This window comes from Sorex araneus, chromosome 2 (genome assembly GCF_027595985.1).
Source record: "Sorex araneus isolate mSorAra2 chromosome 2, mSorAra2.pri, whole genome shotgun sequence".
NCBI classification, from domain to species: domain Eukaryota; kingdom Metazoa; phylum Chordata; class Mammalia; order Eulipotyphla; family Soricidae; genus Sorex; species Sorex araneus.
In genome coordinates this window covers 23,244-152,500 of record NC_073303.1, presented here as the reverse complement: position 1 = coordinate 152,500, position 129,257 = coordinate 23,244, and the positions used below count along the sequence as shown (strand labels likewise).

Genomic DNA, 129,257 nt, shown 5'->3' with positions numbered 1-129,257 from the left:
CTCTCCGCGTCTTCCCAGGAAGTCCAGGGGCACCACAGAGGGTGTGTGGGCCCTGGGAGGCCCGGGCACCTCGCAGCCTCCTCCCGCGGTGCAGTCCGCACCAGGGCCGCGAGGGCACAGTGGGCAGGCGGCCAGCAGCAGGGACAAGGGCAGAGGTCCCTGCTGGGCGCTGGCCTGGCTCTCGCGCACTCGGGCCGGGGAGGAGAGGCCCCCCGGGAGTGCCGGGGCCCCAGCCCAGGCCCGGGGCAGGGGCAGCTCTGAGCAATGTCCTTGCCTGGAGGAGGCCGCGGCTCCTGGCCAGGGGAGGGAGCTCTGAGTCACCTTCCCCCTGCTCTCGGCGCCAAGTCGGACAGGCCGCTGCCCGGTGACATTCAGGAGGGTATTTGTGGCCGCCCACCGCTGTGGAGTCGTGAGGACGGCGGGGGTGAGATGGGCGCCCACTGCCCCCACACACTTCCGGGTTCCTTCCTGCTCTTGTCTTTGGGGTCGCCCGCAGTGGTGCCGGGGACGGTGTGCTGGCAGGGAGCCACCCCTGGCTCCCATGGCTTCGTGGCTTCCGAGCAGAGGAGGCGGGTCCACGCTCTGACTGTCCCTGCGGGTGTCCAGTGCTCTCGCTCCCTTGCCCAGAGCCCTGGTCAGTCACAGTCCACTCACCTGGCCGCCAGGCCTGTGAGTGACTCATTCCTGGGCTTGTGCCAAAGTCCATCTGTCCTTCCTGCACACGGAACCCCAGGGTGCCCCCAGCCCGGCTGGCCTGCCAGGAGTGACCCCTGAGTGCAGAGCCAGGAGTCAGCCTGAGCATCACCGGGTGTGGCCCAAACGCACGGAAGTAGAAGGAACTCCAGAATACCCACGGGTGAGAAGGGGCTCGATGCCCCTGGGCCGTCACTGCAGCCGGCTTCCTCTGGCCTCCCTGCGCTTCCCGTGCCACACCGCAGGGGAGGCTGGGCCGGGGGCAGGGGCCCACCCAGGGCCTGGGAGGCGCCAAGAATGTGAGTCCCTGCTCCCGAGGGCCTCTGGGGCTGCATCTCCCTGAGCAAGGCCGGGGCGTGTCCCGTGTGCTCTGTGGCACCTTCGCACACGAGGGCCAGAGGAGCACGGCTGGGTCTACCCTGCACAGGGCTGCGGCCTCCCTCCCGCGGGAGGTGAGGCCCACAGAGGCCTCCCTGCAGTGACAGGGCTGTGGCTCCCCAGGGCTCAGCCTCAGACATGTGCCCCCGGCCTGGCCGGGCAGTGGACACAGCCCAGAGGCGAGTCGGGCCCTTCTTACAGGGACCAGGCAGCCCCCGGCCCCACCCGGCCGCGGCTCAGGGCCACGTGTGACTCTGGGGGCCAGGAGCACGGAGACCCTGTGCAGCCACACCCCTTCCACCTCGCACCCGAGACTCTGTCCCAGGCGGGGCCGTCGCAGGCGTGGGGGGTCCTCTGAGTGCCCGAGGGGCTGCGATGTCCACACAGGTCTGGCTGTGCATCCCTGTCCCTCAGACCAGTGTGGCTCGGGGGGATGTCCTGGACCAGGCACCCTCTGGGGTCCACCCATCCTGCGGCCTGGACTCGGGCTCCCAGGCAGGACCTGGCGCCCTCCTCCCTGCTGGGTCCCAGGTGAGTCAGCGGCACGGGCTGCACCTGTCGGCCTGCAGCGGCCAGCAGCCCTGGGCTCGCAGTGGACGCGGGAGAGATCCGCGGCGCCAGGCCTCGAGCCTCTGTCAGCGCCTCCTCACCCCTCCCCGGGTCCCACAGAAGCGACTGGAAGAATGAACAAACCACAGGAAAAGGCAGAGAAGCTGAGAACTATACATGATCGTTTGCTTGGCAGCGTCGTCAAACACTTCACACTTCAAGGATAAGCAAATTAGTATAATTCGCTGCTTAAACGCTGACGCGTCCCCAGCCAGTGCCGGAGGAACCGGCTGCTCTGTGGGGGCAGGAGGGGGCGGCAGGCGGACCCCGAGAGTCTGGTGCACGAGGGACTGGCAGACGCCAAGCCCACCCGCCCCACTCATGCCCAGGGCTCCCGTCCCCAAGCCCGATGTGGCCACGGCCGGGAAGGAGCTCGGGCCCCAAAGGCTCTCACGGCGCGAGGCCGGAGGAGTGTCCGGGCAGCTGTGGGCGAGAGAAAACCCCCTCTGGGCTGGGGACTGGGCCTGTCCCCACTCACGACCTCACACGCCTTCCTGGAGGAGGTGAGTCCAGCACCGCCCCGGGGCCTCTGGGTCCTGCGGGAGAGAAGGACCTCGGGCAGGGCTGAGGGGGCGGGCGCGGTGGAGGGACAGTTCCTCTCCTCGGGGCGAGGCCGGCGTGTCCACGGGCGCCCGTGAGCACGCCCAGGCCCCTCGGCAGCTGTGGCGACTGCCGGCAGGCAGGCTCCCATGGCCAGACGCAGCCAGGGGCTGGGACAGTGTGAGTGGACGGCAGCAGCTGGAGTGGAGACACGGGAGCCGTGACTTCAGCCTGGACCGGACGCCAGCAGGACGGAGCAGGGCTGGACGCAGGTCAGGCCTTGCGAGGGGGTGGGCTGGGGGCTGGACAGTGCTCCCGCCTGCTGGAGCCCGGGGGCAGCCCGGCCCTGGAGCCACCCTTCCAGCCCCTTGCTGACGCCCGCCGCGGCCCCGAGTCCACTGAGGGTTGTTCGGCCGCGAGCGTCCTAGTGGCCTCCAGCTCCGTCACGCGGCTCTCGAGACTAAGTGCTCCGAGAAGATGCTCGGGAACAGCCACGTCCGAGCAAGCGCAGTGGACAGTGCCAGGCCTCCTTCCGAGCCGGGGGCTGTAGCTGCCCCGGGACGGTTCACTCTGCTGCTTCTCGCCTTCCCGCAGCTCTTACCCTGCAGGTGTATTTAGTTTATTTTTTTTTCACTTTTTGGGTCACACCCGGCGATGCTCAGGGGTCACTCCTGGCTCTGCACTCAGGAATCACCCTGGCGGTACTCAGGGGACCATATGGGATGCTGGGAATCGAACCCGGGTCGGCCGCGTGCAAGGCAAACGCCCTCCCCGCTGTGCTCTCGCTCCAGCCCCTGCAGGTGCACTTAGGAACGAGACTCGAGAAAGCCAAGTCTCCTCACCACCACGTCAGACCAAACCGACAGCTGTGGAGGGAGGGGGCGGCCAGCGGCCACCAGCAGGAAGCCGTGCAGTCTCCCTGCGTGGCCGGAGGAGGAAAGGTGGACGTGGTACCTGCGTCCCATCTCGATGACCCCAGGAGTGACCAGAGACGGTCCCAGGAGGTCCGGGCAGGGGGCGGCGCTGGGCTTCCTTAGGAAAGGGAAGGAAGCGGATTCTCAGATGCCCTCCTCTGGACGGTGCAGCCTTGGGAGAAGCCTGGAGGGTGGACAGGCCTCTCAGGCTGCAGGGAGGCCGGACTGGGGCCCAGGAGCCAGAGGCGGCCCCTGGTGAGACGCTCTCTCGCTGTGGGTGCTGCTCTGGGTCCTTCACCGTCCATCTGCCAGTGAGCCCAAGGCAGGCGGTGAGCTAAGGGGGTCTGAGTCGGTTCCTCTGGCGGCTACACTGGCCGGCCGAGGACACCCCAGTGTGTCCCGGGCTGCGGGGTGCAGGGGGCCAGGAGGGGATCGGGACGGGGGCCGGAGGGCGGACGCACACCCCCAGGGGTCCAGCCAGAGCTGGCTTCTGAGTGAGTGGCCCAGCACGCCGCACCTCGATGGGGAGACTGAGCAGGGCAGGCGTGTGGGGGTCGGGTCCTGTCCTCACGCAGCCAGTGTGGTGTCCGGGGCCTTCCTGAGGCACAGGCAGGGGAGGGACGCGGGGGTCGGCCACACCCGCCACACCAGGGGTCAGCCATGGCCTGCAGCTCAAGGTCATTGGCATGACCTTGGCATCTGGAAGGCCTGGGGAGTCTAGGCAAAGTAGGAGGGTCACTCCCCCTGCGTCCTCTGCTCCCTTTGATCCCCCTGTCCTGAGCCCCCACTCGCTCAGGGACCCGCACTCCACCTGAGGCTTAAACCCCTAATGCCTCGGCTTTGGGGCTGAGCCTGTCACAGCCTGGCAGCCCTGTGTGAGGGCCAGTGAGAGTAGCAATGGCTGGTCCCTGTGTCCAGGGTCATAGCAGGCTGCAGGAGTGCAGGGGAGAGGTACGGGGTGCAGGGGGAGGTATAGGGGTGCAGGGAAGAGGTAGGGGTGCAGGAGGAGGTAGAGGATACAGGAGACAGGTGTGGGGCGCAGGGGTGCAGGCTAGAGTGCCGGGGCAGCTTCCCGGGAGAGACACCATCCCTCCTTCCGAGGAGGTCTTAGTCCCTCCTGGGGGCGGCTCCAAGCTCCTGGGAGCCGAGGAAGCCTCTGCTGGGTGTCTCGGGGGCCGAGGGCAGGGGCCAGCCTGGCCACGTCTCACCTGCTTGGCCCCTGAGACCACGGCTTGTTTCAGGGTCTGTTTCTCATTTCTTAGTGAATTAGTCAGGGGCAAAGCAATGGTCAAAGTAATTATTTCTAGAAATCATTAAAAAAACAACTAATGCAGTGCCTTGTTTTGTTAATTGCTCAGATGAGAGATTCTGGGTGCAGGATCTGCAGCCTGCTGGGCCTCCCCTGGACACTCCCTCCCCCGAGCAGGAAAACTGCCCCTTTAGGGCTGGACGAACCATTTAAGCAACGCTACGAGGTTTGTCTCTAAGAGCATGTGGCTGACGGAACTGCGCTTTGCCAGGGCGTGTGGGGGCGTCCAGGGGTGGGCTGGAGGCAGCAGATTCGGAGCAGGAGGAGGAGCTGAAGCCACGACCCTCGTCATGGAACCTTGGGTGAAAAACAGGAAGTCCATCCCAGGCACCTGGGGCCTCACCCAGCTTCCTCACGGCTCAGCCAGGTGTCCACGTGTCCTCCCAGCAAATGTCACGGGTCGAAGGATGACCCAGCACGGCCCTGAAGACTGGGCCTTTGTCCGCTCTGCATACGCCGTGGGGGACCCCCTTTGAGGCCCAGCCCTGACCCCCACTCAGAGCCCGGCAGACGCGCCCTGGTCCGAGGGTGCTGCCGTGTCTGGGCGGAGAACCTGGAGGCGCTGAGCGGAGAGGCCAGCAGAGCGGAGGGGCGGGGGCCCGAGGGGCCCTGTCCTGTCTGTGCCCACAGCTTCGCCCTGCCTCGGAAGGTGTCGTGGAAGGTGTCATGGAAGGCGGCGTTCCTGGTGGAAAAGCCTCGAACCGTTCCGATCGTTTGGAGGAATCTGGACGGAGCTATTCTTAGCTGACTCCGGCAGCCGGCTTAGGGACAACCCTCCCTTTATGAAGGGCTTATCCTCAGCTCGGGTCTGAGAACCCAGGTTTCTCCCGTGATGAGTCTGTGCGGCTCAGACTGGGTAGGCCCTCTGGCCCTCCTGCACGGCTCTTGGCTCGTAACGGTCTTCATCCCTCACCTGGGAACCTGCCCACTTACCATTAACAGCCACATCATTAGGTGGCCGTGAAGTTTATCACCCCCGAGGGGGGCACTTCAGGGGGCCCGGGGCAGGGCTGTAATCACTCATGCGGCCTTCTGGGTGTTTGCTCGGCCCCGCCAAGGCGGGCCAGAACTTCCCCAAGGCCCAGGCATGGTTCCTGGACAGCTGCCCCCTTCTGGACCTGGGTCGGGCTGGCTGCGCCGTCCACAGCTCCCATCCTGGAGACGGGAGCGAAACAGGGAACACCCACTGCTGTCAAGCCCTTGGTCTACTGGCCTGTTCTTTAGACCAAAGACCCTCACACGGGACAATGATGCTGACCAGGGCAGTGACGGGAGGGGGCCGGGGACAGAGCCGCATCTCAGCATTCTGAGAACCCTGTCCTTACAGAAAGCAGTGGACGAAGTGACAAAGTGACCAGGTCAGCCACAAACAGGCGAGTGACTGCATGTGCCTGAGGCGTGTGTGTGTGGGGGGTTTCTCTTTTTAGGCTTTTGCAGAGCTGCCAGACTCCTTAATCTCAAACTCCGCTAGGTTGTGCCTCATTCTTAGAGAAGGGGAAATGGCGTGCACAAAAGGAAGACAAAGAAAATGTGAGTGCAGTCACCTGATTATCTTATGGACATGGGCCCGAGACACCCGCTGCCTGCCTGTCACCGTGGAGAGTGCCCCTCCACCAGCTTGATTTCTGCACCTTTCTGTTACGGGTAGAAAACCATCCCAATTTCAGCAAATTAAAATAAAAACCCAAAATTTAAGAAATAAATAAACTATTTTAGTTAGCTGTATTTGGTTCAGTGATATGAGACGAAGAAATAAGCACCTGATTTCATGTTTTGGTTGGGGCAGGGACACACCTGGGGGTGCTCAGGGCTGACACCTGACTCTGCACCCAGGGACCACTCCTGCCGGGGCTCAGGGAACCGTATGTGGTGCCAGGGGTCAAATCCCAGACAAGCACCATGCCTGCTGCATTCTCGCCGGCCTGCTAGGTACCGTCTATTTATTTATTTTGCATTTTGCATTTTGGGCTATACCCGGCAATGCTCAGGGGTTACTCCTGGCTCTGCACTCAGGAATCACTTCTGGCAGTGCTCAGGGGACCCTATAGGATGCCGGGGATCAAGCTGGGGTCAGCCGTGTGCAAAGCAAATGCCCTACCTGCTATACTATTGCTCCGGCCCTGCAATGTGCTTTTTAAATAAAATTTTAAAATACTAATTTTTTAAAGAAAGAAATAGGCACCTCCAGTAGTCCTCAAATGCTGAGGGGAGACACAGTGTCTGCTCCCCGTGCTCCAGGGACTAGGGGACAGGGCCCCCTCCTGCTTCGCCCCACTAGCCTGGGCTCACGTAGGTGCTCTCCTCCTAACAGAGACTCAGGAGCTGCAATGCAGCCTTCCTGAAGAACCTTCCGGCACCGAGGGGAACAGCTGGGAAGGAGCTATATTTGAAGAGAAAAGCAATAAGGAGAGGAGCTCCCCTCACGAGCAGGATATAGCCGTGGTTATGAGCAGCGGCTCACGCTGCATCCACTGTAATGACATATAATGACACGGCAGAGGCAGATGGAGACGCCGGTCCCACACCAGGATGTCGTGAAAAAGCAGCCATGCTCTGGAAGGAAGTCGCTGGTGCTCTCTGGGACCCGCGTCGTGGAGGCCGGCCAGGTGATGGCGCTGGCTGCAAGGGTGGCCACACTGGCCCCTCCAGCCCGTATGTAGGGCAGAGGAGGGGCAGCTCCGGCCACAGGCAGGGGGAGACCCATCTCCTGCCACATCTCAAACACTGTTTCCTGCAAACCCCTAAGAATGGCTGGAATCTGGCAGGCCCCGGGTGTCCTGTCCTTGCAGGTGTGCCATCCCACCCTCATGCGTCTCTGGGCAAACGCCGTGTCCCCAGTCTGTGGGGCAGGAAGGACGGTGTGGCCCCCAGCACGCCTGGTGCCGGCTCCACACAGCTGAGGTGGCCACGAGGTTCAGTGGCCTCAGCGCCTGCAGCCGTCCAGGGTGTCCATGGGACGTCCTCCCGTGTCTGTGAGACTGTCAGTCTGGGGTCCATGGCACTGTCTCCTGTGTCTGTGACACTGTCTCAGTTTGCCTCTCTGGTTCCATGTCCCCGGGAACCCAGGGACGGGAGAGCCTGGAATGTCACGCACACCCCGGGCCTGGATTGTCACCACGAGGTATTGGGGCCTGACTGAGCTCCAGTGCGTGTGTGGGGTTCCGAGAGCGAAGGGTGGGTGGCACTATGACCCATCCACAGTCTCACACTCTCACATCCACACACAGTCACACACAATGCACACACATTCACACACATATTCACTCACACACATTCATCCCACTTACGCTCACTCACACACCCAGTCACACGCATTTACTTACATTGACACAAGTCACACTTTCACACACCCATAGTCACAGCTCACACATTCACACACTCAGCTGCACACTCTCACACACATTCACTTACATTCACGCAGTCACACCCACACACAGTCACTTCTTACACAACATTCACTCACACTCACACAAGGCACTCCACAAAACCACAGGAACAGAACCATCCTGCCTGCACACCAGCAGACCGGGAGGGAGGGAGGGTCTGGACACTCCAGGGGCCTCCTCCGGGGAGGCACTGCCTCGCTGGGGTCCTGTTCCTGGTGTCCCCCAGGCAGCTCAGGAGCAAATGGTAGGTGCATGGGGGTCCTGCCCACACCCTCCGGGCCCTGCCCCTGCTCACCCCGGAGGCTGCACTCAGCAGTGAGTCTCCATGGTGCTGTCACCGCTGAGCGTCCCCCTAAGATCCACCACAAGCCTGTCAGCCCCCGCACGGCCCCCCGCGGCCCCCGCCACGGTGAGGAGGCCTTCGTGAGCACTGCAGGCTGGCCGTGCAAGGTCTGATTCAGGAGCTTGTTTGCACCAGGGACTTCCTACTAAACTAAAAGTGCTTCAGCTGCTCATGCCCGGTTGGGTTGAGGTGTGTGACGCGTGGTTTCAGCCCACTGCACAACAACCCAGCCATGGCCTCGACCCTCACGTCCAGGGACCGTCCAGCCGGCTCTCAGCACCGCTGCCCAGCACCCCCATGCCCGGGACACCACCTGGCTCAGGAGCCCTGAGCGTGTGGCTTCCCAGCTGCCAGGACGGAAAGGGTCCCGCGGGGTCCCGGGGTGGGGGGATGGAGGCCCAGAGCCAAGCCTGGGGTTGGAGGGCCGGAGGGAATGCTCTTGTGTCAGGGACTTGAGGACAAAATAACCTCCTCCCCCATGGAGCCTGGACAGCAAATGGGGCCATGCAGGTCAGGAAGAGACAGGAAGAGACATGTAGGCTCGGGTGGCGTGGGGGGGCCCGGGCTCAGCGGGGTGGGGGGACCCGGGCTCAGCGTGCAGAGCCCGTCAGGCCACGGTGGGGGTTGTGGGGGCTGCGCCAGACGCGGGACCCCGGCCTAGGCTCTCTGAGGGTTAAGGACCCCTCCCCGCTGACTAACGGAGAGGGGCGGGGCGCGACCGTCGCCTCAGGGCTGCCAGCCAATGGGAGGCCGCCCCGATGCTGTAATGCGCCGGCGCCGCCTCTCATTGGCCAGCGCCCTCGCCCCGCCCACTGCGCGCTTCTCTCGCCTCTCATCAGCACCAGCCGCTGCCCGGGCGGCCTGAGTCCGCGGGTCTGGGCGGGCCTGGGGGCTCTGGGGCGGCTGGGAGGGACTGTCCGGCACAGCCCCGACCCCCAGCACTGCCCTGGCCGAAAGCGTTCCCCCCACCAGTGGTCCGCACAATCACATTCCACACGGGACCGACGCCCAGGAGAGTGCGGAGGCGGCAGGTCACCTGGGACCCCGGGAGCCCGCACGAGCTGCTCGCACTGGAGGGGCCCGAGCCCTCGCGGGGCCCCTGAGCTGATGCGGGGGTGGGGGCTGGCGACCAGACGGTCCTCCCTGAGCCCTGGCGGGGAGGCCCTGCAGCGCGGCCAGCCCAGCTTCCAGGGCTGGCCAGGCGCGAGGGACCCGGGATGCCACGTCCACCCTCCCCTCGCTGCCCGCCGTGCCTGCTGGGGGTGGGGCAGCGTGAGCTCATCCGCAAAGGATGGCGCAGGCTGCGGAGCGGGTGAGGGCGGAATCCTCCAGGACCCCGTTGCCATAGGAACCGGAGGCTCCCTGATCAATGGCGGCTCCACCCCTGCGCCTTGTTGGAACTTCCTGCACATGCATGTTTCATGAGGGCGGCGGCTGCATTCCTGCGCCGGCAGCAGCCCCGGCCCTCCCCCTCCAGGGAGCCCGCAGGGCTGGCGTCTTTGTACCCCCAAACCCAGAGGACACATGGGCTGACTCCCCACCCTCCCGAGTTGGCACCAGCAGCTCAGGGCCACTGACGGGCCCCCAGGGCCAGTGGAGACGGTTTCTGGGTGTGTGAGGGGACAGTTCCTGGGGGAGTGTGTGTGAACAGTTCCTGGGGGGCGGGGCGTGCACGGGAACAGTTCCTGGGTGTGTGTGTACAGTTCCTGTAACAGTTCCTGGGTGTGTGTGTGTTGGGGGGGAACACAGTTCCTGGGTGTGTGTGTGTGAACAGTTGGGGGGGGCGTGCATGGGAACAGTTCCTGTGTGTGTGTGTGTGTGTGTGTATACAGTTCCTGTAACAGTTCCTGGGTGTGTGTGTGTGCGCGTGCACAGTTCCTGGGTGTGTGTGTGTGTGTGGGGAAACACAGTTCCTGGGTGTGTGTGTGTGTAACAGTTCCTGGGGGTGTGTGTGCACAGTTCCTGTGTGTGTGTGGAACAGTTCCTGGGTGTGTGTGTGTATAACAGTTCCTGTGTGTGTGTGTGTAAACAGTTCCTGGGTGTGTGTGTGGGGGGGAAACACAGTTCCTGGGTGTGTGTGTGTGTGCACAGTTCCTGGGTGTGTTTGTGGGGGGGGGAACACAGTTCCCGGGGATGTGTATGCTCCTGGGGGGGCAGTTCCCATGGGTGTGGCCAGTCCTAACCCACCTGGACTCGTGGTGCACTGGCAGGGGTACCGAGGAGGGTGTAGGACAAAGGGCCAACCCCTGGGTAGCCTCCTGGGTCCTGCCCGGACTCCCCAGCGCCGAGCACTGAGCACTGAGCCGCCCTCCTCGCCCCTGCACTCAGAGGACAGGGAAGCCCAGGGCTGCCTGTGCTGCATCACTGCCCATCCCCATCCCTGCCACTCGCTGGAGGCAGCCGCCCGCCCGCCACGCAGCCACGCAGCCCTGCTCCCCTCACGGGCCCGGGGCCGAGGAAGCGCAGGGAGCTGTGCTCTGGCCCTCACGCCCCGCACTCACTCACCTGGGACCTGGGAGCAGCCCAGCCTCCTTCCTCAGTCCGTGGGCCAACACAGTGCTCACGGGCCCCACCCTGTCCAGCACTGGGCGGTCTGGTCCCAGGCCCGCTCCTTCACCGGGGGAAGAGCCCGACTGCCCCCCGCAGCCCTGCGACCCACCGGGCCCCAACCTGGGCCGCCTCGCTGACTGAAGGGGGTGGTCGAGCTGCCACTGCCCACCCAGCGGAGGCCCGGCCGGGAGCAGGCCGGGCGCTGGCGTGGCTGTCCCCCACCACCGCCCCGCGTAGGCAGGGTACGAGGGGGACGGGCAGCAGGAGCCGGCCGTGTGCGGGTGTGAGCGTCCCGGCGGGGCTGCGGGCACTGGCCCCACGCCCGAGTCTGTCCAAACCCACCCCGGCACCCCTCCAGCCCCGGAGTCTGCGGGCGGACCAGCTGACAGAAGCGCCCGGGCGAGGTGGGTGGTTCTGCTTTATTCAGGGCTCGAGACCAACGCGTGTGCAGAGCTGGGGGTGCTGCCCCCCGCCCGGCCTGTGCCCCGGGGCCTTTGAAAGGCTCGTGCTTTTATCTCCCTCTTGGAGCTGATTCCGCCAACGGCCAGGAGGTTCAGAGGAGGGACGGGGTCTCCACTGTGTTGGGGTTGCTGGGGGCAGAGGTCAGTTCCTCCTGGGCTGGCGGTGAGGTCAGCCTGGGCCCTGCCTGGCGAGCTCTGTGCTCCCCCCACCCAGGGAGGGGCATGAGATGCCCCCAGAGGGACGGTCACACGCGACCAGTGCTGATGTCCAGGGGTCCGTGCACGCCTGTGCAAGAGCCTGTGGTCTGCTGGGCCTGGGTCAGGCCGGGCAGCACATGGGCGGACAGGTGGACAGACAAGATGCTGACCCGCTTCTGGGTGCACGTGCATGTGTGCTGGGGTATGTGACTGTGCATGCGTGACAGCTTGTGTGCTGGTGACTATGCACGTGTGACTGTGGCTGGTATATGTGACCGGGCGCATGTGTGCATGTGTGGCTGTGTTGGTGTACGTGAGCGGGCACATGTGTGCATGGGTATCTGTGTTGGTGTATGTGACTGGGCACGTGTGAATGTGCATGTGTGAGGCACACTCTGGGTGTTTTCTGGGAAGCAATGCAGGGGGCAGGGGCCTGCTCAGGACTGGAGCAGGTGCCTCGTGTGCCTGAGGCCCCAAGTTCAGTCCCTGGCCTGGAGGGTTCCCAGCACAGCTGCAAGCCCAGGCCTGGCACCATGGAAGTGGCCCTGGCCCCGGGCTGAAGGCCCAGGCCTGCCCTGTCCAGCCCCTGTGCGGGGCTCTCAGGAGGCACATTGGTCCACTGCTGGTTGGCTCCAACCCCGAGACGAGACCCCCATGGAGACCCCCATGGAGAGAGAAGGCGCTTCTTTGAGATGCTCCTAGAAGTGGCCGCCACACAGGCAAACCTCCCGGTGACTGCCTGGTGCACGGTGTGGCCCGGCCTGCCCCCGGCTCCGCCTGCTTCTGAGCCTCCTGTCTCTGGGCTCGGTGTGGACACGCGTCAGAGGGGAAGGGACTCGCTGGACGGGCCTCGGTGTGGACGGGCCTCGGTGAGGACGGGCCGGGGAGCACTCGGGTGCCCTAGGTCCCAGGACCCCCGAGGCGTGCAGTGCAGCAGGAAGGCCCAGGCCAGGCGGGGTCAGAAGCGACCCTGCACGCCCAGCACCCGCACGGCCGCCTCCTGCAGGGCGCGGTGCACTCGGCCGGCCTCCTGCTGGGTCAGCGTACGCTCCATGTGCCGGTAGGTGATCCGGTAGCAGTGGCTGGTCCGGTGTGTCCTGCAAGGAGATGGGGGTGAGCGGCCTGGCCTGGCAGCTGCCCCGTCAGGGAAGCCGCCTCTGGCATGAGCATGGGCAGGCCGGCTCCCCACCCCTGCCCCAACACCCAACACTGGGCAGACCCCCCGGCAGTTCTGCCGCCGTGAGAGGGGCCCACGGGGCAGCGTGCCACAGGGCACTGCCATGTGCAGTGAGCACTCACGGCGAGCAACAGGGCTGGAGCCTATGGGCTGCCTCGGTGGGTCGGGGCCCCCAGCGCCCAGGGACCCAGAGCCACGAGCCGTGCGCTAGGGCGTGACGCGGCCACCGGCTGCTGCCGCCAGCCAGGGCCGGGAGAGGCGGGCGTCCCGGGGAACAGGGGACAGCTGTCTCAGGGGAGGGGCGTCTTCTCGGGGCTCCCGGGCCGGGGCTGCCACCGAGCTGCGGAGTGGCCCAAAACATCCCCAGCAGGCTAGCCCACGTCAAGGGACACACCCGCCCCACGCCTGGTCTCCTGCCTGCTGCTCCCCGCGACCCTCCCAGAGGGTCAGCACTGCCCACGACTGAGGGGAAACTGAGGCATGGGAGAGAAACAGACATGCAGCAAGTCTCCCACACGGCCTCACCTAAAGCATCCAGGGAAACGTCCCGCCTAGACACGCATGGGTGTGGACACAGGAACCCGGGGCAGTTGCTCAGCCACTTCCTGTCTGCGAGCTCTCTGCACCCGATACTTCCTGTCTCTCTGCACCCGATACTTCCTGTCTCTCTGCACCCGATACTTCCTGTCTCTGCACCCGATACTTCCTGTCTCTGCACCCGATGCTTCCTGTCTCTCTGCACCCGCCAGTGCCTGTCGGCCCCACTACTGCCGGCGATCTGTCTCTGAGCTCGGAGGTCCCGTGCGTGGGGCCGCAGGACGGCTTCCTCACACCGGGCTCTTCACAGACAGCGGGTGTGCGAAGGGCACGGACTGCCCTCCGCCTCTCAGGGCTGGGACCTGCTCACGAGGCCAAGCCCCCGCTGCGTGCAGGGGGACACCCCGTGGGCGAGTCTCAGACAGCACGGCACAGTCCACAACCGCCACAGCTTGGAATTCCAGGCAGTTTTAACGTTTCCTCTCCCTCAAATTTGGCTGCATCACCCGCAGGCCCTTTGGACTGTCTTCAGCTGATACTCGTACGTGAATCTTGGGCAGAGTCTGTGCCGACTCAGAACATTTATTCCTCGGAACAGCAGAACACACCCGGCTTGAATGGTCCTTCGCCCTCTGAGCCGTGGACGTACACCCCCCTAAGTCAGGGTCTGTGCCGCGTGTTCTGATGTGTCGCTGGAGGGATCCAGGGAGGATTCGTGACTCTGCGTGGTAGGACCATCTGGTGTTGCCTTTAATAAAGACGTTTTGCAGAAATAATGATACGCAAGTGACTCCAAGCTTCCACAGAAGTCAGGTGTTTCTGGCTCAGCGCACAGCTGCCGCGTCTGTGGACCTTTGTATCTGGAGCAGGCTCAGGCCCCCTGGCCCCCACCCCGGACGGGGCTCCCCCCCGCCCCGACAGGCCAGCAAGGCCTCTCCAGGGCGCTCACCTGCTGTCCCCTCAGACGTGCCTCCCGGGCTGGCTGCGAGGGCCACTGTCCCCTGCCCACGTCCCACCAGGCCGACCCCCCCACGTCCCCCACCAGGCTGACCCCCCCATGTCCCCCACCAGGCCGACACCCCCCACGTCCCCCCACCAGGCCAACCCCCCCACCAGGCTGACCCCCCCACTTCCCCCCCCCGAGGCTGACCCACCACGTCCACGCCATCAGCGCCCCCTGAACTCCTCTGGGGGACCCAGACGGAGGCGGAGGGTCTGCCCATGAGACCACGGGGTACCCGGCAACGGCTCCCGGAACCCCGTCCAGTTTGCACAGCTCCTGAGGTCGGGCGGGGTCTGTGAGCTCTCGCACGGGCACCGCCCTCATCACCACCTCCACCCTCGCCCTCTGCCACACCACCTCCACCACCCTCACCCCTGCCTCCTCCGGAGGGGCCTGAGGGCCAGTCACTCAGGCCTCCTGCTGCACGAAGGACAGAGGCGCCCCAGCCGCTGGGGGGACGCTGGGCGTCAGGCACGGTGAGGACCGGGTCAGGCCGATGGCAGGTGCCCTGAGGCAGGGGCTCGAAGCCCGTCACCACGACTCCGGCGGGTGGCCTGCCCCAGAGGTGCTGTTACTCTGCACTAACCCTGCCCAGAGGTGCTGTTACTCTGCACTCACCCTGCCCCAGAGGTGCTGTTACTCTGCACTAACCCTGCCTAGAAGTGCTGTTACTCTGCACTAACCCTGCCCCAGAGGTGCTGTTACTCTGCACTAACCCTGCCCAGTGTACTGTTACTCTGCACTAACCCTGCCCAGAGGTACTGTTACTCTGCACTAACCCTGCCCAGAGGTGCTGTTACTCTGCACTAACCCTGCCCAGAGGTGCTGTTACTCTGCACTCACCCTGCCCCAGAGGTGCTGTTACTCTGCACTAACCCTGCCTAGAAGTGCTGTTACTCTGCACTAACCCTGCCCCAGAGGTGCTGTTACTCTGCACTAACCCTGCCCAGTGTACTGTTACTCTGCACTAACCCTGCCCAGAGGTACTGTTACTCTGCACTAACCCTGCCCAGAGGTGCTGTTACTCTGCACTAACCCTGCCCAGAGGTGCTGTTACTCTGCACTAACCCTGCCCAGAGGTGCTGTTACTCTGCACTAACCCTGCCCAGAGGTGCTGTTACTCTGCACTAACCCTGCCCAGAGGTGCTGTTACTCTGCACTAACCCTGCCCAGAGGTGCTGTTACTCTGCACTAACCCTGCCCAGAGATACTGTTACTCTGCACTAACCCTGCCCAGTGCACTGTTACTCTGCACTAACCCTGCCCAGAAGTGCTGTTACTCTGCACTAACCCTGCCCAGAGGTGCTGTTACTCTGCACTAACCCTGCCCAGAGGTGCTGTTACTCTGCACTAACCCTGCCCAGAGGTGCTGTTACTCTGCACTAACCCTGCCCAGTGTACTGTTACTCTGCACTAACCCTGCCCAGAGGTGCTGTTACTCTGCACTAACCCTGCCCAGAGGTACTGTTACTCTGCACTAACCCTGCCCAGAGGTACTGTTACTCTGCACTAACCCTGCCCAGAGGTGCTGTTACTCTGCACTAACCCTGCCCAGAGGTGCTGTTACTCTGCACTAACCCTGCCCAGAGGTGCTGTTACTCTGCACTAACCCTGCCCAGAGGTGCTGTTACTCTGCACTAACCCTGCCCAGAGGTGCTGTTACTCTGCACTAACCCTGCCCAGTGCACTGTTACTCTGCACTAACCCTGCCCAGAAGTGCTGTTACTCTGCACTAACCCTGCCCAGTGCACTGTTACTCTGCACTAACCCTGCCCAGAGGTGCTGTTACTCTGCACTAACCCTGCCCAGTGCACTGTTACTCCGTGGGGTGGCCTTGCTCTGGAGAAACTGTCGCCCACGGGTGTGCTCTTGGCTGGTTCCTGGGCAGGCAGATGGTGGATCAGCGAATAAACAGAGCAGGGAAGCCGTGAACACACAACCCGAGTTCCCCGACCGAACGCGCCATGTGGCCGGCATATGTTTCTGAGGTGGGCTGCCTGGTCCGGGCCCCACCAGGGACATTTGGCGTATCTGCTGGGGCAGCTGGCGGCCTGGGCGGTGTGGGTGCAGGGCGGGGCCTGCCAGCACAGCACGGCCGGTGCCCGGCGCCAGGCGGGTCTGGAGACCGGGGCGAGTGCAGGCTCAGAACAGCCCAGAACCGCAGGCCGCGCAGGGCTGCGGCTGCCACACGCCACCCCGGCCCGGGGGCGGCATGTGATGGGGCACAAGCGTCTCCCGCAGCGGAGGGCAGGAGCGGGCGGCCTGGGGTGCTGCTCCGGCCCTGCCGTGTGTGCTCCGGGGAGCCACACGTGCCCCAGTGCAGACTCACGGGGGCTCCCTGCAGAGGCCCGAGCCCAGGGCCTGCCGGCCGCGGGGGGCGGCTGTGTGCCGGTGAGGGCCCCTGGCCGCCCTCCACCTCCAGTGGGTTTGTAGGGGTGGGGGCCGCAGAGGGGACCCAGCAGGGTGGCGGCTCCCAGCCATGGCTGCGGTGGTTTGTCTTTGCTACTGCAAGTGTAACCGGATCATCTAAGACAAAAATATCCTCCTGGGCAAAGGGAACTGAATCCAGACATTCATTTTTTTTTGGCTTTTTGGGTCACACCCGGCGATGCTCAGGGGTTACTCCTGGCTCTGCACTCAGGAACTACTCCTGGCGGTGCCGGGGAACCACATGGGATGCTGGGAATCGAACCCGGGTTGGCCACGTGCAAGGCAAACGCCCTCCCCGCTGTGCTATCGCTCCAGCCCCGAATCCCAACACCCTGAAGAGATTCAACCACCTTTTCCTCACACCCAAAGCCCAACAGGTACCAGGAGAGGGGGCAGCACGGTCAGGTAGCCGACCTGGCTACCAGGGACAGGTGACCCTGGCCCTCAGCTGTGTTGGGTGTGGGGGTGCTCCAGGAGGAGCCGGGGTCACTCTGTCCCGCCAAGGGCCAAACCCAAGCTCCTGAGTGTGAGAGAACGTGGACTTCAGGGGCTGCACCTGCCGCTGCCCCCAGAGTTAGGGCGGGGGGGGGGGGCCTGGGACGCGGAAGCGGGAGCGTGTCCATACTGGAACGCTGATGCGGCCAGCGCCGCCTCCCAAGCAGGCCGAGCCCTGGGACAGGACGGGGACGCGGCCACTCCGGGCGCCAGACTCCTCTGGGGGTCTACGCAGCCGAGTCCTCTCCAGGAGGGTCGGTGTGTCCCGGCCACGGCCGCGGGGGCGGCAGCCTGCACACGGCCCATCTCACCGCCGCCTAGGCCCACCTCCGCGGGACCCAAGAAGCCCGGCGCCTTCTGCCACCAGGAGTGGGGACAGACACTTCCCGTGTGTCTCAGTGACCCGTCAGGGGGCCCCGGGCTGGGCCCTCAGTGCCGACAGGCACGGCCCCGGGGCTCCAGGCTGAGGCCCGCCCAGAGGCTAGAGAGCCCAGCGAGGCCCCTGCCCCAGGTCCACGACCGGCTCCCAGGAGCCAGCCCAGGACCTTCCCGCGGGACCTGGACTAGGGGTGTGGGCACCACCGGGCGTGTGCGAGTGTGAGTATGTGTGAGTGTGAGTATGTGAGTGTGTGTCTGTGTATATGTGTGTGTATGTGTCTGAGTGTGTGAGTGTATATATGTGTGTACTTATGTGTGAGTGTATGTGTGTGTGTGTGTGTGAGGGTACGTATGTGTGTGTGCACATGTGTATAAGTGTGTGTGTGTGTGGTGCCCAGGGGACTCCACCCGTGGTCAGTCACCACCCCCGCAGTGCAGCCCACCACAGAGCACCCCAGCTTGGCCCTGGCCTGACCGTGTGCGTCTGGGGACACAGGGAGCAGGGCGGCCCCCGAGCTCCCGCCCACAGCCAGACACAGCCTCGGCCCGGGTGGGCTGGCAGCCACGAGCCAGGGCAACCCCAGCACCCACACGGCTGGCAGAGAGACACTGGGACGTGCACGTGTGTGAACATGTGTGTGAGTGTGTGAGCACGTGTGAGTGCAAATACGGGAGTGCACATATGTATCAATGTCTGTGAGCATGCATGTGTTAGCATGTGTGTGAGCCTGTGTCAGAGCGTGTTGAGCATGTGCTCTTTGCGTGTCACTACGTGCTGTGGGGGTGTCCAGACCACCCGCTGTACAATGCTACCCAGGCTGGCCCCGGGGTGTGGCTGTGGCCACCAGCACCTTAGCTGGACGCCTGGCGGGGGCAGGGCCAGGCTCACCCTCCTCATGGCCTCTCTGTGGCTCTGGGTCGGGCAGTGGAGGAGGCCGAGGAGGCCAGCGAGGGTCCTGGCCGGGGCCACGAGCCTCCCTCTGGGGGCACTCGGAAGGGCATGCAGCCTGGCACGGCAGAAGCCCGGGCGCCCCCAAGGCCGCCCCGTCCGCCTGGTCGGTGCAGAGACGCCACGGGAGAGTGGTGGGTGCTGGGCCTCCGTCCTGCTCAGTCCGGGCACCACCGGCACTGAGTCCAGCCCGAGGGCCCAGGGAGGCTCCGGGGGCTCTGGGCTGGTGTAAACCCGGACCAGCCAAGCACACAGAGCCCGGTGGTGCTTCCCGGGGGCAGCGGTGGCCCCCGGCGAGTGGCGGGCGCGGCCCCGTGTGCCCCGGTGTGTGTATCTGTGTCTGTTCCTGGGCCGGAAGCTCGTCTCGGAAAGCCCGGCCAGCTCCGGGAACACTTTGCCTTCGTCGCTCCTGACTCACGGACGCCTGTCCCCGAGCTGAGCGTGACCCAGTTCCGTGAGTGGCCGCCAGGGAGCATGGCCCCAGTCAGGACCGCGCCCGCCCTGGGTCTCTGCTTTACTTCAGGAACGACACGCGTCCACAGGAGAGAAATGCAACTGCAGAGCGGGCGGAGCCCGGGTGGACGTCCCCTGCTGCCCGCAGCTGCCGCTGGCCCGTGCTGCACCCAGGGCGGCCCTGCCCTGCCCCTAGCCAGGCTGGTTTCTGCTGAGATGCCGCGTCTCTCGGACTCACTGTGGTCTCCCGGCTGTCACCCGGTGCGAGCGCGTATGGCCGCTGTTCTCTGCATCTCAGCCCTGGCTCGCCCTGCCCTGCCACCAGCTCACGGTCCCGCCAGGCCGCCGAGCCCGGACACTCACAAGTGAGACGTGGGCCCTGAGGCACGGGCCCCGGATTCTGGAGACGAATGTCCCCACTCCGTGTGCGGGGCCCCTCGGACCTCAGCCCTTTGCCGCCACATGAAAGCTGCTCCGTGGCCGAGCATGTGGGCTGCCCTGTGGCTGTGTATGCGGGCTGCTCTGTGGCCGTATATGTGGACTGCCCTGCGATCATTTATGTGGGCTGTTCTGTACATGTGTGTTCACACATGGGCTGTCCCGTGATCATGTATGTGGGTCGTCCTGTGGCGGTGTATGTGGGCTGTTCCTGTTCTGTGTCTATGTGTGAGCTGTCCCGTGGCTGTACACGAGTGCCGTCTTGTGGTCACGCATGTGGGCTGTAGGGGCTACCCGTGGCTGTGCGTGTGGGATGTGGGTGGCCCCGTGGCCCCTTGAACCTTGGCCTCTCTGCCCTGCCTCTCCCCCAAGGCTGTGGCCTCCAGGAAGGCAAAGCCCAGGGCGGGACCCCACAGGTGCTCTGGGGAGACGGCCGAGCCCCTCGTCAGACCCTACAGCCAGTGCCAGAGCCAGTCCCGGGCAGGGAAGATGAGACACGCCAGGACCGGGGGACGGCAGGGGGGGTCGCGCTGGCCCCGTCTGGACACTCACCGCGGGTGCTGGAACGTGTCGATCAGGTCCACCTTCTCCACCAGGTCCCCCCCGACGCTGCGCACCAGGTCGTAGAAGTCGGTCTCGGAGTAGCTCCCCGCGGGCAGCCAGAAGGAGATGTCGTTGACCAGGGCCGGGTACTTGCTGAGAGGCTGCGGGCAGGACAGCCGTGAGCACCCGGGCACCCACCCCGGCACCGGACGCTCCGCAGGGACAGGCTGCCGGGCCCTTGCCTCACGTGCAGCCGCCCGCAACACAAGGCCGAGGACCCCGGGCAAGGACGCGGCCACGGTACAGGGCGCAAAGCACCCCCGGAGACCCGAGGCCCCCACCAGGGGGGCATGAGCTCGCGTGACCCCACAGCAGAGCTGGCGAGACGCCACCGAGAGACCCCACGAGAGACCCCCCCCAAGAGACCCCGAGTACGCATCTGAAACCAACAAGGAAGTCTGCGCAGAGGGAGACCCTGAACAAAGGCTGCACCAGAAGCGTGCGGGCCCTGCGAGGGTCCCGCCCAGCTCTGGTGTCACATGACGGTGGTCCACCTGCTTCCTTCCTTCGGTCCACCCCAAACCACGGGAGTCAGGTGGCTGATACATGGCCCTTCCCAGACTCCATCCAGGACCCCAGGGCTCTCAGGCCGGGGGGACTGGCCAGGGTGGGGTTTCACCTTTTTGTGCGGATGGTGCTTCTCAGGGTGTGGGGAGGGGCACAGTGCCGGGAGCGCCCCCCGCAGGCTCACACAGGTGCTGCGCCTGCCAGGCCCCCACCAGCTTCTGGCCGCAGCCCAGATGCCCACCAGCTCTCTCCTACACGCAGAGACCCAGGCTGGGCCCCACGGCCGCCGAGCGGCCAGCACTGACTCAGGGCACGCCGTCAGCTCCGCTGGCCCTCTGTGCTGGCCCTCCCGAGCCCGCAGCTGCGCGGGAAGCACCCTTAGGGGCCGCCTCCCAGCACACTCGCCTCGGACACGGTGCCCGGGCTGGACGAGCCTGGCTGGACCTCAGACTCGCCGCCCCAGCACCTGCGTGTCTCCTGTGACTCCAGGGGGCAAGGGTCAAGGGCAGTACTTGGGTCCTTCTCACGGGCTCTCCTGGCCAACTCTGAGCCACCTGCCCTGGAGACACTGCCCCCTGCTTGGACAACCCCCGCCAGCCCCAGAACAAGCATGGTGGAGGTGAGGGTGGAGGTGATGGAGGTGAGGGTGGAGGTGATGGTGGAGGTGACAGAGGTGATGGAGGAGGTGATGATGGAGGTGGTGGAGGTGATATAGGTGGAGATGATGGTGGAGATGATGGTGGAGATGATGGAGGAGGTGATGGCGGAGGTGGTGGAGGTGATGTAGGTGGAGGTGATGGAGGAGGTGATGGAGGAGGTGATGGTGGAGGTGGTGGAGGTGAGGGTGGAGGTGACAGAGGTGATGGAGGAGATGATGGAGGAGGTGATGGCGGAGGTGGTGGAGGTGAGGGTGGAGGTGATGGAGGAGGTGATGGCGGAGATGGTGGAGGTGATGTAGGTGGAGATGATGGAGATGATGGAGGAGATGATGGAGGTGATGTAGGTGGTGGTGATGGTGGAGATGATGGAGGAGGTGATGGCGGAGGTGGTGGAGGTGAGGGTGGAGGTGACAGAGGTGATGGAGGAGGTGATGGCGGAGGTGATGGCGGAGGTGGTGGAGGTGATGGAAGTGATGGTGGAGGTGACAGAGGTGATGGAGGAGGTGATGGCGGAGGTGGTGGAGGTGATGTAGGTGGAGATGATGGTGGAGATGATGGAGGAGATGATGGAGGTGATGTAGGTGGTGGTGATGGAGGAGATGATGGAGGAGGTGATGGTGGAGGTGACAGAGGTGATGGAGGAGGTGATGGCGGAGGTGGTGGAGGTGGGGTGGAGGTGGTGGCCATGGCGCTGGTCAGGGCAGCGGAGACAGGCATGACCCCGAGCACTGTCTCCAGGCTCTGCTATGCTGGAAGCCGTGGGGATTCCACTCGCATCTCTGGGCCACTGAGGCCTCACCGAGACGCTCGCAGGCTGCTCCGGCCAGCGTCCTCCCTCGCCCACGCGTGTCCACGCCCCGGAGAGCCCCGCCCGCTTGGCACTCTGTCCCCCACAGCCTCCCGAGGGGTCCAGCCAGTGGAAGCTCCGAGAAGCAGGAGAGCCTCCACGCCTGCAGTGCGGCCCCGGGGGGACAGAGCCCGGAGCTGCTCCAAGCACGGAGGCCAGTGGGCAGTCACGGGCTCGAGCCCGGGTCCAACTCTGCAGACGTGCTGTGGAGCATCACGTGGCAAAGTGAGTATGATTCTCAAACAGAGACGCGCGTCCAGCGCCCGTCGGGGCCAGCGGTGGCCACACCTGGGCAGGGCGACCCTCACCCCACACACCTGGGCAGGGCGACCCTCTCCCCACACACCTGGGCAGGGCGACCCTCTCCCCACACACCTGGGCAGGGCGACCCTCTCCCCACACACCTGGCTCCGGACGTGCCAGGGCCCTGCACAGCCCTGAGGGAAGCGCCACGGACAGGCGGGGCCTCCCGGAGCTCGGGGCTGCTCCCACTGGACAGACAGACGGACACGTGAGCACGGCTCCCCAGAGAGGGGCAGCTGAGGCTTGCGTGGACACGGCCCGGCCTTGTCAGGACAAGGCGCCGAGCCCACGCCGGGACGCGGCACTACCTACAGCCACGCGATGCCGAGTTCTCACCTCAGCAGCAGGACATGGAAAACGGCTCTGGAGGTGAGAGCTGCCCACGGGGGCCCGCAGGCCGGGGAACCGGCGTCTACACTGCAGGGGAGTTGCTGTCTACACTGGCCTGAAGGCAGGCCTGGCCCCGGGCGGCTGCGGACACAGGGGACACGGACAGCCACGAAACCCAGCAAAGCCCCTTCACCGTGACGGGCTCAGCTCCTGCCCCCGAAGGCTGAGGCGGCCCCCGGGACCCCAACAACACACGCCCCCGCGATGGGCCTGCTGGGGCCAGGGCTTGGTCACCTGGAACTTGACTGCCTGGTCGACGCGGGCCACGCGGAACTGCTTCAGGAAGCGCTCGTCCTGGCTCCAGAAGAGGCGGATGTCCGGGATGTCGTAGAGGATCATGGCCAGCCGCTCCAGCCCCAGGCCGAAGGCCCAGCCAACCCGGTCCTGGGCACCAGCTGCGGGGACAGGGCGGTCAGCGAGGGTGCAGGGCCCACGTGCGCGGCCACGCCAGGCACCCTGGACCCAGGGGTCCACACGCCGCGGGGCCACCGGTGGCCTCTGCCCGCGTCCCCCCAGCAGGGGCGCCCGCGAGGGCCCACACCTGCTCTCCGGCCCCTGCAGCCCCCGGGGGTGCCAGGGGCCCTGTGGCGGGAGTGCTGGGAGGGCACCAGGGAGGGGGCCCTGCTCGCGTGTGCGCACTCAGGAGGCGCCAGGAGCTGGCCTCCAGCCCGGGGACACAGGTCTGGCAGGGCTGGGCCAGGGCGGGTGGTCCCGGCTGGAGCGGCCCCCGCCCCTCGCGCCCCTCGCACTCTCCGTGTCTCTGTCGGCCGGGCCCAGCCCTCGGCCCGCGGTGCCCTGCTCACCTTCCAATCCACTTTAATTATCAGAGCCGGCTGGCAGGCCATCAAAGGCCCTTGTACAATTTCTCCGGGTTCCACTGGGAGCCTGCGGAGGCTCTCCAAGGGGGAGGAGGGGACGAAAGGCTCCGGCTGCAAGGACGGGGCGGGCGGGGAGGGCGCCTCCCTGCAGAGCCCTGGGCCGTGCGCCGGGGGCGCCCCGCTCCTGACCCCGCTGCCCCCCAGAGCGAAGGGGCTTTTTCAGCCACCGCCGCGGCAGGTGGCAGGGACAGGAGGCCCCAGGAGGCAGAGCTGGCACCAGGCCCTCGCAGGGCACGTGCCCAGCTCTTCGGGGCAAAGGCAGGCCCGGGCAGGAGCACCGGCTGGGCCCCCGCCCCCGCTGCCCCCACGGGCTGAGACCCTCAGCGCCAGTGCCTGCCTGCAGTGCTTTGTTTTGTTTTGCTTTTTGGGTCGCACCCGGCGATGCACAGGGGTCACTCCTGGCTCATGCACTCAGGAGTTACCCCTGGCGGTGCTTGGGAGACCCTATGGGAGGCTGGGAATCGAACCCAGGTTGGCCGCGTGCAAGGCAGACGCCCTCCCCGCTGTGCTGTCGCTCCAGTCCCCCACGGTGCTTTCAGGACGCCAGGGCTGGTCACCAGGCTGCCGTGCCGTGAGGCAGAAGCAGACCGTGGCCAGCTTGCGCTCGGGCGGGCATCCTCGCCACAGTTAGACGCCCCTGACACAGAGAAGTGGGGCGTGTGCGCGGCCGGGGCCTGGGGCGGCACCAGGAACCCACATGCGGCCTGGTAGGCCAGACCCCCGAGCTGGGGCACCCCTGGGCACGGCGCCCTGCGGTCACACGCCCTGTGTGGGAGGCAGCTGGCGGCAGGGGCAGCTCTCGAAGCCCGCTGGCCGAGAGCCACGCCACCATGTGGCGGGCGGGCGGGCGCTGGGCTCCTGGCAGCTCAAGGAAGCCCCTGCCAGGACAGTCTCTGCCGGGCGCGGGGCCGGGACAGGAAGGGGTCAGCGCACAGGATGGCAGAGGGGGCTGGCCCGGCCGCACACGCACAGCGACTCACGTGCACACACTCACGCACGCACACGTGTTCACACACCTGTGGGAGCACACCCGAGACACGCGTGGGCCCCACCCCTGCACCTTCTTCCCCTGTCCCTGGGCGGGCCACAGTGACACTGCGCCATCTCAAGCCGCCGGCCATGGAGCCTCCCTGCCCGCCATCGCCACTCCCGGGCCGTGGGAAGTGGGGCCGGCCCGCCGAGCTCCCCGGGCACCGGCACCCCGGGGAGAGGGTCCAGCCCACGGGATGCCCCGGCCCTTCCTCCACGCCCCCTCGCCCGAGCCCCGGGGCACCCACTCTGGTGCTGACGCCCTTCCAGCAGGACCACCCTCGGCGGCAGGGGGACGGCCCCCGTGCAGCTCAGCTCTCCTGCCCTCCGCCCCGCCGGCAGGTGCTGCCGCCAGAGACAGGAGGGGGCCCCAGCTGCCCTGGCCTACAGTGCTCCAGGGCGGGCGCCAACCCCCACGGAGCCCGGGGCACCCTCAGCTCTGCACCCGTACAGACGTGGTCCTTCCCACACCACCCACGTCGGCAGACGTGTGCACACACCACGCAGAGCTGGCCCTGCAGGCCCTGCGTGCGTAGGACGCCCTGTGCGGGCCCCACAGAGGCGAGGCCGAGCGCCCGCCCACCAGCGAGGCCAGCACGGGAGCCCGACCCCAGCAGTGTCCGGGGAGGGCGCAGCTCAGCCAACCAGGGCACCGGGTGGAGGGGACGGCTGAGCTCGGCTGCCCTTGCTGGCCCGTCCCCGGCAGTGCCCCGCCCCCACCCTGCACCTCTGCGCCCACAGGGGCAGCCAGGCCACAGGCTGCAGGCGGGGGTGCAGGTGGGGGTGCAGGTGGGGAGGGCAGGTGGGGGTGCAGGTGGGGAGGCAGGTGGGCTCTGCCGCCCCCAGATGCAGGCCGAGCTCTGCCGCCTGGGTGCGCAGGAGCCGCTAGCCAGGTTCAGCAAGTGAGCCCCCCCAAGTCCCCCAACACTTTTGTCCATCCCTCCCCTCCCCACCCCCTTCCTGCCCACCCCTCCCCTCCCCATCCCCCTTCCTGCCCACCCCTCCCCCACACCCCTTCCTCCCCATATCCCTGTCTCACCCACACCCTTCCCCCTATCCTTTCCTCCTACACACATTCCTGCCCACACCCTCCCCCCAACCCCTTCCTCCTATACCCCTTCCCACCCACACCCTTCTCCCCACACCCCTTCCCGCCCACACCCCTCTCCCCACACCCCTTCCGCCCACACCCCTCTCCCCACACCCCTTCCCGCCCACACCCCTCTCCCCACACCCCTTCCTGTCTCCTGTGGGCAGGGCAGTGGTGGTGGTTCTGGCCTTGGGGTTCCCCAGGCGCCTTCCCAAGCTGTGTGCAGAGGCTCTGCTGAAGGCTCTGTGCCTCCACCCTCTTGGCATTCTTTAAATTCAGTGTTTTATACACAAATGCAAATACCACCAAAGCTGACACATGAAGCAAGACTCAGACACGGGTGGGAAAAGCCAGTTAAAAATAGGCTGCAGATGAGCACACTGTAGCCTGTAGCCGGCAAGCATTCCCCTTTGGGCTCCGAGTGTGTGTGTGTGTGTGTGTGTGTGTGTGCGCGTGTGCGTGCGCGCACGTGCAGTCTGTCCAAACGCCAATGTGGGATTCGGCTGGCCAGGGTCCTGTCACCAGTACGGCCTGTGTGCGGACACGCAAGTGCCTCCCGTGCAGGCTCTCCTGCCCGCATCAATGACAGGCGGCAGTGGGGCAGGCACCGCAAACCAATATTTATTCTGGAGCACTCAGCTGTGGACAATCCGGACATGTTCTGTCTGGTGTCTGCTCAGATTTTACGAGATAATTGTGTCCGACCACCTAAAACACCACATTAAATGTGGAGACCTGACTTTTAAATTTAAAAAACATGAAAGGGGCAGAATCTAATCAGTCACGCCTCTGAAGAATTAAGGAGATGTAAATAAGGGGGCTCCTGAAAGGTGCAATAAAGCCAGGATTAATAATCGGGCTGGGATCCAGGGTCAGATTAAAGCCGGCACCAGCTGGACCTGCAGCTGGGGGGGGGGGGGGGCCCACCTCCCTGGGGCACCCTCCTGCCCATAAACCATCCCCACTTCATTGTCACCTCCAGTTTAATCACCTTGTCCATCACAGGCGTCCTGCCTCCGGCCAGCCGTGACTAATTGTTGTGGTAATTTTTCAATCATTAACAGCTTCGCATATGCTCGACAAATCCCCAGGCACGGGAGCCTGGGGCAGCTTCCAGAAGGGTCCATCAGGGCCCTGCCCCCAATCCTATTAGTGGAGGCCATCATTAGCGGCCTTGGCCCCCTCCTTCCAGGGAGGGGTGGAGAGGGGCTCCCTGTGGGTCCCGTCACCGTGGCAACAGCCAGGACGGCACGTGGGTGCTCTGCGGGCCGGCCGGCCTGGCTGGGGGTCCCCAGAGCAGGGCGGGAGGTTAGGGGGAGCCTCCAGGATGGGCACAGCCGCCTTTCACAGCTCCTGGTCAGCGTGGCCTGGGCTCCTCTGCCCGCGGGTGGCACTTCCACTGGGTCCCAAGCAAGGGACAGGCAAAGCTCAAGGAGCCGCCCTGGGCACCTGGGAGGCAGGGCTGGGCAGGGGGAGGCGGGAGCAGCCCTGAGGGAGTGGGCACGAGTGCCGGGGCCACAGCACACGCGAGCCCGGGAAGTGCGGGCGGGCCGAGTCGTGTGCCAGCACGTGGGCAGCCCGGACACGACCCAGCCCAGGCCCAGCCACGGGGGTGTTAGCGTCACGAGTCCCGCAGCTGAGACCAGGGCAGGCGACCGTGAGGTCCTGTGAGTGGCAGGGCAGGCTCAGGGCCACAGTGTCCTGCATGTTCCGAGGACATGGGGGGGGGGGGCTGCGCTGAGCACGGCCACACGGGGCTCGTCCAGGCCGTGTCGGTGAGAACAGACGGGCACAGGGACGAGGAGGAGCCAGAGGCCAAGACGCTGCTCGGCTGGTGATGCCCGTCTTGGGTCACACCAGCCCAGGGACCAGGTGGGAGAGCTCAGCTGGAGGGCAGCCGCGGGCACACCAGCCACACCCGGGCCGCGGCACAGACCCTCCCTGCTCCCTCGGCCAGGCCAGCTCCCGCGCGGGGGAGACCTCGGCTCACGGCAGCTCGGCCCACCCCCAGCACCCCCAGGGGCAGCCGTGGGGGACGCCAGGGCTGAGGGTCACGCTGGCCTCCTGGAGCCGAGACAGGGCCCGCAGAGACAGACCCTGAGTTATTTATTGTTCTCTGACTCAGTTTCCCCTAGGGGCACGGGAATGGAAGCCATAAGCTCATTTCCACTCTGCAGCGCCCGCCGGAACTCCTCATCTCAGCCCATTAAATATTCATTGTGCCCAGGACCCAGGTGCTGCTGGGGATTAGAAATGAAATAAATACGCCACAGGCCCCACCGTCGTGGAGCCTGGACCCAGGAAGATTAAAAAGAAAACAACCAGCAGATAGTGCGCCCACCGGAAGAAGGGTCAGCTGCGAGGGAGGACCCTCGGGTCAGAACGATCCGGAATGCACCACGGCTGAACGCGAGTCCCCAGACGGGCCCCCAGAAGGGCCCCGCCCCCACCGCCGAGCAGAGAGCAGGGCCGCCAGCCCATCCTCCCCGGGGACGTGGACAGCCAGGCCGGGCTGCTGAGTCCAGTCCAGACACACCCTAGCCTGGACACTCGGCTGTCTGGCCTGGGGCACCTGCTGAGGTCAAGGAGACACTCGGGCCGTCCTCGGGGCTTGGACAGCAAGACACACGGGGCTCCCGGCTTCATTTCCGCGCTGAGACAGGGCGGCTGACTGCCTGACCAGGCACTGCCCAAACCTGCGCTGGCTGACCAGGCAATGGCAGGTGGCCCCGACTTGCTCAGGACTCTGGCCTGAGTCTTGTGACCGACGGCCAAGGACACGGGACAGTCTGCGCCTTGCCTCTGGGAGGCCAAGGGACACGGGACGGTCAGGGACTGGCCTCCGGGAGGCCGAGGGACATGGGACGGTCAGTGACTGGCCTCTGGGAGGCCGAGGGACATGGGACGGTCAGGGACTGGCCCCCGGGAGGCCGAGGGACACGGGACGGTCAGTGACTGGCCCCCGGAGGCTGAGGGACACGAGACGGTCAGTGACTGGCCTCTGGGAGGCCGAGGGACACGGGACAGTCGGCGCCTGGTGGGCAGGGGGGGGGAGGCCACCACCGTCGTGGCATCACTTCTGGGGAGTGTGGGAGTGGGGGAGAGACAGGTGAGGCAGGGCGGGAGACAGCACGGAAACGGAGCAGCTGGCCGGCTCTGTCCAGTCCAGGCTGGCTTGTCCACGGCTCTTTGCCTATAGCATCTGGTGAGTGACCACCAGGCCGCTGTCTGACTGACCTCCGGTGCGAGGATGTGATGACATCTGAGCAGAGGGAAGCAGAGCCTTTCCCTGCTGGCCCTCGTGCGCCCTCACGGTCACCCAACCAAGGGGCAGTGTCCGTCCACCACGAGCACGGCCGCCCGGCGCCTGGCAGTCCAGCAGGTGCCTCTGCTTCCAGCCGCTCCCCGTTCCTTCCCTCCTGCCCCTTCCAGACTGACCACGGGGCTGGTGCTGCAGAAACCCTGGCCCAGCCGTGCAGGGCCTGGCGGCTGTCCATGGTGGGGTTCTGGGCCCACCGGGGGCCCCAGAGGGGCCACGTTGGCCCCTGCCCGGCAGCAGCCTGCGACTGTAGGAATGCACCAGCTCTGGGCCGGGACCCCAGGTCTCGCTCCGCTTGGGACCCTCCGTCCTTCTAGAGCCAGCGCTCGGCGGAACCAGGCGCTGGGTGAAGGACAGGATGACCCGAGGCTCAAGGCCGCTGCTGGGACTCGCTGACTGTCAGGCCCCGGGGAGGGAGCTGGCCAGAGGGCATGGCCTCCCGGGCCTCCCCAGAAGGCAGCCACTGTCCTTGCCTGTGTCACGGGAGCTGGACTACGGCCAGCCGGGCGCCCCCGGCAGCAGGTGACGGTCCCTGGGGGAAGGAGCACCCAGGAGGGAGCCAGCACCTGTGCCCTCTGTGACCTGACCACACCTGGCCACGCTGCCCGTCCCTACACTGTGGCCTCACAGCTCAACCCATGGGGCTGATGGGGCACAGCCCCTCCCTTCTGCCCCCCACACCATGACACACAGAGCCCCACAGACGCCTGCTCCCAGCCGGGGGCAGAGGGGACTGAGCAACTCTGCAGAGATCAAGCGAAGTCTGACAGAGTGGCCCGGGGAAGACCGCCAAGCTCAGGCCCAGGAGCTGCGCTGCAGAACCAAGACCCAGTGCCCCGCCCCTCCGGAGGACGGCGGCCACCCAGGGCAGCGATATCCGCAGGACGACCAAGGCAGACCACTGTGCCTGACACTGCCACCGCAGGACGCCCACAGGGCACAGCTCTCAGGAGGAGCAGACAGAGCTCGGCTCTGCCTTACGATCAGCCGGAGGGACACTAGTGCGAAACACTCGGCAGCTGGCCCCGACGAGAACACACCACAGGCCACGAGAACACACACATACCACGCGAACACACCACAGGCCACGAGAACACACACAGGCCATGAGAACACACCCAGATCAAGAGAACATGCCACAGACCACACACAGGCCACAAGAACACACCCACAGACCACGAGAACACACCACAGGCCACGAGAACACACACAGGCCATGAGAACACACCCAGATCAAGAGAACACGTCACAGACCACACACAGGCCACAAGAACACACCCACAGACCACGAGAACACACCACAGGCCACGAGAACACACACATACCATGCGAACACACCACAGGCCACGAGAACACACACAGACCACAAGAACACACCCAAGGACCACAAAAACTAACCACAGACCACAAGAACTACCCACAGAACAGAGAACACACCCACAGACCACGAGAACACACCACAGGCCACGAGAACACACACAGACCATGAGAACACACCCACAGACCACAAGAACTAATCACAGACCACGAGGACTACCCACAGAACAGAGAACACACCCACAGACCACGAGAACACACACAGACCATGAGAACACACCCAGATCAAGAGAATACACCTACAGACCACGAGAACACACCACAGACCACACACAGACCACGAAAACACACCACAGACCATGAGAACTAATCACAGACCACAAGAACTAAACACAGACCACAAGAACTACCCACAGACCACGAGGACTACCCACAGAACAGAGAACACACCCACAGACCATGAGAACACACACAGACCACGAGAATACACCCACAGACCACGAGGACTACCCACAGACCACGAGGACTACCCACAGAACAGAGAACACACCCACAGACCACAAGAACACACAGACCATGAGAATACACCCACAGACCATGAGAACTACCCACAGAACAGAGAACACACTCACAGACTACGAGAACACACACAAACCCCGAGAACACACCACAGAATAGACCACAAGAACACACCCACAGGGCGGGGGAGGGGGGATGGGACTGGGAGGTGGGAGGGATACTGGGTTCACTGTGGTGGAGGAAGGGGTGCTCGAACACTGTATGAGGAAAACTCAAGTATGAAAATGTGTAAATCTGTTACTGTACCCTCATGGAGACTCACTAATTAATAATAATAGAACCAACACACCCACAGATCAGGAGAACACACACGGACCACGAGAACGCCCACAGACACAAGAACACACCGACCACGAGAACACACCACGCAGACCAGGAGAGCACTCACGGACATGAGAGCACACCCACGGACCACAAGACCACATCGGCACACAGACAGGAGCACCCAGCCATGGAGCAGGCCCGCCACGTGGCAACGGCTACGGTAGCACAGGGGCACGTGAGGAGCACTTGTGGAGGCCAGGAGTGTGCATCCCTGAGCACCCAGCTGGGAGCACCGCTGCATGTGCAGAGACTCCAGGACCCGGGCGCCAGAGACGACGGAAGGCGTGGCTCTCACCTGAGTCGACTAGCTTCTGCTCCATCACGCCGCAGCCCAGGACCTCCAGCCACTCTCCGTGGAAGTTGATCTCCATCTCAAAGGAGGGGTGCGTGAAGGGGAAGTAGCAGTCCACCCACCTGACCTCCAGCCCTGTGGACAACGGGAAACAGGCGGTGTGAGCAGCAGCCTGACCCTCAAGGACCACGTCTGCCGGCGGTGGCCCCAAGGACTGACCACAGCCCCGTCCAGGGGCCTCAGGGAGGCCTGAGGTCACAACCCAGGAAAGCCTGGGGGTGTCTCTCCAGCAGGACCCTCCAGGCCAACACTGGGCAGAGGAGCACGGTGAGAGGGGCAGGTGAGCTCCGTCCTGCCCGCACCTGGGGTTGGGGAGACACCAGGGACTGTCCCGCACACGCCCGCCAGCACCAGGGCTGACGCAGGGGCCAGAACAGCCCCCCCACCTCACTCATCCAGCACGTGAGGGCTGGAAGCGCAGGGACAAGCCAAACCAGGTGACCAGGCGGGGAGGAGGCGCGGTGGGTTGTGGCGTGCCCAGCATGTGCGAGACCTGGAGGGCCCGAGCACAGAGCCAGGGGCGGCCTGAAAACCAACCAGTAGGTCAACAGGATCAGCAAAACCTCATCAGCACACTTATAAAAATCAAAGCAATTTTCTACCGATTAATGACAGGTGCCACTGAGCACAGCCAGTGATGCCTCAACGAGCACCTCAGGTCGGGCCCTGGGACAGCACAGCAGGGAACCCTGCGTGCCGTGCAGAGGCTGAACGAGGAGACTCGGACGCCCAGACCAGGGAGCTTCATTCTGGGCGTCCCCTCGTCCTGCTGAGCTGGGTGGGCTGTGGGGCCCAGCTCTGGCTGCAGAGACGGCACCAAGCACGTGTCTGCCAGGGGTCCAGGCCCGAGGGCAGAGAAGGACACGGGGAGACGGCCCCAGGTGACAGAGCCTCCCTTTCTGTCAACACTCACTGTCAGGACTTCAAATGCCCATGAGAGCCGCCCAGGGGACCTGACGCTGCTCCTGGTCACTGCTGGGCAGTCACTGAGTCCAACCAGGGTGTGGCAGGGGTGCGTCTGCTCCAAGCACAGCAGAGCAACGGGCGTCCCGGGCTCACCCCGGGACACTGCTGCTTCTGCCTCCCGAAGCCCAGGACTCCAGCGCCACAGCCTGGCCCACCCCTGCCCACCACGGGCGGCTGCCCAGCTGATGGCCAGGACACGGCCGCACCCACCGGCTCCAAAGAGATCCGCCATCAGCCGGGTGAGCGTCTGCTTCAGGTCAAACTCCACCAGCTTGGTGGCCTCCATGGAGTGCGCCTCCTGCTTCTCGGGCGAGCGGACACTCTGCTCGAACAGCCGCAGGCTCTCCCCGTCCTGAACACCAGCAAACAGCTGCAAACCGAGAGAAGCCCGTGGGTCAGGCGGGCTACGGGACAGCGTGACCCCAGGGCCATCCCTGCCACCACACAGAGGCCCCAAACCCAACCGGGAGTGAGCCCTGAGCACAGAGATGGGAGCGACCCTAAGCACAGAGCTGGGAGCGACCCTGAGCACAGAGCCGGGAGTGTGCCCTGAGCACAGAGCCAGGAGCGATCCTGAGCACAGAACCAGGAATGAGCCCTGAGCACAGAGACGGGAGCGACCCTGAGCACAGAGCCGGGAGTGAGCCCTGAGCACTGAGCTGGGAGTGACCCTGAGCACAGAGCCAGGAGCGATCCTGAGCACAGAACCAGGAATGAGCCCTGAGCACAGAGCTGGGAGTGACCCCTGAGCACAGAGCCAGGAGTGAGTACAGAGCACAGAGCCGGGAGTGAGCCCTGAGCAGAGCCGGGAGTGACTCCTGAGCACAGAGCCAGGAGCGACCCTGAGCAGAGCCGGGAGTGACTCCTGAGCACAGAGCCGGGAGCGACCCTGAGCACAGAGCCGGGAGCGACCCTGAGCACAGAGCCGGGAGTGAGCCCTGAGCTCGGAGCAGATGTGAGCCTCCCGCCCACCAGCTGGCAGTATTTAAGGGGACACGTGTAACAAGAGCTTTTTCCCTCACTGCTTCGGATATTCCTTACCTTTTAGTGTCACTGAGCATCACCCTTTTTTCCCCAAACTGGCCTGAGTCTGCCGGGTGCTTCCGGCCCCGTGTGGGAGATGCCCGTGTCATCCCCAGTGAGCACTGTGCCCTCTCCTCCTGGGTTATGAGGAGACGTGGAGCCCCCAGCCACTCTCCAGGGTTCCAGCTCACCCTCCGCCTCCTCCTCCTGCACGTCCTAGTCCGCCAGCTTGGCCGCACCGTCCGTGGAGCCTCCCGCAGCCTGGATGCTGGACCCTGTCCAGCCGGGGGCTAGCTCGTCCCTGCTGTGTCCTTGCTGGGCTTCTCCTGCCTCCAGGAGCCTGTGGCGGACGTGAGCTCTACCCCTTGACTCGGGCCTTTCTCTGGGGGCCGCCTCATTCCTTCCTTCGGGGCTGCCCTCTGTTCCTGTGTGCCGGTCACCCAGCCACTCGCCCAGCCCCGAAGGCCTGGCCTGCGAGAGAGAGGGACGTTCCCAGGGGCTCCCGGGCTGCTCCCCCGGCTGAGATGCTGACGCCCACCTGGGGGCCGTGATCGATGGACGCAGGCGCTCAGAGGAAGATGTGGGGCGGGCATCGTCTGCTACTGTCCTCCCTGGCCACCCGGGGACGCGTCCTGTATCGCAGCCACACAACCTGGGTGCACAGAAGCCTGCGCAGGAAGTAAGCGTGTCCAGCACCCTCCAGTCAAAGCGTTTGTGGCTGAGCAGTCGTGCGTGAGAAGACGCCCCGTGCCATTTCCCAAGGACACTGCACACCGAGGGTCACAACACCCCGCAGGACCCATGGTCCGGCCCTTCACTAACCGCCGGGCCTCGCAGAGTGACCGAGGCTAACGCAGACAGGCCCTGCTCAGAGGCGGGCAGAGGCCCAGCCTGGCCGCGAGGCTGGACACTGGGCGGGACAGACGAGCGAGCGTGGACAGGCTGCAGCGGAGAGGGACGCACTGACCACTGGCTGCGGACGACGAGCTGGGGCATGTGCCCACCAAGGAACCGACACACAGACAACGCAGACGCCAGCGTCCGAGAACAGTCGGTGAGCACGGCAAAGATGGCACGGGAACAACAGGCACACACACGCACGCACAACGTGCACACATGCCCACACACATACACACTCACGTACATGGTCGCATACAAGCTCAGAAGACTCTGGAAGGCCACTGCCCCCACACCACTGCCCAAGCACAGAGAGGGCGACCCACCGGGAGCCCTTCCTCCCAGGAACCAGGCACGCATGACCCGGCTGGGACCAGAGGCTGCTGGCCCAGCTCAGCTCGCGTGCCACTCCTTGCGGGAGGGGTGGAGGTGGCTGGAGGTGTCATGCTCATGCCCAGGGGTGCAGGTGGCCACTCTGGACCAGGCCGGGTTGGCCGGAGTGGCTCTGTGAGTGGAATACACACAGGCGCTGCAGCCGGGCGCCTCCAGAGACAGTCGGAAAATAGCTCCTCGGAGCACTGGGCCAGCTGTGAGCTTCTCAATTAATTTCCAAATCCGATTAAATAGACAGAGGATTTGCAGGGGCTCCCTCTGGTGGGTCAGCGCAGCACTGAGATATGCTCTTCTTCGGCAAATGAAAATCTCAATCAATGTGCAATAAAATGGAGCACGGAGCTACAAACACGGGCTCGTGGGCGTTTCCAGAAGCCTCTGCACCACAAAGGCCCTTCACAACTTCTGAAAACCACGACAAAGCTGGGTCTACCCTTTCCCCTTCTCACACATGATCTTGGGCTCACCAGTTTCTACTCCCAGGAATTTTATTCACAATGAACCCTCTCCCCAAACTGCAGTGTGCCTGTGTGCATGTCTGTGTACACATGCATATGCCACACGTGTCTGTGCATGCACACGTGCCAGTACGCATGTGTCTCTGTACATACACATGTGTGCACATATGTGCATCGTGCAGGATACCTGCATGTGCATGCACATCTGTGCAGTGAGCCAGCATGCATGTGCATATGCATGTGTGTGCACACATGTAGTGTGCCTGTATACATGCGTGCAGTAGCTGCATGCATGTTGTGCCTCTGTTTGTGGCAAACATGTACCTGCATGCGTGCACGGGTTCATGTGTGTGCTTGTGTATGGGTTTCTGTGTGTGCGATGTGCCGACATGCATGTGGGTGTGTACAATTGTGGCTGTGTGGGTTCTGGCCCCTCTGGCTGGGGAAATTCCAGCTGTCCAGAAGCCCTCGAAGGGGCTGGAGCTACAGCACAGCAGGTAGGGTGTTTGCCTTGCACGCGGCCAACCCGGGTTCGATTCCCAGCATCCATATGATCCCCCGAGCACCGCCAGGAATGATTTCTGAGTGCAGAGCCAGGAGTAACCCCTGAGCATCGCTGGGTCTGACCCAAAAACAAAAAACAAAAACAAAAACAGAAGCCCTCGATGCAGGGCACAGGCCTCAGGAGACTCTGCTCTGGGCCCACTGCCTGGTCCCGGCCCTCCTCCCCGGCTGCCCAACTCTCCTGGCCCGCAGCCTGGCCCCAAGCGCTGACGGTGAGGGAGCACCGGGCTCACCGTGTCAGCACAGTGCCCCCTGCTGGCTGTGCCTGGCTGCTGCAGACTCCAGGAAGCTGGGACCACACGGCCCCATCCGGACACTTCCTGAGCACGCTAGAGCAGAGAATGTTCTCCTCTCTCCCGGTGAGCTCGGTCAATCAGGAAATGTCACTGCTGCCCTATCTCCCTCCATGGACAGGATCCGCTTTATTCCTGCGGTCACTGGGTGAAATGTGAGACGTGGATGTTCGTGGACCAAAGGCGAGACAGACAGCCATAACGTGCTTGCATGTGTGGAGTGGGAGTGCATGTGTGTATGTGCATGAGTGTGGGTGTGCATGTGAGTGGGCGTGCATGTGTGACTAGGCGTGCATATGTGTGTGTGTATGTGTGAGTGGGCGTGCATGTGAGTGGACATGTGTGTACATGTGTGTGTGTGTGTGTGAGTGGGCGTGCATGCATGTGTGTGCATGTGTGAGTTGGCGTGCGTGTGTCCATGTGTGTGAGTGCATGTATATGTGAGTGGATGTGCATGTGTGTGCGTGTGTGCATGTGTGAGTGGGCATGCATGTGTATGTGCACGTGCACGCGTGCAGGAGTGAGCATGCATGTGTGCATGTGTGTGCATGCATGTGTGCGTGTGCATGTGAGTGGGCGTGAGTGTTTGTGAGAGTGCATATGCGTGGCATACCTCCCCCGCCTGCCCCCCTGCTCACCTGGTGTTGGGAGAAGAGGCGCACGCCCTCCAGCTGGTGGAAGACAGGGTAGTGGTGGGCATCGATCTGGTCACGCCGGTACACATCACCCGCCACAAGGAAGGCATCCAGGCCTGCGCGCAGCAAGTCCCACTGGTGTGCGGACGTGTGTGCGCGCAGCATGTGGTCTGCGTTCAGGTAGTAGCTGTGGCCTGGCTGGCGGCTGGGGTGGTCTGGGGGCACCAGGAGGCTGTCGAAGTTCTGCCAGGGCGTGACCACGGGGCTGAGGTTGTCGTGCAGGGAGAAGAGCGGGGCCCCGGCGCGGGCCGCGTGGTGCCGGTCGAAGTGTGCCTTCACGCGCTCCTTCAGCAGCCACAGCGGGTGGTGCGGCTGCAGGTGCAGGCGCCGGCCCACGCACGACAGCACCCGGCGCGGCACGTTGCTGAGGCTGTCCCGTGGGTACGAGCGGCCCAGCAGCTCCAGTGCAGGCTCGGAGTCCGCGGGCGGGGGACGTGGGCCAGAGTTTCGGATGCCTCGGGACACCCCACTGGCCCTCCTGGCCAGGGGCACCCACATGGGAACTGCTCTGCCCAGGGAGCCCATGGCAGCTGCGGCTGGCACTCAGCTCTACAGAGACACGCACATGGTTAGGCCAGCTGCAGGCCCCAGTGTCCCCCAGGCTCGTGTCCCCAGACCCCACTGTCCCCCATACCCCGGTTTCCCCCAGGCCCCACTCTCCCTACACCCGGGTTCCCAGATCCACTGTTCCCCAGGCCCCAGGGTCCCCCCAAACCTCACTGTTCCCCAGACCCCAATGTCTCCCTAACCCCACTGTCCCCCAGACGCCAGTGTTCCCAGACCCCACCGTTCCCGACACCAGTGTTCCCAGACCCCACTAAGATCTCCAGCCCACCCTCAGCTCTGGAGGCAGGTCCAAGTATAGTTGTGACAGTCCCGTGGCACTGCCACCCCACGTGCCGCTGCAGAGAAGTACACAGCAGCTCCAACACCTCCAGCGCGGGTTACGGGCCGCAGGTGGGGGGGACCGGTCTAGGGTGCGGGCACTCCGGGACAGCCCACTGGCCCTCCTGGCCAGGGGCACCCACACTGGAGCCCACTGGCCCTCCTGCCGCGCTGAGGCTTCCCCTGGAGGGGCTCAGGGGAGCAAACTGGGATCGGCCACACACACAACGGGCGCTTTCCCCGCAGCACCGTCTCTGGCCTCCTGCACTGGCCACGCCCCCCGCGGGCCCCGGAGGGAGGCCGGGGAACTGGGCCGACTTCGCGTCTACTCCACACCCTGCAGCGCCCTGGTAGGGGACGCGCCAAGGTAACCTCGGGGCACTGGCTCCCACGGCCGGCGCGAGGAGACGCACAAATCTCAGCTCGGGCCTGAGCGCGCGCGAACCTCCGAGCAAACGGGGGCTCGCGCGCGGCGCCCCCCGCCGGCCCGCCCCGAGCCCGCGCCCCGCCTGCCGCACGGGACTCACCCTCCAGGGCGCGGCCATCTTGGCGCCGGGGGCCTCGCAGCGGAGGACCCCGGCCGGCCGCCCTGAGTGAGCCGGAGCGCCGGGCGGGCCTGGCCCCTCGCGCCGGCCCCGCACCGCAGGCCTCAGGGGACGCGCGCTCGGAGCCCGGGGACAGAGCCCGGCGGAGGCCGCCCGAAGCCCGAGCGCCGCGAAAACGGCACTCGGCCTTTCAGGCGGCGCCGCGGACAGCCGCGCGCCTGGGGGCTGGGAGAGGGCGGGACCTGGGCGGGGAGGGGCAGGGATGGGGCGGGCACGGGCGAGGATAGGAGAGCGCTGGCGGGGATAGGCCAGAAGGGCGCAGATAGGCGAAGGGGCGGGGCCGCGCGCTGGTAACCGGGGCGACGCGTCCCGGGAGCGGGAGGACCTCGCCCTTAGCTGCCCGCCGCGCGCCTGCGCGGCCCGAGGACCCGCACTTCCGGCCGCCGCGATGGCCGCGTCGTCCCGCGCGCAGGTGCTGGCGCTGTACCGGGCGCTGCTGCGCGAGGGCCGCCGCTTCGGCGCCTACAGCTACCGGTGCGTCCGGCTGTCCGCGGGCCAGGGCTGGTGTCCTGCTGTCCGCGGGGCAGGGCCGCTGTCCGGCTGTCCGTGGGGGCCGGCTGCCTGTCTGTCCTGCTGTCAGTCTGTCCTGCGGGGGTCGGGGGCCAGCTGTCCGGCCGGCCGTCTGTCCGCGGGGCCAGGGCCGGCTGTCCTGCGGGGCCGGGCGGCTGGGCAGTGCGCGTCTCGCTGCCAGACGCGGGCGCGGTGGCCGTGGGCGCCCCGGGAGCCTCTGGGACACGGGAGCGGCCTCCTTGCACCTTCCGTGCCGGACAGGGCAGCGCTGTCCGCAGAGATGCGCCGCGGCCTCCGCTGCCCCAGTGACCACGGCACACGCGTGTCCCGAGAGAGCAGACCCACGGGGCGCAGTGGACAGGCCTGCGGTCTGACCCCTCCTTCCCCTGGCAGAACCTACGCCCTCAGGAGGATCCGAGACGCCTTCCGGGAGAACAAGAGCGTCCAGGACCCCAGGGAGATTCAGAGCCTGGTGGACAGAGCCCAGCGGGACCTGGAGGTCATCCAGCGCCAGGTAGGCCGGGGAGGGGTCTGTGGAGCTGCGGTTGGGAGACCCTTACACACAGATTCACATGCCCGCACGGGCCGGTCACTGATTTGAGAGGGAGCCTGTGTCCTCACCGGGGGAGCACCCTGGGGAGCTCAAGGCCCCCTCCCACGGGGCTGGGCAGGACAGGGTGCCCCCGCCTGGCCTGGAACCAGAATCCCGGGCCTGTGGTTCTGGAGGGCACAGCTCTGCCCAGCTCTCCTGGGCCCCTGGGGCCTGGACATCGGCTGTCCTCTCGCGCGAGCTCACGGCCTCCTTGTTCCTGAGCCTGGTGTGGGCACCTCCGTGGCCGGGCTGCCGTCTGCTGGCCTTGCTCACGCCTCCCACGGGGCCTTCCGTGGGTTCCTGCCCCCCTCTGCTCTCATGGGCTGTCATTTGTGACATGAATAAATGGGGACTGCTGGTCTGTCCGCCTCGAGTCCATGCTTGACCCTGGACAGAATTCAGAAACCAGAGGCAGTGCCGAGAGCTAGAAACTCAGGGTTGCTGCCCGTCGGTACGCAGCGGCTGGGAAGAGCGTCACGGGAGGGAGTCGGGATGGTGGCCTTGGCATGGACACCTCCCAGACTCGGGCTCTTTCTGTCCAGAGGCCAGACCTCGCAGGGAAGAGGCCTGGGCCCCTTGGAGCATGTGGTGCCCCTGGGGGGACATGAGAGTGCCCACTCACGGCACAGCCCTGGTACTGTCCCCCTCGGCCAGCAGTCAGCTTCCGGATGTTTCCATGGAGGCAGCTGGTCAGAGCTGCGCTGTGTCTGGGTTGGGAGGTCCCGGTGCTCAGCAGGCCGCCCCAGGCTCAGACTCTCAGAAGTGCCTCTGCTGCCCCCGCCTGCTGGTGTGGGGTTTGTGGAAGACCTGTGACGTGTCCCCAGCGCCTGCCCTCAGGAGAGGAAATGGAGGAGAAGCAAGGGTGGGAAACGCCGTGTTGTCAGGCCCAGGCCCTGCTGCCCCTGGGGGCATCCTGGAATGCGAGATCAGGCCCCGATCACCAGCTTTGAGCCAAACCCTGGGTGTCTGGCGTCTGTCAGCTGCCCTGGGCAGTGCCCAGGGACAGGCGGGGGAGGCCCACCCCAAACTGCCGGGCGGGCCTGGCCTCACTCCAACGTTTTCATCAGTGAGCCAGGAAGACGTGCTCCCACACAGCCCGGCGAGAGTCCTGCCCTTGAGCTGTGTCCACTGTCACCTCAGTGAGGGCTGTGGGGTCTCGGGCCCAGGACAGCCCACTGCCTGGGGGCCAGCAAGTCGTGGCCCAGCCTGCCCGCGCCTACCTGGCGCTGAGCTGTGGGCTGCTTCCCCTCCTGGGGGCTGTGATGTGTCGCTGTCCTGTCCCTCACGCCTTCTCTCTGCTCCCGAGGGTCCTTCAAGCCTCTCTGGGCCCTAGAATTACGTGGCACTGTATCAGCTTCGGGGAGCAAGAGTGCAAGCCAGCGTGAGGTCCAGTAGAGTCTCCCAGCTCTTCCTCGCCCTGACCCGAGACCAGCCTTCTCATCCCCAGTCACGCGGGCTCACACGTGTAGTGAGACAGAGACGTCCAGGATGGAGACGCTGCCTTCTTCCGCCGAGGCACATGCGGTCAGCTGCAGGGAGAGCGGGCGCAGTCTGCACGGTCAGCTGCAGGGAGAGCGGGCACAGTCTGCACGGTCAGCTGCAGGGAAAGCGGGCGCAGTCTGCGTGGTCAGCTGCAGGGAGAGCGGGCGCAGTCTGCGCGGTCAGCTGCAGGGAGAGCGGGCGCAGTCTGAGCGGTCGGGCAGCTGCAGGGAGAGTGGGCGCAGTCTGCGCGGTCAGCTGCAGGGAGAGCGGGCGCAGTCTGAGCGGTCGGGCAGCTGCAGGGAGAGTGGGCGCAGTCTGCGCGGTCAGCTGCAGGGAGAGCGGGCGCAGTCTGAGCGGTCGGGCAGCTGCAGGGAGAGTGGGCGCAGTCTGAGCGGTCGGGCAGCTGCAGGGAGAGCGGGCGCAGTCTGCGCGGTCAGCTGCAGGGAGAGCGGGCGCAGTCTGCGCGGTCAGCTGCAGGGAGAGCGGGCGCAGTCTGAGCGGTCGGGCAGCTGCAGGGAGAGTGGGCGCAGTCTGCGCGGTCAGCTGCAGGGAGAGCGGGCGCAGTCTGCGCGGTCAGCTGCAGGGAGAGCGGGCGCAGTCTGCGCGGTCAGCTGCAGGGAGAGCGGGCGCAGTCTGAGCGGTCGGGCAGCTGCAGGGAGAGTGGGCGCAGTCTGCGCGGTCAGCTGCAGGGAGAGCGGGCGCAGTCTGCGCGGTCAGCTGCAGGGAGAGCGGGCGCAGTCTGCGCGGTCAGCTGCAGGGAGAGCGGGCGCAGTCTGCGCGGTCAGCTGCAGGGAGAGCGGGCGCAGTCTGAGCGGTCGGGCAGCTGCAGGGAGAGCGGGCGCAGTCTGAGCGGTCGGGCAGCTGCAGGGAGAGCGGGCGCAGTCTGAGCGGTCGGGCAGCTGCAGGGAGAGCGGGCGCAGTCTGCGCGGTCAGCTGCAGGGAGAGCGGGCGCAGTCTGCACGGTCAGCTGCAGGGAGAGCGGGCGCAGTCTGCACGGTCAGCTGCAGGGAGAGCGGGCGCAGTCTGAGCGGTCGGGCAGCTGCAGGGAGAGCGGGCGCAGTCTGCACGGTCAGCTGCAGGGAGAGCGGGCGCAGTCTGAGCGGTCAGCTGCAGGGAGAGCGGGCGCAGTCTGAGCGGTCAGCTGCAGGGAGAGCGGGCGCAGTCTGAGCGGTCAGCTGCAGGGAGAGCGGGCGCAGTCTGAGCGGTCAGCTGCAGGGAGAGCGGGCGCAGTCTGAGCGGTCAGCTGCAGGGAGAGCGGGCGCAGTCTGCGCGGTCGGTCAGGGGGGAAGAGCAGGCGCCGGGAGGTCATGAACGTCCGCGGGGGCCCTCGGGCGGCTGCCCACGTGCTTCTGGCTGCAGGACCCGAACCTGCTGCTGCCAGATCCCTGGGAAACGCCACCGAGCCCCGGCCCTCCCTTGGGAAAGGCACTGCCTCACCCTCCACGGCCTGGACCCTGCTCTGTCCCCTGCACCAGGCTGGGCCCTCAGTAAGATGGAGCCCTGAGGCGGGGAGGCAGCTGTGCTCATTCCAGAAGCTTCTGCACATGTCACTTGGGATCTTTATTTGGCTTCGAGCTTCTCTGTCTGCTCGGCCGCGGCCCCTCTCCTGAGGCCTGGCGCTGCGTCCGCCGCCGCCTGAGCTGTTCAGGCACGGAGACTGCTCCAGAGGCCGCACCCCGGAGAAGCGGGTGCGGGGTGGCCCAGAGCACCACGTGTCCCGACTCTCACCCCTCTGGCATCGCCCCCTCCCCTGCTTCTCTCCCAGACGAGGGGGGGCAGCATCTGGGGCTGTTTGTGTAGACCGTTCTGTTTGCGCAGTGCTGTTTGCATGGACTAGTGCTGTCTGCGCACCTGTCCCAGGCCCCCCCACACACACACCTGTCCTGCACAGACCCACACCTGTCCTGCACACACATACCCACACCTGTCCTGCACAGACCCACACCTGTCCTGCACACACATACCCACACCTGTCCTGCACAGACCCACACCTGTCCTGCACACACACACCCATGCCTGTCTGTGCACCTCTCCTGTACACACACACACACACACACACACCTGTCCTGCACAGACCCACACCTGTCCTGCACACACACACCCACGCCTGTTCGTACGCCTGTCCCACACACCCACACACCTGTCGGTGCACCTGTCCCAACATGTGTCCTGCACACACACACACCCACACCTGTCCTGCACACATACCCCCACACCTGTCTGTGCACCTCTCCTGCACACACACACCCACACCTGTCCTGCACACCCCCCCACACCTGTCCTGCACACCCCCCCACACCTGTCCTGCACACACACCCCCACACCTGTCCTGCACACACACACACCTGTCCTGCACACACACACCCACATCTCCACACACACCCCCACACCTGTCCTGCACACACCCCCCCCACACCTGTCCTGCACACACACACACCCATACCTGTCCTGCACACACACACCCCCACACCTGTCCTGCACACACACACACCCACACCTGTCCTGCACACTGGCCCGCAGGTGGTACTGCAGCCACTGCGGGAGCCCCTGGCAGTGCCCCGGGCCTGGTGAGGAGCGTCTCGAGGACTCCCCTTGGCATTGCGGCAGCTGCCCTGTGCCCAGAGTCTGCCCCGTGTGCGGCCCCCAGGCGCAGCCAGTGTGTGGGCAGGACCATGTGATGAGGCCGCTGGGCCTGCACCCCGCGGTCTGGTCCCCAGCTCCCCTCTGGCAGCCAGGGCCGAGGCTGCCCCGCGCGCCCCAGGCCTGCAGCTCAGCCTCGCTGGGGGGCTGCAGAAGGTTCGCTCAGGAGGACGCGTCTGCGGCCCGGAGGGACTCCAGCTTTGTCCTGGACAGCAGCTCCCACCACGCCTCTGCTGACAGCTGCTGGACGCCGGACAGACGGCGGATGGCCCACCACACCCCACTGTCCTCCCAGCTGCCCCTGGGGCTGCGGACCGGAGACCGGGTGTCTCATGCCTGCCTGCCTGCCTCCCTCCCCTCTTCCCTGCAGCTTCTGGACGTGTGTATATGGGTGGGATACGTCTGTGTGTGAGTGTGAGTGTGGTGTGTGAGGGAGACTATGTCAGGGAGTGTGGAGTGACTGTGAGTCTGTGTGAGTGTGTGAATGTGTGTATCTGAGGGTGTGTCTGTGAGTGTGTGTGTGTGTGTGTGTGTGTGTCTGAATGTGTGAAAATATGTGTGAATCTGTGTGTCTGCATCTGAGTGTGGTGCAGCCCACGTGTCCCGCCCACGCTGTCCCCTGCAAACTCCCACCCCGCACTGCCCCCACCTGCTGTGCCCAGAGGAGGAGCAGGAGGACGTCTTTGGACATGGACACTGAGCCTTCCGCCTTGGTCCCTCCTGACAGGGACACCCCAGTGCAGAGGGCCAAGGCAGCAGGGACGGGTGGGTGTTGGGTCCCCTCGGGGACTGTGAACTGTCCCAACCCTGACCGGTCGCCGAGGTGTCTGGGGGGCCTGGAGGGCAGCAGGGTGTCTCCCAACTGCAGTTTGGACAATTGCCCCATCTGCACTGAGACCCCCACCGGAGGGTGCTGAGGGCTATGTGTGCCCCCAGGTACAGGTTGGACGGCTGTACACGGCAGACAGACTCATCATTGAGAACCAGGACAAGACCCGGGCCTAGGGGCCGGACCCCCACGACAGGCTGCAGCCCGCCCCGCCTGCCTGTGCAGCTGGCTGCTGGATCCAAGGCACGACCAGTGCCCTGCCCCCTTCCGGCCCTGAGCTTGGCGTCCCACTGTGTGTCTTCCAATAAATGGAGCCGCCCATAGAGCGGGTCGGCATGTTCCTTACCTGGCTGGACTCGTCCCCCTCATTAAACACATCTGACTCCCTGGGGCCCCTTCAGTGAGGCACGGCCCAGCACCTGGCTCGGGGGTCAGCAGTGAGGAAAGAGGCTAGACGCAGGGGGAACCCCCCTGCCCAGACTCCCGAGCAGACACCGGGACAGCTAGGAAGGTTCTGGAACATCGCTGCCGATGCCGGGCACACAGGAGTGGCAGGGGACAGGGACACGCGGGGATCACACACCAGGGCCTGACCGCAGAAAGGGGGTCCTGGAGCTCACCTGGGGTCACGAGGGAACCTGTCCGACCTGCAGACGTGGCTGCTGGAAGGGGCGAGAAGTGGGTCTGGGGCGGACGTGGGGGTCTGCAGTGACTTGCGCTCGGCAAGGTTTGCTGCCCCTTCACCTGCCCCTCCAGCAGCCCTGACACAGGGTGAGACAGGCCCAGGCCCAGAGCGGGACCCGCACGCAGGGAGTGGAGGGGCTGGAGGGACAGATGCGCCCCCAGGGGTCCCCGCAGGTGCCGCGACTAGTGAGGGGCCAGGCAGGACGGGCCAGGCGATGGGGGTTGGGGGACAGACTGGGTAGGACACCCCAGAACACCGGCTCGTTGGCCTCCCGGGAAGGACACTGCCCAGCCGTCCTGTCCTTCCAGCCCTGATGGCTGGGGGGAGGCAGCCTCTGCCGGACACGCCTCCCCGTGTAAAGCTGGGAACAGCCACCTGCGGGTGCACTTCTCCTCTCCCAGACCTGTGCGAGGGGCTTCGCTCCACTCCCAGCGCCAGCCCGCCGCGCGGCGGGCGCCCGAGGGGCGTGGCGGGCCGGGGCGGGCCGGGGCGGGATTGGAGGGCGGGCCGGGGCTTGAAGGCGGGGCCATTCAGGGCAAGCCGGAGCAGGATTGGAGGGCGGCGCGGGGGGCGGTGCCCGCGGGGGCGGGCTGGGGCAGGATTGGAGGGCGGCGCGGGGGGCGGTGCCCGCGGGGGCGGGCTGGGGCAGGATTGGAGGGCGGCGCGGGGGGCGGGGCGGCCTGCCGGGAAGACGATGGCCACGGTGCGCCGGCTGCGCGAGGTTCCGCGGCACCTACTGGTCTGCGAGAAGTCTAACTTCGGCCACGAGAAGTCGCGCCACCGGCACCTCGTGGAGACGCACCATTACAACTACAAGGTGAGTGTGGCCGTGCTGGGCGCCCGGAATGGGCTCGGGGGGCCCGGCAGGCGGGAGGCGCGCGCCGGGGCGGGCCCGCGCGGGGCATGCTGGGAGCGGTAGTCTGCGCCGCGGGGCGCCCGTTGCCGCGGCCGCCGTGAACTACGACTCCCAGGGTGCGCCGCGCGCCAAGACACGTGCAGCCCGGCGGGCCCCCCCACCCGCCCCGCGCGGCGGCCACGCGACCCCCGCGAGCCCAGGCGGGCCCCCAGCGCCGCGGGGCGTGGCCCCGAACCCAAGCCCAAGCGCCCTAGGCGGGGTCCAGGGCGGGGCTGCCCGCGACCCCCGTTCCGCTGGCCGCCCGCAGGTGTCCGTGCTGGTGCCCGAGTGCGGCCTCCTGCCCCAGGAGCTGCGGGCGCTGCTCGCCCGGGCCGGACCCTACTTCTCGGTGCGGGCCCTGCCGCTGTGGGAGCTGCTCGCCCCGCGCTTCGTCAGCACGTTCGTGCAGGGCGGTGAGTGTCGCGGCCCCGCCCGCCCCGTCCCGCCGGGCCCCTCCTCCTCCGCCCCAGCCAGCGGGAGGCAGAGCCCGGCCCGGCCCGGCCCGGCGAGTCACTCGCCTCCTCCCGCTTCCCCTCAGGGTCCTGCTACGCCCTGAGCTTCAACACCAGCATCGATGAGGACAACGCTGCTGCCCTGCTGCCCAGCGGTGACCGCCCCCTCCCCCACGCCTGGTGCTTCTCTCCTCTGAAGGCCAGGCCCCGGCTCGTTGCTCCGCCTCCCGTGCTCCCCGTTCTTCCTTCAGCAGAACGTGGTTTCTCACTGTGCTGTTTGTCCAAGCCAGCAGTCACAGGGCCCCTCCCGTGGTGCTGGGGGCCACCAGGGCTGCAGCTCCTGTGCTCCAGCCCTGGGGCCTCCCCCTCCCTGCCCCAGCGGCTTTGTTTCTCGTCCCACTGACCTGAGCACCCTGTCAGATGCCCAGACGCCACGACCGTGCCCACGCTGTGATTTGAGGGCTTGGCGCGTGAACATGGGTGGCTTTTATTTTCCTGGTTTGTTTTGGTGGGGACGGTCCTGTGCAGCACCATGCTGAGCTGCACCCTGCCCGGTGTGTCCGTGTTTGACATCTCTGTTCTGGTCGTTACTTGGTCTGTAGGGAAGTTAATCTTATCCCTGGATAAAGACACGTATGAGGAGACGGGGCTGCAGGGCCGGCCGTCCCGCCACGCTGGCAAGAACACCGTGAAATTCAGTGAGTGTGAGCTCGGCGGTGCCCCCAGCTTCTGTCAGCTCTTGGGCTCCCCAGAGCCCCCCGCTGCAGCCCGCCCGGAGCCCTCTCTGCGTGCTGATGCCAGGAGACGTTTTCTCTGGCCCTGCAGTCGTTGTTGTTGATCTGCTGGATTTATCCCTGAACCCAGCGTCAAAGAAATCGCAGCGGGTTCTCTGGTCCTTCCGGGAGAAGCAGCCACTGACGTTCGACTTTCTGCTGGCGTGGGACCCTGCAGGTGGGCCTGGCGGCTGCGGGAAAGCTGCTGGGGGAGCCCGGGCCGGTCATACACGGAGGAATAGCTTACACTCAGGGGTGCACATGGGCACATGGTGGAAGTGTGTGTTCTGGTGTGCACACGTGTGCGTGCGTGTGCTTGTTCAGGTGTCTGAGCTCCTCCCACCCAGAAAACCCCGCATGCTCACATCTCTGTCAGAGTGTCATGAGAAATGTCAGGTTCAGCTGAGGCAATGCGGGTGTGGGGTGTGGCACAGCCGCACGTGTCCTGCCGTGGGTGGGGAACTCTGGGGTCCCCCCTCACATGGGTGTCTGGGTATGTTTCAGGGGCAGAGGACTCAGCCATGATGTCCTACTTCTCCAGCTACCAGATCCGGGAGCACCAGCCATGCATGGTCCTGAGCACTGTGGCCGAGCTGGAGTGTCCTGTGCTGCAGAGCGGGGAGCCCCGGGGGCAGCCAGGGGACTCGTGCAGCGCGCCCGACTTCCTGGAGTGGCTGGGGGCCGTCTTCAGCGGTGCAGAGCTGTGCGTGGGGACGCCGGGCGTGGGGGCTGGGCAGGGCCCATAAAGTGGAGCTAAGGGGTTTGTCCCTTTTTATCCACGACAGGAAGAACGAGCCGGACAGCTTCATCTCCACCTACTGCTGTCCCCAGCCCAGCACGGTGGCAGCCAGGGCCTCCTTGTGCACCCTCTCTGGTCTCCTGCTCCCCGCCCAGATCTCTGCCCTGCTGGAGCAGCTGCGGTGAGAGGCGGGCAGGGGGCTGGGGGGGGAGCTGCAGGCGTACGGCACCTGCCCTGTGGGCCCCTGGATTGCTTCGTGGCTGGACAGTGCGTCCTTGGGGGCCAGGCGCCAGGACAGGGCAGGGCACACGGGGCGTCACCCTTCGTGGCAGGGTCCCAGGGGCGTGGGGAGCAGGGCACACGGGGCGTCTGAGATGGAAACAGCAGAGCCCTGCCCCGTCCTGCTCCCTCATCCATGTCCCTGCCCTGCCCCAACCCTCCCACTCCACGGCTGAGCGGCCTCCCTCCCTCCTCTTGCAGCCGCTACTTTGCAGAGCCTAAGCTGGCCCCGTGGGTCGCACTGTCCGTGCAAGGTTTTGCCGACAGCCCCGTGTCCTGGGGCGAAGACGAACACGGCTTTGGGGGCAGCGGCGACCACCTGTACAGCTTTGTCATCTTTGGCAACCAGGACTACTGGCTGCAGATGGCCGTGGGCGCCAGGGACGAGTGTCCACCCTAGAGCCCAGCCGAGGCCCTTCCCAGGACTGCTGGACCTGATGGCAGAGGACGTGTGTCTGCCGGCCAGGAAGCAACGTTTCTTAGATGGGCTCTGGCCCCACAGGAACTGCCCTGTTGGCGTCCCGCAAGTCCCCTGCACTGGAGCCCTGTCCGTTCTGATTCCAGCCCCGGGGCCCACGTGCGGAGGAGCTGGCAGCCTTCTGAGCACCCCCAGGGCTAACGGGCCTCGGGACTCATGTCACCGAGTTTGAAGTGGAAACCGTGTTGGGGGTATCAGTTTGACAATGGGAGAAGGGGTCAGGAAGGAAGCTGGCTGGACCCTGCCGCAGTGTGGCAGAGGGAAGGGGTCCCTGGAAAGGGCCCAGGACAGAAGGTGGGGTGCGCCCTGAGCATCGGGTCCCTTTCAGAGCTCCTGTTTGTGGTGGCAGCAGTGTTCTGCCTCCCACGGGAAGGGGTCTGGGCAGATGGGCTGGTCACATTAGTACCAAAGCTGGTTTCTGCTTTAAAGGCCAATAAAAAGGCTACTCTGTGCGGGCCCCTTGGTGACTGCCGTCTGACTCCGTGTCTACACCTCGCTGCAAGACCAGAGCAGGAAGCTGCCGGGGAAGGCTGGCCCTGGCCCGCCACATGTCTCAGTGCATGGGCGTTGTCTGCCGAGATGCTTGTCCAGCGCTCAGGGGCCGTGCTCCCCACCACACTAGCCCTTCAGCCTGGGTGGGGGTCGCACTCCACGTCCCGCTGGACCAGGCACACAGCAAGCTTCAGCCCAGAAGCCAGTCTCACGTGGAGTGGGCAGGCTGGCAGTGGGGCTGCAGGAAGGGACCACGAGCACCTGAGCACTGGCCACTGCTGGGTGCTGGTGAGTCCTGGGCCCCGGGGTGCGACTCGACACAGCCACGGGCAGTGCAGACGGCTGCCTGCTGTTGCTGCGGTCTCGGCCTGGTTTGGGCTGGCAGTGGGGACTGCGGGGAGCAGGACAGGTCCGTCCCCATGGCTGTGCTTGGGAGCAGCCGGAAGCCCTCCTGGTGACGAGCGGGTGCCGGTCCCGCCTCTGGCCACACCTGCTCCCTGCAGGGCTCACAGCTCTGCCGTGTGGCAGCAAAACACTCGCCTGTCGAGGTCTGTGCAGGCCAGCCTGGCCCCGGGGCCTGCTTGCAGCGCGGGTGGCCAGTGTGCCAGACCCTGCAGGGAGGCTGGGGGGAGAGCAGACCCCTCACCTCCCGCAGGACCCCCGCCCCTGCCAGGAGACATGCCCATGCAGGAAGCCGGACGTGTCCCAAGTGTGTTAAGAAATATTAGTTTTATTTAACCAGTTTCACAGCTGAATATTCTATAAAAACTTTACAGATTGTACAGTTTATATATAGCTCAAACTACTCAACGAAAGCAGAGCCCACAGATGCAAAAATACTGCCCGGCCCGTGCCGGCAAGGGGTCGGGTCTACGTCTCACTTCAAACTGTACAAAAATAAGGTTTGGATTTCGTCTCATTTCTCATACATTCAATGATTGCCAGCTCCGAGTGTCCGCTCGGGCAGCCCTGGCTCCCGGAAAGTCGAGTTGTGTGTCTGCCGACCACCGACTCCACCGGGGCCAGGGAAGCCGAGGACACAGGCCAGGAAGGAAGGTAGCGATTTTTCTTTAAAAAGGAGTTTCTGCATTTCATAGTGTGCCCCAAGAATTTTAACTTATTAAATAAAATATATTCTAAGTGAACCTAAAAATTACACTTTATAAACATAAAAATACTTTTTTTTTGGTGTAATACATCAATCATATCTGCAAATACAAAACCCAAACTGCATATAAAGTCGCGTTTCTCACCCAGCAACACCTCAGTGTGGCGCCTCCCCGGGCCAGGCCCCGCGCAGTGTCCGTCCCTTGCTAATACTGCAGACGAGAGCCCGGGCACCCCCGGGCCGGGGAGCCGGTGCCCAGGAACCACGTGGCGTGGCCTTGGCCGAGGCTGAGCCCTTGTGCAGCTCCTGGGCCCGCCCGCGCAAGGCTGGGATTCTGGGTCTAGGAGGAAACGAGGCGTCAGCGAGTGCGGCTGCTGCTGCGTTCCCGACGCCATGCCTGGGAAGTGCTGTCGAGTACCAAAGCAGGACTCCGGCAAGCAGCTCGCAGGCGTTTATTTTAGAGTCACAGCACGTCAGAACTGCCGGCGGACACGGCTGCCTGCCCTGCCCGCGCAGGCGCGGCTCAGAACTCGTCGATCTTCCTCTGCAGGTACTTGAGCATCGAGTCCATGCCCTGTGCCGAGCCCCAGATCTTCTTCAGCACCTCACACTCCCGCTCGTTGGCCTGCTCCAGCTCCGAGCGCAGGTTACAGCGGACCAGCGTCTTGGACTCCTCCAGCACCTGCAGACACAGGGTCAGGGCCGGCCGGCAGGGCCGTGCTCCCCAGGGCACCTGCACTGCCCCCCGCAGCCTCAGTGCAGCAGACCGAGGGGCCCACCCACCCCCTCGTCTGGGCCTGTCGGGGGAAGGCGGGTGCCAACGGGGTGCATGTACCGCGGGGTTGCAGGAGGCCAGCTCCTTGATGCGGACCATGACCTCCTGGGTGAAGGTTCCGGGCCAGAACACCTGGGACACCAGTCCCTTGCCGCAGGCCTCCTGTGCCGTCAGCTTTCGCCCGCCCAGCAGCATCTCGTTAGCCTGTGGGGAGCAGAGCGGCGGTGAGGGGGGCACACACGGTCCTCCCCAGTCCAACGGCCACAGGCCGTATGCAAGGGTCTGCGCACGCACCCATGTGCGTGCAGTGTACTTATACTAGTGCGCACCTGTGTGTGCACACAACAGCGTGTGGCTGTGTGCTGCTGTATGTACATGTGCACCTCTGTATACGTGTGCACTGTGTGTGGGCCTGCATGCGGACGTTTCACGTATGTGCGTGACTGCATGTGTGCACATGCATGGTAGGACATAGTTTTGTGTGCTACTGTGTACATGCATGCACGCCAACATTTCGTGAGTATGCTAGTGTGTGCATACACATGTATACATGTGTGCGTGCAAAGCACACCATGGCAGGGCACTAGCTACATGGGAGCCTGACACAGCAGCTGGCCACAGACAAGTCACGCATGCAGGGCACAGGCCAGGGGCCCCTGCAGCCATCGAAACGGGAGGGTGGGCACTCACGGAAGCGCCACCCATGATCCGGGGAAACATGACGGTGGAGCAGCCGTCTGGGCTCTGCCCGAAGGTTGTGTAGGGCGTCTGGAACCAGGCCTTCTCGTTGGCCCACACCACGTCACACAGCGGCAGGATGGACGCGCCGAGGCCAATGGCAGGGCCGTTGACTGCCACCACGATCGGCTTCTTAAACTGGATAAAGGTGTTGACAAAGTTTCTTGAACAGAAACAAACAGGGAATCACTCGGAGCCGGGTGGGGCCCCCAGCCTGGTCTCCCGCAAACCGTAGGCGCCAGCACGGCTGCCCGGGACACGGGGTCTGCAAGGTCCTCTCCCCTCCCTGCTGCCCACACGTGAGCCTTCCCCTGAGCTCGGACGACACTGTGCGGCGGACCAGGAGGCCCGTGTCCACGCAGGACACACCTGTGGACACGGCACCAGGAAGGGGAGAACAGAAGCGGACAGCCGTGGGGGAGGGGCACGGTGGCCCCGACATTAGCCCTGGGGGCCTGGTGGGGCACAGCCGGGGGGCAGAGGCAGATCCTGGTGCTGCGGCCACTGCTCTCCCCCGAGGGCGGGGCGAGCCCGGGACAGTGACCCTGCGGACAAGGGTCCAGGGCAGCTCAGGGTCCTGCCCTGTCTGAGGGGGGGCTGGAGAACAGGCCAGGACACCCAGGACTGCTGCTTGGCTCCCAGGGGCACAGGACAGTGGTGGCAGACACAGCGTGCATGCACATGTTATATGTACACGTATGTGCATGGGAGCACATATGTATATGCACGTGTGTACGTGCTGTATGAGCATGTGTGCACGAGTGCATAGTGCACATGTGTGCACAAGTGCAAAGTGTATGTGTATATGCATGTATACTCTACATGTGCAAGGGTGTTTATGTATGTGCGTGAGTGTGCATGAGTAGCTGTGAGTGCGTATGTGTGCATGTGTGTAGTGATTATGTGTACATGTATGTCCATGTGGGAGTGGGTTCATGTGTGTATGTGTGCATGAGTGCATGTACATGCATGTGTACATGTACATGTTGTGTATGCATATATAAGCATGCACGTGTGAGTGGGTGTGTGGCAATTCACATGGATATGTGTGCACGTGAGTCATGTCAAATGCATGTGTGTGGTGTCACCGAGGCGTCTGGAAGGGTGTCTGCTATGCCGGCTCCAACATACGGAGCACCTTTCCCACAGGCTCCAGTGTCCTGGCAGTTCCTGGGCTGACAGGGAAAGCAGGGCCCTCCCAGAGCTGCACCCTGGGCCAGGGCCAGAGGGTCAGCCACCAGGAGGGCAGGAAGCAGGGGAGCCAAAAGGCTGAATCCCCTCCAGAAGGGACAGAAGGGACTCTGGTTTCCTGCAAGGACAGCTGGCCTGTGCTGGGGTGCAGGGGTGGGGGTCTCCTGGGGAGGGTAGCAGGGGTGAGGGGCGCCGAGGCAGGGCCCTCTGCTGCCCAGCAGGCCCAGGCCATGCACTCAGGGCTGTAAGCCCAGAACCTTCACGCTCTGTCCAGGCGCGTCCGAGCCTCTGTCCTGCCCGGGGCTGCCCCAGTGCCCAGGGCGGTTCGCGAACCCCAACCTTTCCCTGGGCCGAGGACGCAGGCACCTACCGGATGGCGTCTGCCATCTTGGTGCTCTCTCTCTTCCTGTCGTCGGTCAGCCGCCGGATGAAGTAGATGAAGTCCAGGCCGCAGCAGAAGACGCTGCCCACGGCGCCCAGCAGCACCAGCTTGCTGTCGTCGGCGGCCGCCGTGCTCAGGGCGCTCTGCACCTCCTTCATCACCTGGGACAGGCACAGGTCGGTGGCCACCAGCCCCCCACCCTTCTGCGGGGAGTGCTGGGACAGAGGGAGGGATGCGTGACACACAAGCACACTCATGCAGTCCGGGGGGCAGTGCTCAGGAGTGTCTGCCCGAGAAGCTGACCAGACGAGCCAGGCCACACCCAGGTCCAGCTGGCGCAGGGCTGAGGCCTGGTGGCCCCATCCAGGCACCTGGCTGGACAGAACTCCCGATGTTCAGGACCCAGCTGCCAGGCCCCTCCGGGCAGTCAACGGCCCTGGCCAACCTCCCTGGAACGTTCTGGAAGGCTGCGCGACCAGCACTGTGGGGGGCGAGCGGGCTCACCTCGGGGTTGAGGGAGTTGTTCTCCGAGGACTTGGTGGACAGCAGGATGTGCGTGAAGCCGTCCTGCTTGCGCACCACGATGTCGCGGTAGCGGTAGGCGCTCTCCGTCTGCCGCACGCTGAAGCGCAGCCGCTTGTCGAACGGCTGCTCACGCCGCTCCTCCAGGAACTTCCTCTTGCCAGCGGCCACGCCGGCCACGGACGTCTGGAGGCTGCTGCCGTTGGCCGTGAGAGCGTCCAGGAAGGGGGACGTGCCTGTGGGCAAGCGTGGCCGTGAGTGCCGCGGGCCGGGATCTGGGGCTGTGCTGGAGCGAGGACCCTGCAGAGCCGCCCGCACCGAACTCCAGGAACGCGGACCCCAGCCCTCCAGCAGTGAACACACAACACCCACTGGTGGGACTCACCACGGTCCGTGGCTGCGTGGTGGAGTAACGTGGCTCTGTGTCAGGGCCAGGGGGACATGCGTGGCCGAGAACAGCCCGTGGCTGTGTGGTGGGGACACTGTGGCTGGGACAGTGGGACAGTGTGGCTGTGTATGCAGGGGGTGGACACCTCGTGGCCACGGAGGGCTGGGGCTGGGGCGATGTGGGCACAGCAGGGCAGCGGCTGCATCAGGAGTCGGAGTTGCTTCTCCGAGTGTGACGGGGCAGAGGCATCGGGCCTGACCCGAGTGACCAGCAGCTCGTCAGACGGGACGCACCCTGCACCAGTTCTGGCTGAGGAAGTGTGTGCACGTGGGCCTTCCTCTGGCCCCGCCCGGGCAGCCCTGCTCCGTGACCACCCACCTTCTCTCCCTTTCTGCAAAGTCTCCAGGAGCAAGCGCTGAGCACCAAGACAAAGCCCAACTTTCTTGACCGGAAACCATCCCTGGGTCAGCCTTTCCCCATCCCTGTGCCTCACAAGGCCGGAGAGCATGTGCCCACTGTCACGGGGCAAACCACGCCAGGGCCACAGAAGGTTCCAGAACCCGTCGGGGAGCGACACCGGGAGCCACGGCACTGAACCTGCAGCTGCAGCCTACAGACACGTGGCTGGGCTGGTGGCACAGCTCCTGCTCACGGGACAGTGCAGGCCAGCGCTTTCTGCCAGTCACAGCCCGTGCAGACGGACGTGGCTGCTCGTCCCGCGCCAGGGAGAAAGGGCCCAAGCAGACGAGCTGCTGCCGTCCCCTGCGGGCAGAGCCCAGGCGTGAGGCCACCACCAACACGCTCACCCGACACGCAGGCCAAAGGCACGTGGGGATCACAGGCGCAGGGGTGGGGGTGTCACACACACGTGACCCTGTGCACCATTCACACACACACGCACACACACACGCACTTCTCACATACACACACGACCTTTTGCACCCTTCACACACATGACACTGTGTACCTTTTACATACATGACCCTGTGTACCTTATAGCCTTCCATATACACAATCCTATGCAACTCTCACATGCACACATGACCCCATGCACCTCTCACACGTGACCCTGTACACATACAAGCGCACACACATTACCCTGTGAACCTCACATATGTGACCTGTGCATACACATGCACACGTGCGCACACAAAACCCTGTGCACCTCTCACACGTGACTGTGCATACACATGACCCAATGCACCTCTCACACACGTGACCCTGTGCCATACACATGCACCTCACATACATACATGATCCTGTGCACATACACACGCATGCACACACAACCCCATGCATTTTTCTCACACATACATGACCCTGTGTACATACACACAAACGCACTTATACATAACCCCATGCATATACTTACGACCTGTGCACCTCTCACATACATGACCCTTGCACATCATTTACACGAGTGTACACACATGAACCCGTGCACTGTTTGCTCAGAAGCGCCCATATCCACGTCTACGTCTCTCTCCCCACGTCAGGTGTGGACCCAGCAGAGCGGTGCCCGCGGCACCCTGTGGTTCCTCTAGGTCACTGGGCAGGGTGTCCACAACCCAGTGGACACGAGGCAGACACTGAGGGCTGAAGAGTCTCTGACCACGCACTGGGTGACACCGTGTGAGCTGAGGAGACCAAGCCCCCCCCTCACGCAGCACCTGCCAGTGAAGCTGGTGAGAACCCAGAGGATGGGGGCAGGAGGGGTGCTTGCCGGGCCCAGCACGACGTGGCAGTGCCACCGGGAGAGGAGCACTGGGCGGGTCCCCCCACTGGCCGCACAGCCCACACCGGAGACGTGGCATCGGAACACGAGTGCCACAGCTGAGCGGCGCCTGGCAGCAGGCTGAGCAGGGGCACGAGCTCTGCAGAGCAGCCGTTCCCGCAGGCCTCACGGGCACAGCACTGACCCCGGAGATGGCAGGGCCCAAGGGGACAGGCTCTAGAGAATGCCACCTGCGGCTGGCTGAGAGCTCAGGGGGTCCCCGTCCTGGGGCCTGGGAGAGCAGGGCGGCACCGCGGCCCCCAGGGGCCCGGGAGGCGGCAGGGACAGGCGAGGCGGGAGACGTCCCCAGGGCAGGGCCGGGGCCAGGCCCTGCACTCACCTTTCCCGTTCACGGCCAGCCCCGTGGCCATGGCAGCGGTGGCGGTGGCGGGGCCTGGCCCCTGAGGCACTAGGGGGTGAATCCGGGGGCGGCTGCCCATCCTCGCACGCTCGGCGCCGGGGCCCAGGAGCGCCCCCACCGGCTTCTCGGCCGCCACCTCGGGCGCCGTCGTGTCCTCCTGGCCCTGGGCCGCGGGCTCCAGCTTCTCGGGGCTGTCGCGCGGGAAGCCGTCCGCCGCGGTCCTGCTCTTGACAGGGCTCTTGGGCACCAGGATCTTGATGCCCGACCGGGCCAGGTCCATGCTCTTGCGGCCCGACAGAGGCGGGGCCACGCTCTTGCGGAACTTCTGGCCGGCGGGCAGCAGCTGGGGGGCCCTGGGCTCGGAGTCCCTGCCGACCGCGAGCCTCTTGGGGGACACCCGGGCCAGGCTGCTGTGCGTGGAGCGGCAGATCTGCTTCCGCGCGTTGCTGGGCGAGGTGCGGCTGGCGCGGGCCGGTGCGCCCTCCCGGGGCTTCTCGGCGTGGCGCCGGTTGAAGTCGTGGATGAACTCCTCGCAGTTGACCAGGTGCTGCTCGGGCTCCCACGTGTCGTCCTCGCTGCAGTAGCCCTTCCAGCGCACCAGGTACTCCGTGCGGCCCTTCTTGTTCTTCCGCTTGTCCACAATCTTCTCCACCTGCACGGGGAGACGGGAGGTGAGCGTGGGGGACAGGGCCAGAGTGGACACGGGGAGCGGGCCCCCTCCCAGCCCCCCCCCCGAGTGACTGGGCCCCTCCCAGTCCTGGTGACCACAGCCTACTGACCACAGGACCGGCGGCCTCAGGACCAGTAACCACAGGCTAGTGACCGCAGGACCAAGGACTCAGGACTAGTTCACAGGACTAGTGACCTCAGGAGTAGTGACCACAAGACCAATGACCTCAGGACTGGTGAACACAGGCCCAGTAACCACAAGGCTAGTGACCACAACACTAGTGATCAGAGTAGTGACCTCAGTACCAGTGACCGCAAGGCTAGTGACCTCGCGACCAGAGACCGCAGGAGTGTCCTGGTACCTTGAAGCACAGCACAGCCCCGATGCAGCCCCCACCCAGATACCATCCCCGTGAAGGGGAACTGGGAGGTCCCTGGACAGGCCTAACTGGACCTCAAGCCCACGGTCCTGGAGAACCCTGAGTCCATGGCAAACCCCCAAATGGAACGACTGACAACTCTGGGACAATCGAACTGCAGCTCCTCCCCAGGGACGGGCTGGACAGCACGAAGCCCTGCACGGGGGCACGTGGATGGACCCAGGAAGAGAAAAGCAGCGGAACAAGGAAACCACAGGCCCCAGCCTGGCCCAGAGGACAGGGAAGCCACAGCCACACGACCAGCACTTGCAGAGCACGGAGCAGGACTGGACAGGGCCCGCTGACCACACGGCCAGGGTGAGGAGCAGGACTGGACAGGGCCCGCTGACCACACGGCCAGGGTGAGGAGCAGGACTGGACAGGGCCCGCTGACCACACGGCCAGGGTGAGGAGCAGGACTGGACAGGGCCCGCTGACCACACAGCCAGGGCCAGGATTGCAGGGTGGTCTGGGCTCCAGCACGAGGCCAGTCTCAGAAAGTGGTACAGGGACCTCTCACGTCACCTCAGGGTCAGACAGGCGAAAACCATGCAAGGGACAGAGGAGAAGAAGTGGACGCCTGGCCCATGGACTCCCCTCCCGGGCAGATGCAGAATATCCACGTCCCTGACGGGCCTCTGGTGTCCGATCGCCAAACGACAGGCAGCAAGGTGTGCAGCAGAGGCAGGGAGAGGAGGGCTGGCGTGGGCGGCAGGAGACTCTGCCCGGCACGTGGCTGGCACCGGCTCGTCCCGACTGTTTCCCCTGAAGTGCAGCTCACGCCCCATGAGTCCGCGCCCAGGAATGGCCGAGATGGCGGCAGCCCAGACCACACGGGAACCCCCCAAGCCAGACCTGGGGCAGCAGGGACAGGCCCTGACCGCCCCACCCCGCCCAGTACACGGGGAGACCGGGGAGACCTCACGGGGACACGGGCGAGGCAGGTGGCGCCTCAGAGGCCCAAGGCCAGCTGACACCGTGGGGGACTCGCACAGACGCCTGCAGGGACGGCACCCTACGGCCGCACAGAGCAAGGGCCATTGGCAGCCGCTGGCCCCTCCAGCAGGAGCCCACAGCGAGCAGGGGCGCAGAGGGGGGCACAGGGCACAGGCACGCACACTGGCGCCCGCCGCCCTGCCTGTGCCCTGCCCATCACCAGAGCGGACGCAGCTGTGTACAGGCTGTGTGTGCACTTGGGAAAGCTGCTGCTCCCGACGGTGCCGCACCTCACACCCACCGCCACGCGTGGACAGCCCGCACGGGCCACAGCGCCACGTCTGCGTGTGAGGCAGGGACATCCGGCAACAGCACAGTGGGGCCGTGGCTTGGGACATCACTGGTCAGGGCGACTGACCACAGAGAAAAGCCCCACCAGACTCTCCGTGGGCCTCGGGCCCCGAGCGGCTCAGCACGTCCCCACCCTGTGCCCACGTCACAGGGTGACAGGAGGCTGACACGGGGATGCAAAGCTGCTCTGGACACCCAGAGGACCCCAGCCCGGGGTGTGGGCCCTGGCGGAGTGCAGGGCTCCAGCCCCGTCGTCTTCTCACCACGCGGCCTCTGCCAGGACTTCAGCTGGAGTCTACGAGAAACCAGAGTTGCTGAAACTGGCAAAGTCCGACGCCCCTCGACGTGCCGGGGGCCGTGGTGCCTGGGGCGGGAGGACAGTGACCGTCCAGCCCTGGCAGCCAAGCGGGGCCACTGGGACAGGCTGTGTCCAGGCTACAGATGCTGCTTCACCCACCTCCCCGCCCACCGGCCCTGCCAGAGGAGGGCGTGGCACACACCCCGCCCCAAGGTCCCGGCTGCAGTGACGGCACACAGGGCACAGAGCCGCAGGCAGAGACGGTCACTGGGCTGCACACGTACGCAGCCCCCCCACTGTGCACACACACACACGGGGTGGTGCCTCCTGGGGCTCCCGCCTGGGACAGAGAAAGGCCGTGCGGAGACGGCCCACGCGCTGACCCACCAGCTGGCAGGGAGGCTCGGGTCTCCCGGCGGATCGTCCGGAGACGCGGCAATGACGAAGCTGGGGAGAAACGGACACGGTGAGCTCAGCCCAGAGTAGGGTGAGCACGGGAGGACCCGCTCCTGGTAACCACACCCAGGACGGGGCGGGCGGGAGGCTCTGCAGGGTGCGGCTGCCCAGGACAGCCCAGTGCCACACACCGGGCATCTGAGGGGCATTTGAGGGCAGGGGCTGGGCACTCGCGAGTACCGTGAGGGCAGAGGCCGGCACTTCTGTCCTGAGTATCTGATACTCATGGTACCCCGAGGGCAGGGCAGGGGACTGAGACCTGGGGTATCTGAGGGCGGAGGCCGGCCTGACAGGAGTGCGCTTCGGGCAGCAGAGATCGGGTCTGATGCTGGACAGCATACCCAGAAGCGGACTGAACACTAACAGGAGTCCTCGGGCAGGAGGGAGGCTGGGCACATGCATCCCAGTGGGCGAGGGGCAGCACCCTTGCAGGGCTGGGGGAGGGAGTACTCAGAGCCTTCAGAGTGAGAGGCTCAGGAATGGGGTGGGGCAGGACAAGGACAGAGCCACGCCAGCCACCGAGCACTCGTCAGAGCATGTGACTGTGACCTGCGGTCCACGGTGCGGAGAAGGTGCTTGCTGGGTGCAGACGGGTGAGGAGCCGGCGGCACCGCTACCCCAGCAGGGGAAGAGCTCTGCTTGGAGGCAGCATACCAGGGTCTCGCGGGCAAGCTGACGGGGTCCGGAGGGTCAGAGGCAGATTCTCAGTGAGGTGTGGCCAGAAGTCAGAGGTGGACCTCTGCTGTGAGCAGTTCCCAGGATACGGCGCAGATCCAAGCACTAGGTATTCCCCGAGTACCAGAGTGGACCCACAGTGCCAGCAGTTCCTGGAGGATCAGGAGGTATACCCAGTGCACTGGGAGTCCCCAGAGTACCAGGAGCGTGCTCCGGAACAGTAGGAGTTGTACCAGACGTACACCCAGAGTGGGTAGCTCCTGGGTATCAGGAGGAACATCCAGAGCACTAGCAGTCTCAGAGTAGCAGACGCATGTCCATACAGCTGGCATTCCCAGAGTGTCAGGAGGTGTAGCCAAGATCATCCGGAGTATTATCCAGAGCAGAGTCCAGAGTGTCTGGAGACAGAGACACAGTATCTCTCTGGAGACAGAGCTCCCAGAGAGTCATGAATGTATTCCGGAGCGTCAGGACTTGTCAGAGCATCAAGGGCACTATCCGGAGCATCAGGACTTGTCAGAGCATCAAGGGTACTATCCGGAGCGTTGGGACTCCGCGGAGCATCAAGGGCACTACCCGGAGTGTCAGGACTCCGCGGAGCATCAAGGGCACTACCCGGAGCGTTGGGACTCCACGGAGCATCAAGGGCACTATCCAGAGCGTCGGGACTCCGCGGAGCATCAAGGGTACTATCCGGAGCATCAGGACTCCGCGGAGCATCAAGGGCACTACCCGGAGCGTCGGGACTCCGCGGAGCATCAAGGGCACTATCCAGAGCGTCGGGACTCTGCGGAGCATCAAGGGTACTACCCGGAGCATCAGGACTCCGCGGAGCATCAAGGGCACTACCCGGAGCATCAGGACTCCGTGGAGCATCAAGGGCACTACCCGGAGCGTCGGGACTCCGCGGAGCATCAAGGGCACTATCCAGAGCGTCGGGACTCTGTGGAGCATCAAGGGTACTCTCCAGAGCGTTGGGACTCCGCGGAGCATCAAGGGTACTATCCGGAGCATCAGGACTCCGCAGAGCATCAAGGGCACTACCCGGAGCGTTGGGACTCCGCGGAGCATCAAGGGCACTATCCAGAGCGTCGGGACTCTGCGGAGCATCAAGGGTACTATCCGGAGTGTCAGGACTCCACTAAGCATCAAGGGTACTATCCGGAGCATCAAGACTCCGCGGAGCATCAAGGGCACTATCTGGAGTGTCAGGACTCCGTGGAGCATCAAGGGTACTATCCGGAGTGTCAGGACTCCGCGGAGCATCAAGGACACTACCCGGAGCATCAGGACTCCGCGGAGCATCAAGGACACTACCCGGAGCATCGGGACTACGCGGAGCATCAAGGGCACTATCCGGAGCGTTGGGACTCCACGGAGCGTCAAGGGTACTATCCGGAGCGTCAGGACTCCGCGGAGCATCAAGGGCACTATCTGGAGCGTCAGGACTTGTCGTAGCATCAAGGGCACTATCTGGAGCGTCAGGACTTGTCGGAGCACCAAGGGTACTCTCCAGAGCGTTGGGACTCCGCAGAGCATCAAGGGCACTATCCGGAGCTACAGGACTTGTCGTAGCATCAAGGGCACTACCCGGAGCATCAGGACTCCGCGGAGCATCAAGGGCACTACCCGGAGCATCAGGACTCCGCGGAGCATCAAGGGTACTATCCGGAGCGTCGGGACTCCGCAGAGCATCAAGGGTACTATCCAGAGCGTCGGGACTCGTTGGAGCATCAAGGGCACGATCCGGAGCGTCAGGACTCCGCAGAGCATCAAGGGCACTATCCGGAGCTACAGGACTTGTCGGAGCATCAAGGGCACTACCCGGAGTGTTGGGACTCCATGGAGCATCAAGGGTACTATCTGGAGCGTCGGGACTCCGCAGAGCATCAAGGGTAATATCCGGAGCGTCGGTACTCCGCAGAGCATCAAGGGCACTATCCGGAGTGTCAGGACTCTGCGGAGCATCAAGGGTACTATCCGGAGTGTCAGGACTCCGCTGAGCATCAAGGGCACTATCCGGAGCATCAGGACTCCGCGGAGCATCAAGGGCACTATCCGGAGCATCAGGACTCCGCGGAGCATCAAGGGCACTACCCGGAGTGTTGGGACTCCATGGAGCATCAAGGGTACTATCTGGAGCGTCGGGACTCCACAGAGCATCAAGGGTAATATCCGGAGCGTCGGTACTCCGCAGAGCATCAAGGGTACTATCCGGAGCTACAGGACTTGTCAGAGCATCAAGGGCACTATCTGGAGTGTCAGGACTCTGCGGAGCATCAAGGGTACTATATGGAGCATCGGTACTCCGCAGAGCATCAAGGGTACTATCCGGAGCTACAGGACTTGTCGGAGCATCAAGGGTACTATCTGTAGTGTCAGGACTCTGCGGAGCATCAACGGTACTATCCGGAGCATCGGGACTCGTCGGAGCATCAAGGGCACTATCCGGAGCATCAGGACTCTGCGGAGCATCAAGGGCACTATCCGGAGCATCAGGACTCCACGGAGCGTCAAGGGTACTATCCGGAGCGTCGGGACTCCACGGAGCATCAAGGGTACTATCCGGAGCGTCGGGACTCCGCAGAGCATTAAGGGCACTATCCGGAGCGTCAGGACTTGTCGGAGCATCAAGGGTACTATCCGGAGCGTCGGGACTCCGCGGAGCATCAAGGGCACTATCCGGAGCGTCAGGACTTGTCGTAGCATCAAGGGTACTATCCAGAGCGTCAGGACTTGTTGGAGCATCAAGGGTACTCTCCAGAGCGTTGGGACTCCGCAGAGCATCAAGGGCACTATCCGGAGCGTCGGGACTCCGCTAAGCATCAAGGGTACTACCCGGAGCATCAGGACTCCACGGAGCATCAAGGGCACTATCTGGAGCATCGGACTTCACGGAGCATCAAGGGTACTCTCCAGAGCGTCAGGGCTTGTCGGAGCATCAAGGGTACTATCCAGAGCGTCAGGACTTGTCGGAGCATCAAGGGTACTATCCAGAGCATCAAGGGCACTATGCGGAGCGTCAGGACTTGTCGGAGCATCAAGGGTACTCTCCAGAGCGTTGGGACTCAGCGGAGCATCAAGGGCACTATCCGGAGCATTGGGACTCCGCGGAGCATCAAGGGCACTACCCGGAGCGTCAGGACTTCTCGGAGCATCAAGGGCACTATCCGGAGTGTGAAGAGCTCCCAGGCAGCAATTCTCCAGAGTACCATGAGGCACACCCACGGTGTCTTCCCTTCCCAGCACCCCAGGGGTGTCACCCAGTGTGAGGAGTTCCCACAGTATATCCAAGGCACATCCGGAGTGTTGCCCATTCCCAGAGTATCAGGAGACTCCGGCTTAGGGGCTTCCGAAACAATGAACCTAAGCCTGAACTCAGCGGTAATGCTGGTGCAGCCCCGAGGCGGCCGGCCGGCACTCTGCACCACAGCCCAACCCAGGCAGGTCTGCTGCACTGCTCCCGAATGAAACGGACTCAAACCTCCACTCTAGGCTAGTCAGCGCCAACTCACTCCTCTCTCATCACTCCCAACAGAAAGGACCACCCCCGGAGGGACAGAGACCAAGAGCAGAGACACTTCAAGTCCCAGGGCCCCGGCAGGGAGGGACAGGCACACATGCGCGAACACACACACACACACACACACACACACACACACACACACACACACGCCATGCGGGCAGCATCTGTGTCCAAGATGCCAGTGTTGTTTGAGGGACTGAGAACTGAGAAACAGCCCACAGTCTGACGGAGGACCTGGCCAAGGGTCTGCCCTGAAGGTTTTCCTTGGGACACTGGGGTGAGGGCGGCAGCTACAGGCTTGAGAACTGGAGCCAGAGAGGTGGGGCTGGCGGTTTACATGGTGGGAGGCCCTTCCAGACCCCCATGAGAGGAACAGCCCCAAGCAACCCCAGGTGCTGGCCACTGCCTGGAGCTGGTTACACATGTGGGGACCGGCCACAGTGCGGGCACTGGCCTGTCTGCATGGACACGGGAAGGGGACCATCGATGACTCCAATGAGGGTGGGGTGGGTGACCACAGACCTCCTGGCTCTCAGGTCTCTGGGACTCCAGCCCTGGGGGACACAGACATCACCCCCTACACCTGGGCAGTGTGTGTGACTGAAAACCACAGTTCACACACATCAGAGAATCAGACGATGGGCTGGGGAGTCAGCACGGTGGGGTGGGCGCCTGCCCTGCTGGTGGTCAACCCCAGTTTGATCCCAGGACCCCAGATGGTCCCTAAGCACCTCCAGGAGTGGCCCAAATATCCCAAACCATAAAACGTCCACCTCCAGTGTCTGAAATGAGACCACCTGCTCCGACTGACCCGAGCTAGAGGAGGGAAATGTGGGAATGATTCTCTTCCACTTGGGAACCTCACCTGGCAGTACTCAGGGCTCATTCCTGGCTCTGCACTCAGGGGTCCCAGGGACTGAACTCATGTTGGCCACAGGCAAGGCAGGTGCCCTACCACTGTACTGTCCAGCCCTCAAATGAGGAAATATTCTTGCTAAAGTGAAGACACGTGAGTCTGGGCAGCACCAGGGGGCTCACAGCACTGAACGCCCACATGGGAAAGACCCCCAGGGAGAGACAGTCAGAAGCAGACGCTGGGCAGCAAGACCACAGTCATGGGGGTCAGGGGCACGCGATCAGGTCAGGACCCCCAAGGCCGCACCAGCCAAGTCCAGGCGTCACAAGGAACAGCCAGAACCAGTATCGGAGAAGCTCCATGGTATGGGGACTGAAGGGGAGGGTGGGGTCTCAGCACCCTTCCAAGATCCCCCACTCGGGACTCTTGGACACAAGATCCACAGGGGTCACAGCCACACCTCAGCCAGAGACCCTCGAGGAGAGAGCCAAGAGCTCTGCATGAGCTTCCTGCCAGGATCCACGGGGCAGCTCTCCACGGCCTCACGGTCAACCGAGCGCTTTATACCCAGCTCAGGAGCCCCCGAGGCACAGCCAGGAAGTCCACGGCCCCGAATCCTCAGGACAGCTGCTCCTAACAGTGGGAACACATCTGCACGGAGCCACGGTGGCCCCGGGAAGCTCTGCAGCTGCTGCTGCTGCACGCAAACGCCCAAGCAGGCACAGCGCGGGCGTCTTCACCAGGAGCAGCACGTACCGGAGGGGCTGCGTGTGGCCAGCACCAGGGGTCACAGAGCGGGCAGCGCCCCAGAGAAGGGAAGGAGAGGTTCTGGGGCACCGGGCAGACACTATCCTCAACGGGGTAGCCACTGAGCCGTGCGCTACAAAGGGTTCCAGGGCACACGACTTTATTCTACAAAGACAGGAGGCTAAAGGGTGGGCCGGGGCCAGGGGCCAAGAGCACGGCAGCTGAGTGAAGGGTGGACACTCGTCCTCAGAGGGAGGGGGCCGGGCAGGAAGGGCTTACAGCAGCCCTGCCACATCCTCTGGCCACAGGGGGCAGCAGCCAATACTCGCACGCGCGCGCACACGCACACACGCGCACACACGCACGTGCACACACGCACGCACATGCACACGAAGGGCAGATGCCAAGCCAGTACACTCTCTCTCTCTCTCTCTCTCTCTCTCTCTCTCTCTCTCTCCCTCTCTCACGCTCGCACTCTTACGGGGCCTTGCACACACACACGCACATTGGGAGGCCACTCAGAGAATTCACACCTGTATGGGGATACAGACCCTCCCCCTGAAGTGCTCACAGAGAGAGGCAAGCGCAGAACAAGGACCCGACCCCTGACCGGAGAGCTGCAGAGTACGCCTGAGGTAGACAGCAGGAGGGGCTCCGAGGACGGAAGACCCTCGGAGCAGCAGGGCAGGAAGTGGGTGGGGACAGCGCCCCGCGGTCCGCTCAGCACGGCCAGCCACGGGAGCTGGGACCCAGGACCTGACCCGCTCTCCCTGGCAGCCGGCCCTTCTCCCCGTGCTGCCCGTCTGCCCACCTGCCTGGGCCGCCCCCTCCAGCTGACACCTGGGGAGCAGCCCCGCCCCTAGCTGGGGTCCGAGATGAGCTTCAGGCTTTGTCAGGTGACCCCAGCAGCACTGGCTAGCGCGGGAGCTCACGGCAGTGGAGAGACTTGACTCAGGGTCTACCCTGGGCCGACTCCAGCCCTGAAGTGGGGCCACTGTGTGCAGAGACCGAGTCGCGTCTCCCGCTCCCAGAAGCCGTCAGCTGTCCAAAGAAACAGGAGAAGCAGCCGGAAGCCCCCGGAGAGACCCGGCACTGTCCCCATCCAAGTCCAGTCACACTTTCCAAGGCCACTGAGCCACCTCTGAGGAAAGGGATGCAAAGCTTCTCGCTGGCGTCTCAGCAAACCAGACCCAACAGTACAGTGATGCCTCAACCTACACGGCCAGCCGGGACTTACCCCAGCCACGAGGAGGGGCCAATGTGTGCAAATCAATTAACGCCACACAGCACGTGAATCAACAAACACAATCCTTAAAACCCTCTCCAGAGATGCAGAGAAAGCATTCCACAAGATCCAACATTTTGCTGAGTTTTTTTTTAATGGCAAAAAAACACCCCATTTTAGCTGTCAGCAAAATAGGGGCTAAAGGCACTTCTCTCAGTTTGATTATGGCCACGGAGCACAAGCCTGGGGGAACAGCATCATCACGGGGAAGTCGAGGACCCCTTCCCCAAGACCGTTTCCACCCCGACTCCACGGTGCTGCGTGTGCCTGCCACGGCAATCAGGCAAGACAGCAAGCAAACCCTCACGACTGCAGAAGACAAGACGTTATACACAGAGATGCCACCCAAAACTGGCAGAAACAATAACCCTATACAGTAGAGCGACAGGCCGCAAAATCAATGCACAGAGATCACTTACATTCTCATGTGTGAACGGAGCTGTGGAGGAGAAATACACGATGATTTAGAAAAGATCCCATTACAGCCGTATCAGAAACACACCCAGATGTCTAGGGAAGACTCGGCAAGGAAGGTGAAAGGCACATTTAGTGAAAACTGAATCACTTCTGAAGCAAATGAAACACAAGGAAATTTAAGTGTAACCCAGCTCAGGGACTGGAGAAATCAACGGTGACTGTCTTACCCAAAGTGATCTCCAGATACACAACCCCTATCAAAGTTCCCAGGGCACTGTTCAAGGACAGAACAAATAGTTCTAAATATACGGTACCATGAAACTCCCAGAATAACCCGACAATCCTGAGAAAAAGGAAGGAGGGAGGCGTTGCGTTCACAATTTTAAGCTTCAGTACAAAGTTATAGTAACTCAAACCACACGGCACTGAAAGGAACGGAAGACAGCTGAGCACGGCGGGGCAGACCCTCAGGTGTCGGGCCAGCTGGGTTACACACCGGCATCGCGTGGAGCAAGGGAAGCCTCTTCCACAAACTGCTTGAACAGCGGAAAAGCAACTGCGGGACGTGAGCCTCGTGTGAAAAAACAAAATTCAACTCTTCTTGCCTTGCACGTGACTGACCCGAGTTTGCTATCCGGCCCGAGCCCACCAGGAGTAACCCCTGAGCATCCTGGGTATGACCCAAAATCAAGAACAAAAAGACTTCGATACTGGCCTGGATCGCCCATAAGGTAAACAAAGCCAGGGCTCACCAAGGGTCCCACCTCAGAGGATTCGGCCACGAGAGACCACAGTGGCAAAGAAAGCAAAGGCCACTCACTACCCAAGACAGACAAGCATCTTCAAAGCTCAACCACAAGGAGAAAAACAACCACCCCACCGAAACACAGGGAGCGGAACAGATAACCAAGTTACATCCATTAATAAGCGTTCATCTCCACGGGTTATCAGGGAAACACAAATGGAGATGAACAAGGCGTTGCTTCACACCAGCAGGAGCGGTCGTGCAAAGAGCCAGGAGCAGTCAGCGCTGGTGGCGGCACGGTGGGAAAGTCCACTGCCGATGGGCTGCGGCTGGCTCCGCCTTTCTGGAAAATGGCTTGGAGATGTTTCCAAAAATTGAGAATTTTTGAGCTTCCTCTTCCTCTAGACCCAGCAATTCCGCTCCTGGGCATCTACCCCTAGGGCCAACAAGCACAGCCGGTATCTGTCCACCAACCGCGCTGGACAGACGCGTCTGCCCGCAGAGCACGACTCAGCTGCATGAAGAGATGGAGTCACGGGGTTGGCTTTCCGTGGCGTTTGGGGCCACGCCCAGAGGTGCTCAGGACCCATCCACGCACGGTGCCTGCCACGGAACCTGGTGAACAACGAGCAAGCAAGCGCCTTCCCTTGGTACCGTCCGAGCCCGGCGAAGGGGAATGGGCCAGACAAGCACCAGGCGACCCCACTCTGGAGGAGGACAAAGAAACCCGGGCCAGACACCTAAGTTGTGTGGGGGCCGCGGGGTGCGGGGGACCGCGGCCCCCGGGCTGGCTGGGCATGGCAACAGAGGGCACGGGGGAGGGCCCGAAGGGGACGCGGCGACTCGGCAGACAAACCCACAAAGTCGCCTTACCACAACTTAAAAATTTTAACAGCAGAACTTGAACAGAACTCCAAAGCAGTTCTCAGGAAAAAAAGAACAGCAGTGGGGGTCTCACACCCCGTCTTCCCGCGCCCGCGCAGCGCTCGCCCCGCGTCGGGCACCCACCCGGCTGGACACCACGTGGCAGAGACGGGACACAGGCCTGACGCGCTCCGAGGCGGCGGGACAGCCGCCGGACAGGAGCGAACGCGGACCCCCAGGGCCGCTGTCCTCCCTGCCACGGACAGTCCCATCCCAAGCCCCCGCGAACTCGGGCACCGGCGGGGCGGGCACCCCGCAAGGCGAGTGCCCAGCGCGGCGGCCCTGCCCGGGGGTGCGGACGCCACCCCACCTCCGGCGGACACACCTGCCGGCCTGCGAGCGGCCGGGGGGGCAGCTGCGCGTGGACACGGCGCGGGCCGGGCGGTCTGCGCTCCCGAGCACGTGGGCCGGCCCCGGGCAGCGCGGACGGGCCGCGGGCCGGCCACCGCGCAGGGCCGGGCCGGAGACCCCGGCGGACCCGCCCCGCGCCGGCTGACAGGAGCGGGCGGAGGGTGGGCGCCAACTTCCACCCAACAGCGGCAAAGTTCCGCGCCCGCGGGGCCGCGCACCCAGGGGTGCGGGCTGCGGCCGGCCCGGCCCCGGCCCCGGCCCCGGCCCCGGGTGCGGGGGGCGCGCTGCCCGGGCCCGGCGGGAGGCCGGGCCGGCGGCCGGGCGGAAGCGGCGCGCGTCGCTCCCCGGCGGGCGGCCCCGGGGCCGGCCCCGGCGGCGGCCGCGACAGCGACACCCGCGCGGCCTGGCCCGCCGCCCCGCCCGCGTACCTCGTACAGCTCCTCGGAGGCCATGGCCGGGCACTTTGTTCCCGCCCGGCGCGGCCGCGCGCGCTGCGGGGCGCGGGCTCGCTCAGGGCCCGGCGGGCCGGCGGGCGCTCGCGCTCATGGCCCCGCGCGGGCGGGCGGGCCGGGGGCGGCGGGGCGCGGGGGCCGGGGCGGCGGGCGCGGGCGGCTTCCTGCTCGCGGCCCGGCGGCCGACTGAGCATGCCCAGTGCGGACGCGCCGCCGCGCGCTCCGGGTCTTCGGGCCGCCCGCGGGCGGGGCGGGGCGCGGCGGGGCGGGGCGGCGCGCGCGGGCCGGCGGGAGGGGGCGGGGCCGAGGCGGGGCGGGGCCTGATGCGGGGCGGGGCGGGGCGGCGGGCGGCGCGCACGGGCGGTGGGCTGAGGGAGGGGCGGGGCCTCATGCGGTGGGCGGGGCCCGGGCGCGGGGCGGGGCGGCTGGAAACCCGCGCCAGCGGCCGGGCGGCAGGAAGGGGCGGGGCCTGCTCGGCGGCGGGGCGGGGCCTGGGCGAGAGGAGGCCGGGCCTGCGGGAGGGGGCGGGGCCTGGGCGCGGGCTGGGGCGGCGGGCGGCGCGCACGGGCGGCCGGTCAGGCAGGAAGAGGCGGGGCCGGATCGGGGGCGGGGCCTGTGGTGGGGCGGGGCCGGCGCGGGGCGGGGCCGGCGCGGGGCGGGGCTCTCCGCGGCGGCGCTCGGGCCGGCCGGCGGCGCCCCCTCACCGACGTGGGTCCCGGGGCGCGCTGGGCGGACGCGGGTCCCGGCGCCCCGGGCCGAAGTCGGCGCCGCAAGTCGCGAAAGAGACCCCGGAGGCGGGCTGGCGCGTGCCGGGGTACGCCAGATCCTTGAGCTCCGCGAGGTGGCCCTGTCCGGCGGGGCCGCGGTGGGGCCGCGGCGTGGCCGAGTGTCCCCCCCCTCCACCGCCCGCTGCCCGCCCGCCCACGTGCCGCCTCCTTCCGGCCGCCGCCAAGACCCGGAGCCGGAGCGCACAGGGAAGCGGCGGGAGGACAGTCCCCGCGTGGGCACGGGACGCGGAGCGGGCGGCTCCCCCCCCGGGTCTCTCCCCGCTTCTGTCCACTGCGGGGTTTGGCCTCAGGAGATCGCCCAGCCGCGCCCTGCCCACCGGCGCCCACGCACACGTGTCCCGGAGCCCAAGCGCGGGCGGGGACGCCCTGCCCCGCCGGCCCTGGGGTCTGTTGGGGGCCACGGGCACCCGGACTGGGGCCCGCGCCGCGGCAGGCAGCGAGGGGGGCGCTGGCCACGGGCGGGCGTGCAGGACAGCACGTTCCCTCTGCCTGGACCTCGCGGGAGCTCCCACTCGCGCCCCCATGTGCGTCCTCCGCAGGACAGGGCAGGACAGGCCGTCCCGAGAGGGGCGGCACCGCGCACCGCCGCGCGCAGCGACCTGCCGAGCGGGGGACGCGCGGCCCGACCCCCGCGGCCCGGCTGAAGGTCTCCGCGCGGGGCCGGGACGCAAGTCGGTCTCCGGCCGCCGGCCTCGGGGGTCCCGGTGCCCGGCTCCCCACGGCGCGCAGAGCCCCTCGGACCGGCCTCCAGCCCGCCCCGCGCCGGTCTCAGGGCAGCGGGCACTCGGGCACCCCGGGGAGCTTAGAGACGCGGCCGGTGTCCCGCGGCGCTGCCTCCTCCCGCCCGACTCCCGGCTCCGTCTGTCCGCGCTGTCCGTCCGCGCTGCGGCCCTGCCGCCGGGCCGGCTGCCCTCTCGCTGTCCACGGGCCAGCGCGCACACGGGTCCGAGGCCGTCGGGCGCCTCTGAGCACACCTCCCTCCCGTGGCACCTCCCGCCCGTGGCGCCTCCCGCCCGTGGCGCCTCCCGCCCGTGGCATCTCCCTCCCGTGGCGCCTCCCTCCCGTGGCATCTCCCTCCCGTGGCGCCTCCCTCCCGTGGCATCTCCCTCCCGTGGCATCTCCCTCCCGTGGCGCCTCCCGCCCGTGGCATCTCCCTCCCGTGGCGCCTCCCGCCCGTGGCCGTCGAGTGAGGAGTCCGCTCTCCGCCTCTGCTAACCCTCGGGACAAGACAGAGCCAGAATTCCACGTGGACACCGGGAAGTGCGGGAGACGCGGGCCAACCCGCCCGGACGCTCAAAGCCGCTCCGCGCCCCACCGCGCCGCCCTCCGGGTCTCCGCGCGGTCTCGCTCCCGGGCCTCTGGCAGGGGCGTCGGGAGGAAGGCCCGGGCCGCGGCCCCCCGCGCAGTGCCTTTCTCCGGAATCCACACCTCGTCTGCATTTGAATCCCGGCGCGGAGGGGTGACAGGGCACCGCCAGGCCCTCCCCCGGCCGCGGGCATTTGAAAGCCAGTCCGAAAGCGGATTCCGCAGCCCACAGCGCCCGCGCCCACCCCGCGGCGACTCTGCCTCGTCTGCCCAGCCCCGCCGGTGGTTCCGGGAAGCATCCTGGCTGTGGCCTCGGGGAGCAAATGTGGTCTGGTCTGGGGGGCTACTCGGAAACGCAACGGGCCACCCAAACGCCCCCTCCAGGGAGCGCCACCAGCCCCCGGACCCAGAGCAGGGGGAGAGGGGTGGCGAGCAGCTGTCGGCTGAGCTGGGTGCTGCTTGCTGCCCTCTTTCTGGACCCTCCCAGCCTCAGGCTTCCGTGCCGGCCCCTGCGCCCCTTCCCAGGGACCTGTACCTCGCCAGCGCCCTCCCTGCTCAGGGTACAATCAGGCATCTTCAATCAATACCGAGAGACGGAGAGAACTTAATTGCAGGTCCTCTTTCTCTTCTGCTAACGGGAGTCCCCATCCGCGGGAGCTGAGGCTGCTAGGGGGAGCCTGCCCACACTCCCTCGTCCTTTTCTGGACAGGGAGGAGCGGTGCAGCCTGGTCCTGAGCACCGTTGGCCAGTCCCAAACCAAGGACCCCTCCAAGAACATTCTGAGCTGGCAGAGATCCCTAGGTGAGCAGGGACAGAGCGAGGGGCAGGCCAACCCCGGGGAAACCTGCAGGTTGGACCTCACCCAGGTGAGGCCCTTCTCCCGTCCTGACACCCAGCAGGAGGGGCGATGACACCAGGCTCACTGGACATGGCCTGGGCCTGTGGGGGCCGTGGACACACCCCCGGACGTGAGGGCCCTGGCCCCTGGCAGTTTCTGAGGACCACACCTGGGAATGCTGGTTCGGGGACGGGCCAGGGATGCCCGCCCCCCGGGCTGACCACACCAGAGCCAGGGAGGGGTGGTGGTGTGTGGTTTTGGCCAGACCACAGATTTCAAGCCATCCGTGGCTACTTTTGACGGTTGTAGCTGATACCACCAGCCTTTGTCTGTGTTAAAGCCATGCCTGGCTCTTGGCTCTGGAGACCGTACGGGGAGCGGGGACGGAAGCTGGCAAGCACCTTCCCTGCACCCACTCCCCACCCCCACCCCCACTAGCTCATTTTAGCGAGTCAGGTACAGGCAGAACAGAGTAGAAAGGCAGGACTGCGCGACGCTGCCTATAGCTCTCGGGGAGGCCAAGCCGGAGCTGCACCCATTTCACACATTTTCACAGAGATCAAAGATTTCAAAACTCACTTTGGGAGGGTTTCCCCAGGCTCAGGCAGCCTGGCCAGTACTGTCCTCTGAAACCACCTCCTGGCCCCACGAACCGTTTCCTATAGCCTGGGTTATTTCTCCTAAGTCCCACAGGGGTGTCCATTATCACATGCTCTAGAGGAAATTTTTTCCTGGGAGCAACCAGCAGTGCTCCGGACTTACTCCTGGCTCTACACTCAGGGATCACTCCAGGAGGAGCTCAGGGGATCACATGGGGGCCGGATACAGCCCTACATGCTGTACTTCACTCCAGCCCCAAGAACAATATATTTTAAATGTGGTCAATAATCTTGATTTTAAAGAGCAATTGCAAACTAGAAGCACCTTCCTTGTGTTGGAAGCTACTATAAGCACTTTATAAATATTAGTCAGCTTTCGTAAAATTCATTTTACTTTGCTTTTTTTTTCTTTTTTTCTGTAGTCACCATGAAAAAACATTGTAGCACTGTCATCCCATTGTTAATCGATTTTATCGAGCGGGCACCAGTAAGGTCTCCATTGTGAGACTTGTTACTATTTTTGGCATATCGAATATGCCACGGATAGCTTGCCAGGCTTTGCTGTGCGGGTGGGATACTCTCGGTAGCTTGCCGGGCTCTCCGAGAGGGATGGAGGAATGGAACCCGGGTAGGCTAATGCAAGGCAAACACCCTACCCGCTGTGCTATAGTTCCAGTCCCTATTAGCCACCTTAATTCAAAACCACGCATAAACACTGCGGCTGATGGGCTGGCATCTACAAAGATCCTGGAGTAAGCACCTCCGGGAGAGATGCTGGTGTTGTCTCTGTTCCACAGGAAGAGGAAAATAAAGCTCCCGGTAGTTTAACTCTACTTATTGTCTTCTGCTTTTCACCTCTGCACAGTGAACGCTGCTGTACCGTTGTTCCGCTGAAGAGAATTCTGTGGAACGTTTGTACTATAATGTGTCTACATGTCTGTGTCTGTCCTATTTGGGAGTGCATTGAGCTAATTCATCGGACCTGTAAACTGTTTTCCTTCACCAGCTTCGGCAATTTTCTCTTTTTCTCCTAGAAAAAGTCTCTTCTCCCTTGGGGACCCAGTGAACACGTCAGAGCTTCTTGCTGTGGCCATGTGCATCTCACCCTTTCCTCAGTCATCTGTTTCCTGGTACTTCATTCGCGTCTCTTCTGACTCATCTCCCAGTCCACTCTCTCTTCAGATGCATCCGACATGCTCAGACCTTTTTCGGCATGCCTGTTAACCCACACTCTCCACTGATAGGTTAGTTTCTTTGTTTTCTTGGTTGAAATCCTTGAGATTGCCTGATGCCTTTAAAGAGTCTCCTTCACCTTAGCAATACATCTAACTGGAGCCTCTGTGGGCCTGTTCCTTCTGGCGGCCCATCTGATTTTCGTCCATGCTGAGACTCCTTGTATGCCGGGCCTGTTGATCTGCAGCATTGCAGCAATGTCAGAGTTGGAAATGAAGCGTCTTTATCCACCTGCACCTGTCTCGGTGTCCCAGCCGTCAGCCTACCTGTGTGTTCCAGGGCCCGTGGGCACCATGCTAACCCTCTCTCTGGGCGCCCACGTCTAGGTCACAACTCTTCCACTCTGGACATTTCCAAATAATGCCATTGGAGCTTGATTCTACGACATGAGTTTGCAGAGACCATGAGAAGGATGAGGTGCTGTAGTTGCGCGTTAAGATTTCACACCAGGGGCTGGAGCAATAGCACAGCGGGTAGGGCGTTTCGGCCGACCCGGGTTCGATTCCCAGCATCCCATAGGGTCCCCTGAGCACTGCCAGGAGTAATTCCTGAGTGCAGAGCCAGGAGTAACCCCTGAGCATCACCGGGTGTGACCCAAAAAGCAAAAAAAAAAAAAAAAAACAGAGAGAGAGAGATTTCACACCAGGGAGTGGGTCAGGGCCCAGGCTCTGCTGGACGCGAGGCAGCGCTGGGAGCAGTGGCTGGGAGAGAACTCTGGGAAAGCACCGAGGAACACCTCCTGAGCTATGTCCTTTTTCTGGAAGTCAGGCTTCTTCTAGCCAATTCTGACTCCGGGGAGCCCACGTTCCCCCTCACCACGTCTCCTCTGGGCCCCTTTGCTGCTTCCCCTCACTTGCAAGGGACTTTCTCTCTCCAAATCGGCCTGTTTCACGGTCCCTCCTTGGCACTGGGAATTAATGACTTTGCCCCTCCTTTTCTGCACTTTCCTCTTCTCTCTCTTCATTACCAGATCTATTAAATTTGCACCCCAGAGCTGCAGCTTTACTTCTCAGCCCTCCAGGGAGAGCCAGTATGTCACGGGCTGATGGCGCTGAACCTGTCCTTGGTGCCAGACAGATGTCCTCCTTGCAGCCACTCCTTGGAGTTACTCCCGGCTGTGCTCCTGCGTCCTCATCTTGTCCCTTCTCCCCTCTTCTCTGTCCACGCGGTTCTGTGTTGTCTCATACATGTGGCACTGGTGTTCAGTGGTCAGTGGGGTGAGGAGATTGCCCTGTGCTCACACACACCTGGATGCCAGAGGTCCCAGGCTCTGCACTGCAGGTGCACTGGCTGGCCGAGCACTTGGTGCACGTGGGTGGCACCCAGGGTCCAACTCAAGGCTTCCCGCTGTGGGGGAGGTGCTTCTAGAGGTGGAAACAGCCTCGGGTCCATCACTGCCATGCAACCGTCAGGATGCTTTCTCTGCCTCTGTGCTGCTTACACTTAAACACTCCCCACCTCTGCCTTAAAGAAGGGCAGGAGAGTCTCAGCCAAGCAGTGTGCGCCAACGGTGAGAGGGTGAGAGGAAATGCTTTCCACTCTCCCGGTGCAGACTTTGAAAACACTCTGCTTCACGGAGCTCTAATTGACACAGGGACTATGAGGAGTTTACGGGGCACCTCCCGTGACTTGACAGCAGGCCCCTGAGCAGAAGGGCTGTCTCCACCCCGTTACCCACTTGTTCACCCGCACTCACAAAACGTGTTTGATGAGAACATTTAGACGGAGTTAGTGACACGACACTGTGGAACCCACTCGAGGTTTTCAGAGACCCCGAGAACACGGACTCCAGCGCACTGCTTCCTCCTAGTCCAGCTGAGGGCAGTTTGTGTGGGTCAATGGTGGCCCCCACCACGCCGGGCCCAGGACCTTCAGCAGGGTAACAGCAGCATGGAAACAAGCCTCTTTGAACACCAGCAACAAGAATGGTTGTAAAAGTCTTGTCACTTATCAAGTAAAATGATAAATTGGTTGTTTTAAGCCCCGGGACTTGCAAAGTTACTACAAACGAAAAACTGAACATTTTGAATGTCTGATGTGTAAGCATTGGTGGAATTGTGGAACAACTCCAGAATAAAATATCACGTAACTGTTAAAGGTAAGAAGGGTTAGCGTAGAATGAGGGAAGCGCACATTTTAACCTGAGCTGAGGAGCCCGAGCACAAGGCACACGAAGCATGTCCTTGGGGACATGTAGCCATGGAGAGAGACACCTCTAGCCTCAGAGCCAGAAATACTGATTTTCACTAGGGAACAGCAGCGGGTCCCGGGGATGGGGTCAAGGGAAACCTTATTCTCGACCCTTGGTACCATCTTTCACACTTTGTTGAGTGCATTACTCATTTTTTGAAGATTAAATAAGACCAAAGAGACCAAGGCATCTGCTGGCAGGGCTGACCACAGGAAAACAGGCGGCTACACCAAACCTCAACAGGGACCCTCGGGAATTGTTTAAAAATACATGGGAAATAGGACATTAAAAAAAAATAAGATCTATTCTTAAAAGCCCCGTTGGGTTTTACAGCTCACGCCACCTCTCTCACGGCATGAAAGCCACCCTTTGAGAGGGCTTTAACAGGTTTATTTATACATGAATAAGATTGATGGGAAACCTTTCCTTCAAAAGCCACACAGAAACTAGATTTCTCTTTCTAGTAATAGAAAAGACAATTTCTCACTTAAGGAATGGGGTGTATCTGCAAGTTGGAGTTGAATTTCCGCCCGGGTTTGCAAGAGCTTTGTGACTTTGGACGAGCCCAAGGATTTCCAAGTCTCTTAAACAAATGTATGGGCTCTGTTTGGGTATCCAAGTACTGGGGATAACAAAGGCCTGAAACGTTTCCAAATTCTGTGGAGATCCACCAGCTCTCTGGTCTAAGAGATGCCACTACAGCGACAGCAAAGCTCGTGGTGACCTTTTGCCACTGACCTCACCCAATGCCATGTAGCAAAAGAGTTTAGGCATTTAGTCCCCTTCTTTCTGTGTGCCAGGGTCTAATGGAGGCCCACACGTGGGAGGCATGCGCTCTCCTGCTAAGGCACTTCCCCAGCCAGAACAAAAGGCTTTTGCACATAAGTATATGCATGCACACACATAGTCATTACACACTGACAAATACACATACACATACTCACAGACACATTGACACGCACAGAATCCAAACTCCTGACACCTTTTATCACTCTGAGAAACCTAACAGATGTCCTGTTTTGAGAAACTGTGTGCATGCAGTCACACACACTCAAACACATGTACACATACTCATACACATACTGACCTTCATATGTATACTCACACACGTACGAACACAGTCACCTATACTCATATCTATACATGTACATATATACCTACTGACAGTCGTATATACTGTACATACTCACACATACTAACACAGTCACATACACTCATATCCACACAAACACATACATTCACACTCTGACACGGTTATACATACTCACACACATACTGACAGTGTACATAACTGTCACTATGTGTATGAGTGTGTGTATGGAAACATACTCATGCACATACTGACACTCATATGCACTCATACATACAGCTACACACACATGCACACTCTTACACATATGACACACTCACAGTCATGCATGCAGCCACGCACTCATACGTACTCAACAGACACGCACACACACAGAAAATGCTGCCCTGGGCACTTGTCAAGGACAAATTCTCCTTAATCAAGTAAGTGTTCACGAGGCAAGTCAGAGTGTCTGTATCAGCACATCAGAGTGTCAGTGGAGGGGTGCAGGGCAGAGCGTAATTGCACCATGCTTTCCTATGCACACAGGAGGAAAACGGGGAAACCACTCATGTTCAAACATTCCTTCTTACGAGTCCCGTCTGCTTGCTTCCTGGACTCAGAGACCAGAGTCCAGGCCCCAGGCCCAGGCTCTGTGTGCTGGGGACAGCAGGCCATCTGCAAGCTTTTCTTCAGGACACCTGGGCATGGCTTTGTGCAGGGCCTCCTTGGCACACGGACCCCACGCATGCTGGTGGCCTTGAGTCTCCGGGCGTGTGACCCGGTGTTTATTAGCAGCCGACTGTCCTCCAGCTTCACAGAGCCCGAGCTTTAATGGGCTCGTTAGCCAGCCTGTGGCCCCATGCCGCCCAGCGCCCCAGACCAGAGGGAGGCTTCTGGGGGAGGGACACCCTGGGCTCCACAGCAGTGTCTCCAAGCCTCTCTCTCCCTCTCTCCTCCCTCTCTCCTCTCTCCCTCCCTCCCTCTCTCTCTCCCTCTCTCCCTCCCTTTCTCTCCCCCTCTCTCCCTCCTCCCTCCCTCCCTCTCTTTCTCCATCTCCTTCTTTCTTCCCCTCTCTTCCCCCTCTCTCTCCTCCCTCTCTCCCTCCCTCTCTCTTTCCCTCTCTCTCCCTCTCTGTCTCTCCCCCTCTCTCTCTTCCTTTCTCTCCATCCCTCCCCCCTACCCCCTCCCTTCCTCAAAATTTCCAGTAAATAAAATTTGGATATTAAGTGTATCAGAGTGGGTCAGAGCGGGAGGGTGGAGCTTGTTTGTGGGGGACACCTGGGGACCAAGGGGTCTTGTCCTACAGATATAGCCCTCTCCTCCTGCTGTTGGAGAGCTGGCTGCTTTGAGGCCAGCAAAGCAGGCAGATTCGAACAATGCCCTGTCAGGAGAGAGGCAAACTGGGGGCCTGCTAACCTGCCCACAATCACAGACCCCTGAGAGAGGGTCTGCCTCTCAGGCTGGCCTACCCGGGGCCAACCCACCTGGGCCTGCCCTCAATACCGAGCTAACCCGGGGGGGCCAGTCCCGAGCTTGGCACCCAGCTGTACCACTGGGAATGGGATCTGCTACCCCAAGTGCCCAGTCGAGGCAAAGAAAACCCCGGACCACTTTCCGGACGCTGAAACATCCATCCCCAGAGCTGAGCACCTGTGGCTCAGGTGCAGCCAGACCCTCTCTGAGCCTTCGCAGGCCCCTCGCACCCCCGCTGAGCAGCCCCAGGCAGGAAGGGGCCGACCAGCGCGGGAGCCCCCAGGGTTTCAGCTGGGGTCGCAGTGTTCCCGTGGGTGGAGGACTGAATGTGGGCCCCTAAACATTCTGGCCACAGACGTTCGTGGCTGAAAACTGATCAAAACCCACATTGTAAGTTCAAGGTGTTTCTGACCGCGCCTGCCCTGTGTCGTCCTGGGGGAGGGGTAGACGGGAGGAGCAGGGACGCTAACCCTAGCCCTTTGGCCGTCTCCGGGCGAGTTGGTCTTTCTGCCCGGGGCACTGTGTGCCCTCCCACCTCAGAGAGCCTCCAGCACAGCTGGTGCCCGTGGCCCAAGCACACCCGTCAGCTCCACTGACCACTTCTGCCGCGTCCTTCTCCCGGGTTCCCAGTGGGACCTCAGGGCATTTCAGAGCATACCGGCCAATAGTTACCCAGTGGGCCTTTATCCACATCCACCTGCAAGTTGGGTTCTGAGACCTCTCGATGCCAGGAGACAAATACCTATTCAGCGAACACTTGGGTAATGGAGGTAGGCAGTTCTGGTTGAGCTCATACATGTCTGTCCCTCCATCTGTCCATCCACCCAACCGTCCACTTATGCATCCATCCATTCACCCATTCATTTATCTGTCCACCCCCCATTTACTCATTCAGCTATCCACCTACCCACCCACCCATCCGTCTACTCTCCCACCTGTCCATCCGTCCTTCTATCCATCCATTCATACAGCTGTCCACTCATCTGTTTGTCCATCCACCTGTCATCCATCCATCCATCAGTCATCTATCCACCCACCCATTCATCCATTCATCTACCCACCCGCCCATCTGCCCATCCATCGTTCGACAATCAATACCAGAAATCCAAGCAAAACTTTGGCAGTTCAACCACTTCTTATTTCTTTGCATAGAAATGTTTATTGATCGACTTTTAAAAGATGGATTTAATTTCTTCAGTTTATTCAGATGACAGAGACATCATCTGTCTGAAGAAATGGAGCAGGAAATGAGTCTATTAGAATAGTTTATAGACCAGGAATTATGGAGACCAAACTAGAGTGGCAGGTCTGGAACTGGAGACTGACTTTGGAATGACGGAGACAAAGCTGGAATTAGAGACTGCTCCCTATAAACAGGCCCTCCAGTGCTCCCCTCCACCCTTGGTCCCAGCCACCGCCGCAGCTCTCAGCGCCAGCGGGACGAGTTCCTTCCAACCCTGATGCAGAACTAAGCTGTTTCCTTCCCACCTGCTGAAGACTGCCCAGAAGGAAAGACTCTCCAGGGAAGCGTTGGGCAGCAGAGGGAAGACCACCAGGGTCTTCAGGCGTGCAGACGAGAAGCCAGAAATGCCTGTGGGTTTCTTTCTCCTTCCCACCAGTTTATACTTCACAGAGATTCCATTTGCTTTTTCCTTCATTGAAGACTCCTCCCTCCCTCCCTCCGTACTGTAGTTTATTTATTACTATTGCAACACACTGTCCAGTTGTAAAAGTATCAGTGACCCTGCATTGTGGCCCTATTTTTATGGCAGTATAATACAGGGCCAATAAAAATTGGGACAGAGGGGCCTAGTGAGACCACCACCTGGGTTCCAACCACAGCACTGCATGGGACCCCCTGGGTACTGCTGAGAGTGACCCCGAGCACAGAGCCAGGAGTAAGCCCTGACCCACCTGAGGAGACTTCCCGCTTCCCATGGCTCTCCAGGACCTGCCCTCCTGCCCACTCAGCTGCAGGGGCGGCAGGGGACTCGGGCTGAGGGGGCACCTGTGTGGGACATGAGCTGCATCCCGCCCCGACCCTGGGCTCTGCCCACCATGGCCTGTCGGGGATAGCCACTTCCCGGCAGGCACAGGCGGTGTGCCCCGTGGCACCATTTCCTGGCAGGCACACGCGGTGCCCTGTGGCAGGCTCGGGCACCCAGGCACCACTTCCCAGCAGGCACACGCGGTGTGCCCCGTGGCAGGCTCGGGCACCCAGGCACCACTTCCCGGCAGGCACACGCGGTGTGCCCCGTGGCAGGCTCGGGCACCCAGGCACCACTTCCCGGCAGGCACACGCGGTGTGCCCCGTGGCAGGCTCGGGCACCCAGGCGCCATTTCCTGCCTGCAATCCCCCCTGGACCTTGTCAGTCGAGGGTTTCAGGAGGTGGAAGCCCCATGACCAGGTTGCAGGGCCAGGATGTCCTGAGCACTCCACACCTCAGCCCTGCACCCGTGTCTCCACCCTGGGCCCCTGCACCCACGTGCACCCCTCCCTGGGCCCCCGCCGTGCCCGTCTCACCCCGTGCCCACCTGTTTGTCTTCACTGGCCTTGCTGCCCAGCAGGGGACTCTCCTCCTGTGACTTGCAGGGCAAGTCTTGGTGGCAGGGAGCCAGGCTCCTGCTGCTGCTGCTCAGGCCCTGGGGGCAGACGGAGGGACAGTGGCCTAAGTCACCGCAGCCCAGAGGGATCTCATGACCCACAGCAGCCCCTTTCCCCATTCAGATGCGGCGCCCCCTCCCTCCCCTGTGGGCAACACCTCTCCTGCCCGCAGGTGCCTCCTCCTTTGGGAAAGCCTGGACCTCATCCAGCAGTACTCGGGGCCACTCCCAGCTCTGAGCTCAGGGCTGACTCCCGGGACTGTGCTCAGGGCCACTCCCAGCTCTGTGCTCAGGGCTGACTCCCGGGTCTGTGCTCAGGGCTGACTCCCGGCTCTGAGCTCAGGGCTGACTCCTGGCTCTGTGCTCAGGGCTGACTCCTGGCTCTGTGCTCAGGCTCTCTCCATCTCTGAGCACCAGGGTGCAGAGTGTCACAGGCTCGGGACTGTAGGTGGTGGCAGGGAGGGGCCCAGCTGGGCCGTGCAGTGTCTTTGCCCGCTCTAGCTCCGGGATCCTTCTCTGGCTGCCCACGCGTCCTCGTGGGTCCCCCGCGCAGGCGCTGCTGCTGCCTGCCCTGCCCTGCGTGTGCCTGAGCAGGCGGAAAACAGGCCCGTTTCCTAGGACAGGCTTCTCTGAACTGGGGCCGGGCTCCTGTGGGCAGTTTCAGGGAATGGCACCTTCATCCTAAAACTGTGCGGGCCAGAGCCAGGCAAGAGTTGAAAGTGCTGGCCTTGTGCACCCATTCCTGCAGCACACACGGGTGGTCCCTGAGCACAGTTGGATGCAGGACAAGAAGGTCGCCAAACAGAAGCAAGACCGGGATGCAGGGAGGCGGCAGCCGAGGTGCGGGGCTGGCACCTGCCCAGCCTCTCCTTTCTTAGGCAAATTGCTTTCCTCCCGAGAGAGCTGAGTTCGTCAGGCCCGGAGAGAGCCAGCACAGGGGTCAGCCCTGGCCTCGCACATGGTGCCCGACGTGGCCCCGAGACCCAGCTACCAGGAGTGATGCTGAGCCCAGAGCCAGGTGTGACCCCAAAGCAAACGTGCCCAGGCACCACCTTACGTGAGAGAACATGCCCGCAAAGCTCAGTGCCTGCTGCGTGCAGCTGACTGGGTTCAGCCCGACAGCCCGTGGGGCCCCCTGCGCCCCTCCTGGAGCAATCTCTGAGCACAGAAGCAGGAGTCCACGTGGCCTGAGCTACACCCTCACCGGGCCAGGGGTCCCAGCCCACAAGCCGGGGACGGAGAAGGCCACAGGCCGGCTTGATTCTCTGCCCACTGCACACAGCTGGGCTCCGTGCTGCCCCTCACCATCTCCCTGTTCCCACACGCTGGGCCCCACCCAGCCCTTCCCTGAGAGGTGCCACGCCCCCACATGTGCCTCACGCTCCGAGGTCTTCGTGGTGCCCGTCTCCTGCTCCTGCACCCATGGCCCGTGAGCTCAGCCAGGCCCACCCACCTCCTCTGGCCCCGGGAGCTGAAGGCCTGAGTCGGTGGAGGGTGCTGGGCTATCTGTCTCCCCCAGGCGGTTCCCGGCAGGGAAGAGCCTGTCCCACCCTCTCTGCCTGGGAGGGGTGCAGACCCGGTGGCGGGAAGGCCCCTTCCTGCCCTCTGCCCCAGCAGGCCTGGGAGAGATAAGGCGGGGCAGGGACCCCTTGTGATAAGGTCAGGGAGGGAGCAGGCGAGGCTGCCAGCTGCAGGCTCCGGCCCTGTGTGTGTTCACACATAGGCAGACATAGACACACTCCCCACGCCTTTCGGAGGCAGAAACCGCCTGTGCAGCCGGAGGGAAGCTCAGGGAGGAGCCGGAGTGGAGGGCGGGGGGCTCCTGCCCCAGGGCACGGGGGCCGGTGGGCAGGGACGGGCGGGACACTGCGGGGCAGCGGGCAGGGGCAAGGAGGCCTGGGACCTGTTGGTGACATGCCCGTCACGGCTCCGCCACCGAGGGTGCCTGGGCCCAGCCCTTTGCCCTCCCACCTGCAGGCCGAGGCTCTCACCATGGTTTCTGGTCACGGGGACGTCGAGGCGCCCGTCCTGCGCCTCCCTGGGCCTGTCAGGGCCGACTGAGGCCGTGCACTCCTCTGCTCTCTCAGCTCACCTGTGGCTGGGCCGACGGAGCGGGGGTCACCGGCACAGGGTGGGCACGGCCTGCAACCCCAGGACCCCAAGAGGGCATGAGGGGCTTGTCTGGAGCCCTTCGGGGCCTGGGGGCTCGTCAGGTGCCAGCCCGACCCCCCCACCTGCACTCAGGACCCGGACAAGGGAGGTGTACACATGTAGACTCACACTCACACCAGCTTACTGCATATATGGTTTGGTTGCTGTTGTTGTTGTTGCTGTTTTTGCTTTTTGGGTCACACCCAGCGATGCACAGAGGTCACTCCTGGCTTATGCACTCAGGAATCACCCCTGGCGGTGCTCAGGGGACCAGGTCAGCCGGGTGCAAGGCAAACGCCCTACCCGCTGTGCTATCACTCCAGCCCCACATGCATGTATGTGCATGCACACACATATATACATGTGCACACACAGGTATATCTGTGCAGAATCACAGATATATATGCATATACACATGTATGCACATATATTGACACATGGACATACACGCGTGCGCATATGCACACAAGTACGGTCACAGTCACACTTGCAGATACATACCTGTACGCACAATGAATACTTATTCACATACATATGCAAACACATGCACACATACACAGACACATGTTGACATGTATGCTCACCTGTGCACATGAACACGTGTATATGTGCAGGCATAAATATTGACACATACATAGAGACACTTCACATGCACACACATTTACACATATGCACACAGACTCACAGGCACACATGTATACACACAGACTCACAAATACTCATAGATACACACACACATATGTACTCACACAGGCGCACATGTGCACACAAAAATATACAGAAACATACACACAGATGCACTTTAATATTCACAGATGTGCACACAAACAGACACATTCAGACATATATATACACTCATACAAATTGATGCTCACATAGAAACTCTCACACACGTGCACATGCCAGCACACTCAGACACATGTATACACACACATGTGCACACACACACTCACATGGACATACATATACAGACACACACACATCTGCACTCTCACATGTTGCATACTCAGATACATACACATTAACACAGACACACATGTGCACATACAGACATACAGTCACATGCACACATAGACACACATATACACTCACATGTGCACACACTTGTGCATAATACAGACACACATAAATACACTCACACATGCACGCATAGACACCCAGACAATATACACATTCACACAGACACATGCATGTGCACATGTACACACACATCGATACACATATCCCACATACATGCAGATGCTATCTACGCTTCCATGGACACACACATACAGACACACACACACACATACTCTCCCATGTGCACACACAGGAGTGGGGGTCTCTGTGGAAGTCGCCCCTGAGCGGCCCAGAGGAAGGAGCATTTTCTGGTCCCTCAGGAGAATCCCCAGGGCCCCTGTGAGGGCCAAGTGCCTTCAGCGCCTCACCCACATGGGACTGGACAGGCAGACAGGCGGCCTCGGCCTCAGGACTGGGCAGGGCCTGTGGCCAGTGCACGGTGAGGCCAGGACACGGCGCCCAAGGGTGCTGTCCCTCTGTCCTTGGGCCCTGGGGGAGGCCTCCTGTGGTGTGCGCCTCCCCCCAGCTGCCCTCTCCTCCCTCGGGCCCCTCTCCTGACCCCCCCCCCGCCCTTGACCCCTCCAAGGGCCTGATGGGGCGGGTGCTCCTGGTTAGCCGGACTCCCGCCCCTGGCCATGCCCCCACCTGCACAGGGCCCTGAGCTGGGCCTCCTCACGGACTCTCGGAAGCCGCCACCTCTCTGAACCATCGCAGGGAGAACAGGTGTTCAATAGCCGTCGCTGGGCCCACCTGGGCCTCGTGCAGCCCTGCTCCTGCTGCCCCCACCCGGGCCCCACCTCACAAAGACCCCTGTGACGTCATGGCCCCTGGGTGCTGGCTGGGGCGGGAGGTGGAGGCAGGTTTGGTGGGACTGTGCCCAGCCAGCCCATGTTGTCTGAGCCAGGGAGGGCCCCGAGGCCCTGCCCCCAGTCAGCCGAGCAAACCAGCGGCTTCCGAGGAGGAGGCAGGATGCAGCCCCCACGGAGTGTCCAGCGGAGGCCTGAAGGCTGGGTGTGAGGGCCACTGTGCTTTGAACTGGGAGTGGACAGGGCTCAGTGGGTGGTGCCCACGGGCTTTTAGGGAGTGTGCGAGACCATTCCACATCTCTGAGGAAGGCGGGGGGGCTGCAGACTCAGCCACTGAAGGGCCCTGGTTAGCTCAGCAGCGGAGACCCCCATGCAGATGTGATTGAGGGTCACTGCCCTCGATCCCAGCACCCAAAGATATGTGACCACGAGTGACCCGAAACCTCTTTCTGAGGAAACGAAAGAAATTCAAGCTCCGGGTCCTTCTGCAGGGCAAAGAAAAGCGTTTTCCAAGGAGGCCCGTTGGCGGGAGAGCTGCTCCTGCAGGCCTGAGACCCTCTGGAGGAGAGTTTCCAGGGCGAGGCTTTGCAGTCTTGTAACTCTGGCAGGAAAGTGGCATTCGTGCCTTTCTGCTGACTCTGGAGAAACGTGCTCCCAAGCCTTTGGTGGGGTCCCAGTGCAGACAGCCGTGAGACACGCCAGGCGGGGGTGATGCTTTCGAACTGCCGATGACTTGGTCTTTCCTTTTCTTTCTCCTGAGCGCACCCACCCTGCGAATTCAGGGAGATGTCCACTTCTGCAGCAGAGCGGTCCTGCCCGGGGCCTGGAGAAGCAGGACTCGGGGCTTCTGCCTGCACACAGACGCGGCTGCGTTCAATCCCGGCACCCCAGGGCCCTCTTCTGTCTGCGTCAGCACCAGCAGTGACCCCAGATGCACACAGGTGTGCGACCCGGTCACCAGGGACCCTTCAGGACAAAGATGAGGGAGACAGGACGGTCTCGGGATCTGGGCTGTGCACCTGCTTGCACGTGTGCCTCGGGCATTTGTGGAAAGGAGCAGGGGCTAGCCTGTCACCGCTCGTCCAGTGTCTCCGCCATTCTAGGCTCCACTTTGAACTTTGTTCTTTGGGCGCAAAGATTAGGGCCACACAGAAATGTCAAACATACCGTCTCTGCCCACATTTGACCCCTTGGGGGGACTCCAAGCAGCTGGGGGCTCTGGGGCTCTCCTCAGCCTCCAAGGGTGCAGGCCACCCAACAGTGCTCTGGGGACCGTGTGGGACTAGCCTCCATGCCATCTCTCTGCCCCCAGGGTTCCCCGTGTTTACACTTTGACATGTTTGCTCAGATAGAAGTACTATGGACACACACCTATGATAGAGGGAAGATTATGGCACATCCATAATAGTGGGAAGCATTATGGACACATATATGATAGAGGGAAGATTGTATTCTAAGGTATCACTTGTCATCCCATTGATCTTTGATTTGCCTGAGTGGGCGCCAGTAACATCTCCCTTTGTCCCTGTCACGTGCTAGTGTAGCCCAATGGTATCTGCTTGCTCCAGGATCAGGAAGAGCCTCAAACCGTTCCGGGTTTTGACAAAGAAGTCTGACCATCTCGTAGGTGAGTGGCCACGCGGTCTTTTGACGTCCCGTGGAATCCAGTTGGTAACAGCTTTAGTCCAGCTGTCGTCTCTGAATCGTATTACGTGTCCAGCCCATCTGATTTTCCATGCCTTGGCAAACAAGACAGCGTCCCTGATTCTTGACCGAAGACAGAGGTCGGAGCTTTGGATTCCTTCTCTCACTTGGGTGAAACGTGATACTCCAAGCGTAGCTCTTTCGATTCCTCTTTATGATAGAGGGAAGATTATGGACACACACAGGAGAGTGGGAAGATTATGGACACACAGGAGAGTGGGAAGATTATGGACACACACAGGAGAGGGGAAGATTATGGACACACAGGAGAGTGGGAAGATTATGGACACCCACAGGAGAGGGGAAGATTATGGACACACACAGGAGAGTGGGAAGATTATGGACACACAGGAGAGTGGGAAGATTATGGACACACACAGGAGAGTGGGAAGATTATGGACACACACAGGAGAGTGGGAAGATTATGGACACACAGGAGAGTGGGAAGATTATGGACACACAGGAGAGTGGGAAGATTATGGACACACAGAGTGGGAAGATTATGGACACACACAGGAGAGGGGAAGATTATGGACACACACAGGAGAGTGGGAAGATTATGGACACACAGGAGAGTGGGAAGATTATGGACACACACAGGAGAGTGGGAAGATTATGGACACACAGAGTGGGAAGATTATGGACACACACACAGGAGAGTGACACATGAGAGTGGGATGATTATGGACACACAGGAGAGGGGAAGATTATGGACACACACAGGAGAGTGGGAAGATTATGGACACACAGGAGAGTGGGAAGATTATGGACACACACAGGAGAGGGGAAGATTATGGACACACAGAGTGGGAAGATTATGGACACACACACAGGAGAGTGACACATGAGAGTGGGATGATTATGGACACACAGGAGAGTGGGAAGATTATGGACACACAGGAGAGTGGGAAGATTATGGACACACAGGAGAGGGGAAGATTATGGACACACACAGGAGAGTGGGAAGATTATGGACACACAGGAGAGTGGGAAGATTATGGACACACACAGGAGAGGGGAAGATTATGGACACACAGAGTGGGAAGATTATGGACACACACACAGGAGAGTGACACATGAGAGTGGGATGATTATGGACACACAGGAGAGTGGGAAGATTATGGACACACAGGAGAGTGGGAAGATTATGGACACACAGGAGAGGGGAAGATTATGGACACACACAGGAGAGTGGGAAGATTATGGACACACAGGAGAGTGGGAAGATTATGGACACACACAGGAGAGGGGAAGATTATGGACACACAGAGTGGGAAGATTATGGACACACACACAGGAGAGTGACACATGAGAGTGGGATGATTATGGACACACAGGAGAGGGGAAGATTATGGACACACACAGGAGAGTGGGAAGATTATGGACACACAGGAGAGTGGGAAGATTATGGACACACACAGGAGAGGGGAAGATTATGGACACACAGAGTGGGAAGATTATGGACACACACACAGGAGAGTGACACATGAGAGTGGGATGATTATGGACACACAGGAGAGTGGGAAGATTATGGACACACACAGGAGAGTGGGAAGATTATGGACACACAGGAGAGTGGGAAGATTATGGACACACACAGGAGAGTGGGAAGATTATGGACACACAGGAGAGTGGGAAGATTATGGACACACACATGAGAGTGGAATGATTATGGACACACAGGAGAGTGGAAGCCTCCCTTGGTCACAGATACCAGCTTCTCCTTCTGCCCCACTCTGGTGCTCCCTTGAGTTGGTGGCTGCCCTGCTGTTGATCTGCTGGTCTGTGTTCACTCTCTGGATCTCATCTCTCTGGAGCCTCAGACCCTCGGCAAACTGGATGGACCAGTTGTTGCGCCAGGAACCGGGACCCAGCTCCATAGGGCCCCACCTTTGTCCCGGGGCCCTGGGCACACCCACGCCTCCCAGGGTCTCTTCATTTCTTCAATGGCTACAGGGGTATAGAATTCTCAGTTTCACAACACGGACTTCTGAAATGTGCTCCACTTTCCTTTGGCTTTGGGGAGGGAGGGGGAGAGAGGAGGGAGAGGAGGGAGAGATGGTGGGAGGAAGACAGAGATAGGCGGACCACCCTCTTGATCCCATTGACTTTGGAATTGTTGTACAAGGCACTACGAGGTCCCATATGACTGGCCAGTTCGTGTTTCTCCTTTAAAACAGAGTTTTCGTGGTGGAGATGATGTCAGTGGACCCTACTGGTGACTTCTGTGAGGCAGGGAAGAGAGAGTCACTTTCTCCCCTCCCGCCTCTGCCACCCCAGGGCCCACTGGGAAGACTGGGGCTGATAGAGTCTGCCATGAGCCCCTGTTCGACAAGGGCCAGACACCCCCCCTGCCTGCCCCACTGCATGGCCTTCCGGCCACACCGGACTTCTGCTTGGTCTTCTCAGCGCGGGAGCTGATCCCCACCACCCTATTTCTCGGGGAGCCGTGGACTCAGAACGGAGCAGGAACCGCTCTCTGCAGGAAAGGAGAGTCAGTCCCAGGCATTCCCCACGGTCCTGGGGCTTGTCTCGCCTCGCAGAGCAGAATTTCAGGAGTAGATGAGCAGTGAAGCAAGACAGGCTTTATTTGGAGGGTTTGAAGGGGAGCAGGGAGAGAAAGTGGGAGAGGGTAGAGCACTGGAGAGAGAGCTCGGGCTTCCCCAAAGGCAAGAAGCCTTGAGTGGCCTCGGAGGCCGGTTTTTATATGTATATTCTCTGGGTTGCTTGGTCTGGAGCTACCTGCTGGAGGGCGTGTTTGATCTTCACAAAGAGACAACTTTGAAGTTCCCCTCCAGTCTTTGACTGCATTCCCTCTCTGCTGAGGTCTGCCACCTCTGTTTGTCCCACCTGCCCTGGGCCTGTCACTGGCCAGGTAAGCCAGGTGACGCCTCAGCTCCTGTTTTCAGCAAAGCTGGCCTTTGCAACTTCAGGCTCTCAGTGTTACTACTTCCCAGGAACTTTGCTGCCACCGCCTTGGGCCGGCCCTTCCCTCTCTGCCTGCCGGCCTCCATCCAGGTGAGCTGGGACCCGACTGACAGCCACGTCTTCACTTCCTGTGCCTGTCTGTGATGGGGCCACAGGGCCAAGGGCTGTGCCGTGGTGCGGGCCCTGGTGCCCCCTCTGCCCTCCGCCCTGGCTCTCTCTGCTCTGTCCGGCTGTGGGCCCTGGGGACGGTGATGTGCCCAGTGCCCGTTCTCCTGTGCGGCCCCCGGCCTGAAGCTCTGGGCTTTCCCATTCACTCACCGCGATGGCGGCCACGTGGAATGTTCTCTTCCCACTGACACCAGCTGCAGTGTCCATGCAGAGAGACACCGCGGCCAGCACCTCCAGCCCAGGGCAGCCCAGCCTGCCTCCCGCAGAGCACGAGATCTGGGAACTGTCCCTCCCTCCCTCGACTTGTTCCCTTGGGCCTGTCCCCTCGTGTTCCCTGTGGCCAGTAGCTTGGCCTTCCTCTGTCTCTCCCACTCCTGGGGGTGGCATTTAGGGGTTCCACATTTTTCCATCTGCACAATTTCACAATGAATGTGGGGGGCCAGTGCTCTTCACATTTCGGGGAACTTCCTGGCCTCAGGGACTTTCCCGCCTCCTCTGTGGGAATGTCCACCGCCCCTGCTGGGCACCATGTGTCACCCCCCCTCAGCCACGGCTGCTCCAGGCCGAGGCGACGCCTTCACCCAGCTGAGGGGTTTGGGGCTCAGACGTGTCTCCAGCCCTTCCCTGAGCTGTGGGTCTGTCCGTGTGCAGGGTCGGCTGCCCCCCTCCCTCCCAGGGCCCTGTTGGGCCCTCACAGCTGAGCACCGGGACTCAGGGGGCCGGGGCAGCACTCTCGGGTTCCTGGAACGCTTACAGCGGGGCAGGCGCTGTTCGCACACGCTGTGGCCCTGGACAAGCACTCCTTCCCCGGCCCACCACGGCAGGCAGAGTCTGTTCCTTTACAGGGCCGGTTCTGCAGTGCCCGGGGCGCAGGGACACGGGCTGGCCCTAGGTCTAGTCACAACCCACCTGGGGTTGTGTCCTCAATACGTCCTGGGACATGTGGGTGAGCTGTGCAAGTGTCTGTGAGCATGTGTGTACAAGCATGCACACACACCTGGGAGAACACGAACACGTGTGTGAGAGCACGTTTGTACGCAGACGTATGTGTGCGTGCACTGTGTGAGTGGGCGTGTGCACGCTTGGCTATGCAGAAGCGAGGGCAGAGGCTGTGCTTCCCGCAGAGTCAGGCGCGCTCTGTGGCGGCCTAGACCCTGCCCCACGATGCACGCGTGCAGACCCGGCTCCTCTCCAGGTGGCCTCTGTCTGGAGAGGCCTCGGCCCTGCCCCCTGCGCGGAGCAGGCATCCGCCCCTCCCCCCGGAGAGGGTCACAGGCAGGAAGCAGGTTCTGGGGACACGGGAGTCCTGGCTGAGTCCTGCCCTACCGGAGCAGGTCTGTGCTGGGGGACCCCCACAACTGAAGCCGGGAAACCCTGCAGGCAGACGCAGGGTGTGAGACTGGAGCGCCCCCTGCAGGCAGGGCCCTGGCCACTGGCCTCTCTGGTGTGGGGAGTCCCTGGTCCCCTGGATCTGGGCCTGGGGCCCTGTGGTCGGAGGGGACGCAGGCAGATCTGGGGCCAGAGCAAAGGGTTCTGTGCTGACAGGAGTGGCATGGACAGCACACACACCCCCACAACTGCTGTGTGTCCAGAGCCTTGGGTGGGTGCCGGTCAGCTAATCCAACCCTCTTGGGCAGGGCCTGGCCTGGGCCAGCATTGGAGGCCAGATAAGCAGCCTCCGAGCTGACCAGTGCTCCAGGGGGAGCCCCAGGGCTGCTGCAAAGGAGAGAAGGAAAGGAGGGGCAGAATCTCGAAGACAGGTGAGCTCCGCGGGAGAGCACTGGCTGGCGAGCAGAGGCTCGGTCTCGCCGTGGAGTCTGCATTCGTGGTCCTGTGGGATTGCCGTCGTGAGTAGGACAGAGCTAGCGAAAGCGGGGGTTGTTGGCCTGGTGCCAGAGCCCCTGAGTCTCACACCCCCATTTTTCTCGGGGGCAGCGTCTTCACCTGCAGCAGCATTCAGATTTAGCATTTCTCGAGGCTGCACAGTCCTTCCGGAACAGTCTCAGCCACAGCTCCCAGCGATCTGGGGCCTGCCGAGGGTTCCGGTCTGTGTGGGCGGCAGCCAGGCTCCAGCTCCTGTGGCCTGAGCAGGTCTGGCTGCTGCAGCCACGAGAGTGTGTGGACATGGTCTGAGTGCGTTGAGCCCCCGAGCGCCCCCTGCGAGGGCGTGCCCGCACTTCCTCCTGCAGGCTTCGTGTGAACTCGCGCGGCAGTGGGCTTGCCACAGGGGCGGGTGTGTGGTGTGTGTGTGTGTGTGTGTGGCCTGACGCCCCCCAGGGTGATGACCGTGCTGGTGTTCTGGGTTCCCATGTCTTGTGTGTGAGCCGTGCTGACTCTTACCTCACGAAGACACTCACTTCCCCGTGTGCAGACACAACAGCACGCGCAGCTACTAACACCACCAGCAGAGTCAGCGAGAGGCATCCCTGCCACGGCGGTCATCACCCTGACCAGGGACTGCTCCCTCTCAGCTGTCGCCCCACGATCCTGCACGTGAAACAGAATCAGCAGAGCGGACCCTGGGTGGGGGGTGTTCCCGGTGTCACCATGGGCCCGAGCTGCCGCGCTACGTGTCTGGGTGCCTCTGGAGAGCGAGAGGCTGAAGCCAACTCAGTGGGAGACTTTGCCTGCACAGCAGTGCCGGACGCCTCAGCCCACCTCAGCCCACCTCAGCCCACCTCAGCCCTCCTCAGCCCACCTCAGCCCACCTCAGCCCTCCTCAGCCCGCCTCAGCCCTCCTCAGCCCTCCTCAGCCCTCCTCAGCCCTCCTCAGCCCGCCTCAGCCCTCCTCAGCCCGCCTCAGCCCTCCTCAGCCCTCCTCAGCCCTCCTCAGCCCGCCTCAGCCCGCCTCAGCCCTCCTCAGCCCGCCTCAGCCCTCCTCAGCTCGCCTCAGCCCGCCTCAGCCCGCCTCAGACTCACGTCCTCCCCCGATGGCTCTGATTCCAGAACTCCTGTGCTCAGAGCTGCTTGCGAGCAGCAGAGCTGGGCCCCTGGAGGCCAGAGTGCCCCCGGCAGGCTCAGCACATCTGGGGCCGGGCCCAGTGCTCCCAGCCAGACCGCAGGGAGGGCCACAGCCCAGGCCGCAGGGTGCTCTGGTGTCATGCTTTTCAAGGGCTCCTGAGAGCAGCGCCAGCCTTCCCTGCCTTCTGGAAGGCTCCTGCCCCTTTCTTGCTCCACGTGCCGGGAGGGAGGGGTGTGTGTGTGTGTGTGTGTGTGTGTGTGTGTGTGTGTGTATGTGGTATAGTGTGTGTGTGTGTGTGGTGTAGTGTGTGTGTGTTTGTGTGGGTGTGTGTGTGGGGGGTGTGGTGTGTGTATGTGGTGTGGTGTGTGTGTGTGTGTGTGTGTATGTGGTATAGTGTGTGTGTGTGTGTGGTGTAGTGTGTGTGTGTTTGTGTGGGTGTGTGTGTGGGTGTGTGTGTGGGGGGGTGTGGTGTGTGTATGTGGTGTGGTGTGTGTGTGTGTGTGTGTGTGTGTGTGTGGCCATGTGGGGGGAGGGTAGCTGTGTCCCTGCAGGGCTGAAGGGGGGCGTGGGAGGGCACCCAGGGCTTCTCCAGGCACTCGGCTGGCCACCCTGCCCTGGCCCAGTGCAGGCCCACACTAGCCACGGGAGGCCCAGTCCCAGCACCTCTCGGCCACAGGCCCGCCTTCCTGGCCTGCCCAGGGCCAGCCCCGGGAACCAGAGCATCCACACAGAAGTTCCTTCTCAGGGCTGGTCTCACCACTCGCTGCCCCCGACTGGGTGTGGGTGTGCAGAGCTGGGGTCTGGGGTCTCCTGGCTGTGTTCTCAGGGTGCTCCCCCACCTCCTGTCCCGTGCTGGTTGCCGAGCCCTCCTGTTCCGAGTGACAGCCCCTAACCCCGTGGGCAGACCAGGCCTGGCTCTGTGGCCCCCGGGCTGTGTCCCGCCCTGGGCGTCCTCTCTCTGCCGGAAACTTCAGCATCGAAGGTCCTTGCAGGGTCACAGGAGACCACAGACAGCCCCGTGGAGCCCTGTACCCTGGACCCTAACCCTCCTGGCTGGGACTGACCCCACCGCTGCCCACTCCTGTCTTGTTGCTCTATTTTGGTTTTGTTCTTGAACTATCCCCAGCTGTGCTTGGGGGCTACTCCAGGCTCAGTGCTCTGGGATCGGGGTCAGACTCAGGGATCCTGCACGGAAGGCCTGTGTCCGAGCTGAGTCTGACCGCACGTACATGTGGCCCCCCGCACTGCAGCTGGCCCTGGCATTGCACTGAACCACAGCCCAGTGGCCTTGCCTCACCTGGAGCCCGCTGAGCTTGGGAGTCCCCCACAGACGAAGGGTAAGGAGTGGACAGCTCCGGAAGCCGGGGCTGGCGGGCACCCCACTCCCCTTTTTCTCCTGTTCTCCAGCTCGGCTAATGAGATTCACCTGTTGACGATGGCAGTACTGGTTGGTGCTCTTAGAACCATACTATAGACATGGATTGGTCATTTTCTGAGTTGTCTCCTTTGGAGATAATAAACCCCTTCTCCATGGGCTGAATCTTCAGTCTGCTTGGGATTTAGATACCAAACATTGCATTATAATTATCTGCCTTTAAAGAAACCGCTCTTGACCTCAGACCTCCAGTCTGCAAAATTACAAGAGAATGTTGTTTTGTTTGAGCCACCTTGTCTGTGGTATTTATCAAGATGATCCTTGCAACCCAAGACAGCATGCAATTAAAAATTGTAAAATAAGTAAACCTAGAACAGATTGAATAGAATAATGTAAAGTAATAGCATACTAGATGATTTTGCATGTGTGGTACCAGGGGTCAAACCCAAGGCTTCACACCTGCTTGACATATGGCATACCACTAAACCAAGCCCTCCCTAAGACCCAAGCAAGATTTTTGTTTGGTTTTGCGCCACACAGGGTATTCAGGGCTTACTCCTGGCTCTTTTCTTGGGTGTTACTCCTGGAGGAGTTCAGGGGCCCCCTGGGATGTGCAGGATATTGTTGGGATCTGCTGCTTGCAAGGCAAGCATCTTACTCCCTGTATTATCATTTTGGGGCCTTAAGTAATTTTGAAATAAATCTTTATGCCATGATCACAAAAAACTGTTAGGTACTCTAATATATATATATGTATGTATATATGCATATATTTTGTGTGTATATACACACACACACACACACACACACAAAATGTCTTAAAATTGTGACCTAATAAGCAAGGGAAAATGTAAGATTTAAAAGCTAATGAACATGGTGAATTAATAAAAGAATTTAAAAAAAAAGCTAATGAGTAGCTTTCTAAAATGCACATGCCCCAGATGTTGTATAGATATGGGTCATTCATATTTTAGACAAACTTTGGTGCTAATGTTATAAAAGATGGAAAACAGAATTAAATAGTGACGGGCTCTCGGTTGCTGGTCTCCCTCCGAGACTCAGTCAGCAGACACCTCTCCCCCGAAATAGACCTTAAGGGAAGAAGCAGAAAGGGCCCTCACTGGCTGCTCTGCCCACGGATGGTTCAGCGTCCCCTGGGTCACACTGAGGAGGGAACACTGGGTCCACAAAGGTAGTCTCACGTGACAACACACAGGACGTGTTTGCAGGCTGAGCTACCCCAGGGACACTGGACACTGGCCTGCAGGAAGTGTGCTGATGGTCACTGTCTGGAGAAGGTGCCTGGACAGGCGTCTGTGTGGGGGTGGAGGGAAGGAGGCAGTGGTGTGACCGTGCTAGTGACATCTCACCCAGAGAGTCTCAGGCGTGGCTGGAACGTGCCCTCCCGGACGGGTCAGCCTCTCCCAGCCCTGGCAGAGCTGCCACGAACAACTTTCAGGTTGAAGACGAGGTTGACTTCACTTCGCTGGTGACGTGGCTGACTTCATGTGGCTGTGGTCAGCAGCATGGCCGACTTTACGTGGCTGTTATTGCAACGAGATGGTGCGAGAAAGCGTTGCCTGTCTGTGGTGCCCTTACTCAGGGCTCCTGGGTGCAGGGGTGTTTTCACTCTCTTTGGATGATCGTGTGTAGAGCTTGCACTCATATTCTAATAAGACAACTCCTGCACACTCACAGGTGAGCCTGGTCCACCCCAGGGCACAGGTGATGTAGGGGAAGGACCCTCCCCCCCGCACCCCGCCTGAATCATGGCAATGAAATTTCTGGGAAGTAATAAAGCCACCAGGCCTAAGTCTGACCCACCTTGTGCATACAGAAAGCAAGACCTGATAAGACCTTCTCCAGCAGTAAACCCCAAGGAGACTAGACCCTCCCTACAGAAAGGGCCTGAAGGGAATTACTGAGACCACTCAATTCCTTGCTTTAATCTGATTAACCCTCAGCCAGCCCAGACCAGAGAAGGCTGGACCAACCCTCGGAGAAAAGAAAGAAAGGCCAAGAAAAGGAGTTTCAAAGATGACCACTTCCAACTCTACCCACTTTGCAACAACCCTGCAAAGGACTCTTATCTAGCTAGAAAGCCCCACGTGGCGGCAGCTTGGGAAACCCCTATGAAAGCCACCTTGAACAAAGGGAGGGCGCATTTATGCTGCCTGACCCATGTGCTGCTTGTGTGCACATGCCTTGCCCCTCCTGGGGTGTGAACTATCCTAATGCTGGGCTGTGCAGGGGCTCTCTCCGCCCTTGGAGAAGCCCGTGTTCTCCCGTGGGCATGTTATTCTCTGTCTCTCTGTCTCTGTCTGTCTGTCTGTCTGTCTGGTTTTCCCTCCCTCCACACCTTTAAAAACCTCCAAATAAAATCTGTTCTTCACTGCCCGTCTATTTCTGAAGTTCTTTCCTGCAGGGCAAGACAAGAACCCAGTAAGGCGTAGCTCTGACTTTCCTTCCCTGCAAAGAGCAATTCTTCATCCCAGCCTGAGTCCGTGGCTTCCCAAGAAATCAGGAGGCGGGGATCAACTCCTGTGCGGAGAAGACCTAGTGGACTTGACCGCTGCCCAGTGGGGCTGGTGGGGCTCAGGCCGGTGCTGAGCAGACTTGACCGTCCTCGTCTTCTCAGCTGGGTCTTGGCGTGGCAGAGGCAGGTGGGGAAAAAGTCTCCTCCCTGCCTCACATCAGCCACCCGTGGGGGCCACCGACATCAGGGTGACTTGACTGAACACGTGGCGCACGTCAGCTGTGCTCGGACGCGGTGCTGGCAGACGGGTGGGTCCCTTCCTTGCTCCTGTGTCCACCCTCCTGTGTTCCTGAAAAGTGAAGACGTGTGTGCGAAGGGATTCTCAGCTCTCAGCATGTGAGATGTGGTCAGTAAGAGGATTATTCCTATTGCTCCAATAAGTGTGGCTACGACTTACATTCTTGATTCGGTCAAGACTGTGAGCTGAGCCTGTCAGGAGTAAGCCCTGAGCACAGTGGTGGGGCCCAAGACAAAGAAAAATAAAAAATTAAATGAAAAATAGAAAGAGAGTGGACGGTTGTGCGGCTCTGTCTACACCCGCTGGTTTGGTGACTCCCCACCCACACAAACACAGGCCCAGAGTCAGTTCCCTTTGGGGTGCTATACCGGGACCCCCTCAGGTACTTACCCTGCTCAGAAGAGGCCAGATGGGGCCGGTCTGTGCCCCGGGCGCTGGGTCACTCCTGGGAGCCCTGCACCCTGATCTGTACTGTGCTCAGAGATGGGGGCTGTGGAGAGAGCAGAGAGCGTGAGGCACCCCTGTGTGGCCGGAATGTCGGTGCCTGTGGAATGGTACCCCAAGGCTCTGCAGCCCTGGACCCTCCCCTCAGCTCACAACTGTCTTCCTGTGCCCCCCAGGAAGGGGGCTTGGGGCCCCTGTATGGGGTGTGGGCCTCTTGGGACACTCTGCCCTCCAACAAGCCCCCCAAGGCAGCACCGCCTCAAAGGCTCCAGCCTGTGTTTTGGTGAGATCTGCCCCCACACCCCCGCGCCCCGACACTGTCCCGACAGAGCGTCCTTCTCAGCCTGGCCCAGGGCAGGCGGCGGCCCGAGAAACTGGCCACCCGTCAGAAGGAGGCGGCCTCAGGCTCCCGCCAGCCCTGGAGATGCTGTCTGGGTCCCCGGCCCCCCTGCTGAGGTGCGGATTGGTCTGGACTTTGCCCTGCTTGAAAAGTCACTCTCCACCATCTCACGTCTCCTAGGGATGAGTCTTTGGGGTTCCCCCTGCTCAGTGGCTGCTCTCCTGGGCTCAGGAACCCCTGGGCCCCACGCAGCCGGGCGCCTGCCTCTCTTTCAGCCTCTGAAGCTTGTGCTGAGTCGCCTGTCACCGTCCTGCCGCGGCCTTTGGCCACACCCGACGTGTTTTCTCAACCTCCCAGGCGCCTGTGGAGCGTGGGGCAGTCTCCCTTGTGCAGGGCCCGTGGGCCACCAGTGGCTTTTAGAATGTGACAGGATGTCCCCAGCCTGGGTGCTTTGCAGACGAGTCCTGAGTTCAGGCAAAGGGGCCGGGCGCCCCTGGGTGGGAGGCCCTCTGCTGCTCCAGCTCTGCGGCAGCTGCCAGTGGACAGGGCCAGAGGGGCACAGCGCTCACGCTGTCCCTGAGGGCACGGACACGGGCAGCTGTGCTGGAGCAGAGACAGGGAGGGGATGGGCAGAGGGAGTGACCCCTCACAGGGTCTGTGCTTGGACCAGGCCCCCAGCCAGAGCAGCTGCTGGACCGTGTCCCCCAGAAGTGGCGATGTGGTGGGGGGCCCTGTCACAGACCCACCTTGTCTGTCGCTGGTGATGCTGGGCCGACATGCCCCAGAGAGGGCGTCTCTCATCGGGACAGCCGATCCTCACCTGTATTCCTCTCGACAGACAAGTGGCCTGACCCTGCTTGTCCTGGGGTCAGAGACCCAGGACAGGGACCCACAGAGGGGTACTGCCCCTGGGTCCTGAACACAGCTGGGGCCACGGGGACAGCGTGTCACAGGCCCCAGGTGTGACCGGGCTCCGGCTGCTGCTGGTTCCGAGGCTCCTGTTCATCTGGGCTTGGGTGACTGAGCGACAGCTGGCTTCCCGGCTGCTGGGGGGATGGACCAGAACCGGGGGGGCGCCCTGGCCCCGTGCAGTGGACACACACTGTGTCTGCTCCCTGGGCAGCCACACATGCACCTGCTGTCTCGGGAGAGGGGGCAGGGTCCAAGTGTGGGGACCGGGATTGAGCCATGCCCTCGGGTGCTGAGGTGCTCCAGGAAGCACCTGTCTTGTCTTGGGGCAAAGTTGGTTGTTCCCAGCAAGAGACCAGCTGACCCCACGTTTCTCAGAGCCTCATTCTGGCACTGCTGCTCTTGGGGTCTCCTTTGTACCCCAGGGACAAGACTTCCCTGAAGGGCGATGCCAGCCCCATTCCCCACAGCCACATGCAGCCTGCAGGCCACAGAGAGCAGGAGGCAGGTGGCAGCACGCAGATGAGTGGGGAGGCACAGTCAGCAGAGGAGGGCATAGCCTGTCAGAGGGCACAGTCAGAGGGCACAGTCGGTCAGAGGGCACAGTCAGTCAGAGGGCACAGTCAGTCAGAGGGCACAGCCAGAGGGCACAGTCGGTCAGAGGGCACAGTCAGTCAGAGGGCACAGTCAGTCAGAGGGCACAGAGGGCAAGTCAGTCAGAGGGCACAGTCGGTCAGAGGGCACAGAGGGCAAGTCAGTCAGAGGGCACAGTCGGTCAGAGGGCACAGTCAGTCAGAGGGCACAGAGGGCAAGTCAGTCAGAGGGCACAGTCAGTCAGAGGGCACAGAGGGCAAGTCAGTCAGAGGGCACAGTCAGAGGGCACAGAGGGCACAGTCAGTCAGAGGGCACAGTCGGTCAGAGGGCACAGTCGGTCAGAGGGCGCAGTCGGTCAGAGGGCACAGCCAGAGGGCACAGTCAGTCAGAGGGCACAGTCAGTCAGAGGGCACAGTCGGTCAGAGGGCATAGTCGGTCAGAGGGCCCAGTCGGTCAGAGGGTACAGTCGGTTAGAGGGCACAGTTGGTCAGAGGGCACAGTTGGTCAAAGGGCACAGTTGGTCAGAGGGCACAGTCAGAGGGCACAGTCAGTCAGTCAAAGGGCACAGTTGGTCAGAGGGTACAGTCGGTTAGAGGGCACAGTTGGTCAGAGGGCACAGTTGGTCAAAGGGCACAGTTGGTCAGAGGGCACAGTCAGAGGGCACAGTCAGTCAGTCAGAGGGCACAGTTGGTCAAAGGGCACAGTTGGTCAGAGGGCACAGTCAGAGGGCACAGTCGGTCAGAGGGCCCAGTCGGTCAGAGGGTACAGTCGGTTAGAGGGCACAGTTGGTCAGAGGGCACAGTTGGTCAAAGGGCACAGTTGGTCAGAGGGAACAGTCAGAGGGCACAGTCAGTCAGTCAGAGGGCACAGTTGGTCAGAGGGTACAGTCGGTTAGAGGGCACAGTTTGTCAGAGGGCACAGTTGGTCAGAGGGCACAGTCGGTCAGAGGGCACAGTCGGTTAGAGGGCACAGTTGGTCAGAGGGCACAATTGGTTAGAGGGCACAGTCGGTCAGAGGGCACAGTTGGCAGACAAGGGCACAGTCAGTTGAGGTGGGCACAGGTGTGAGAGGGCACAGGTGGCCAGAGAGCAACCCTGAACATCCGGCACCTTTGTTCATGACAGTGCCATGTGCAACCCCCCGCTCCCCACTACCCACCCCAATACTTGCTGGTAGTTTGATTCTCTTCGTTTGGGAGCCTATTCCAAGATTAAGTTCAGTGCTCAGGAGTCACTTCTGGTGCTGCTGGGGGACCATCTGATGCTGGGGATTGAACCCAGGTGTCCCGCATGCCTTGAATTCTGCTGTGGATGGTTGTTTGGGAACAGATGCTGACGGGACATGCAGGAGCATACCCCCACACAGGAAGGCCACATGCTGGACACGGCAGAAGAAGGACCACACACAGGAAGGCCACATGCTGTCATGACAGGAGTAGGACCCCACACAGAAAGGCCACATGCTGTCATGACAGGAGCATACCCCCACACAGGAAGGCCACATGCTGTCATGACAGGAGTAGGGCCACACACAGGAAGGCCACATGCTGTCATGACAGGAGCATACCCCCACACAGGAAGGCCACATGCTGTCATGACAGGAGTAGGACCACACAGGAAGGTCACATGCTGTCATGACAAGAGCTTACCCCCACACAGGAAGGCCACATGCTGTCATGACAGGAGTAGGGCCACACAGGAAGGCCACATGCTGTCATGACAGGAGCATACCCCCACACAGGAAGGCCACATGCTGTCATGACAGGAGTAGGGCCACACACAGGAAGGCCACATGCTGTCATGACAGGAGCTTACTCCCACACAGGAAGGCCACATGCTGTCATGACAGGAGTAGGGCCACACAGGAAGGCCACATGCTGTCATGACAGGAGCATACCCCCACACAGGAAGGCCACATGCTGTCATGACAGGAGTAGGGCCACACACAGGAAGGCCACATGCAGTCATGACAGGAGCATACCCCCACACAGGAAGGCCACATGCTGTCATGACAGGAGTAGGGCCACACACAGGAAGGCCACATGCTGTCATGACAGGAGCATACCCCCACACAGGAAGGCCACATGCTGTCATGACAGGAGTAGGGCCACACAGGAAGGCCACATGCTGTCATGACAGGAGCTTACTCCCACACAGGAAGGCCACATGCTGTCATGACAGGAGTAGGGCCACACAGGAAGGCCACATGCTGTCATGACAGGAGCATACCCCCACACAGGAAGGCCACGTGCTGTCATGACAGGAGCATACACCCACACAGGAAGGCCACATGCTGTCATGACAGGAGCATACCCCCACACAGGAAGGCCACATGCTGTCATGACAGGAGCATACCCCCACACAGGAAGGCCACATGCTGGACACGGCGGAGCAGACTCACACGGCACTCTCCGTGGGGTACAGGAAGGCATGTGGCCGAGACTGAAAGTCACTCCCGAGGACCAGTGAGTTACTCAGGACTGGGGGCCCCCAAGCCCGGAGCGGGCAGCCCTACCCACTGGGGTGGCCAGCGGGTGGGACGGCTGCAGACTCGGGCAGAGCAGACACACAGCACCCTCCATGGGGTCCCTGTGCACCCCGGCCCCCTGCCCGCACCCACAGCTCAGGAAGCCACATGAGTCCGCTGCAGAGATGTCGTGGACTCTGTGGTGCTGGCAGGGGCCGGGCTGTGCTTGCAACCCCTCCCCTGCCCCAGGCCCCCGCCGAGCCCTGAGGCTGTGCTTGCGACCCCTCCCCTGCCCCAGGCCCCCGCCGAGCCCTGAGGCTGCTGGGGCTGGGCTGACCCGGCCCATCCATGCCGGACCCCTCCCCTGCCCCAGGCCCCCGCCGAGCCCTGAGGCTGCTGGGGCTGGGCTGACCCGGCCCGTCCATGCCGGACCGGACTCTGCTCAACTCTCCACCTTTCTGGTCGCACTTCCAAACACAGGCCAGGGTCTGGGCCCGCGGGGCTGAGTGACCGTCGGTGCACGGCGGCCCACAGCTGGGCCTGGCCCTGTCAGGCCACGGCAGCATCACCAACCGAAGCACCACACGTCACCTACACAGGCCTGGTCAGCCGAGGGGGAGGCGGGGAGAGACACACTTCCTGGACGCAGGCCTGCGCGTGTGCAGGGGCCCTCGCTCCGCCGCCCACCTGGACCTCTCGCTGTGTGTGCGTCAGGTGTGACCCCAGTAAAAGGCGAGCTGAGAGAGGAGAGTGGTTCCCGCCCTGCCCCCCCCCCCCCCCACCCAGCCAGCCGCAGGAAGCGACCTCTTCCTGTGCCCGCCTGCCGCAGGACCTGCTGAGTGAGCCTGAGTCACCCCGGGCAGCGTCTCCTCCTACTGCTCAGCAGAGGCCCCCAGCAGGGCCGGGGGTGGGGGGGGTCTGCCCCCTCTGGGCGGGAAGGCCAGCCCCCCCCCCCCCCCCCCCCCCCGTGGGGCTGTGGGCGCGGCCCACGCCCAGCAGTCTGCACTGCTCCAGGGCGTCTGTCCTGAGCTGGTCTGGCCGGGAGGGCCCCACAGCACAGAAATGAGGTGCGGCAGGAAAGGCGACCCGGGTTCGCCCCCGAGCACCCCAGGTAGTCCCCCAGCACTGCCAGGAGCAAGCCCTGGGAATCACCCCGTGTGACCTCCCTCCCTGCCAACAGAACCCAAAGAAATGAGGTGGACTCCCGCCTGCAGGCCCACAATCCCAGGGGACAGCTCAGGAGCGCACCTGGACCCGTGCCCTGCGTGGCCCCGCAACCTCCCCACCCCAGTGCCGCCTGGCTTGGCGGGGCCCCTGTGCAGCCCATGGTGTCAGGGAGAAGCTCCCGTCTCCGGGAGGAGGCCCCATCAGACCTGCCAGACCGGGTCACAGCCCTGCTTCCCAGCGGTGCCCCCCAGCCCCCACACCGCAAAACCGGGGCCTCCGTGGCCGTGTCCAGCAGCTTCTCGACTTCTGTGAGTCCCTCCCCTCTGCTCTTACTGTCTGTCCTGCTAGTTTTGCCCCTGTCATAACAGAATGGGGACCGGAACCCATTTCTCACCCTGGGGTTGGGAGGCCCACCAGCCTAGATGCTGCTCTCGGCTTCCCCGCTGTGCCCTCACAGAGCACGGCGGCCTCCTGTTCAGCCACGTTCAGCAAACAGCGTGCTCGTGGCTGCAGGTGGAGCTGTAACCCTCAGCGCCCTGACGGTTCATCCCCCCCCCCCCCCGGGCAGGGCTGTTGCTCACCTCCTGTTGTACTAAGCCATGACACGATATGTGTAGCTTTCTGAGTTAATGGTTTTGTGTTTTGGGTGTAGACGCAAGAAGGAGAATTAATTCACATGGAAGTTCTAGTCTTATCTTTGTTTCTGTTTGTTTAGGAGCCAAACCCGATGATGCTCAGGGTTACTCCTGGTTCTGCACTTAGGAGTTCGTCCTGGTGGACTGAGGCGGACCATATAGGATGCCGGGGATTGACCCCAGGTTGGCCACGAGCAAGGCAAGTGGCCCACCTGCTGTGCTATCACTCTGGCCCTCTTTTCTCATCTTTGGAGTTTGGGCCACACATCATTGTGCTCAGGGATCACCCTTGGGGGTCACAGACACTGCTGGGCATTGCACTGGGGTCAGCTGCATGCAAGACAAGTGTCTTTACCTCGGGACTACCTCTCCAGCCCTATTCTTGCTTTCTTGTTTTTTTTTGTTGTTGTTGTTCTGTTTTTTTTTTACTTTTTGGGTCACACCCGGCGATGCACAGGGGTCACTCCTGGCTCTGCACTCAGGAATTACCCCTGGCCGTGCTCAGGGGACCATATGGGATGCTGGAAATCGAACCTGGGTCGGCCGCGTGCAAGGCAAACGCCCTCCCTGCTGTGGTATCGCTCCAGCCCCTATTCTTGTTTTCTTGAAGAATGCTCCAGACTTGTCTGTAGATGCTGAGCCGGACCGCATCCCCACCACACGGTGAGGACCTTCCTCACCGTATCCGCGCCTGGTGTGAGACGCTTCACTCCCGAGTCTGGCCGCACTCCCCGACAGGCAGCCATGGTGAGCACTTCCCCACCTGCCTGCAGGTTGTCTGTGACCCACTGAGTTCATCACTCACTCGCTTTTACAGTGATTCCATATGTATGATCAAAGTGCTTGTATATGCAAACACATGCTTACAAGTGCTGGTGTGTATATGTCTGCATAAACACACATGTCTACATATGCAGCACACACACTTAGAGGTGGAGTTTGCATATATGTACATACACGTGTCCATCACATATAGAAGCATGGAGCAGCGTCCCGGGGCCCCCTTCCATGGTGGAGACATCCTCCCCCGGGGAAGACTTGCCCTCACACTGTCTCTGTGTCCCCTCCTTCCACCAATGCCGCACTGGGCCCCCTTCCATGGTGGAGACGTCCTCCCCCGGGGAAGACTTGCCCTCACACTGTCTCTGTGTCCCCTCCTTCCACCAATGCCGCACTGGGCCCCCCTTCCATGGTGGAGACGTCCTCCCCCGGGGAAGACTTGCCCTCACACTGTCTCTGTGTCCCTCCTTCCATCAATGCCGCACTGGGCCCCCTTCCATGGTGGAGACGTCCTCCCCCGGGGAAGACTCGCCCTCACACTGTCTCTGTGTCCCTCCTTCCATCAATGCCGCACTGGGCCCCCTTCCCACACCTTCCCCATCCCTCTCCCACGCTCGGTGACTTGGAGGAAACACTTCTGCCTCCCAGGCCACACCAGAAGTCACAGCCTTACGGCACAGAGCTGGGCCAGAGAGAGCACGAGGGTGAGCACGGGCCTTGCACTTGGCCACCCGAGTTTGAGCCACAGCACCACATATGGTCTCCAGGCACTGCCAGGCGTGACCCCCGAGCACCAGCAACGGACTCCCAGACCCCTCCCAAAGCGAACCAACAGGAACAGGGGCACAGGGCCTGGGTTGCGCTCACGGCTGGCTTCCTCTGTAGTCAGGGCCCAAAGTGCACGTGCCGTCACCAGCTGAAGACAAAGTGATGGAGAGGGTGTGGCCCAGTGTGGCTAGAGGGCGCAGACCGAAGGGGAAGGGGCAGTGCTGCCCGTCACAGTCCTACACTGACTTGATTCTGCCAAGCCTGAAGCAGGCAGAACATGGGATCCGTGTGCCATAAGGAAGAAGATGACTACCTTTATAACAAAGGAACAATGGCCTCATTGTATAGGAGATAATTGACCATAAAAAGAAAAAAAAAGACAAAATGGGAAAAAATATTTGTAATTCATATCACAAAGAGTTAATTGTCTTAATATACAAAGAACTGTTACACATAGTAAGGAAAGGTCACTATTCAACGAGGCGCAGTGGACTAGGGCACAAAGAGGCCTTCACAGAGGGGACGGGACGACTTAACCGGCGGGGACGACGCTCAACAAGGCCAGAACTAAAGAAATGCCGGCTGGCCACAAGCACTCTGGCTCACCGTCCAAACTGGCACCAACTTCAAGTGCAGCAATGCCTGGGGTTGACCTGGTACCCAGGATGGGGGAGTGCCAACCCACAAACACTCTGGTGGGCATGAACATTGCCCAGTGCTCAGGTGGAGGTGCTTGTCCCGAGTCCCTGGTCCCACGGTCTCTGACCCTGCTGCTTCTGAGAGTTTCAAAGAAGGGTGGGCGTGAGGGACGTGGCTGAGAACTGCCTCCCTGGAACAGATGGACGAAGAACGGGGGAATGGCGCAATGAAGAAACTGGGCCAGGCTGGTTGGTAGTCAGTTTATTTCTCTCTCTCTCTCCCCCCCTGTAGTTCGATTGTGAAGGGTGCACATAGGTGGGGTTGAACATTGTCATAACAACAGACAGAAGTGAAGCCACTGCTCCAGGGGGAGTTCTAGGAGATTAGCTCAAGGACATCTCATCTCAGGGCTCAGCACTCCAGATTACTAGGAGATCTGCTCAAGGGCGGGATTCCACCCAGGGTGTATTGCTTTCTCCTTTCCCCAGCAAGGCATCCATTTAAACAATCATAATAAATTTATTTATAACTAATATTTCTAGTAATTTTGTATAAACACAGTAAGAGATATATTAAGCTTAAAGTTTGGCTCTTCCTAGGGACATCTTGCTATATGTCCCGGACCACAGTCCTCAGGCCAGGTCAGTCTTTCCTAACCCCAGCAGGGTCCTTATTCGGTTACTTCTTTTTGGGTCATGACAGAGTTTGTCCCAGGACAATGCTCTAAACTTACTATACCTCTTATGGCACTTGGCTTGTCCCTTTCTGATGCCAGGGTAGCTTACAGCTTGCCCTGGGTTCATCCATGTTTATCGCTGAGACCCTCCAAAGGAGGTGGGGGTGTTAGGAAGTAAGGGCAACCGAGGCTTAAGTCAGGTAAATATGATGGATGACCAGGAGTAAATGTTATTTGGGGTCAGTTAACTCCCATGTTAAAAAGCACATAGCATCGAATCTATAAGGTGCGAGGAAAATGTAGGCAGAACTCTCCTTGACATTGAAGCTAAAGGCATCTTTAAGGATGAAACAGTTCTGACCATGCAGGTGGAAGTGTCTCACCTCTGCTGTCTTGTGACCTGTGCGCCCCGCAGCATCACAGGCCAGGCAGACACTGGGGCTAAGGAGAACAGTGCTCTCTGGGGAAAGGCCCCGGCACGTGCCTCAGCCCTGCCCCAGGACAGGACCACACAGGGCAAACTCAGCAGATGGGGGGGGGGGGAGAGTCGACCAGCCAGGACGCAGTGGGAGAGAGCGGAAGCATCACACAGCAGGGGAGAGGCGGGAATCACGGGGGCCCAGCTCCCAGAACCCTCTCGGCAGGTCCTGAGGGAAAGTGCTGCTCGGTGCTGGAGACTGAGCTGGAGCAAAGATGCACGGAGTCCTGGGCCGCCCGCCCACACTCAGACGCACTGGAGGGAAGCCCCCGGTATCAAGGACACACCGTGAAAGGCTGGGAGACACACCCAAAGGAGCCCAGGAAGACCAGCCACCCGGAGCAGACACCGCTGCCACCACGGACAATGCAGACACTGGAGAGGTGCCCGCCCGAAACTTAGGTCACCACCGGCTGCCCCAAAGGTCCGTGACCTGCTGCAGCACTCTGGGAAGAAGGGGCACACAAACACAATCTCAGACAAAGTACAGGTGAGTCCCCACCTGCCAGCTACTACTGAGAGAACTAGTCAGGGTGCAGGTCAACCGAGGGAAGGAGGGCAGGAGGAAGGAGGGCAGGAGGAAGGAGGACAGGAGGAAGGAGGACAGAAAGGAAGGAGGACAGGAGGAAGGAGGACAGGAGGGAAGGAGGACAGGAGGAAGGAGGACAGGAGGGAAGGAGGACAGGAGGAAGGAGGACAGGAGGGAAGGAGGACAGGAGGAAGGAGGACAGGAGGGAAGGAGGACAGGAGGAAGGAGGACAGGAGGAAGGAGGGCAGGAGGAAGGAGGGCAGGAGGAAGGAGGGCAGGAGGAAGGAGGACAGGAGGAAGGAGGGCAGGAGGAAGGAGGGCAGGAGGGAAGGAGGACAGGAGGAAGGAGGGCAGGAGGAAGGAGGACAGGAGGAAGGAGGGCAGGAGAAAGGAGGGCAGGAGGAAGGAGGGCAGGAGGAAGGAGGGCAGGAGGAAGGAGGGCAGGAGGAAGGAGGACAGAAGTGAAGGAGGACAGGAGGAAGGAGGGCAGGAGGAAGGAGCGCAGGAGGAAGGAGGACAGGAGGGAAGGAGGACAGGAGGAAGGAGGACAGGAGGAAGGAGGACAGGAGGGAAGGAGGACAGGAGGAAGGAGGACAGTAGGAAGGAGGGCAGGAGGAAGGAGGACAGAAGTGAAGGAGGACAGGAGGAAGGAGGACAGGAGGAGGAGGGCAGAAAGGAAAGAGGACAGGAGGAAGGAGGACAGGAGGAAGGAGGGCAGGAGGAAGGAGGACAGGAGGGAGGACAGGAGGAAGGAGGACAGGAGGGAGGACAGGAGGGAAGGAGGACAGGAGGAAGGAGGACAGGAGGAAGGAGGACAGGAGGAAGGAGGACAGGAGGGAAGGAGGACAGGAGGAAGGAGGGCAGGAGGAAGGAGGACAGGAGGAAGGAGGACAGGAGGAAGGAGGACAGGAGGGAAGGAGGACAGGAGGGAAGGAGGGCAGGAGGGAAGGAGGGCAGGAGGAAGGAGGGCAGGAGGAAGGAGGACAGGAGGAAGGAGGACAGGAGGAAGGAGGGCAGGAGGAAGGAGGACAGGAGGAAGGAGGAAAGGAGGACAGGAGGGAAGGAGGGCAGGAGGAAGGAGGGCAGGAGGAAGGAGGACAGGAGGAAGGAGGGCAGGAGGAAGGAGGACAGGAGGAAGGAGGAAAGGAGGACAGGAGGGAAGGAGGGCAGGAGGAAGGAGGGCAGGAGGAAGGAGGACAGGAGGAAGGAGGGCAGGAGGAAGGAGGGCAGGAGGAAGGAGGGCAGGAGGAAGGAGCCAGGAGGGCAGGAGGAAGGAGCAGGGTGTGAGGGCAGGTTTCCGGGACGGTGGACTGCACACACTGGGAGGATACCTCTGCTGTGTGTTGCTGGAGGGACAATCGCAGCCTGGATTGGTGCCTGCTTTCTGGGGCTGTCGGCCGAAGCAGCTGTTTCTTTTCCAGTTCAGCGAAGAACTAAGGCCTGCAGGTAGTTTGACTTCCTTATTAGTAGTCATCAGAAAGTGAATAGTAAAAATAGAAGATCAGGAACACATTGCACCCCTCCAAAAGCAGAAAAGGAAGTATAAGGCACCAAAAACTCACCCGAATTTAGGAAACGGTCAGAAAGAAGAACACGTGAAGGACAGAGTGCAGAGAGGGGACACAGAGGTCACCCGAGACCAGGAGTCTCACAGGGAAAGGGGATCATTGAGGAGCTTTAAGACACGTTTCAGATTTGATTTTTAACAGTTGATTTTAGTTTTCTGCTACTTACAAGCTTACTCCAAAAACAGTTCAAAAATAGTAAGCGCTTTTGAAAATTCAGTTAGGAAATTAAATGGGAAGATGCATTTCAGGGTAAAGTTTCCTCAGTAGGTATAAAAAAAAGAAGAGTTAGAACAAGAAAAGAATGAAAGTGCATCCCCGTGCTGTCAGGGGCACAGAAGGCGGGAGGCGCCGTCTCCTCCTGCCCACGGCACCTTGTCGGTGGCCCCATAGGTGGCGGGTCCTCCACACCCTGGTGATCTGGGGCTCCCCTACATGCTCCCCGGCCTGAACACTAGGGAGCAAGGCACCTCGGGGTGCCACTCCGGGTGCTGTGGAACAGGGTCCCCAGCCCAGGCTCTGTCCTGCGCTGGGGCTCCCCCACCCCATTCTCCACTTCAGAAGGATCCAGGCAGTGTGGGAGAAAAGTCAGGGCCCCAGTGGGCCTTGTCCTTTCCCCAGGGTCCTGCTCAGGGTGACCGCAACCCTCCTCGGGCAGAGACGGGTCCCAGGGAGGAGCGGCTGGGTGAGTATGGGGGGCTGGAGAGCCGTGGCTGGAGCTGTGAGGTGCTGTTGCAGAAGTGTGTCATGCAGGGGTGCCAGATGGACGTGAAGAGGCCCCAGTGCTGCCCTGACTCTCTGACCTATGGGAGCATGAGATCAAGGGCTGATGACTCTGAGGGCCACAGGCAGGTGCAGGTGAGGGAGGCTGGAAGGTGAGGGAGGAGGAATACGTGGAAACAACAGTCAGGGTGGCCCAGAGCAGGGAAGCGGCAGGAAGAGCCGGGCTTGGGAGGGAGGAACTGATGCATCAGCCACCAGCCCCGCAGGAGTGCCATGGTGGTCTCTGCAGGCTGGCACTGAATCTGGGTTGCTCTGAGTGCCCAGGCTTTCTGCCCTCCTCCCCCTCCCAGCCGCCTCAGACCCGCCAACTCTTTCATGGGGATTACAGGTGTGTCTCCAAGCCGCCCAAAACACGTGACTGGCACTGGCTGGACTCAGGTAAGCGCAAGCGAGAGTTCTGTGTGGCACTCCCAGTGCCTCATCACACCCGTTTCCAATCCCGGCTTCCTGTGGGTCTGCATCGCTGCACACCAAGCGCCCGGGCCCATTTGTTTCAGGACAAGAACATACTGCAATTCCATCAACCCCTTCTTGTATTTTAGGTCTGGGAAGAGAGCTAGAAACGTCAGTGACCTTGCGATGTTCCCCGGATCATCCCTGCGTCCAGAGAGCACGGCGCGGGCTCCCCCTTTGTCCTGGCAGGAGACCCGAGAGCACTCGGGCTCGGGAGGGTGTCCATGTGCCCACCTGGGGCAGGGCGCAAGTTCACAGAAGCAGCCCCGTGAATTTGAGGGTCTTCGTGTCCACGGAGGCCGAGTGCAGCCAGGCTGGAGATGGGCTGGGGGCCTTTCGGCAGCTGCTCAGGGGCCAAGCAACAAGCAAGGGTGGGCTCTGAGCCCACTGTGACGCGGGAACCAGGCGGTCTGGCCCAGCCTCTGACCCAGGGCGGGCGAGGGTCACGGTGGTGCGTGCAGCTGGGGCGCCCTTGGCATTGTTTCTAGACGTGATGTGAGGAACAACAGCCCCAAACACGGCTTTCACGTTGGGCTCCCTCCGGGGATGATTCTAACGGCAGCTACACATCGTGTGAAAATTGTCTAAAAAGACGATCCGGAGGGCGGGAGAAGGTCTGTCTGGCACAGAGCCAGGTCCCTGGGCTCTGAGGGGGAGGGGCGGGGGCTCCCACACTCTCAGGAGCCACACCTCCCCTCCTCCCTCCGCCTCCCTGCTTCCCCACCTCTCCCTGACGCCCCCTCCCTCCCGCCGCCCTCTGGGCACTCAGTCTGCCCAGCCCTGAGGCCTGAACACCTGTGGCCGGCCTCTGCGAAGGGTCTCCTCTTGGGGACAAAGGGGCTGCTCCCTCCTCCCACAGAATTCCCTCTGGGAAGTCCCCATCGCCAGTGCTCCCTCACCAATAAGCGCATGATCAAATCCCCGAAGTGGAAACCAAGGAAACGGGCAAAGATTCTCATGGGTTCTGGAAATAGTGTGTTTGATGAGTGGACACAGACCACACCAACGCTCACACACCCACGTACCCACATAGCCACACCCGCACACTCACACCCACACAGCCTCACACCCATGTACCCACATACCTGCACAGCAGCACAGCTATACCACACCGACACCCGCACACCTACACGCCTGCCACTCACACCCACGCACCCACACGCCCTCACACCCATACGCCTGCCACTCACACCCACGTACCCACATGCCCTCACACCTACACGCCTGCACACCCAAACCCACACCCTCCCACCCACACCCTCACTCCCATGTACCCACATACCTGCACACCAGCACAGCTATACCCATACCTATACCCACACACCCACACATACATGTACCTACACTTACACCCATACAACCGTACCTACACTCCCATACCCTCACATATCCACCCACACCTACAACCTCATACCCTCACACCCACACTCCCACACCTATACCCATGGCAGCTACACTCACAACTACACCTTCACACCACACGCCCATGTTCCTAACATCATCGTACCCCTTTCCACCCTCGTGCCCACCCCTGCATGCTCTGGGCTGGCGTTCCACCCCTCTCTCCCCACTCCCTAGCTGGGAGGACAGGGTGCTGGAGCAGTGGCCTGCTTCTCAGACTCGACGGAAGGTGGGTGGGGCTCCCAAGACCCCTGCCCTGCCCATTGGTCAGTGCCCTCTCTGGGGAAGAGCAGGCTGCAGCTCACAGCTTCCCTGACTGGCACCTTCCTCGACTCCCCCAGGCCCACCGTGTCTGTGGCTCGGGGGGTGTTAGGCGGTTGACAGAGTCAACTCCACAGCTCTGTTGAAAGATTGCCTGTGCCCAGGTTTCCTCTTGCTCTCTTCCCAAGTCCGCTTTTCACACTGAGAAGTGAAACAGCAGAGCTACACCATGGTTTGGAAACCCCCAGTGCAAGGGCAGGAACAAGGCTTTCTTCCACCCAGACTCCCACGGACCCTCCCTGGAGGCTGTCAGTGTGGCTGAAGTGCAGTGCATCTTTCTGTAATTTTCTGCTAGTGCGTATTGCTCGGCAAACCACTCTGCGTCCTGGCTCTCCAGACCAACCCCTGTCTCTACCCCAAGCTCATCCTTTCCCGCAGTTTTCCTCTCCCGTGCCCATCTCTGTCCTTTCACCTGTTGGAGTGGATATGCCTCCTTCTGTCCTGGGGATCTCACTCCAGGGAGGTGGGTGTGTTCCCAGGAGCAGAGCCCGGGTCCTTCCTGAGCGGCCCCCGGAGGTTCCCTGTCTCCAAGCTGGGTGCTGAGCCTGGCCCTGTGAACTACATACTCATTTATTTAAGCCAGGATGAGTCTTCCCGAGGCTGAGGGGTATCACCTTCACTTAGACGAAAGGTGAAAATTCAGGTAATTTGATACACACAGAACTTGGCAAGGCTCAAACTGGCTCTGAGCCTTCGGGATGAAGCCCCTGCTTGAGGCTGGTACAGACCCTGGTCAGGCAGCCTCTGGGCAGAGACAGGGGTGCCAACCATGCCCATGACTGCTACATCAATGGGCACGCCAGCTCCAGACCAACGCAGACACCTGCATGCTCTCTGCACACATGAACACACGTGCATGTGCATGCCACATGTGTACACACGTGTGCATGGCAAAGCATGGCCACATGAACACAGATGTGAATGTCACAAACATGCACAATGTGCATGCCACAGTCATGCTCACGGTGTTCGTGTACACATACAAACACATGCACACACAGGCACCACGCGGGCAGAGTGCAGAGTGAAGCAGCCGTAAGGCACACGGCTGTGGTGTGAGGAGGTACAGCCTGACCTCGCTGGGGCGGGGCTGTGGCTGTGGAGCAGACAGAGGGCAGGGCCCCCACGGCCTGTGCCCACAAGGACGCCTGCCCTCTGTTGTCGAGGCTCTTCCCCGCCTCTGCACCTTCGGCTCCCCCTGCAGTGCTCTCAGCAACATCTCTGCCCCGTGACAAGACGCTGGCGTGAGCTGCTGGGCCCGAGACGCTTTCCCAGGAGTGGGCCCCGTCCTCATGGCACACACTGCAGGCCCTCGGTGGGGTGAGGACAGCCAGCCACAGTTCCTGGAGGCAGCTGTCACCTTTCCTCCGAGAGCACTTGCTTGCGAACACGCGTCCCCTGCCCTTGCTCCAGAGGCTGGTCACTTCGGCGACAGGAGCTGCCCCTGCGCCATCCCTAACAAGGGTCAGGTACTAGGCCTGTGCCCGGCTCCCAGACCTGGGCCCCGACTCCTAAGATCCACTTTCTCAGCTTGTTGGCTCAGTGGTGCCTCCCCTGTGTGACCACCAGACCCCAATTCAGAGGCAGGTGTGTCCAGGGCCGTTCCATGGCCAGGGAAGGAAAGGAACTCAGGAATCTGACAACTTGGACTGCCCACGATTTAGACATTGATGGCAAGTCCATGTGAGTCGATGGTGAAGATGACCAGGTACTCTGGAATGTGTCACATGAATACCTGCTCTGTTCAAACGCCATGGTGTGACTTGTACGTGATCTGAAATCAGCGTCCGTGGTGCGAATTGCAGCTAATAGCTATCCCATCAGCACAGCCAGTGTCCTTCCTCAATGCACAGAGACTGTTACTATTTAGACTCACTGGCTCGAGCTTTGATGGATGCTTAGGCACATTGTCTCCGAGTGTTAGCACTGATACTAACTGGCTCTGAGTACTTTTGCTGATGTTTTGGCTCCTAGCACGAGCTCCTACAATCTGGGAGTACTGGCGGAGCACGATGGAGGCTGATGATTTTCGTGGCCTAATTTCCTTCTTTCAATCTCAAGCTTTTGTGCTTCTCTCTTTCACTCTGTACCTCTGAGAAACGCAGTTTGGCAACAGCTGTGTAGTCAGATGGGAACATCCCGGAGAAATGCAGTTGCCTGTGAAACCAGCCCCAATGCCTCTCTTCACTGCACTGGCCCTTCTGAAGGAAACATGTCACTCTGCTGCGTGGACCGCTGGCCACAGAGCCTTTCTGGGCACCCTGTGCAGTGGACCGCAGCCCCTGGGTGTGGCTTTTTCCCAAATGCAGCCACGCTGGCTCAGACCAGCCCTTTCCTGCAGTGACAAAGCCAGGGTGGAGACATGGTCCTGCCTTGTACCCCCACTCCGGAACACAAAGGACCAGCACAGCCGTGGCCAGGGGCTGGGAGTGACCACCATGAGGGACTGCGAGCCGTTAGCCCTCACGGCTGGGAGCTGCCAGTTTGCTGTGCTCACAAGAGCGAGCCTGAGACCTTGTAAAGAACTTTCTCCAGAGCGGTCGCCAGAACCAGCCCCTCGGCTCCAGCCCCCGGCCAGCTGGAGGCTCCAGTGCCCCCAGGAGGGGCCCAGCACCAGAAGGGGACCCTGGGCACCAGTAGTCACCACCTCCTCTTCCTGGCCACTGTCGCTCCCCACCCCCACCTGGGGGAGCTCGCCACCCTTCCCTCATTGGCGCCTGCCTGAAGCCTGCCTCAGCCCCTCCCACCCCAAGGACCCACCACTCCCAGAGGACTTTGGTGAGGGGTCGATACAAGAGCAGAATCAGGACCCAGAAAGCTGACCGGTGAGGCCCTGTGGGCATCGGGCCTCAGCAGCCCCATACTGGGGTTATCTCGCTGTTAGCTGAGACAGGCTGCACCCCCAGGCCCACAGGGCAGGGTGGTCCTGAGGTCCCGGCAGGCCCTGGCAGAGTGTCCTGTTTCCTTCCACACTCAGTGGGCACTGCCCAGGGAGTGAAGCAGAGCCCAGATCACAGGTTCAGAGACCACGGGCTAGCTGGAGGTCACGGCCTCTGGGCACCGAGGAAGCAATACCTGGCCTGTGCTGGCAGGGCCACTGCCATGTCCACGTCTGTGTTTTCTGCGGTGCTACAATGGTGACACGTTGGTGCATGTTGGTGCCTGCCACCACCCAGGGGGTGCCTGCAGGTGCATCTGGGGTCGGCACCACCTGTACCTTCAGCTGGGGGCCGGGGACCCTTGTCGGCTATTCCCGGACCTCCTCTGCTCCCCTGGGATCCCCCCGTCCACAGGCACCAGCCATAATGTGTGCTTGAACTCCCACGTGGGAGCATCAGTCATTCTCCTTGTCTGAGGGGGGGCGGGGTGAGGGCTGAGCTGCAGGGGACTTCCTTTGCAGACTCACTCCGGGGCCTTGGACAAACTTTCCTTATCTCAAACTTCCTTATCCTCAGACCTCCTGCATGAAAACTGGGTGACCAGGGGGCTTGGCGGGGCAGGAGAGGAGGGACATGGCTAGGTCAGACAAGTCCCAAAGCAGACAGCAAACCTCCTGCTCAAGGACACTGCCCTCCCCCTCCCTCCCCTCCTCTCCCTCCCTCCCTCCCTCCCTCCCTCCCTCCCTCCCTCCCTCCCTCCCTCTTCTTTCCCTCTCCCTCACCCCTTCCTCCTTTCCTCTCCATCCTCCCCCTCCTCCTCCCCTTCTTGCCTCTTCTCTTCTCCCTCCTCCCCACTTCTCTCCCTTCTCTTCCTCTTCCCCCTTGCTGCCCATTTGCCCATTAAATAAATCATTAAATGTTTACGCTGAGCTGCACGTGCCAGTGGCTCGGCTCAGACGCGGTGAATCTGTGCCTGCTCTGTCCGAGGCCTTTCAGAGCGCGAGTCAGCAAGACGGTCATTCACAGTCAGTCACGTGCCTGTCCTCACTTTTCTCCCCGTGAGAATGGTGTATCTTTTCCTACAGACAACTTTGTGTTTTTATTTCACTGGAATGACTTCATAAATCAAGTATCTCTATGTTTTACTTAAAACCCTTAAACCGGGATCATTTTTATAAGTACCATTTGCAATTTACTTTGTGTTTCTTTTTTTTCTTTCTTTTTTTTTTTTGCTGGGGCTGTGCTCACAGCTTACCGCTGGCTCTGTGCTCAGGGGACAGTATTTGGGCTGGGGGTTGAACCTAGGTTGACTGTGTTCGAGGCAAGCATGTTTCCCCCTGAACTATTTCTCTGGCCCCATGATTCAATGTTAGGTCTGACATTTTGATCTATTGAACTTGTTCAATACAACATTTTTTTCTTAGTTTCTTCATCCCTCCTATCTGAGGAATTTTATTCTTGGGCTTATTTCTTTGTCTTTGTATCTGCTTGTGCTCACTTGGCAACTTATCACAAACCGAGAGTCTAGCCACCCGTGTGCTTAGGGTCCAGAGGCTGGTCCCCTCCCAGCCAGCTGACGTGTGTGTGGCTCTAGAACTTCCAGGGGGTCTGCTCCCAGCTCCCAGCCCAGGCCGCACTCGTGCTTCTGTTAGGAAACGTCTGGACCACCTCTGCTTGCAATTCTCACATGATCATGGTTCTGGGTCACCTCAGAACTAGAAAACTACTCTGGAAATGCTACACTTTGAGGGAAATAGAGACGCTGCATGGCACAATGGCTATTTATCACTCATATCACTTGTCGTCCCGTTGATCTTCAATTTGCTCGAGTGGGCGCCAGTAACGTCTCCATTTGTCCCTGTTGCGAGCTAGTGTAGCCCGATGATACCTGCTCGCTCCAGGAACAGGAAGAGCCTCAAATCATTCACTCAGAGATTTGATGAAGAAATCTGACCATCTAGTTGGTGGGCGGCCACGAGGTCTTCTGACGTCCCGTGGCATCCAGTCTGTAACAGCTCTAGTCCAATGGTCGTCTCTGAATCGCATTACATGACCGGCCCGTTTGATTTTTTGATGCCTTGGCAAACGAGACAGCATCCCTGATTTTTGACCATCAACGGAGGTGAGAACTCCGGATTCCTTCTCTCACTTGAGTGAGACATGATATTGCCAGCATAGCTCTTTCGATTCCTCTTTGGGATACCCGAATAGCATTCTCATCCTTTTTGCGTAGGGCCCAGGTCTCTGAGGCATATGTTAGTGCAGGAAGAATGGTGGAATTGAAAAGATGTGCCTGGAGTCGGAGGTCCTTCATCCTCTTAACCACCTCTTCGACGCTCTTGAATGCATTCCACTTTGCTCTCTTCCTCCTGCACAGTTCTGGCACCAAGTTGTTCCTCATGTTGATTTCTCGACCCAGGTACACATAGCTGCTGCATTCAGAGATGTTCGTTCCATTGAGAGCAAATGGAGCTTCAGGGACCAGTTCGTTTTTCATGAACATCATCTTGTTGAGATTCAGCTACAATCCGACCTTTCCACACTCGTGGTCGAAGTTGGCCAGCATTTGTGCCTCTTGGCTAATGTTTGGCGTTATGAGAACGATGTCATCAGGCTATTTAAAGTAATAAAAAAGTTCATTTGGTTTATGATAAATTCAGTCATACCTGAAATTCTTTATAGAAAGTGAAGTTCTTAATCTCTTGACAGCGTAATGCCAGGGATGTTTCATCAGGTTCCACAGAGACTCAAACACAAGGTTTGAAATGATCCCCAACGAACTTGCTGGCCTTTGGAGTAGGGGCGATAATACAGTTGGGAGGGTACCCGGCCTCAATCCTGGCACCCATATGGGTGTGACCCCTGAATGCAGAGGCAGGAGTAAACCCCAAGCTCCACCGTGCATGGCCCCCAATCCAAATGAAACAAAGAAATAAAAACGGAACCTCTAGCTCTTGCCCTCCCTGTGCACCACCCGGCTTTCCTCTCGTTCTTTGCCACCCGACAGCTCTGCTCATGGAACCCCCTGACAGCCGTGTGCTGTCCTGGCTGCTGGTGTCTTCACTCCAGCCCCCGCCTCCCCTGCAGTGCTGTGATGGAGCTGGTTCGAGAATGGTTCCGTGAGGCAGCCCAGACCTGCGTGTAGGAAACAAACCCTGATCAGGACCTTGCCAGGGCAACTTTCCCACACGCCTTCTTCCTGCTCCACCTCCCTGCCAGCCTGCCTGCGGGTCTGGAGAGAACCCTCACTGCAGCGTCTTTCCCCATCTGTGAGGCAGAAATAGCGATTGCAGCGTATTTTTTTAGGGCCTTTAAAAGCATCAAGTTAAATTATACATGCAAATAAAATGAAAAGAAGTTTACAAATGTTGATTATTAGGAGTCTCTCTTCTCAGCATTACCATATGCTGTCTGAATCACGTCCACAGCCACTTCTGTATTTGTTGGATTGTTGCTTCTTGTTTATTTTTGTGTGTATCCTACTTTTGTTACATAAAGCTGAATTCAATTAAAACCTTGCTGGGGGTGGTGGTGGTGGAGGTAGAGAAGCAAATTTCCTATGTCTAGTATTTCTTATTTTCTCTATTTCCAAAACCAAAGCAAGAGACCAAGACACTGGGTTGACTGAGAGAAGCACAGTTCATAACCCACCACCCTTTCTGCTGCTCACACGGACATTGCTGGTCTGCCTCACACACACACACACACACACACACACACAGGCACACATGCACACGAGAGCATGTAGAGGAAATAGTTTTCGGACACCCTGAGAGCCCCCAGTCAGATCAGAGGTGGAGAAAGCCTTCTCTAGTGTCTTGATTCCCAAGGTCATCTACCAGGAACTCAATCTGGACAACTGACTCTCAGGCTTTTTCTTAGAACCTATGTGATGTGCCTGTTCCAAGGAAGGTTATTCAAAGACTCAGGCTAGTACGGTTTTATACTGGGGGTATCGAACTTTCATTTATGGTTCATGAGATGCCACCTCTGGGAAAACGGCTTCAGGGCCAGTGGGTACGTGGTTATTCTTCCACTCGGCAATTGCTGATTACCCAGGAGGCACAGAGATGCCTCATTCATGGGTGCTCACCCACTCAGTCACTACAGATGCTGAGTCTGATACTTCTGCTTGTGTGTGTGTGTGTGTGTGTGTGTGTGTGTGTGTGTGTGTATGGTTATGAAGCAGGTTATTTCTGATACCAGAAAAGGGCTTCCAATAACAGGCTGTAATGTGCCGCATTGGTTTACATTGATTGGGCCCATCTCTCAGCATTTCCGACTCAAATCTTAGTAATCCGTGCTTCACCCTTGAGGAAGACTCTGCCCTCAGTGGCCCAAGGCAGTTAACATGTGAGGCTCAGAAGCAGTTGGATTTCTTTCCAGACCAGTCTTAGAAATGTCATCTTTTTTTTTTTTTTTTGCTTTTTGGGTCACACCTGGCGATGCACAGGGGTTACTCCTGGCTCTGCACTCAGGAATCACTCCTGGCGGTGCTCAGGGGACCATATGGGATGCTGGGAATCGAACCTGGGTCGACCGCGTGCAAGGCAAACGCCCTACCCGCTGTGCTATCGCTCCAGCCCCCATCATCTTTTTTTGTTTTGCTTCTGAAGAAAAATTATGGCTTTCGTTACAATTATCAAAAAACAAAAAAGGGGGGGTATGCACCCACTTGACTTTTTGTTTTCGACATTATTGTCTTTACTTTACTTTTCTTAAAAAAAATTATCTCAAGGAGTCTCTTAATGATTTTGGCTGGGTCTGCCCATCCCCCTGCATTCCTGTCTCAGCCAGCTCGGCTCAGTTAAAGACTGGATTTCCAGACCCTCCCTAACCTCAACAGAGAATTCTAATCACACTTCTGCCAGCAGATAGACTTGCTAATTTAGTTTACTCTTCCAGGTATCCGGTTCTTGCAACTTTGTAAATGAGAGAGGGCAAGGGAAACAATTGATTCTTATATTTACATTAAAATTGACCCAAAAAAGGTAGGAAACCTCCTTGTAGGAGGAAAAGTTTATGCTTATATTTTAATAGATGACAGACCTACTAGTAAACTCCAGGTCCTGCTACTTCAATCCCCAGACAGCCTGAGACTCCACGACCCTCCAAACTTCAGCCCCGACCAGATCTCAGCTGGAAGTCACAAGGAAATCTGAGAAGTCAGCGACACAGGACCCCAGATACAGGCCTCTAGTGCACTTCAACACATCATGAGGTCACATTAAGAACATTCCTTATGCCCTTCTTTTACAGGATGTGGATTGATCAATGCCAGGACCCCGTATTTTGGACTAACAATTCCTTCCTTTTGCCTTTTCCTTGGAATTCACAGGTGCCTCAGTTCCCGAAGAAGGAAGGAATGCCTTTTAATAGGAACCCCTTCTAATCTCTCTAGGATACCTGTTGTACTGGAGTTTCTCCCTGTCTCTCCACCCCATGCATGGATTCACGCCTAGCCCCTGATGCCCAAGGCCTCTGAAAACTTAAAAAAGACTGTTCTTCTCTCACATATAAACTAGGTTACATGTATGACTGCCGGTGAATCTGACCAGAGAAAGGCAGCGTTCCCCCGCTGACCGGCTCCTGACAGAAGTTGTGATGCACCCACTCCAGTGCTCCCTGCCTGCCCCAGTGCTACCTGCAATTCATCTAACTCCTGACTGTTGCTTTCCTGGGACTCCCACTGTGACCACCGCTGCTCTTGAAAGAACAACTCTTCAAATGTCCATCCAGACACATGATTTCATCAAAATGTGACTAAATGGCTCCTACCACCTCCGGACACTACAACAAGCACTGCTCTGGGTCCAGGGGTGGATTGAAGGTTTAGAGCAAGAATGAGATCTTTGTGTTCCTCATTCTTTCCGTTTTTTTGCATTTTGTAAACAGAAAAGGGGGAGATGTTGGATATCAACCCTAAATGTTTTAGGCTTCACAGGTGAGTTGCCCTTTTCCTCCTCCCAGAGAAGATTACCACGTCCTTGCTAACATCCCTAATTTGGTTCAAGTCTATCTTCAACCTTTCCTTTGTGTTGGATATCGACCCTAAGTGCTTTAGGCTTCAGCAGTGAATGGCTCCCTTTCTCCCCCCCAGAGAAGCTTATAGTGCCCCTGCTAGCATCCCTAACTTAGTTAAAGTTTATCTTCAACCTTTCCCTTGTATTTTACCTCTCATTGTCACAGTTCCCCAAGTCAGTCTTGATTACTTGTAAGCCAAAACTTTCTGGTAATTCTTTTTTTTTTTTTTTTTTTTGCTTTTTGGGTCACACCCAGCAATGCTCAGGGGTTACTCCTGGTTCTGCACTCAGGAATTACTCCTGGCAGTGCTCAGGGGACCATATGGGATGCCGGGGATTGAACCCGGGTCGGCCGCGTGCAAGGCAAACGCCCTACCCGCTGTGCTATCGCTCCGGCCCCTTTTCTGGTAATTCTGAACTTGTATTTGTACTGCTTTGTATTTGAAGTGCTGCATGTTTGTACCTGCTTTTCTATTTCCCCTGTAGCCTTTTTATATTTTACTATAGAGCAATGCTCTTTGGTTAAACACAGAAAGACCATTAACGCTATGCTCCTAATATTTGGGAGTTGATTGATGCTGAAATATATCTACTCCTGGGCATAATTACTTGGTCATAACTACTTGACTCAGGCTTCAGTTTCTGTAGTTCCTAACACCCCAAAATGGAGGTCTTGCCTTGGGACTGGGACGGACCCGGGGTGAGTGGCAAAGCTACCCAGCATCGAAATGGGACATTCTAGAAAGCACAAATGCATGGTTTTGATGCAAACTGATACAATTTAAGAGACAGGACCCCCATGGGGAAGGACTAGCTAAACTGGTATGAGGACTTAGTCTGGGATTTATGGTAAAAGCCTTGTTTGCTCTCAGAGCCCAGACAACTAAGTGTTAAAAGCCTTGCTTGCTCTCAGCCCAGACAACTTAGTGTTAAAAGCCTTGCTTGCTCTCAGTCCAGAGAGCTAAGTGTTGTGATCTTTGTCTCTTACTGTGTTTATTCAAACAACTGCAAGTATTGATAACTTATACAACTAGAGGGAAACATAAAAGCAATGTAGTTGTCCCTGGGAGACAGAGTGTCTTCTTGAGTTGATCTCCCTAAGAGAATTTCCTCTGCCAAATGCTTATCTATGTAAATGACCATCACACCTGTCCTTACCTCAACCCCCCTTCAGATGTTCTGTAAGTATGCTGGCAACTCTGCATTAAAGGGGCCATTTTCACCATCAGACTGTGGTCCCCAGCGCCCCAGCCTCTCCCCCTTCCCCCGTCTCTCTTTGTCTCTGTTGGGGAGCCCTGGGGAGGTGGGAAGCGGGGAGGTGGCTCAGGCCCACGGAGCACACACGTGTCCAGCAGCAGCAGCCCCCGAGGATTACTTTGTGAATTTACAATGCGTGACATGCATGTGTGGGATAAGCAGAATCCCGGGCATGATTATTTGTTGGTTTTCATGTCCTTTCATCCCCTTCGTCCCAAATCTTCCTGCAGACCCACCTATTTATTCATATTTCCTGCATCTGTTTCCCAGAGTATGTGTTCAACAGAGAAGCAATATCAATTAACCCTACTGTATCAGTAAGCTTATCAACCATCAGAAGAGCTGGTCTATTTGCCATACATGGCTGACGTGACTTTTTGGGACTATTTAAACATACCCTGTAGGAGCTTGTTTGTCATTTTTATAAAATTCTTTTGTGAACTTCAAATTATTTGGAAGTGTAGTCATGAACTGGTGAACTCACAGAACATGAAATCTTTTTGTGGGATTGGGGGTGGGAGCAGGCCACACCTGGCGATGCTCAGGGTTTACTCCTGGCTCTGTGTTTAGAGATCTCTGAATCTTTAAAAAATATTGTTAATACAGATACCTAGAAACCATCATGTTTGGCCCTTTATCTACTTTCAGCACTCATCTCCCATCCTGAGTGATCCCTTCAACCAACATTGACTCAGTGGTCCCTTCTCTATCCCAGTTGCCTTCTCCCCCAGCTCATGAGGCAGCTTCCAACCATGGAGCATTCTTCCTGCCCTTATCTCTACTGTCCTTGGTGTTAGTCTCATATTATGTTATTTTATATTCCACAAATGAGTTCAGTCATTCTATGTCTGTTCCTCTCTTTCTGACTCATTTCACTTAGCATGATACTCTCCATGTTCATCCACTTATAAGCAAATTTCATGACTTCATTTTTTCTAACAGCTGCATTCCATTGTGTTTCTGTGTTGCAAACCATAATGCCCAGATGTAGAGAGAGTAAGAAGGAAAGTTCCTGCCATAGAGGCAGGGTGTGGGGTAGGGTGAAGCCAGAGGGGAACTGGGGACATCAGTGGTAGAAAATGGGCACTGGTGAAGGGATGGGTGTTCGATCATTGTATGACTGAAACTCAATCATAGAATCTTTGTAACTGTATCTCACAGTGATTCAATAAAAATAAAATATTGAAACCAAATTTAAATATAAAAATTGTTGGTATTTTATTTCAATATGCCAGAGATTGGTGGTGAGTGAGACATAAGTCCAAGGTTTCAATTTAATAGTGCAGTAAGGGGGTCCCAGATAATACCACTAACAACATAGGCCTGGCCCTGCATACAGGCGACTTAAGTTGTTGTTTTGTTTTTTTTAAAATTTTGTTTTATTGAATCACCGTGGAAAAAATACAAAGCTTTCAGGTTTAAGTCTCAGTCATATACTGATTAAATCCCCATCTCTTCTCCAGTGCACATGTTCCACCACCAAGAACCCCAGTATACCCCCTTCCCACCCTCCCCCCACCTGAGTAGCTAATGATCTTCACTTTATTCTCTCTATACTTTGAATACATTCAGCATTTCAATAGAGAACTCACTATTATGGTTTGGAATTTCCCCCAACACTCAGGCCTGCTGAAAAGGCATCATTGAATAATTTGTTTCCCATTGCTGAGAATGAGACTCTATGAGCTTGTGCGGCCACTGTTGCGGCCGCGCGGTTTTGGATTTCTGATATTTTAATAATTTGTTTCCCATTGCTGAGAATGAAGACTCTATGGGCTTGTGCGGCCACTGTTGCGGCCGCGCGGTTTTGGATTTCTGATATTTTAGCTCAGTTCACAGTGGCCAACTTAAGTTTGATCCCAACACTGTATGTAGTTTGGTTTTGGGGTCACACTTGGCGATGTTAGAGGGTTAATTCTGTATACGCACTCAGGAATCACCTCTGGTAGTACTGGCTACATGGAAGGTCAGTCATCTGGAGTGATAGCACAGCAGGGAGGGCATTTGCCTTGCACATGGCTGACCCGGATTCGATTCCTCCATCCCTCTCAGAAATCCTATCAAGCTACCGAGAGTATCTCGCCCACACGGTAGAGCCTGGCAAGCTACCCGTGGTGTATTTGATATGCCAAAAACAGTAACAAGTTTCACAATGGAGACATTACTGGTGCCCGCTCGAGCAAACTGATGAGCAATGGGATGATAGTGATACAATGATACAGTGATACAATGAATATTTTATTTAGTTACCACGAATTACAGAGTCTTTTATATTTGTGTTCCCGGCATGCAATATTCCAACACCAATCGTTCACCAGTGTCCACTTCCCACCACTCGTGCCCCGGCTTCCTCCCCACACAGCCGTCTGACTAGGACAGGCACTTTTGAAGGAAGTCCTGGCACTGTAGTTTTCAGCACTGCTACCGCTAAGCTCTCATGCAGACAGTCCAGCACCTTCCGGCATGCCTCCTCCTAGCTGACCACTTCCCCACACCACTGTTGAAGAGTCCTCCTCCCTGTCCTGTCCTCTCCAGCCCCACCCTGTTTGCCTCCTACTGAAGACCAACTCTTATGTAGAACATAGAAACTTTATATTTGAACAAAACTTTGAAATTTCCTAAGCCTTTCTATCCACATTTCTCATTTAGCTCAATGGTAAATATTGTATGACTCCGTCAGATGGTCTTGCAAAAGATCACCTGGTATTCAAAGCTTCTGAGAAACTGTTCCTCTTTTATAGCCCCTGAGAATGGAATAAACACTTAAAATTGTGTAAAGTGATTTTTGAGCCATCTTTCCTGTCCCAGTTGTCCCAGGCTCCCGAGGGGAACAAGGAAAATTTTGTTCTCTCCCCGCTTCACTACCTGGGAACATTAGACAAATTCTAGGATCAGTCTGGCCGTCACAGCCAGGGTGCAGCTCGTGTGTGCTGGTCAGGAGGTACCATGGAGTGTCCAGCAGTATGTGACCCCGATGGCCAACGGCACCAAGGCCAGAAGCCCCAGGTTTCTCACTGTGGGTGCTGGGGGTGCATCTGGTTCTGTCCACCCTCACCAGCCCCTGGCCCCGGGGCTTTCCTGGCTAGCCCTGTGTGGCCCCACAGCAGGAGCTTGGCATTGGTCCCGTTTGCTCAGGGCTGCTGGACTCACTGCCATTGGCACCAGCTGTGGGACTCTGCTGTACACTGTGGGTGTCTGTAGCCGTACCCTCGACTCCACTCTCCCGATGCCAGGAGCTCCTGCTGGCCTCCCACCAAGTACCCTGGGAGCAGCAGTGTCCCGCTGGGAACACCACAGGACTTGTGTTCATCGTAGGGCTTAGAGAGAAACAGCATCTTTGCAATCTCAAAAATTTCCCTCTGAGGATGCAGTATTATTTCACAACGTTCGCCTTCTCTATGTACATACTTTGATTTTCCCTGCCTTTCTTTCCCTTCCCGTTGTTAGAGGCTTAATACTTTATTTCTGTAAAGACTTGTTGACCCCAGACTGTACTATCATCTTGATTGCAGCCCTGAACAGAATATTTTCTTCCACTGGACTTTCTAGTTGGCTGCCATCTGCGTGTAAAAATTATTGATCTTGCTTCCTAAGTGGGTAACTCTGTCATACTGATCTCTCTTGTTAATTTTTCCTTAATTACTTCAAAACAAACTCTTAAGGGTTTTCTAATAATAGAAATCATAAATCTCTTCATAACGACTTTGCTGACTGTCTTCCAATTGTGAAGCCACTTCTCTCTCCTGTGCAGCTTTCTGGGGGTGCTCCCAGGGCCTGCCAGGGAGGAGGACCCAGGGGGCCATGTGGTTCTGTGCCAAGAAAAGGTGGGTCTGAGTCAGATCCTCGCATCTTGCTGGACAGTTCCGATGGCCACCTTATGTCTGTGCTGGGTGGTCAATGTGGAGCTGTTCGGACCCACTCAGCGAGGGACCACCTGGCTGTGTTCACCCCCCAGGAGTCAGGAAGGTTCCTGTGTGACTTTCTAGAGTTCCTTGTTTCACCTTTTGTTTTGTTTGTTTTTGAGCCACACCTGGAGATGCTCCCCAGTTTCTCCTGGCTGTGCACTTAGAGATTACTTCTGGCCAGCTGGGGGGTGGGGGGCATATGGGATGCCGGGGATGGAACCTGGGTCGGCTGCATGCAATGCAAGTGCCTTTCCTGTGATACTATCCCTCCAGCCTAGCTTTGTTTCACCTTTGACCCTGAAATCTGCAGAGCAGCCTGGGAGGAGCCTCCCAGACGTCCTCTCCTGGCGCCCTGCCCCATCTCCATGGACACGTTTCCTGAAGCCTGGTTCTGACGGGGGCCTGGTCCAGCTCCAGCCCACAGTGGTCACTTGGTCAGTTCTCCAGCTTTCAGGACACACATCCCTGCCAAGGGGTGAGAGCCCCCAGCACATTCAGGGTGCCAGGGTTGGACCCAACTTCTCACTGGAGTGCTCTCCTCTCTGCCATCTCCATCTTCACGTCCCAGAGTTTACCCCACAGTCACCACCACCCCCAAAGGAATGGGAGCACTGTAACGGGAGTAACCCAATAAACCTAAACTACCTGAGGTTATGTTATCCTACAAAATGGGAGCTCAATTTCTAATTTTTTGAGAAGCGTCCATACTGTTTTCCAAAAGGACTGACCGGGTTGGCATTCCCACCAGCAGTGAAGGAGAGTCCCTTTCTCCCCACATCCACGCCAACACCGGTTGCTTTTGTTCTTTGCTCCAAAACATTTTGTCCTTGTCAGTTTCCTCTAACCTAGCAATGTCTTCTCACAAATCATTCATTGTGGCCTGCAGGGATTACATGCCAAGTCCCAGTGTGGCCCTCAGTGTCAGCTAATAGATATTTAATGGACTTTAATTAATGGACCATGTGCAGGATGGGCCAGCCCTGCCATTTGGAGACGGACAGTCCCTGTCTTGGTTGGGAGCCAGACCTCTGATGAAGGACTGCACTGGACAGTCAGTCCCTCATCTCTGGAGCAAATGCCCCGCATCTATTATTCATTCATTCAATAGCAGTATTTTGGGGGGAGGGCATACTCGGCAGTACTCAGGGCTTGCTTTCTCCTGACTCTGTGCTCAGGGATCACTCCTGGCAGGGCTGGGAAGCCTGGGGCAAGCACGCCAACCACTGGACTATTGCTCCAGCCCAGTACAGTGTTCTAACAAACAAACAAAACCTCTCCTGTATTCAAAGTTTTAATGTTAGAATTTTAAAATCTTTGGACTGCTGGATAAGTCAAACTAAAATTTATTTTCAGGCCACAAGAATGGGAGGGGTGTGGGGCTCCACTGGACTGCATTTGTTAGGGGAAGAGAACATGCCCAGCGGCACTGGCCAGTCCCCAGCAGTCCTCTCCAGTGTAACTGTGGCACCTCATGCCAGCTGTCCCGAACATGTGCAGTGGGAAACTCCACTCTGGAGAGGGTGAGTAACAGGCACCGATGCTCGCTTTTCTAAGTACTCCCCGGCATCTCGCGGTTGTTCCACACAACCCACGTGAGCCGGGTGAGTCTGTCAGCACTGTGACTCCCAGACAGCAGCCTCACTCCCGCTGGCTTGCTGTGAGCATTACCTGCAAACGAATCAGCTCGGGAATCATGAGGCCGAAGACTGCGCTGTGAATCACATACTTGTACACATATCTGCACAATCTCCGTGGCCCCATGGCTCTGTAAACAGTGCTCCATACTCAAGCCCGTCTCAGCTCAGCAGCAATTCCAGAGAGACGCTTCCTAATAAAGTGTGCTACTGGACTCCAAGAAAATGGGAGAGGAGCAAGACCCTCTGGCTGTGTGAGGGAATGGTGGTGGAGGGTGTTAAAGCACACGCCTTCCATACTGCTGACACTGGGTCGATCCCCAGACCAAATGGGCCCCAGCATGGTGGTGTGCATCACGAGGGTGACCGGGCCAGCCCCAGCACCACCAGTCTGAACAGCAGAGTACCTCAGGTCCACACTGACCCGCCATCTCAGGTGGCCAAGAACTGCTGGGAGGTCCCCCTCAGCACCTCTGGGGACCCCCTGCCATGAATCTATTGATCAAAAGCCAATGTTACTTGAGTGGAAACACTGTGGTGTGTATTCTAGGGTCACATAGATGTGACCCGGGACCCTCCGGTTCCTCTCTGCAGAGACCCACGTGGCTTTCACTGAGCTCATTCCCCAGACGACATGAGCCCTTTATTCTCTCCTCACCGGGCCATGCTGGGGTCAAGGTCTGCAAGCTCTGCACACTTCTGCTCTGACAGCGCTGAGTGCTGACTCGGTCCCCGCTGCATTTGTTCCCAAGCCTGTTTATTCTACTTGCACATGTTATAGTAATCATGGGATCTAATGAGAAACTATACAAGCCAACAGAATCTCCCTGTGAAGAGGGTTATTATCTCCACAATACAAAATAGAAAGCTTTGGAGAAATAAAGGAAAGCCACTAAAACTATTATTGTTTAAAAAGAGGTATGAACAAAAACTAATCATTCCTGTACATAGCTAGCTATAATTTGAGACTGAAAAGAATTTCAATAGCATTTTATTATCTCCCAAAGTGTCAAATGTTTAGGCATAAATAGAACAAAATATGTGCAAGATCTGTATGCTGAAATTTACAGAAGACTGGAGAAAGAACTAAAAGAAGATCTAAGGAAAAAGGAGACACATTGTGTTTATTGATGGCAAGATCTACATGGTACCCCAAGTAGATCGAGTGAAAT

At 60.7% G+C, this 129,257-nt stretch overlaps 5 protein-coding genes across 9 annotated transcripts; 2 read left to right on the top strand and 3 right to left on the bottom strand.

The window, feature by feature from the left end:
- Positions 1-11,123: 11,123 nt before the first annotated feature.
- Positions 11,124-38,308, bottom strand: FARS2 (phenylalanyl-tRNA synthetase 2, mitochondrial). Of its 2 annotated transcripts, none has more exons than XM_004618859.2 (7): positions 38,140-38,308; positions 36,671-37,276; positions 32,615-32,774; positions 31,382-31,513; positions 22,785-22,945; positions 19,794-19,945; positions 11,124-12,478 (listed from the first exon to the last, which is right to left on the bottom strand). In XM_004618859.2, the coding sequence occupies exons 2-7, from the start codon at positions 37,250-37,252 to the stop codon at positions 12,340-12,342; spliced, it is 1,326 nt and encodes a 441-aa protein (XP_004618916.1). In that variant the 5' UTR covers positions 37,253-37,276; positions 38,140-38,308; the 3' UTR covers positions 11,124-12,339. The 2 variants fall into 2 exon arrangements, with proteins under 2 accessions (XP_004618916.1, XP_054982887.1); XM_055126912.1 differs by lacking the exon at positions 38,140-38,308 and adding an exon at positions 37,563-38,105.
- A 138-nt stretch (positions 38,309-38,446) lies between these two features.
- On the top strand, positions 38,447-44,615 carry LYRM4 (LYR motif containing 4). The gene is made up of 3 exons (XM_004618860.2): positions 38,447-38,691; positions 39,121-39,241; positions 44,378-44,615. The coding sequence occupies exons 1-3, from the start codon at positions 38,606-38,608 to the stop codon at positions 44,444-44,446; spliced, it is 276 nt and encodes a 91-aa protein (XP_004618917.1). The 5' UTR covers positions 38,447-38,605; the 3' UTR covers positions 44,447-44,615.
- On the bottom strand, positions 41,859-44,369 carry LOC129402087 (uncharacterized). 2 transcript variants are annotated; one of them, XM_055126914.1, is made up of 2 exons: positions 42,793-44,369; positions 41,859-42,700 (listed from the first exon to the last, which is right to left on the bottom strand). In XM_055126914.1, exons 1-2 carry the CDS (start codon positions 43,169-43,171, stop codon positions 41,973-41,975), a joined length of 1,107 nt encoding a protein of 368 aa, XP_054982889.1. In that variant the 5' UTR covers positions 43,172-44,369; the 3' UTR covers positions 41,859-41,972. The 2 variants fall into 2 exon arrangements, with proteins under 2 accessions (XP_054982889.1, XP_054982890.1); XM_055126915.1 differs by having other exon boundaries at positions 41,859-42,862; positions 43,137-43,864.
- Positions 44,616-45,623: 1,008 nt separating the features above from the next.
- On the top strand, positions 45,624-49,021 carry RPP40 (ribonuclease P/MRP subunit p40). 3 transcript variants are annotated; one of them, XM_004618816.2, is made up of 8 exons: positions 45,624-45,772; positions 46,119-46,263; positions 46,389-46,457; positions 46,905-47,000; positions 47,128-47,253; positions 47,580-47,778; positions 47,861-47,995; positions 48,295-49,021. In XM_004618816.2, exons 1-8 carry the CDS (start codon positions 45,650-45,652, stop codon positions 48,491-48,493), a joined length of 1,092 nt encoding a protein of 363 aa, XP_004618873.2. In that variant the 5' UTR covers positions 45,624-45,649; the 3' UTR covers positions 48,494-49,021. The 3 variants fall into 3 exon arrangements, with proteins under 3 accessions (XP_004618873.2, XP_054983135.1, XP_054983134.1); XM_055127160.1 differs by lacking the exon at positions 45,624-45,772 and adding an exon at positions 45,793-46,032 and having other exon boundaries at positions 46,066-46,263; XM_055127159.1 differs by lacking the exon at positions 45,624-45,772 and having other exon boundaries at positions 45,793-46,263.
- Positions 49,022-49,773: 752 nt separating this feature from the next.
- CDYL (chromodomain Y like) lies at positions 49,774-69,522 on the bottom strand. The gene is made up of 7 exons (XM_055127158.1): positions 69,386-69,522; positions 56,282-56,954; positions 53,762-54,015; positions 53,246-53,418; positions 51,637-51,847; positions 51,007-51,150; positions 49,774-50,853 (listed from the first exon to the last, which is right to left on the bottom strand). Exons 1-7 carry the CDS (start codon positions 69,407-69,409, stop codon positions 50,695-50,697), a joined length of 1,638 nt encoding a protein of 545 aa, XP_054983133.1. The 5' UTR covers positions 69,410-69,522; the 3' UTR covers positions 49,774-50,694.
- Between the last annotated feature and the right edge of the window lie 59,735 nt (positions 69,523-129,257).

Bases quoted from the DNA above. Each gene is read 5' to 3' on its own strand.
- LYRM4 (XM_004618860.2), top strand. From the start codon at position 38,606: ATGGCCGCGTCGTCCCGCGCGCAGGTGCTGGCGCTGTACCGGGCGCTG. The intron at 38,692-39,120 runs GTGCGTCCGGCT...TTCCCCTGGCAG, and splicing joins TTCGGCGCCTACAGCTACCG to AACCTACGCCCTCAGGAGGA. The intron at 39,242-44,377 runs GTAGGCCGGGGA...GTGTGCCCCCAG, and splicing joins TGGAGGTCATCCAGCGCCAG to GTACAGGTTGGACGGCTGTA.
- LOC129402087 (XM_055126914.1), bottom strand. From the start codon at position 43,171: ATGTGGGTGTGTGTGTGCAGGACAGGTGTGTGTGTGTGCAGGACAGGT. The intron at 42,701-42,792 runs GTGTGGGTCTGT...TGTGCAGGACAG, and splicing joins GGTGTGTGTGTGCAGGACAG to GTGTGGGTCTGTGCAGGACA.
- CDYL (XM_055127158.1), bottom strand. From the start codon at position 69,409: ATGGCCTCCGAGGAGCTGTACGAG. The intron at 51,848-53,245 runs GTAGGTGCCTGC...TTTCTGTTCAAG, and splicing joins AAGATGGCAGACGCCATCCG to AAACTTTGTCAACACCTTTA. The intron at 51,151-51,636 runs GTGAGTGCCCAC...TGCTCCCCACAG, and splicing joins GGATCATGGGTGGCGCTTCC to GCTAACGAGATGCTGCTGGG.
- FARS2 (XM_004618859.2), bottom strand. From the start codon at position 37,252: ATGGGCTCCCTGGGCAGAGCAGTTCCCATGTGGGTGCCCCTGGCCAGG. The intron at 31,514-32,614 runs GTGGGTGCGGCC...CGTTGTCCACAG, and splicing joins GGCGGATCTCTTTGGAGCCG to GGCTGGAGGTCAGGTGGGTG. The intron at 19,946-22,784 runs GTGACCAAGCCC...TCCTGCCCGCAG, and splicing joins ACCAGGCAGTCAAGTTCCAG to CCTCTCAGCAAGTACCCGGC.
- RPP40 (XM_055127159.1), top strand. From the start codon at position 45,801: ATGGGCTCGGGGGGCCCGGCAGGCGGGAGGCGCGCGCCGGGGCGGGCC. The intron at 46,264-46,388 runs GTGAGTGTCGCG...GCTTCCCCTCAG, and splicing joins CAGCACGTTCGTGCAGGGCG to GGTCCTGCTACGCCCTGAGC. The intron at 46,458-46,904 runs GTGACCGCCCCC...CTTGGTCTGTAG, and splicing joins TGCTGCCCTGCTGCCCAGCG to GGAAGTTAATCTTATCCCTG.